This window comes from Diospyros lotus, chromosome 3 (assembly GCF_014633365.1).
Source record: "Diospyros lotus cultivar Yz01 chromosome 3, ASM1463336v1, whole genome shotgun sequence".
Lineage (NCBI taxonomy): Eukaryota > Viridiplantae > Streptophyta > Magnoliopsida > Ericales > Ebenaceae > Diospyros > Diospyros lotus.
The window spans coordinates 33,252,131-33,392,654 of NC_068340.1; the positions used below are offsets into that span (position 1 = coordinate 33,252,131).

Below are 140,524 nucleotides of genomic sequence, written 5' to 3' on the forward strand. Positions count from 1 at the left end.
TAAATGACAAAGAAAAGGCTTGACTCTAACTCCGACTCCTTCACTCCTATTTTTCTCTAGATGAATGCCATTATCCATTATTTTTCAAGAATTTGATCGAAGACGGACCATGACCCTCCCACACACCCACCTACCTCGCCATCTTCCTATCAAGATTCAATTTAAGATCTCTATACACATCAAAGTTCAACTTAAAATTATATCATCAACTACCTAAACTTTTGTTCAATTAAGGATTTCTAGAAAGAGCTTTGATTTGATTTCTACTACTAACAAAGATGTTTTGATAATTGATTCATAAATTACAGTCTTTCTTCCCCTGAAGAAACTAAAACAGATGGAAGTGGGGGGGCCGTGTGTATATTAAATATAGATCATGATCATCAATCATCAAATGCTTCAAGTGCCTCTATACATAACAGCATACTGTTTGTTTGTTGCCAATTTCCTTGCAACCGCTTGTTTGTGAGTGTATAAGAGCAGTTGTGGCTGGCTAATTAAGATGCATATCAGTCTATATATGGATGATTTGTCTGTCTCCTTTCTGGGTTGACACGAGAGCCAATTAATGTCGAAAAACAAAAGAGAAAGAGAGAAGGGAAACAACTCATCAGGATGCTGTGGAGCTGGAATCGTGGCTCCACCTGCAGAAACTAACAGAAAAACTAATGGTGAGAGAGCGCACGTAATGCCACCATTTTGGAGGGATATAAAAGCATTTCGCCTTCCTCTAAAATGCAGCCCATAAATTCCAGCTCCCGCACCTTCGGAAACTTGTCCGCGTCTATGTTCTCCAGATCAACCTTCACGCGAAATTCTTTGAGAATTAACAGCTTTACTAATCTAAAACAGGTTAATTTACACACACATACATATGGTACCTGGCTGGAATTGCTAAGCATGGATTCCTTATATGGGTAAAGTTCCTCCGATAAATAAGCAGGGTAAAGCCTTGCATACTTTTTGCCGACCACCTGCAACGAGGCAGCGAATCATCATTCTCAACAAGTGAGGGAGAGGGAATAACCGCAATAGAAAAGAAGTAAAAAAGCAACGTAGTACGATCATAACACCACCATGAGACGAGACCATAGGCTACACAAAACACCAGTACAACAAGTGTCCTACATTTGTTTAACATTCTTAGTGTCATGCTGCATGCATTTTATATTTTTAAGCAATCTGATTGTCAACCAACCTAATCAGCTCTTAACTTATTTGCTCTGACTTTTAAATTAATGAGCAGCTAGCCCACAGATGACAATCACTAAAGGAGAACTTGTAAACCTGTGAAGGATTCAGAGAAAAAAAAAAAGGCCCCGACAAACAGGTCAAGGTGGAACGAAACCTTGGGAAAACGGAATACGAAAAGAGAGGAGAAAATACAGTCGGACCAATTGAATGGAGATACTAGTAAACATGGCCACGGTTCATGAACCGCCGGTTCCGGTTCAAGAAATCTTTGAACCTGAACCGAACCGCCCAAGGGCGGTTTGGGACGGTTCGGTTCCGGTTCCGGTTCGTGCCGGTTCGGTCAACGGTTTGGACCGGTTCGGTCAACGGTTTGAGCCGGTTCGGTCAACGGTTCCGGTTCCGGTTCAAACCGAATTTTTTTAATTTTTTTTAAATATTGTTGTATTCAATTTTGGTCCTTGTTCCGTTGTTCGGTTCGGTTTGGTTTCGATTTTTAATTGTTAAATGTAATTGTAAATATAAATATTCTTAACCATATTTTTAATAAAAAAAAACTACTAAAAATTGAAGAAATATAAGTAATAATTTCATTAAAAATAATTAAAACAACTAAACAAGTATGTAATACAAGTAATTAATTTTTACAAATGTGAAAAATAAAAAATAAAAAATAGAATTAGACTTAATTTCATTAAAAAAATAATTACAACAAAAATGTAATACAAGTAATTAATTTTTACAAATGTGAAAAAAAATAAAATATGGACTTAGATCCTACGCATCTTCATTGGAGTCGGAAGTCGCCGTTGTTGAACCATCATTAACCCATTCGTCAGATGATGATGAATGGATAAGTTCTTCTTGACGTCGCATGTTAGCTCTTTCCCAATCATCGAGGCAAACTTGAGCTTCCAATGATTCTGGAGCCAATCTTGATCTTCTTTCGTCCAAAATGTTGCCTCCACTACTGAATGTTTGTTCAACGGTTACAGTTGAAGCTGGAACTGCAAGAAGTTGACTTGCAATAATTGCAAGAGTTGGAAATGTCTCCTTGTGCCTTTTCCACCACTCCAAAATTTCAAAATTTAAACCTGTATCATCACCAAACTCAAAAACTGTGGTTAGATAAGTTTCGAGCTCCGAATGTGAGCTCGATCTAGGTTTTTTCCTCCTTTGATCTAAAAATTTATGACCCCATTTCATTGGTTGGGAGGAAGAGGAATGCGAAGCCATGGATGGAAATGATTCTTCACTACTAGGAGCAATAACATATGCTTCATATAATTGATTGCATAAAGTTCTAACCTTAGAAATTATAATATTCACATCAATTTCTTCATTATTTTCTAATCCTAACAACGAATAATAGTTAGACAAACACTCAATTAAACCATCAAATTTACACCTAGGATCAAATACCATAGTAACAAGAAAAATTTCAGGAATAAATTGATAATAACGTAACCATTTTTCTCTCATTTCTAAAACAGCATGACAAATTTCTTCAACATTAATTCCTTCCATTAATACACCGGCCACATTCATTGTTTCTATTAAAAATTGATGTGAAGTTGGTTTATAAACATTACTAAGTGTATGAGTAGCATCATTAAAAATTCGTAAAATATTCAAAATTGAACTACAAACATTCCACATAGTTGGAAAAATAGGATATTGTGGAATATAATTTGCTGCAAAAGAACACAATAAATCTTTATATTCAAAAGATTGATTAAGTAATTTAAAAGTTGAGTTCCAACGAGTAGGGACATCTTTTCAAAAACGTTTTGAGGTTTGACCATTGGAGGTGCAAAAATGTGCCCATGCTTTTGCAGTTCGAGGGTGTACCCAAATATAAAAAATAACATTTCTAATTGGATCTAAATAAGAATTAAGTGACTTAATACCATCTTGAACACATAAATTTAAAACATGGCATGCACATCTAACATGAAAAAATCTTCCACCAAAATTTGGTTGGCAAATTCTTTTCAATTCATTAATAGAAGCAGTATTAGCCGATGCATTATCAAAAGAAATTGAAAAAATTCTATTAACTAATCTATATTCTTGTAAAATTTGTTGAATTAATCTACAAATATTTTCAGCATTATGACTTTCATCAAAACATCGATACGCAAGAATTCTTTTTTGTAAAACATAATTTTCATCAACCCAATGACAAGTAATACCCATATATGAATGAGTTTGACAATGATCACTCCAAATATCACTACAAATAGAAACATTAATATTATTGTTTTGAAAATATGTTATCAATTCAATTTTTGAGTTTTTAAACAATTTTAACAAATTCATTTTCAAAGTATTTCTAAGAATTGATTTAAAACTAGGATTAACAAAGTTTTGACAAAATCGAGTAAAACCTAATTTTTCACCAAAACTAAAAGATAAATGATCAATTGCTACCAATTCAGCTAAACCAGACCTACAATTAGCTTCATTATAATGAAATAATTGAGGAGAGTTTGAAGAGGTAGCAAACCCGGATATTTGTGTTTGATCGCGGCTCAATCCAACCTTGAGCGGATGCTTTGTTTGCAAATGTCGGGCGAAAGTACCATATCCACCTCCTTGCTTGAATTTGTATACCTGATTACAATAATTACAAGATACATCAAATTTACCATCTCCTTTTGGTGTTTTCTTGAAATGAATATTAAAAATATCAGAAGTAGAAATTTTTCCACCTCCCTTTTGTTGAGTTTCACTCTCTTGTGTTTGAAAATTTTGAGTTTCAAACTCAACATTTTCAACATTTTCAAAATTTCTACCTTCACTTGCCATTTTTTTGAAAAAAGTATGATAATAAAAAAATATAATAATGATAAAATAATATAATAACAAGTAATAAATAATTAACAATATAATTGAATAAATTGATAAATAACAAAATGAGAAGATTGAAGAAATTGAAATTGAAATATTAAATGAGAGACAAAATTGAGAGAATAATAGCTTGAGACTTGAGAGAGAGAGAGAGAGAGTGTGTGAAAAATGAGTGGGGGAGAGAGGGGTATATATAGATAGGAATTATAAAATTAAAAAAAAAATTAATAAAATTGGAATTGGACCGTTGGCTGCCAACGGTCCAATTTTGGACCATTGGGGGAGGGGGGGAGGGGTGCTGCACGGGGGGAGGGGGGGTTGTTCCGGTTCCGCGGAACCGGAACCAGACCGAATTTCGCCGGTTCAGTCCGGTTTCGGTTCTGGTTCCGGTTCGGCCGGTTCCGGGTCCGGTTCTGGCCGATCCGGTTCCGATTCGAACCGTCAATCCGGTTCAATTTTGGCCATGTCTAGATACTAGCAAAAAGCATTTAAACCTCAACATTAGAATTTAGAGGTCATTCACCGTACAAGATATTGCCAACTCCTTTCATACAACGCACGCACCAATCCAAAAAGACGCTACAAAGTCTCCAAGTATATGCTGTATTTGTACCTTCTCTCCCGCTGCCACCCACCATCCCTCAACTACAAGTAACATAATCCCAATCACCAATCATCACATCTAGTGCTCTTATTGCGCACAATTTAAGCTGTGCACTTACCTTTTGCCACTACCACTATATAAAATGAGTCATGTTATTTGTATAGAAGGTGCGTTACAAAAACACTTACAAAATAATGAAAATATCCATTCTGCTCCCGCAATAAATGACCCAAATAATCTAATACCATCTCTCTCCCTCTGTCTCTCTCTCGCTCTCTGTCTTACACTGTCGTCCCCAGCGGTAAGGTGGTCGAGGTGACGCGATGAGGCGGCAGAGACAACAGGGTGAGGTGGCAGAGATTGCAGCGACGAAACAAGGCGACGGCGAGAGCAAGTGAGGCGGCTGAGGTGAAGAACAGCGGTGGGTGGTCGGTTGCAGCGGCAAGAGAAAGGGGGGAGAGAGGGAGAAGAGGATGAACAAAATATATCGCGATATATCATCCCTATAAAGCATTCTGTAAGAATGCTTATGTACAAATAGCATTTTCCATATAAAATACAGTTATAGCCAACATAAGTCAGAAACAATCAGTATCAAAACAAGTTATGACCATCCTGCACTGAACTGAAAGGGTATCTCTTGGTGTCACCTTTATACATGCCACCCCCGATGTGAAAAATTACCCTGATTGAATGATTATTGACAGAGAAATCTCGTCCAGCAGTTCCATCAAAGAAAAGAAATACAGCTTAGATAGTAAGGAGCTCAAAGTTTTCTTCCTCAAGAAAATATTAGGGCCTGTTCGCTGTAGAAAATATTTTCTAGTTTTTCAACTTCAATTTTACAACTAAACATGGCCTAATATTTTATATTTCAAAAACCAATAGCATTCATTCCCAAAAATTTAGAGAACATCTTTTTGATCTTTTCCAATTCATAGTATAAAGTTAAAAAATTAGAAAATTAAGTTTTCTGTTTTCATATTAGAAATTCAATAGAAAATGGACCGCACTATTTGTACAGAAGGGGTTCACAGAACCCCTTTACAGGCGCGATATATCATGATTTGTTCACCCCATTTTCTCTTTTCTCCTTACCCGCCTTGCCCTCGCCTGCAATCTCACCGCCGCCTCTCGCCATTGCAACCTCACTGCCTCGTCTCCTTTCGCCGCCTTCCTCTTGCCGCCCCGCCTCATCTCTGCTCCTCCCCTCCTCGCCACCTCTGCGCCTTGCCACATCGCCTCCGCTGCCTCACCGTTGCAATCTCTAGCAACCAGCGACCACCCAAACCAACCGAGGTGCAGCAGGCAGCGACGGTTGGCAAGCGGCCAGGGCGACGCGAGTGAGAGAGAGACATGTGTGTGTGTTTTTTATCATTTATCAGAGGGGTAATTTTATCATTTTATTCTTCTGTAAAGCATTTTGTACACCCCTTATGTACAAATAGCTTTATCTATAGAAAATTAAAATTAAAAAATTAGAAAATGTTTTCTACAACCGAACAGTTCCTTGCCATCTTATAAACAGCAAAATACCTTGACAGACATTCTTCATCGCAGTCTTTCAAGATATAATAACCAACTCCGCATGCAGACTCCAATCTCCAACCATAAGAGTAAATTGTCATGCACAAGATTCCTTGATATCCTATTAATTCATTTTCCTTTGTTTTCTAGTTTTTTATTCCCCGACCACAAAATCTAGGGTTTTATGTGATAAAGCTGGAGAAATTCATAATAGAATAATGAAGCTGGCTTTCATAATTAATACAAATCCAATTTAAGCTGTATTATTATTAACTAATTAATTGTCCACTTGCGGTTGCCACATGATGACAGACACTAAATCTTTCTCTTTATGAATCATGTATAGTAACTGCCAGTTTCATAAATGTAATAAAGGTAGGATGACTTAATCATTACAAGGTTCAGATTTATTCATGAAGGTTTACAAGCAACCTGCATCTTAGTCATTCTATTCTTTAAACAAACATGCATACTCCTTTCTGGGGTAATCATCAAAGCATCAATCATGCCAACGTCAAAGTATACAACTAATCTTGAGTCCGAATCAAAAGCTCTCAGTAATCACCTCTACATCCATTCTCTGGCCTGAGAATTTAGAAAAGACCAAAGTTCATGTAATCTGAAATTGATGTTTCAATAAGCCAAAGTTAAAGAGAACAGCCAGGATGTTGTACATACTACAAATTAATCAGATAACATAACCGACAAAAGGAAAACACAGAAAGACAAACTGAAATAATATGTAAAACATCACAATGAGAATGCAATGAGCTGCCAAACCAAGGCCTCTCTCAGTAATTAGAGGCACATCTCTGATATGATATCGTTGACTTGAGACAAAATGCAACAACAGTCCTGATAGTTTAAACCCACCATTCATCAAAAGGAAGAAGCCAATTCTTTGGTTAAAATTATGAGAATGGTTGTGCCTAATCAACCAAGGTGCACTTGATGAAAAGACTAGCCAATCACTGCTTCTGAGGCAAAGATGGAGGTTTGGTTCAAGTTATGTTGGTCAAACTGGTTTCTGAGATATCATTCCACCCCTTATCCTAATCTTATCTAGTCCAGAATGAGCGGCATGGGTGACAAAAATGGGCAGATTTCATAGGACAATCAAGTGTTGTGATAGAAAGAACATAAATTGAAGGAAACAAAGCTAGAGACAGAGAGAAGGGCAGCTCGGGACAGAAGGCAAAAGAAGACCCTCCCTCCCTCTTGTGTTTGTTTTCATTATATTTCTGAAACATTCCTAATCATCTATGTACTGGAACAATATTTTGATCCTTAATCCTGAGGTTGGGATCTTCTTGCTCTTTATACAAGATGTATTTTGGTATTACACATCAGTGTAACAAATCAACATGCATATACATGTATTTCCAATATGTATAAACTATAAGCATGTATTTCCAGTCATTAAGTTCTATGTTTGCATTTGTTGAGAAATGTTAAAGCAATTTTCAGCGAGTAACAAACTCTAATTCAATTGTTTGTACAAGGATAAACTCCTACCAAAGTTCCATAGGTGAAGGCAGAATGAGCAAGCTCCTTTGGAAAGTAAAATTACAGAGTTCAAGAAACACAATCATCTGAAGTTAGGAAGTGGTAAACCAACTTGGGAAAGAGACGCCATTTCCTGATTTTTCAGTGACTTGAATCAGCGTGCAATACCTGAGCAAGAATATTATGGTGAGGATCATGGTGCAATGGTGTTACTGTCCCAGCAGGACCAAACCAAGCATTGACTGATCTGAGCTGCCCACCACCAATAAAACAATGATCAGGTATAAGAATGTCTCTTCGTAGCTTTTGCATCTGTCATTTAAATATCAAGTCAATAACGGAAAGCTGTAGTTCAAATTCCAATGATAGCTATACTTCCATTACATGGCATCTTCAAAACGGGTTATGCATGCCTGATCAAATAGTGGATGCTGAACTACATATGTTGGACCAGCAGAGCTACAATCATTTGACTGAATCCTCCCAAGAAACTGTGAGAAGGTAATTAGCTCTTGTTTCCATTCTGAGCATAAATAGTTCTTACCAACCTTGAAAATATGTCCAACTTCACTTTTAAGACCAAAAAGCTACTCAAGCTATAGAGTGTGTTTTCTATCAATTGATAATGTACAGTGAGCTTCTATTCTAAGTCACCCAAAAAGAAATAGTCATACAGCAAGTTTTATTTTATGACCAAGAAGAATTTAGTGTCTCAATCAGTTTTCAGTTTAACAGAGTAAGCATTAATGTTTTTGTTATTTTTGTGCCAGGCGGCTAATGAAAGAGCTTTTCGCAGGCCAAGTACAGGAATACAAATGGATCAGCAATTTAAGCATTTCTAGAAACCTTATGGATAATATTTCTTTGGACCAAGTTGTTCGTACAGACCCTTTACAAATGCGATATATCGCGAGATTTTGACATAAAAAAATCGCGACATATCACGATTTGTTCACCGCCTTCTTTCTTTCTTCCTCTTTCCCCGCCTCCCTCGCCTTCACCTGCAACCTCGTTGCCGCCTCGCCTCCTGTCGCAATTGCAACCTCACCGCCTCATCACCTCCCGCCTCCTCTCGTCGCCTCGGCTCTGCGCCTCGCCTCCTCGCCGCCTCGCCTCCTCACGGCTGCAACCTCCAGCAACCGACGACCACCCAAACCAACCGAGGTGCAGCGGGCGACAGCAATCGGCAAGCGGCAAGGGCGAGGCGAGAGAGAGAGAGACAGAGGAGAGGAGAGGCAAGGCAAGAGAAATACAGAGGAGAGAGAGTGTGTGTGTGTTGGGTTGAACAAATCAAGGGTAATTTGGCCATTTTATGATTCTGTAAAGCTATATGTACACTCCCTTCTGTACAAATAGCTTTATCCTATTTCTTTTGGGAGGGATGGCAATAATTTCATCTTTACCATTAATTTATAATACTCTTCAAAGGTCCTACTGTCACAACCCCAAGGGTAACCTGTCACGACCCTAGGGGTAAACAAATATTTTACAGGGAAGATAACCAGTGGTGGCTGTTAGTAGCTGCCAGGGGGGAGGGGGTGGTGGTTAAGTGGTTAGGAGATAACTGTACAACAGCCTTTGCTATTACGTTAAGGGGGTGGTTAGGAGATAACTATACAACAGCCTTTGCTATTACGTTAGTTAGCATGGTCCTTCTTGTTAGGCTGTAGGAGGATGCTGTTATTGTTGTTTTTTTGTTTTCCAATAAGGCCAAGGCTATGATGAATTTCTTGGGTTTATTTTCATAGGTTTCGACCCGAAATTGAAGTACCGTCCATAGTTCATACCACCCATTGGCAGCCCATTAAAGAAGTCGGGCCATAAGCCATTTATTAAGTCTTTGGAGGACAAATGGGCTGAGCCCATTTGCTCAAGGCTTAAGGAAGCCCAAGCCCATTAGCCCTACTGCCTTGCCCTAGCTCTGTCATATATAAGGGCTCTTTCCCTTTCTTGTTGCCCTTATTAACGATCGATTCTCTCTCTTTCTCTGTTTGCTCACCCGATAGTTTCCTTGTATGGCTGATCCGATGTGTTCTCTTTTCCCTCTCGATCTGATCCGTCTTTCCTTGTTGAGGTTCGCATCTTTCCTTGTGGATGGCTTGAATGATCCTTGGGTGTCCTTTATTAATCCATTCCGATGGTCTCCCTTGGAGGTAAGCTTTCGGTCACTGCTCTTTGTCCCATATCTTTGTGATTGCTCTTTTGTTCCTAGTGGATCCTGCGGTGAGCGTAACCTGTGTGGTTTGGGTAAGAGATTTTGTGTTCTGGCCGAGAGGGTTCGAGGTCAAATTTGGGGGTTTTCGAGGCTTGGTTCTTGTGTGCTTCCGTGTGGCTTGGTGTCCCTATTCCTTGGAGTTACCTGGGTGGTACAAACTGGACAAATCCAGATCTAAGCCTTGAAAAGCGAAAAGCCTTTTACAGGGAGTTCTATTTTTACTCTTATGTTCTTGGTTGTTTCGATATTTCTTTGGTTTTGCTTATATTTTGTTCTAACCCTCTGTTTTGGTAAGTGTTCTTCCGCAACAGTTATATGGTTGGAAGCCTATAAGAGACCTGTGGCTGTGGGAAGAGAGGATCATCATAGATAATCAAGATCATTTCTTTCTCTCTCTCTCTCTTTCTTGCATTATGTTTGTTTGAATTGTCGTAATTGTCCAGCCCTAATCAGAGGGCTTGACAAAGTGCTATCAGAGCCAGACGAACTAGCTGTGGAGTCACCGACAGTAGCAATCACGACAAGGCAAATGTAATACCCGGGAAATTATTAAGAGTATAAATGATATTAGATAAAGGGTATAAGAGGAATTTGCAGAAAAATAAGACTATGGGGTACACTAATGCAGCTTTGGACGACCGAATTAGTCGGAGGGAGTACCCCGGACCCTAGATAGCCAAGGAAAATGGTATAGTATCGACGAGCAATTTAAACTATGATTTTTAGTGATGAAATAAATTGGGTCAGGAACAGTTTTCGGTACAGCTGTCGACCGGACAGAGAAAACCGAATCGATGTAGGAGACGTCCGAAAAGTCAACGGAGTATGTCAGGGACTGATATTTTACATATAGAACAACCCTTAAGAGATTTCGGGATAAATTGAATGGATTTAAGGTCAAATCAATCAGTCGGGCCTAAGTGCAGTTTTTCTAAATTTACCCGAGGGAGGTCAAAACGATAATTTTTTTGAAAGTTTCAAGAATGAAATAAATAGTACAAGACTTGTGGTCCTTAGAGGCAAATTTGGAAGATCAGGGGTGTATTGGTAGGGGCTAAAATGTCAAATGAAGAAATCAGGGGGTGAAAATGCAATTTAGCAAAATTGCAATGTGAACGCAAGGGAGAAAACGGCCGCCGCACTGCCACCGCACGTGGAGGCCGTTTCCGGCGATGGGACGGCCGAGGCTTGCTTGGGGAAGGTTGTATACGGCCGTGGGATTCTTGGGGAGCAAGGGTGGTCGGTGATTGGCTAGATTTTGGTCGGTTTTCGGGTATAAAAGAGAGGCCGAGGGTTTCGACTTTTTGGAGCTCAAATCGGTCGTGTTAGAGGATGAATCGATGAGAATGGATAAAGGGCTTTCGATCCTTATGAAACGGAGAAGATTCTGTGAGTAGTTTGAGGCATTTTGGTGTTCGTTTAAGGCCGTTTGGGGTTTGGCCGATCGAAGGTGGCGGACCGCCTTCCGCCACCTGCAACTGGCCGTTTGGGCCCTTTTCCGGCGAGCTTTCGGCCTAAACATGGTGCCAATGGGATCGACTCGTCGAGGGCTTGAAGGGGGTGTGCTCAGATCGGTCATCGGAGGGGTCGTCGCCGGCGGGTCTTGAGGAAGAAGACGACGCGCGTGGCTGCACGCGCCAGCCTCCACGCGCAGCCACGCGCAGGGCGCGTGAGAGCGCGTGCGAAGGGCTATTTTGGTAATTTTAATTCCAATATTTTTATTTAATTATTCTAGGAATTATTGTGTTGAAATATTTCGGAAAATAGTTGAAGAAATAATTATTTTGGAATTAACGAGGAGAAAATTGGGAGAAAATAGAGAAAATTATGGAAAATTGAGGAAAATGGATTTTAATGCTTCCTTAATTAAATATGGTGTTTAGGAAGTACTGTGGCTCGAGGTTGAGTATAAGTTCAAGCATTTGGGATTTAGCACGCAAACCGAGGCGTTGCACGAGGATCGAGGCGATCTGAATACATTCGAGGTGAGTGGTTTGATTCCAACTTTTCCTTGTTTTGGAAGTGTTCTTAGGTGCTTGTGGTGAGTTCTAGTGAGCGGTTATACCCTCCTGGACATAAATTGTTTTACAAGGCTTTGCTTATGATCATTGTGTCGATATTTGCTACATTGCATTAACTGTTTATTTTAAAATGTTGGTGCATGGCGTGTAAATCTTCATATCATTTGGGGTCAAGTTTAATTGCATCGTTGGGTCCGTATGGGGCGGGATGGGGTCTGCTTGAGATTGGGACAATGTTAATCCAGGTGAACGGGTGTCACACTGGGGGCACTCGAGGGAATAATGTTAAACCAGGTGAACGGGTGTCACGACGGTGCACCCGAGGGATTAACGTTGGACCAGGTGAACGTGTGCCACAGTGGGGCATTCGAGGGATTAAGTATGTCAAGGTGATATCTCGAGTTAGACATGTCTTGCATATTTACGTTTATCTGTGCATATTTACGTTTATCTGAGTATGCCAGGCTCGTGTGTCTCTCATGCATTGTATGAACTGTTTTATGCCGTCACTTAGATGTTTATCATCTAACTTGGGCTATGCCCCTGGAACGTTTAATGTTCCAGCCAGGAACTGCTGCGGAGGCAAGGATGTGGCCGGTTGAGGGCCAATGGTGCTTAGTTTGTTAAGTCGTTGTAACGTTTGGAGGATTTAACATGCATTTCAGGTTGTAAATGAACAGTTGTATAATAGCAATTTTATCATTTGATATGTATTACATATTTTGCTATGGAAACACAATGTAAGAATTATGGTGTTTTGGTATTAGTGTATCCGCTGCGTTGTATTAAGACTCGTTTAGTTTAAGATTGTTGATCTTGATAGTTAAACGGGCAAGACTGGGGTTCGCGGGGTTTTGTTTCTGCATGTGAAGATTGTTCTTGAAATACCGCGCGTGTTGAACTTAAAGAGGAAAAAAAAAAAAAAAAGAAATCCCGAGAATACCCTTATAGTGACACGCTTGGCGAGACGGGGTGTTACAAGGCAGGTCCGATGACAGATACGAACATGGCACATTTAACACCTAAGCAAAGTCGAACGATCTTGGGTACAAAATTGTACAAGCCACGTGTGACAATTTAGGAAGCAGTGCATCCTGATGATTATGGGAAGTATAGAGCCGACGATTCTCAGTTCATGTGGCACATTTTATGAATAATGTTCACAATCATGCATGAATGACACATCCCAATAAAAGTTATCATTATGCAACAAATTTGGCTAATAAAATCTGATGTTGACTACAAGAAAAGCGAGGTGATAAAATTCACAGTCATGCAGGAATGACACATCCCAGTAAAAGATATCGGCCCCGTTTGTTGCAGCTTAATTAAAGAAATTATAGCTTCTAGTTTCTTAGATTATAGCTTCTAAAACTTAGAATAAGTTGTGAACTTGTTTGCTGCAGCTTATTAGAAGTTGTAGTTAAGTAGTTGTGGTGTTTGATACCATAAGCTGTAAAATAACTTATTTTTGTATAATTGTCCATAATACCCTTAGTAGTTATAGAATGATAATTTAAAAATTAATTAGTGTATATGTATAAGTTTCAAGTGTTATAAAAAAATTAATTAAAGTATAAAAAGAGAGGAAGATGACGAGAGAGAGGAAGAGATCTGAAAATGGAGATGGCGGTGGAGAAGAAAAACCTATGATTGCATAGACAAAAGGGTAATTCTTTGTTAAAAATAAGAATAAAATTGTCATAAAAATGTAATTATTTAAGTAGAAGTTGTAAGAGTTGGGGTATCACAGTTTTAAAAAAGTCAGTTTCTACCCCTTCTAAAAGCTAATAAAAGTTATAAGTTAGAATTCTATGAACTAAAACAAACGTTACATCATAACTTTTTTAAAGTTAGAAACTAAAAGTTACAACTTTTAAGTTGTAACAAATACGCCCATCATCATGCAACAAATTTGGCTAATAAAAATCTGATGTTGACTACGAGAAAAGTGATCACCTCAATTGGAAGAGTACAATACCCAGCAACCTCTTTTAGGCAGTCCATGTCATTCCACTTTGCCCTAGCTGGCCACTGCGCCATACAGTCACTGATTATAACTGGAGAACCTGACAATAAATAGCTGCGCAGGAATCCCTCCACGAATAGACCAGACCGTTTTCCAACAATCCTAGAAGTTAGTGCCTTCTTGGGTAACACCTGAAGAGCCTACATGTTCAACAGTTCAAATGCAACATAAAAGCAGACAAGTCAACCTATATTAGGGCTTGTTCTTTAATGCCCTCATCATCTAGAGTTGCAGCCGCTGTCGCCAGCTGTCGTAATGCTGACCCCATTCTCGGCTTATGTCTCGCCATCGCCGCGCATTCTCTCCGGCCATTTTATTTATCTGAATCGGCCAATGCGAGCGGCAGCCAGATGGCTAGACCTTACCTGGGTATCTCTCCACGGCCGGCTCTTCGGTGCCAAAAAAGCCACCTCGACTAGAGCTTTGAGGGGTGGCGATGGATCGTTGGCTCCAGAAGAGGCGATGGCGTGGGAGATGTTTAGAGGCTCTTTGGCTGAGCGTTTTTATAAATAGTTTTAAGTTATTTAATTTTTAAGTTAAAAATTAGATAGTATTTAAGTTGATAATGTATTTAGGTATATGTACTTTTAAGTTATCAATTATTAGTTATGTGTTTAGTTTGAAATAACTAATAAGTTATTAAAACTTGATAAAAAGACTAAAATAGATATGATGTTAAATGATGTAAAATTTTATCATTAAATATTAATAAATTATACATAATTATTAAAAATATATTAATATAATATTATTATATATGTTATATATAACAATAATATATATATATACACGCAGCGATTGGTGCAGATGAGATGATGGTGGCGACGGCGACAGGCAGCTGCGATTGGGGCAAAGGAGATGGGGCAGCGGCGGTCCAGGAGATGGGGGCAGCAGTCGATGGGGGCGATGGCAATTTGCAGCGGCAGATCTATTGCAGATGGTGCGACCCACCATAAGAAGGCGGCTTGCGGCGGCCCAGATAAGCGACGACGACAGATGAGGGGCAACGGCGGTGCTAGATGAGGAGTGACAGCGCTGGGCGAACCAAAAGGAAGATGAAAATGGTAGAAGAGAAAAGGGAGGAGAAGATACAATAGTAATAGAGGGACAAGTATGTTAATATGTAAAATATTCGAGGGCAAATTGGTATTTTAATCCGTCAACATAGTAGTGTTTTTTGCAAAAGTTGGGGTATCAACTTTTGTAAAATGCTATTATAACCGCTTTTAAGTTGTGTAGTTTTTATGCTACATGTGATTGCCAAACATTTAAACATAAAACACTATCTAGTTTATACGCTGCTAATGCATCTTATAAACGATCAAACCACTAAGCTAAACAACCTCTTAGCCCCATCCAAGGGTTTTTCTCATCACCGTGATCGTCGTTGCCGCCGTCAACTCCAAAAAGAACAATCAGATGTATCACCTAATAGGTGTTTTGCTTAGCAATTTGACCACTTATAAGCTCCTAGTTACATTCTTTATCGAGTTTATAAATTATTTTAATAATATTTTTTAAAAATTATCCTTCTCTTCTTCAATTTTTTTAAATAAGTTGTTGATAATTTATTTTATTAACCAAATTAATTATAAATTTACCCTAAAAAGATGTTTGACTTATCAATTTGACCACTTATAAGTTATTGAATTAATTTATAACAACATCTTTTGAAACTATATTCTTCTCCCCTTTAACTTTTTTAAATAAGTTGTTGGTAACTTATTTTATTGAACAAATTAATTACAAGTTTACCCTCAATAGATGTTTGACTTATCGATTTGATTACTTAGAAGTTATTAAATTAATTTATAAGTTATGTAACTTATTTATTGGTGCATTTGAAAATATTTAAAAACATAAATATTCTGTAACTTATAAACTCTTCCAAAAGCATTTTCTAACTTTTTGTATTGACAAAGAAAATGTCTAATTTATTCTCAAATAAAATACATATTTCTAATTTTTATCATTTTTATATCTCTGCCTTATTTGTTGCCATCGTTGCCACTATCAAACCCATCTCGGGCCGTTACCTCCAGCCAAGCTAATCTCTGTTGCTGTCATTCGTGGTTCGCCATCTGCCTGCATTGTCGTTGTCCGTAGCCTTAGCCCATCACTAACACCTCATCCGTTCACTGTATACATATATATATATAACATATATATTTATATTTTAACATATATTGAATTAATATTTTATGAAATTTATTTACATTATTCAACAACATATTTATTTTCTTTTTTTTTATCAAATTCTTATAGTTTATTAATTATTTCAAACCAAATATATAACTATATTACTGATAGCTTAAAAGCTACTAAAAAAATGATAAGTCAAACAACTCAAATATTTACAACTCTCTATCCCTTCAAATATTACACTCTTACATCATCTCCCATCTCATTCTCTAGTCGCTTCTCCTTCATTGTCAACTTTCATCATTGTTACTTCCAGCTTAGTGTCATCGTTGTTGTTGCGATCTCCTTATTCGTTACCGTGACTCCACCCCTTTGCATTCAATATCTCTCTCTCTATATATATAACATATAAATTTATATATTTAATATATATTTTAAAATATTTATTGTTGTGCCATGAAAAATAAGTTGAGAAAAAGTGAGAATTTTTAAAGAAAAAATAAAAAGGCTCGCAGTAGTGTGCCACAAGCCCACTTGCGGCAGTGTGCCGCGAGCCTTCATTGCGGAAGCAGCCTTGTGGCAGTGTGCCGCAAGCCCCATTTGTAGAAGCGGCCTTGCAGTAAAAACTTGATTGCAATCACACACCTCCAACATGGTTCATTTAACAAGTGACACGTGTTAGTACCAAGCATCATTGAGAATTGTGCCTTATAAATACCCAGCTATAGGACATTGAAAAGGACTTCCGATTTTGATAAAATTTCAATATATTGATTGCATTTTCACTGTTTTCGAGAATAGTTATCTGCTTCCGATACTGACATAGGCATCGGAGGGTCGTTGCGAGCGAGGATTCCCGCGAGCCTTCTAATCCATTTATGAGCATCAACATGGCAAAATTCTTGCGATGAGACCTTGTGGTGTAGGTAAATCTTTTCGGCGAGACCTTGTGGCGAAGGAAAAACCTTGCGGCTCAACCTTGTGACAAAGTCAAAACCTTGTAGCGAGACCTCATGGCGAAGTTAAATCCTTGCGACGAGACCTTGTGGCGAAGGAAAAACCTTGCGGCGAAATTAAAACCTTGCGGCGAGACCTCATGGCAAAAGTAAATCATTGCAGTAAGACCTTGTAGCAAAGCCAAATCCTTACAGCGAGATCAAATCCTTGGGCAAAACTAAATCCTTGCGATGAGATCTAGCGACAAAGGCAAAACTTTGTGGCGAAGGCAAAATCTGGTGGCGAGACCTAGAGGCAAAGGCAAAACCTTGCGACGAGACCTAGCGATGAAGGCAAAACCTTACGGCGAAACCTAGTGGCAAAAAAGCTTGTGGCTAAAGAACTAATGGTGAAACCTTGTGGCGAAAGAGCTTGCAGCAAAACCCTTGTGGAAAAAGAGATTGTGGGAAAAGAATTAGTGGCGAAATCTTGTGACAAAAGAGCTTGCGGCGAGTATCTTGGCTGCGAACTCCCTTGAGGCAACTTCTCTTACAAGAACTTCACTTCACCCGACACCGAGCTCACGTGAACCCCACTTCACAAACTTTAATTGTTATATTTTTTGTAACAACATTTATATATAATTTATCAACATATAATGATAAAATTATTATTAATTAGATATTAATTTATAATTTATTTTTATTAAAAAATAATATCTTTATAAAATTTACTTATATTATTCAATAATATGTTTATTTTAATATTTTTATTAAATTTTAATATTTTATTAAAATTTTAAATTAAATACATAACTATATAAATAATAATTTAAAATATATTTATAAAAAATATTATTAATTTAAACGTTACTCCACTTAAAATCTTTACATAACTTATATTTTAACCTCAAAAAAAAAAAGGCAACTGCTCAATAAGAAAGGGTAAGCCAAACAGCCTCTAAATGATTTTGTTACCGGGGAAGAAGAAGAGAGAAGAAAATGATAGTCCGACTTCGAGGTCTCTCATTTTCGTCGCCGCCGGCGAAGCTCAAACACTTCCTTCCCTTCTCTCACTTTGCATGTAATAATACAAAACCTTCTATTCCGATTTCATTCGTCGTTGAACCCCAAAACCCTACTAAAACCCTAAAACCCTCACGCCTGTTCCTCGGCTTCAGGCCCTTTTCTTCTCATTCCAAACCCACCCAAATCCCAACTCTACTCCTCAACAGGGACGGAAATTACCATGAATCCGACTCCCAGACGCAGAATGATCACAACTCCATCATTTGCCATGGGTGTGGTGTTCCCATGCAGGGCTCCGACCCGAAATTGCCTGGATTTTTCCTCAAACCAACCCCCAAAAACCCCGATTATAGGTATTCGATTCATCGGATTCCAGTTGCCGACGAGGCGGAGATATCGTATTCTCTGAAAAGAGGCATTATCAGAGAGCAGGAAAATGAAGAAAGCCCCGAAAAGGCCAGCCCTAATTTGCCCCAGAAGCTGGCGGTTTGCGCGAGGTGCCACTCGCTGAGGCATTACGGTAAGGTGAAGGACCCGACGGTGGAGAACTTGTTGCCGGATTTCGATTTCGATCACACGGTTGGGCGGAAGTTGAATTCGATTACGGGGGCGAGGACGGTGGTTATGATGGTGGTGGACGCGGCCGACTTTGACGGCTCCTTCCCGAGGAAGGTGGCACAGTTGGTTTCGGCCACCATCGACGAGCATTCGGCGGCCTGGAAGGAGGGGAAATCCGGGAACGTGCCGCGGGTGGTGCTGGTGGTGACGAAGATTGATTTGTTACCGGCGTCGTTGTCACCGACGAGATTTGAGCATTGGGTTCGGACGAGGGCCAGAGAGGGAGGAGCTAACAAGATAACGAGTGTGCATTTAGTGAGTGCATTGAGGAATTGGGGGCTGAAGAATCTGTTTGATGATGTAGTGGGATTGGCTGGGACGAGGGGGCATGTGTGGGCGGTGGGGGCACAGAACGCCGGCAAGTCGACGTTGATCAATTCGATGGGGAAGCATGTTGGTGGGAAAGTTACGCATTTGACAGAGGCACCGGTCCCTGGGACTACATTGGGGATTGTTAGGGTTGAGGGAGTGTTGCCGGGTCAGGTGAAGTTATTCGATACACCGGGACTTTTGCATCCTCATCAGATCTCTACTAGGTTAACCAGGGAAGAGCAGAAACTTGTGCACATGAGTAAGGAGTTGAAACCCAGGACCTATAGAATCAAGGTCAGTAAGATGCCGAGCTTTCTGTTTTGATCATTCAAGAAGATGCAGTTTGATTTAGTTGATGATTTGTTAAATTAAATGTGCATATCTAATGTATAACTTCAGTGTGGTTCATGTCACAATCCCTGATTTTTGGATAAATAATTAACTATTTCTATCATTTGTCTTTCCAAGTAAATGTACAAATTTTATTTATAACTTTATTGTGATTCGTGTGAAAATCCTTTATTCTGGATAAAGAATTAACTATCTCTATCATGTGTCATTGCAAAACTGATTTTTTGCTGTTCTTTTCTTCCTTTTGACGATCTTTAGTCATCTGGTTTTATATATTTCCTTTGTAGCATAAGGAAGTATGAAAGAAGATGGGTACTTAGATTGATAGCCACATCCTTTAAACAGAAAAATTATATCAGATAGCCATTGTTTTAACAGATGTCCACTGCTAAATCATGGTAACCTTTTAGAAGTAGATTCCTTTACCAAGAACTAAGAGATTAAATGATGGAGATCAAGGCGAGTTCCTCTTGTACTGTGGATAGAAAAAGGAAACGGCATCAAAGAGTTTGAATAGTAGAATTTTTAAATTTTCATTTAGTTGGATTTGTAGCAAAGAGTTTTTATTAAAATTTTCAGGGTGCAATAAGATATATTAGAAATCACCGGATTAAGAACTTGAACTAAGAATGCATAGCCGAAAACAATGTGCCAGCTGTTTACTTAAATTTGTATTCCACTGGCAGAAATTGGAATTCAGAAGCCTGGTCATTTGATATTTTTGGTGGTTGAACTATCAGTTCCAACCAAGTGACGAATGTGTAAGCACTAACCACTAGGATGAAACAAGTATTTGAAACTTTTTGGGTCCTATCACTTATTAATCACTATATTTAACTTTAGTTGGTTCTGCAATTACCAAGCCGTAAGATCCTTTATCTGACTGGATTTTTTCATCACACACATCTGTAACTAATGTTTATCATGTGTATTTTCACAGGCAGGACATTCAGTTCATATTGGTGGACTCCTGAGGTTAGATATAGACGAGTCATCAGTTGATTCTGTTTATATTACAGTGTGGGCATCACCTTATCTTCCACTTCACATGGGGAAAACTGAAAATGTGCACAACATGCTGGAAGATCATTTTGGTCATCAATTACAGGTATGTTACACCCCATTGTCGATATTTGTTTAGTTTTCTTGTTTGATCTTCATTCATGGTTTGTAGAACGAGTGAGACCTTGTCAACTCCCTTTCACCCAAGTGATGAATCTCACCCATGAAATGCTTGGAAATATCAGGTTGAGTGGCTGAATTTGGCCCAGCCACTTAACTTCAATTGTTCTTGTCTATATTTCAACAACTTGCAGTTATATATATGTAGCACATTTTACCATCATTCAGTTTCAAATGACCTAAACATATCCTGTTTTAAGCCAAACTAGGTGGTTCTTGAATATTTGGGTTTAGTTAGGATGGTTGGAGAATTACATATTAGGTTTGATTTCCAGATAGAAAATATTTGGTTATGATTTACTGGTTTTTAGATGCCTTTAAGTGTGATATTTGTGTTTTCTTGCTCCAGCCACCAATTGGCGAGAAACGCATTAAGGAGCTTGGGGTATGGGCAAGAAAAGAATTTCGTGTTTGTGGCTACAGTTGGGATTCAAGTTATGTGGACATTGTTGCTGCAGGTCTTGGTTGGTTTGCTATTGCACTTAAAGGAGAAGCTCTTTTTGGTGTTTGGACATATGATGGAGTTGATGTTGTTTTACGCAATTCCTTGATTCCCCATAGAGCAACTAATTTTGAAGTTGCAGGGTTTACGGTCTCAAAAATTGTCTCCAAGGCTGATCAAGCGTCAAATAAGTTGACCCGCCAAAGTGGAAAAAAGCAGAAGCAGGGTGATCTGAAAACAGAGATCTCTGCTGCATGATCATCTTGAACAATGGATAATGATTCAAACTGAATGCGATGAAAGTCTCACTGAGAGATACCATATCGGGGGTATGAATGGAGTTCTGATACTCCATTGAAGCTGGAAAGATGATTAGTTGTCCTCGTTCAGAAGTATTCCCAAGCAGGGAGTACCCACAAAAATTCCATAACCAACTGAAGCTCATGCTGATTACATCGTCAAACACAGGTGACAGTGTTGTCTTTTGCTGTTCTGGAAGTTCCTTTGCTCCTCATCGGGCCAGTTCTCCATTTGATCAAGGTGATTCTGGCTCTATTTGGGAGTGAAATGTGCCGTCTTTGGGTAGGTGCTTTCTTCTCATCTTGATTTTGCTATCATGGGAGAAGAGTCATTTAAGTGTTGTGTGATAGAAATTTTGCTGCTAATGCTCGCGAAGAGTTCTACATAAATTGTGTGATTCACCCAACAAGAACGTGTCTGGAAAACTGGCACCCTTAAAATTTCAGGGTAACATATGGTGTTTCTATTTTGCAGTTGCAATATGATACGATGAATCTTAAGCAGCTCTTATAATTTCAGCCTTTAAACTAACTGATGATGTTTTCTTTTCCTAGTTGTAATATGAGGAATCATGGGCAGTGTCTCTAACGGAAATAGCCACTTTTGAACTTTGGATGCTTCTGGGTCTTGGGTATTAATGAAACACAATGCTCCCGTGCTTGCTGCTTTAGTTCTCCTTTTCAATTAAAACTTTAGGGTATTAGTTGCTTTTTTTTCCCCAAACGTGGGGATAATTTTTGCTATTATCCCTTAACTTTGTGATTAAAAAGCATTCCTTGTGTTATCAATGGAATGGATCCACATAGTATGGATACATTATTGTGATTAAGGCTCCGTTTGTCTGTGAAAAAGTGTTTTCTTGAGAGAAAACAGTTTTCAAGGAAAACAATTTTCAGAAAAGAATTTTCTTGAAATTTGTTTTTTGTTGTTTGACTATAACTTGAAAATTTTACTAGAAAATCATTTCCACCGTTTGACTGGCACTTCGAAAATTGAAATAGAGAGAACTGAAATAGTGGCTTACCTTTCGCTGTGGTGGTCGCAACGATCCGTTTGAGGATTTCGGCTCTTGCTGTGATCAAATAGAGGGAGAGAGCCGAACGGGGCCCCCGGGGGGGCGGGGGGGTGGCCAAATAGCAGATGGCGATAGCGAGGTAGTTGGCGAGTCGAGCAGGTGTGCGGCGGTGTTGAGTTAAGGTTTTGAAAAATGACTTTCTCTTTTGCAGATGAGAAGTTGTTTTTCCTAAATTACCTAGTTGTAAATAGGGGGAGAGCAAAAGTTTGCTTTACATGAACTAACCGAACCAAACTGGTCATTTCCGTTTGATTTTTTTGTTATATCGGTTCAGTTCGATTAATTTTTCTCAAAAATTTGATTTTTTGTTTAAAATAATTAAATTGACTCAAATTATAAAATAATATCGTTTTTGATGCAATATAAAAGAAAAATAGATAAAATGGCGAAAGGACCAAACTGATGCTTTAGTCCTTTCGCCTTAGCCTTCGCTTGCCCTTTTTCTTTCCCTTTGTCTCTAACTCTTCGGGGATCTCATCGCTCCTTCCGACGTCGACGCCAACGTTGACGCTGGCCCTTCTTCTCTACCTCTGACATTGACAGCCAACTCTATTCCCATTGGCCATCGCTACCAACATCTTTCTCTCCCTTTGATTTGCACCACCGTGCTCTCCCGTTAACACTAGCTTGACAACCACCATTGCCTCAAACCACCTTTGTTTCCTTTATATATTCACAACATATGAGTTTTCGTCCCTTCGATAAGTTTTCTAGCAATCTTTTTGTGGTTGGATATTTTACATTAAAAGCTAAATATATTGAAATTCAACTATTAGATTCTTTTAATTTTTTGGGTATGTGGGTCACTAAGCCAAGACGAATTTGGTGGTTAATTTCGATCGTTGGAATCCATCGTAGATGGTGGCTGGCGATGTTTTTCCACAAACGAGTCTTGAGTTTTTTGATAATAATATTAATTTTTAGATATATAAAAAATTAACCATTAAATTAAACTTATTTTTGAATATATGAACCACTACAGTTGGAGAAATTCAATGATCAGTTTCGATCATTGGAATCACTGGCCAACTAGGTGGCTGGCGGCAACAGTAAGGCTGAAAATTAATTTAGTATATTCGCTTATTTTTTGGTTTGTTTAGTTTATTTGGTCGGTTTGATTTTTACAAATTTTGTTTGATTTTTTTAGTTTTCAATTAGTTCGGTTTTTGGGTTTGTTTGATTGGTTCGATTTGGTTTAGTTTTGTACAACTATTCGATTTTTTTGGTAATCAAACTGATCATGTGTACACCTTTAATTGTAAAAGGCTGGTTTTTACTTAAAAAATATTATCAGTCTAATAAATGAATAAGAGGGAGAGAGTTGCAATTGAAGAGGCGCTTTTATTTAGGAAAAATTACACGAGATACCTTTGAGGTTAGAGATAATTGTAAAAATTATCCTTAATGTTTGAAAAAATGCAATTAGTACCCTAAGGTTTAATGTTGTTATGTTGCAAATTTTATTATTGTGAATCAATGCTGTTAAATATTATAAGAATGACCAAATTATTCTTATATATAAAATCTTCTTTTTCTCTCACTACTATTACCTTTATCGTCGACTTTGGTTGCCACCAACCTTTCTGTACTGTCGTTAATTGACATTATTTTTAAAAAATTTCTTTATTTCACCATTTATTTTGAGTTTGATTTAAGTTCTATCGACTATTTTTTTTTTTTCTTATCTCTCTTTATTTCTTTGTTTTGGGTTTGATGAAACCCAAATTTGGACTCTATCAAACTCTCATTTTTTTTCTTTTTTCTCTTCCATCTCTTTCTATGTTTTGGGTTTTGAACGAAGTTATTATCATACTAGAAAGAAGTTACGATTTTGTGTCAGTTTTGATTTTTAATTTATTATTTATTTTTGAATTAGAGGGGAAAGGTAGAGGTGTCAAAAGGGCCGGGCGGCCCGCGGGCCGCCCGGCCCAGCCCGTGACGGGCCGGGCTTTGGCCCGGCCCGTTACTGTTCATACGGGCCGGGCCCGGCCCGGCCCCCATTGGGGGGCCGGGCTGGGCCAAAGAAATTGGGCCCACGGCCCGGCCCGGCCCGGCCCGTGGCCCGTTGGGCCCTTATGGGCCCGGCCCATGAGGCCCTTATGGGCCAATAAGGCCTTTACTCATTTTTTTTTTAATTTTGTTATTATTTAGTAATTATTGATATTGGATATTAAAAAATTTAATTTCACAATATATATAAATAATAACCATCAATTAATTTATTTAAAATTTTTAAGTTAAATTTTTTATATATTTAAATTATAAATAAACATTCTCTTTTTTATATGTACATTACTTTTCATATCAATTCACAAAAAAAATTATAAGACATATAAAATAATGAAATAATATTTAAAACTTAAGAATTAAGATAGAAAATATTTTAAAAAGAAACAAATTAATTTTTATATATGTATATATTATATGTATTATTTTTAAAAAAATTATTTAAAAAAAAAAAGAAAAAAAAAAGGGCCGGGCCCACCGGGCCCGGCCCGTTAGGCCCTGTGGGCTAAGGGCCCGGCCCGGCCCTCTAGCCCACGGGCTGGCCCGGCCCAGCCCGGCCCGGCCCCTTTGTAGGGGGGCCGTGGGCCGGGCCGGGCCCTATCAATGATAAAAGGGCCCGGGCCCGGCCCGGCCCTTTTAATAAAAGGGCCGGCCCGGCCCGTTTAAAAAGCCCGTGGGCCGACTCGGGCCGGACCGGGCCGGCCCTTTTGACACCTATAGGGAAAGGAAAGAGAATGAGGGATAAATTATTTTTTTTTATTTTTTTTATTTAACAACATGAATAATAATTATTATTTCTTAAAGATTAAGAGATTTCTTACCATTTCATCAAATCTCATGGTTGGTTTTTTTTTTTAATTAATACAATTTTTCTTTATATATATGAACAACAGTGACCCCATTTCTAGCTGTGGCATTGCCATGTGGCGGGGCAAAGGTATGGACTATGGGGGGACGGCTTCCAACGCCGAATAATGAATGGATATTTATTGCAGGGTGAGAGAGTAGGAGATGGGGCTCCACACTTTGAATCTGCTGTCTGACACCTTCACCTTGAAAATATCCCCCCAATTGGCTCCACCCACCTTCCCTCTGCTTAGCTTAGTAAACGCCTTCATTTAACTGCTCTTTCTTTGTTGTTTTCCACTGTTGGATCGCATCAAGTAATATATAAAATTTATATGTAAACTCGACACTCATTAAACTTAAATATTGGGTTTCACATTCAAATCGCAAATCGCATTTATTTATACATATTAGATAAATATATATAAAAACTGAGGTGTTAGGTGTGGGGGAGTTATAAATCTTTGGTTGCAGAGGGAGGAAACAATTTATTACTAACCCACCTACCTAATAGAGAGAGGCAAAGGCGGGCATGTTGAGTTGTCTTTATAATTTGTCCATTTGCATGCATTCATATTCATGCACATATGATGGCAGTGACCATGGACCAAGGCCACAAGAACAAGCCCTATGGAAATCAATCTGTGGTTTGGCGGTCAGGTCAGATCAGATGCATGTGAATTTTGAACAAGTTAAATAAAAATATTATAATCTGAACATTTTACATAACATGAAGCTGCAGCAGCAGCAGCAGCAGCAGCAGCAAAGTGGGGGGGGTGAGTTAGGTTGGGCGGAAATCCTGGGACCAAAAACGTGGCCACAAACGCACCTTTCCACCCATCCCCACCTTCGTTATTCTTTCTTGTTATGATATGGGTCCACCGCTGCCCGCGGGGATAATATTAATATATTAATACACCTTTTATTTTATTATTATTATACATGTATAATAATATATATATTTATATTATACAAAAATAAAAAACCATCAAATTTTCCAGAGAAAAGGAAGGATCTGGTGAGAAGACTGCCGTTTCACCTATAATTGGGAAAACGACAAAATAGCTTAAACGGTGTCTCGCCGACCGTACAGCTAGCTACTCAACGCGGGCTTGACCCTACGAAAGATCCAACTTCTCCCCCCCCTCTCCCTAAGAAAGATCAACCTCTCTCTCTCTCTCTCTCTCTCTCTCTCTCTCTGTGTATATTATAGTATAATTATTGTACTTATGGTTGAATTAAGAGAGATTCGGGATAGACTTGTTGGGAGTAAGTACAGGAATGGAGGGAGAGGGAGATTTGGCAAAAGTTGGGCTATTGAGCAGTGCCGACCGGAAGCTCAACGGAAGCGACCGCCGCTACTCCGTTAACTCCCTCCGCCAGGACTTCGTGGCCCGGCTCCCCGATAAGCTCCGGCCTGCCGTTGATCTCGAGTCTGCTTCTCTCTTTGACTTCTCCAAGGCCACCTCCTTAACTAAGGGTCTCTCTCTCTCTCTCTCTCTCTCTCTATATATATATATATATATATATATGAATTCGTCTGCTTCGGTATCTTGCAACTGCTTCGACTCGTTAATTAGAAGAGGAATGGATGTGGACTGATGATCTAATTAAGAGATGAGGAATTTTTTCTTCTTTGATTTGAAAGGGAGTTTGTAGATAGTAAGGAAGATATAATGATAAGAGTTAATAATGTTCCAACTGTAAGATTTAGTTGTCATCTGTAACTTGTTCCTTGGGCTGGCAGTACCAACACACAAGGATGGTTCCTGTTCGTGCGAGAGATTATATTCTCCAGCTCCAAAACAGATATTACTATTGAGTACCCAACTAAACCTGTTTCTGTTTTTCATCTTTATGATGATCCAATTATTTCGTGTTTATAGGAGAAAAAGACTACTACGAAAGACAAGTTGCAACCTTACAATCATTTGAGAAAGTTGATTCTTTGGCGGTCTCTGACAACATAGATGAGGAAGAAAATGAAGAACAGGTTCAACATGAAAGAGCAATGATGATATCTAATTATGCAAACATTATACTGCTGGCATTCAAGGTAAGTTTTGCTACCACTTGTTTGAAGTAAGTAATGCATTTTCTTTCTACAACTAAACAACACCACCGCCGTACCAAGCTTTATCCCACTAGCTGACTTTACCCTTGGAATTGTGTGTGACAATTTGATGAAGAGAATACATATCTGTGTTTCAGGGTTCCTAATATATTGTAATACACATTCAATATGTTGTGCAGATTTATGCTACAATAAGGAGTGGATCAATTGCCATTGCTGCATCAACACTGGACTCCTTACTGGATCTCATGGCTGGTGGCATACTTTGGTTCGCTCACCTGTCCATGAAAAACATCAATATCTACAAGTATCCTATAGGGAAATTGAGGGTGCAACCGGTAGGCATAATTATCTTTGCTGCTATCATGGCCACTCTGGGTATGTAATTTCCCACTCTGGATTGTTCTTAATTCCGTGGCACTTGATTTCTTAATTTCATGCTATGCTATGAAAAAATAAATTGTGATATCTTTGCATTTTTATAGGCTTTCAGGTATTGGTCCAGGCAGTAGAACAACTAGTTGAAGACAAACCATCTGAAAAAATGACTTCCAATCAATTGCTATGGTTATACACAATTATGATATCGGCTACTGTGGTAAAACTTGCTCTCTGGTTGTACTGCAAAGCCTCAAGAAATGAGATCGTTCGAGCCTATGCAAAGGTATGCACAATATATTAATATTCATCTATACCTTTCTCTTCTCATATTTTCAGCTGTATGGTAACTCGGCATTATGGTTCCAGGATCACTATTTCGATGTGGTAACTAATGTAGTTGGTTTAGTTGCGGCTGTTCTTGGTGATAAGTTGTTCTGGTGGATTGACCCAGTCGGAGCCATCGGCCTTGCAATTTATACAATGACAAATTGGTCTGGAACTGTTCTGGAAAATGCAGGTTGCTCCTGCTTTCCTCGCCGCAGTTTTGATTCCATCTACTTGTTTATATTGCCCAACAAATTACCAGCTATTCTTTCTTTTCTTGCTTCAAAGTTCAAACAAACAAGGAGAATAAATTTTGATTCAAATCTTCTGTAATGGTTAATTATTTAGATGAACTATCATAATTCAGCCTTTTAAAACTTCTTGTGAGCTATGGATATCCTTAGGTTGAATGCAAAATATGTTAGACTGGGCTTGATTATGAACCATAATAATCTAATGATGATGTAGTAATCTTTCAGCTTTATCATGGTAAAGAACCAACACTACGAGTTACAAACTACTCTATTTCTCGTATACTCAACTTTATGGTGTCTTTTGGATGCAGTGTCACTTGTGGGACAATCAGCTCCTCCTGAAGTCCTGCAGAAATTGACTTATCTCGTCATAAGGCACCCTCAAGTTAAGCGCATCGACACTGTTCGTGCTTATACTTTTGGTGTTCTGTATTTTGTAGAGGTCAGTCTCAGTTTCAAGCTTCAACAATAGAGCTTCCTGTTATATATAGATTTAAAGAAGTAACTCTCCCTCATGCATTCCCTTGTCTGTTTGTGTTCGATTCCAGGTTGACATCGAACTTCCCGAAGAGTTGCCACTGAAAGAAGCCCATACCATCGGCGAATCCCTACAGATAAAAATAGAGAAACTTCCTGAAGTGGAACGGGCATTTGTTCATCTTGATTATGAATGTGAACACAAACCAGAGCACTCCGTTCTCAGTAGGCTTCCAGACAGCCAGGATTGATTTTCTGCGGATATGGTTAGAAGGGTATTAAGGATACTAAATGCTGTCTCCACTGATCTCCCAATTCACAAATGGGGTACTTCTTGTTGCACTGCTTGATGAATCTAGTCATGATCCGAGAGCAATCCGTAATATAATGCTCCCAAGTTCTTATACCATTAGGAACTTTCTTGCGTAAAGAGAAATCGCTTGCATGGTGCAGTATACTGATTCCACTTCTTATTCAATTTGGAGAAAGGTTTCCATGACTTCATGTAATATTTCTTTTTTCTTTCTTTCAATTATGCATGCCACAGTTGAAGTTTGAGATCTCCACCCGAATGATATTTTTACAGAATTTTTGTATAAGAAAATGCCAATAAGAATATGGGAGGCAGCAGCTTTTCTGTTATGTATAATGTATTACAAGGATATTTTCCCTTTTTTTATTACATGAGCCAGGTTTTAGCCATCATCCACTGTCTAAGCGAATCTAGAAGCAAACGAGATCAAGGGACTATGATCAAAATTATGTGGTAATTGAATCATTCAACAACCAAAATTTCACAATTGAATTCAAGTGCCCAAAAAAAAACCATAGGAAATGTACATTAAGGCCATTCCCTTTCCACTGCCACAAGTTTTGTTCAATTGAAACAAAAAAGCAAACACAATTCCTGCCTTTGAATCCATTTTGTCAGCCCCTACCTGCAGTTGTTCAATAGTAATGGAATAGAAATTTTTAAAAATTCAAAGAGGCCAAACTAAAACTGGAAACTCAATTAGGAGAGCATGTGGATGCAGATGCGGCATGCTTATCGTAGTGCAGGAACATCAATTCTTTCTGCTTACTGAACAGAGGGAATGGAATTTACATGGCAATATAAACACTGGAAAGAGGAAAATGAATTTTCGGCAACATGTTTGTCATTTAAATTAGAACTTCTGGGAGCTAGAAAGAATTTTCTTACGAGTTCGGTAACAGCCGACCATTGTACATCTTATCAAGCAATTGTCGCGCATCAGGCCGCCTAAGAAGACCTTTGTTGTTTGGTAAACCAGTCCCTAAACACACAGGACAAACAAGTTTCCCTCGACCTGCACCACACAAACAATAGACAGAAGGGAGAAGAAACCTTTGTGAGGAACGAAGGGATGAAATTGCTTAAACAATCAGCTTTAAACCACTGTGTCGCACTTAATCCACAAAATAGTCAGACCAGACATCTTTTCTTAAGCCATAGAATGATCTGAACTCTTTTTTTTTTTTTTTTAAAGTTTTACAAAGATGTATGAAGTACATATTGTTATTTCATATTCATTGCCCTTGAGTTCTATTTCAATAATCATATAACAAGAATACCGTTGCTCTCTTAAGTTGCATATAAAAGCTTCAATGGAAATTTACATACCGTAACAATTTGGACATTCAGTGAACTCATAAACATCTTTGGCACGTTTTCGGTTGAGCGCCTTCCATTTTCCTGTACCACCACACATGTCACCTAAATGGAAAGCAAATTAACATCTCATGGACCAAAGAGGGATTGAAGATGTGCAAAAAGTGATCCTCGCATTTTTAGAAATGTAAAGAAACTCGCATATAACAAAGATCATGTACACCACTCAGTTCACCAAACTACAATAATATGGAAGCCAAGGAAAAGAAAATGCAATGCAAGAATCACAAACAAGCTACTAAACAACACAAGCAACATATTCCCTTCCAACTTCTGCTATCGCACCGTCTCATATTTCTGATGGAAATGTGGACCCCCATAAGTTCCTCATTACCAAAAAGTTTTCTCCTCTCTTTTTAACTTTAATTATAAATTATTTTATTTTTAGAAAGAGCAGAGTACAATTTAGATAAAAAGCAATTTAATGTTTTTAAATATTTATTTATATTTTATAAAAAAAATCAACTTTTTTTGGTTACACGCCTGGTTAAACTTAAGGTCAGCAGAAGCAAAAAATAATCACTAGAGAACAATTAAAACCATGCATACAGCAAGTGAATAATGAAAAGAGTAACATCATGGATATAGAAAATAAGCTATTGTATTATAGCTATTCAGCAATAGAGCGATTGGTTTGGAAAACATTTGCTTCAACAATATGGATTTAATGTCTAAAGTTGGTCGCTGTAGTACAGGTGTGGAAGGCTTTTTTTTTTACTCGGGAAACTATGTTTCTTCTATTATTTTATTTTCTCACTTGAAGAAATGAATTGCACATGCCAAATCACTAGTGAAAAATCAACATTGTAGGTAAACCTTGCTCTAAGCACTATAATTTCATGATATAAAACCAGAAGGAATAAATAAAGAAATTAAATGAACTGGAAAAGACAATAAACATTTACTCACATATTATTGCACCACTGCCACCACAATTCCGACAGACAGGTCTTTCCTTTCCATCCAAAGCAATTGCTTCTGACTCAGAAGTTGAACTACCAATGTTCACCAATGCCATGGTTGAACATAAACATGCGATGCACTTCCGTCGAGAAGTCAATATCTCAGAGCCCTGTATTTTAAGTGGTAATATTTACCCTAGTTAGCAGCACCTCACAGTAATTCTAGGTTTGAGTGATATTGATTTGTAGAATATCCAAAAGGAAACAAATGCTTTAAATACATCCCAAAAAATCAATGAAGTGCTTTTTTCCTTCATCATTAAATAGCTAACGAATCGTAATATAATGAAGGCCCATCAAATGTTTAGAAGAGGACATCTTTTCCTGAGCAGAATGATATAATTAACAATAATATTATTAAGAAAATGAGCAATCTTCCTGATTCCTACCTCAATAAAACAAAATGCAAAAGGCCGCTGACACGGTGGACCTAGTGTTCTAAAAGGCTTACTTCCACACGATTTCCTATCATATATAGGCCCAAGTTCAATTCTTCCCTTATGCACCAGTGCTCTGGTGCTCTGAATTCTCTTTCACTTTGTTAGGGCTGGGTAGGGTTATGACTCAAACCCGTTGGAGGTCTCCATTTTCCTTCCATTTGTCTAGTAAGTAGAAGCTGCTATGATCACATCCGCTCAAGATAACCAACATCAACCGTGCCCCTACTACCTTTTTACTTAGATAAGAAAAGAAAAAAAAATAGTGACAACAGAAAGAACCACAGATACAATGCACAACCTCCACAAATTTAGCTTCCCACAGAGAAAAATCATTAAAACAAATCACATTTTTATATGAATCAAAGGTGCTGCAAAGGGATGTAGTTAGGCTTTTCAAATGATCAGAACATACAAGACACCAAAATTGGTCACCATGGCTTGCCTCCTTAGAAACCAGAAAGCACAAAGCAGGTAACTATGCAGTTGCGAGTAAACTTGCACACATTAAACACATACCTTCATCTTGATTGGTTCAAATGAGCCATCTGAAACATCTGAGGAACAGCCCTCGTTTTCCAAGCTGGACCTCACATGAAACCCAACTGACCTAGAGTAGGCTATTATTCATCATGAGAAGCAAAAGTCAAAATGACGCAAACATGAATGGTAAGTAGCCAACATGATATCCAGTTGTTGCTGTTTTACGCTTAATAATCAAATCACCACATAATTAAATGAACAGAAACTGCTGTATGCATATGGGATGGTAAGGAATAAAAAAACTTCAGGGTTTCATAAGTTGGGAAGAATAAATGAGGGTTCCCTTTTAAGTTGTTGTAGGAAATGGGGGACAAATTATCCCCCAAATTCTGGGGTCTAATGGGGGGCAAATGACTCATAATTTATGGGTTGTTTGTCTTTCATTTCTTTTGGGTTTTAAATAATGGGAGAGTAGTGATTTTGGGTGTTTATAAGATGTATGGGTGATTAGGTTTAGTGGTGTGGAAGATATCATTTGTATTATTATTGAATGTTTTATGGTAACAAAGCCATCCACAGCTGCATGACCAGTGCTTCCAGCCATACCAGATGAGAGTTGCAGCAGCTGCCTCCGATCTGCCGCTGGAGTTAACAGTTGAGTCCACCACTGTCCTCAAACACCGGAAGCGGAAAAGGGAAAGGGCCTCCCACATCCACCAGCACCAGCAACACCAAGCTCCACCAACTTCAGCAGCCATGCCGCCGTGCCTCGCCTTCAGCAGACCACCAAGCGCCGCCACCTTCAGCAACATCACCAAGCGCCACTGCCTTTAGCAGCTGCGCCACCGTGCCACACCTTCAGGAACACCACCGGTCATTATTTGTTCACATAACCACTGTAGTCGCCATCGCCGACCTCAGATCGATTAGCCCGCCAAGTCCAGCCGCCATTCAGAATGGTAACCTGAAACTTCTTTTGCTTTGATCTCTCTCTTTGGTGCTCCGATTTCGACGCCGTCACCACCGTTAAACTCGTCTTCCTAAGTTCTTCCAAATCCCTAAAGTTTCGTTGCCATCCACCACCGGTCGCTGGCCGCCGCCACCGTATGCCGTTGCCAGCCATCGTCCACCACCGCTATTTTTTCTACCGTCAGCCACCACCTCTTTCGGTGCAACAGTGACTCTCATCCTTGCCACTATTATTGATCAAATGACCAACTCCACTTCATCCACATTAGAATTGTCAAGTATCCCAACTGTCTCCACACCACGAATGTCCTTAGTACCCGGTCAGTTTGAAAATCCCTCAATACAAATCACATCTCATAAATTGAATGGGAGCAATTTTAGAGAGTGGTATCAATCGGTATTACTTATGATCAAGGGAAGAGGAAATATGGGATATTTGACAGGAACAACGGTAGCACCTCCATCAGATTCTAACACTTATAGTGTCTAGGAAGCAAAAAACTCAATTATGATAGCATGGTTGATAAACTCGATGGAGCAAAGAATTGGGCGCCTATATCTATTCTACAAAACAACAAAATAAGTATAGGATGCGGTACAAGAAATGTACTTAGACCTAGAGGATATATCTCAAAGTTTTGAAATTCGCTCTAGGATTTGAAACACTTGACAAGATACACTATATGTCTATGTCACTGAGTACTTTAATACACTCAAAACTTGGGTATCAAATCGATTTGTTTCACAATATTGAATGGAAGTGTTCGGATGATGGAGTTTTATACAATAAGATGGTGGAAAGAGATTGAATATTTGATTTCTTACAAGGCCTGAATCAAGACCTTGATAATGTTCGAGGACGTATTTTTGGCACAAAGCCTCTACCTAACATGAATGAGGTGTTTGCTGAAGTCAAACGTGAGGAAAAAATGAGGAAAGTAATTTCTTCTCTAGTATAGAACTCATCCACTAAGATAGAAATTCAAGGATCTGCTTTAGCTGCAAACCGAAATGAAGGATATAATCCAAAAGGAACTTCTGAAAAAGATAAACAGTTATGGTGTGAGCACTGTAAGAAGCCCAACCATACCAAAGACATGCACAGGGATATTCATGGCAAGCCTCCAAATTGGAAACCACGAAGCCAAAGGAAAAAAAAATGTCTATGCGGCTAAGACAACAACTAGTGTGGCCTCCCAACCATTTACAACAGAACAAATGGAAATCTATCGAAAACTGATGACTCCCTCAGTTACTGATGTCTCCAAAACTGTCCCTACTAGCTCTACAGCACTTACATCACGTAAATGTATATTTTCCTTATTGTCATGCAAGGACTCACATGATACTTGGATAGTGGACATAGGTGCATCTGACCACATGACAAACTCTAATACAAGATTCAATAACTATCAACCATGTAAGGAAAGTGTTGGTATTACTATAGTAAATGGGTCCATATGCACAACAACAGAGAGAGGAGATATAGGACTCAATGGGTTGAAACTGAATTCAGTTCTTTATGTTCCAAATCTGCAATGCAATTTAATTTCAGTGAGTAAACTAATCAAGGATTTGAATTGTTCAGTAACGTTTTTCCCTTCCTGTTGTAAATTTCAGGATTTGTCTTCGGAGATGGCCTCTATTACTTGTCAGGTGTTGGTTCTCCTTCAAGACCAAAGTTATCTACTGTTTTTTCCTTGTTTTCTAATTTCAATATTATGTTGTGGCATCATAGATTAGGTCATTTCAATTTATCTTATCTAAAGCGTCTGTATCCTCAGTTGTTCATTAATAAAGATCATTCATCATTTCAATGTGATTCTTGTACTCTTGCCAAGCAAACCCGTGCATTTTATCCACCTCACACATACAAACCTTCTACTCAATTCCACTTAATTCATAGTGATGTGTGGGGCACTTAATACATAGAGATGTGTGGGGAACATCACGAGTGTTAAACTTAACTGGGGACCGATGGTTTATTACCTTTATTGATGATCACACCCGAGTATGTTGGGTTTATCTGATGAGAGAAAAATCCAAAGTGACTGAAATTTTTAAAAAATTCCACAAGGTTGTCACAAATATTTTTCATTCATCTATCCATATTCTTCGAACGGATAATGGTAGAGAGTATTTCTCCCATGAACTCAATGAATATCTTAAAGACTATGGAATACTTCACCAAAGTTCATATGCGTATACTCCTTAATAAAATGGGGTTGCTGGAAAAAAAAATCGCCACGCATTGGAAGTTGCAAGATCCATCATGTTTGCTAGTCATGTTCCACACTCTTTTTGGGGTGAAACCATTCTTACATTGGCCTTCCTTATTAATCGTGTTCCTCCAAAGCTCTTCAATATCAAACACCCCTCAATGCATTGTTATCTGCCTTTCCCTCCTCTCGGGTTCATAATTCTCTTGAACCTCGTGTGTTTGAGTGTGTGGTATTTGTTCATAATGTTCAACCCAACTGAAGCAAGTTTGATCCTAAAGGTCTCAAATGTGTCTTTCTTGGTTACTCCTCCACACAAAAAGGTTATAAGTGTTATCATCCTTCTACAAAAAGGTTCCTGATATCATGTGAAGTTTCCTTTGTTGAAGATCATACCTTCTACCCCCAAGTTTCTCTCCAAGGGGAGATTAATTCTCAAGGAAACAAACATGGCGAATCTAATTTCTTTGAGCCCTTTCGTTTGATCTCCTCAATGTTTCCTTCTCAATCTGATTCGATTCCCCCAAGTTTTCCTTCCAAACCCGATTTTGTGTCCAAAAACGATGATGATGTGCATCAAGGAAGAGAATCTAACACTACTGATCCAAAACCAATTAAGGTTTACTCTAGGAGACCACAAGCTCCAATGCAAAGTCAAGAGTATGAACCGATGACAGATCCCATTATTACGGATAATCAAGAAGAGGATGAGGAAAATGAACCATGTCGAGAAGAAGAAGAACCTGCCAATAACATTGATCTTTCGATTTCCATAAGGAAGGGGATAAGGTCTTGTATGAGAAATTCTAAGTATCATATATTAGATTATGTTGCATATACTAAATTATCAGGGAATTTCAAAATCTTTGTTGCAAAGATTGATGAGATTCATATTCCTAGAAATGTTCATGAGGCGCTTCAAGGTCCAAAAGTTTGAAGTTGTTTAACGACAGTAAATCAACTATTAGCGTAGTTCATAATCCAGTTCAACATGATCGGATGAAACATGTAAGGATTGACAGAAACTTCATCAAGAACGAAACTGAGAACGGGACTATTGCCTTGTCCTACATTCCTATCAAGTCCTAGGAAGATGATGTTCTAACCAAAGTTCTTCAAAAATTAAATTTCAATATTTGTATTAGCAAGTTAGGAATGACTGATATCTATTCTCCAGCTTGAGGGGGAGTGTACAAAATGGGGGACAAATTATCCCCCAAATTCTAGGGTCTAATGGGGGCCAAATGACTCATAATTTATGGGTTGTTTGTCTTTCATTTCTTTTGGGTTTTAAATAATGGGAGAGTAGTGATTTTGGGTGTATATAAGATGTATGAGTGATTAGGTTTAGTGGCGTGGAAGATATCATTCGTACTATTATTGAATGTTTTAGTTGTATTAACAGTACAAGCAAGCATACAAGATTATTGTTTTAGCAGTTCCGCTAGAAAGAATTGGCCAATGGAAAAAGCACAAGCCTTAAGAAACAATAGGAAACGAAAGCCATATATATAAGCAAACAGAGCAATACGAGTGTTAAAACAGAAGAGGCAACTGAGTGTTTGCAATTTGGCAGCGTTATCAGGGTTTTCTATACCTAAATTATCAATCGCAACAAACAACTGTTTGATTAAGTTTTAATTCATCGCGGAGTGAAATAGTAGAACCTGCTTTTTAGTGAAGTTAGCACCGCCAACAATCGCTTATTCCACAACGCGCTTGTCTACCCCAATAGCCCTATCCCCTACACAGCTCCCTCAAACTTCAAATTATTATTCCACTTCTACAGTAAATACAGAGAGAGAGAGAGAGAGACTTACGGCGGGTGGCGGAGTCTCTAGAGGTAGAGGATAGAGAGCAGAGTGGCAAAGCAGAGGGAGAAGTGGAAGAGAGATGAGAAGCCATCTCTCTGTCTCTCTCTCTCTAACTCTCACTCTCCTTGGGCCTTCGTCGCCTCGCCTGCGGGTAACAAGCAAAGGAGTTGAGTGGCAGAGCTGAGTGCTGCTTGTGACGGACGAGAGCCCACCTGTCCGTCCCCGTCCCCTTAAAAACTCTCCGCTTATTGTCAGGAAATTCCATAAAAAGGATATTTTCTGTTTTTTTTTAAATGTTTTGATGTGTTAATATTAATTTAAAATATATTAATAATATCCATCTAATTATAAAACACCGCACTTTATACCTTTAAATAAAAAATTATTATTGATTAGATTAAAAAAAGGAATAAAATAGACCCGCGACTTCTTATACTTACTGTTTCAAAAATCTGAATTTGCAGCTTTCTTGAGTGAGAAGTGCTTGTGCTGCCTTTGTTATGACAAAACACTTTTATTTCAAAGCCTTTAATTCTCAACGATACAAATAGCAACCAATTACCCTCTTAAAAATCGAATAACCTCACCTTCACGCCGTCTTACTTGTCTTATGATTTTCACTCATTTCATTATTCATCTAATTCCTTAACTGATGCAATATAATTTTAAATGACCCTCTTCACGGTAATAATTCATCTAAATATTTCTTTAATAATTATAAATTACTATAATAATTGCATAAGAAGGATCTTTTTATCGCAGATAACCATATTACAACATATGTAGAGCACATTTCATAACGCATAAACAATAATAAGACTCGTATTGTCACCTTGAAATCCCCCAACGATCCTATAGCCATAACACAAGCAAGTAGATAAAAAGTAACCATAATTATGTTTAAGAAGCAAAACCAAGATTAATCCCTAACAGGGTACTAATAAGGCAAGGCCCAAAGTAAAGGAGGGCCCAAAAAACATGATGAACAATTAAAACTCAAATAAATCTTTCAACCCAAAAGCCACAAGGCACATTACGTTTTTCCGGTATTGTCCGACCATGTGACTAGTACAGCAAATACAGTACCAAGAAGAAGAGCGACTAGAGAGAGGTGAGAGGAAAAGCCAAAACATAAACCTCTGGTATAAATATGTGCATAATCCTTCAGTTAGAGCATCCAAATATCCTACCAGCAATTTGTACAATTACTACTACAGGACCAGATCAAGAAGAAAGCAAACAAGCACCCAAATTTCCAACCACATCCCACATTCTCAATTCCCGGGAAGCAGGCATCAAGATACAGTACGTCCATAGCACACACATGCCAGATAGAGATTCTTCCCCCATTTTTCCTGCATATAAAGAGATCCGAGTTGGGTCATTGAAATTGAAACTACACCAAACCTTCTTCCAAAAGAAATATATGCATACATAAAACGAACCAAATTAGCTTCGCTTCAACATGGTTTTCAAAACATTAATTTAACTTATTGTTTTTATTTTTGCCCATTAGTATGAAATTACCACTACATTGTAAATGCATAATAGCTCAAATTCAAGATGGTGCTGGAAAACCAAGTCTATAGTTAAACAACCACTTCAAGAATTCACGAACATAAAACCACCCACTTGAACATCAAGATCTCAACAACGCGAGAGAGCAATACGATATACAGAGTAAAACTCAAGAACTCAATAGAGTACTTAAGCCATCAACTAAATGCCATTGAACTACAAACCATTGGCATTGATTTGGTTCTTGGATTTGTCGAGCAAATGAAATGGGAAAAGAAAGGAAAAGAATGTGTAAACAAAACTATATTCATTTCTTTAATTGGTCAGGTTAAGAAAATCAGAGTGTTTATTAAAAAAAACTTCTTCTTTTTTTGTCACTACTTGTAAGAATAATGCACTAGAAGTAATTTATTTTCCTCTCTTAACACCAAGATCCACAAAGAGAGAACATATAAGACAATTCCCAAGTCTTGAGGAAAGTAAAACTTCGTATGTTATTTCCCCATTGGACAACATGCAGGGTTCCAATGAGATGTCAGTTAATAGCCACAAAGATGGTGGTCATAGAACTCTTAAATCATTTCCTCAACCAAGTAGTGGGAATAAACTATGAAAACAAGAAAGACATCCCACCCCCACCCAACCCACAAAAAGAAACATTTAAAAAAAAAAAAAAAAACAGAAAAGTGTATTCACGATGATGAAAGGAGGGAAGTCTCCAAGGACGGCCAAAATAAAGAACAGAAAAATATGGAGATGGAATTCTACCCTCCTTTTCTATTCATTGAGACACATTGTGAGCCTTCTTTGGATTTTAGGGACAGATAGAGGATACGAGCAACAGTTCCCTTAACCCAGGAAGTCCAAGTTTTTACCTTAACATGTGTGCTCGGAAACTGAGATGTACGCAAGGTCTCCTGAGTTTCATCACCAGGTTTGCGCCTTGGGACACTCAAGATAAGTGCAGTTTGATCCCAAGTAGCAGCTGTTGACGTAATGCGAAAACCACTATCCCAACGTCTATGGATGCCCTCACTTGGATAAAGAAAATCAAGCTCAACAACCTATGAAACCCATAAACTGTCAGATAAGAATGAATGGGGAAACAGATGCCAATGGAAATAAATTTTAACATAAAATCTGCCTGTGCTAGAACTCAATAACATTGATGTTTAAGATTTGGAACTTCTACACATACTCATCCTCAAGTTCACATAATATAGAAGATAAAAATGAGAATAAGTTCAGCAAGAAGCTCCAACCTGATCGCTGAAGCCAGCATTGCGTGACATCACAACAGCCCATCGGGCGCCAGCAGTTCCCATAGAGGTCACATGAAACCCTTCTCTCCACTTCTTGTTTATCCACTTGAAAGGAAAGGAATCACTAACTTTATAAGATTGCTGAGTGTATTGTGTGCCTGCAAAAATATAATCAAAGTTCTGGAAGTAAGTGGATTAATGGAAGTTACGGTCAAGAAACCTCATAACCCAGCGTATGCAAGTAAACTGAAACAACCTGACATATTAACAATGAAATGTTCAGTATATCAACTCCAAGACTAAACTGACAATCAAAAATAGAAGAAAAGAAGAAAAAAGATATACCCAAACCAGAAACAACTATAAAAGAATATGGATCCACCAAGCAGTTTACAGTTAAGCATCTGCACCATATTTATCATAGAACATCAGCAGCTCAAAAACCAGTAGATTTTCAATATTGGTATTCTAAAAAGAACCAGAAACATCTAAAAAGAGATGTTCAGCAAACTAACCTAAGCTAGTTTCACAACTAAACCTAAGAAAAAGCAACAAAACCCAAAGAAAAAGCCCATTTCCACCCTGCATCACTAATCACATGTCCATGCCCCCAAAAACTACAAATTAAGTTACTTCTTATCAAAAGAGACGAGAAAATCCCATTTGATGGTATACAAAAATCTACCACCTAAGACAGACACAGCAAGAACCCAACAAAATACATCCCCTTTATATACATATATTAGCTTTGTCCATGAAAACAACATGAAATATACCATTTAATTCAAACATTTAAACAGGCTTTACATGCCACACTATTTCATCAATCACATTCCATTGTACACGTAGTCATAAACATTTAAATTACCCATCAAAAAATAAAGAGTCGCAAGTAAAACAAGGTAACAACATCAAGGACTACAACATACAGAAATGATACCTTTGGACATCACAACCAGAGAGCTTCCATTGTTAGCACCAGCAATAGCACTGATGTAATAATTCTTCTCCCATTGTTCCATGATCCATTCCTAAAATTAGACATCAAATGCACTAATTTAAGATTAAGTCGTCATATGAATTTCCAAAATAAATTAAATTCAAGCATGCAAGACTTCACCTTGTGTAAGAAGAAAGGTGATAACTCATATACTTGAGTTGAGAAACCAGTCCCAGCATCCATAATAAGTGCCCACAGATTGGAACAAGATGACACACAACTGATGAATAAACCATCTGCATTTCCTCTCTCCACATGTTGGGCTAATCTTCCATCAGCCACATTATAATGGTACCTAATAACAGAACCAGGGGCAAATAAGAAGACAAAGAACAATAAGCACATCAACGGAAAAGCATAAAAGTTAGCAGGGCCTATATATTTGCTGCATTTATCAGAGCAAAAACCAGACAGTACACATAGCAGTACTCAGTGACTAAACCACAAAGTTTATCAGAGTCGTAGAAATTAAAGAGAAATGGTTGGCCCTGAAGCCCCCCCAACACACGTATTCATGGCACATCACGTTTGCTTCTCTTTTTCAGGGACCATAAGCTATTCAGAATTAGCTTTAGATGCCCCTGACAAGATGGAGTTCAGTTAGCAATTTAAATCTTTATACCAAAGCATGATTACACGTGGTTCTACCCAATCACTTAGCAAGATCATGTGAATTATTCACCATTTCCAATTTTTAAACTTCCCTACCCACCTCCACACATGCAAACAAAGTGAACACACTTAAGAAAAATCATTGAGGACCATAGAGCTTAACAAGAATTTGCAGACAACCTTTCTGAAAGAATACACTCCCATCAATACTATCAAAAGGACTTCTACGAGAAAGCAAACTGAAAAACCAACCAGAATTCTTTTCAATGTTTCATAGCAGCTCTCATGATCAACTACAAAGCAAGATTAAATCAGTCACCATTCCTGAGAAGTAAGAATTGCAAAGAGAACATGATTATACCTCTGTTTCATAGGCTGCCTAGCGTTATAAACTGAAATCCACTGTGTTGCAGGAACTCCTAACCGGACCTTCTTCTTTGGCAACCCATCATCTTCCTCATCAATATTCAACCTACTCCGTTTTTGACCAACTTGGTATATAATCTACCAATGATTGCATAAAAAATAAAAATGATCAATTCCAACCAATACCAATGCTGTAAATAAATTCAAAGATCACCAGATTTACCTTTTGAGCACCATCAGTGTTTATAGGCCTCACAGCAGGATTTGGTCCAATTAGTCCCTCGAATAGAGATATTAGCTTGGAATAGTTAGGCTCTTCATCAAACTTCATGTTCACCACAATCTCAAGAAATTGCTTTAGTGGTGCAGGACAGAAGCAACACAACATTTCAGGAGATGTTGCCATCTTTTTCTTGCAAACTAGGAATGATTTGTTATCACCCTAACACATGAAAGCATTGCACAAGGGAACATAAATACCCATCCATAGTGCAACCCCAGCAAAAATGGGTCTAGAAAACGTAAAACAACTGAAGGCAAAGCTGGCAGTACCTGATAACCTTGCCATGGAAGCCTGCCTTTGTGAAGAAAAATAAGTGTATATGCAAGAGATTCCAGATCATCTCTTCTGCTGGCAGTTCTACCCAAGTGAGCATGCACACTAGCATATCGGACAGTTCCCCTGAAAGGTTATGTAATAAAGGGATGAATACAATAGAACCAGAAAGAAGTTTGTAGAATCATAACTCAAGAGCACAAGTGATGTTGTTATACCTGAACATATCAGGACGTTGATCATATTCAACATGCTTTCCATTGGAGCTCTCTCTCCACTTTGTGGCTGCAATTCACATGTTGATGAAGAAATAAAGAATATAGAAAACAATATGGGATATATACTAATATAATAAACATGAACCAACCTAGACCCAAGTCAACAAGAAATAAATTCTTGTCTTGTGCTGTGGATGGTTGACCAAGTAAAAAATTCTCTGGCTTTACATCTCCATGAACATAACTAATGCAAAGAGCAGTTCAGGAGAGTCAAACAAAGAACCAAAAGGCAAAGAAAACTAGAACAACCAAGGGGGTAAAAAAAAATTAGTCGATAATTTACGGTTAGGAATAATATGAAAAAGAGAAAAGGACAAGGAATTTTCAACAGATTACCCTCTTGAGTGCATCTTCTCTAGGATAGACAAAGACTCAACTGCAATACATGCCACCATTTCTGAGGACATCCTGTACAAATAATAATTCAATGTAAAAGATTTAAGATGTAATTCCAAGTTTCAAACAAATCCATTTTCTATCATAAGGATAAAATATGGCCATCTTATAAAGACAAAAGGCTGCCGAACTAGAAGGCCAAGAGCTGAAAAGAGTGTTTTCTGAGATAAAACACAATTTAGAAGGCCCACCAGCCCCACCCGATATTTTTTTATAACAAGTAGCATTAAGAAGATACACTAAATCATAGTCAGCACCTAAATTGCAAAGAACATTACAGTTCACATCATGACCAAAACAATAGCTCTAACTAGAGATGAGCACAATTCGGCAACAAGCAGGCAGCAAGTCAGCATCCTGTTGTGACATTCACATCACATATTGTATAAAGTATTGCAGTTCACGTGATGACTGAACAACAGCACTAACTAGAGAGTGATGCAACTTGGAACTAACAGGCAGTGAGTCAGCACTCACTTATTATCGTGCTAAATGAAGGAATAATATCCTTTTTATGTACACAAGTAGCAAAACACAAACGTAACTTCTCCAAAAGGACCTCACGCTATTGAACAGATATCATAAATGGACAAGTAGCAAAACATGAATGTAACTTCTCCGAAAGGACCTCTCACACTATTTGTAAAGGTTCTTAATTAAAACAATTTAAGAATATCAACCTCATAATACACATTCCTACACCGTATAACACAGCCTTCTGTCCTACTGGTGGACCTTGGAGATCAACCATGTTTGCTTCAGCCTTGACTCATTACTGCCCCTCAAGTCAGTCATTAAGTTTCATCCTCCCACGAACAAAGGGATAGGCATCAGCCAAAAATCAGTACAACCTTTTGGGTCTCAAAATTGAATCTTGACCCACCAATCCACAACATCAAATAGACCATATCTAATGTGCACATATTCATATTATGCATGTGAAAGTTGAAGGGACGAGCTCCCCATGATAGATAAAAGTTGAAAAGGGAGAAACTGAACACAGATCACTGTATACACGGAAAGAGATGCAAACATGCCTATGATAGAAGTTGTAGAAAAAGGAGAAAAAAGAATACCAATCACTGTATACACTGAAAGAGATGTAGATGTTATAAGCCAAGTCTCACTAAACAAACAATATCAAGTTAACAAGCATAGGATACTCACGACTGTCCTGAAGAATTCCAAACATCCCATAAGCTAGGCCCTAGCATGTCCATAACCTACAAGTATTTGCATAATAAGTCATACCATTTATTTGTACATTAAATATGAATAGACAAGGAGGTGTTTAACATACCATTACATAATATTCTCCTTGCTTTCCCTTATAGTGTACTCTAGGCACTCCATGGCTTCCACCAAGCGTGCTATTCACCAAAGAAGCAATTAGTCTTAATGGAACAAACCTAGAATTATACCGCCACAAATATGTATCAAAAAATACATCATTCTTACTTGTAGACTTGCCACTCATATGGAGGACCATAGTTACAACCTTTGCTATTTCTGTGCTCAAATTTCAGAGCCACCTATTATAAACACAACACACAAAGTGAATTTAGAAAAAATTTAACCATAAGAGATAGACAATCCCTTGGCTCCACCACCACCAAATAAATAAAATGAAAACATAAAATTTAATTGATCATGTTAGAACTTGCAATATTCTCACCTCTGTGGCCCCAGGACCAGTGGTGCGATCATTTCCCCCTGAAACACGCCGGCCAACAAATACCTGACCAAATCCGCCTTTACCCAACTTCCTCTCAACTTTGTACCATGGTGATCCTCCTACTTGAACCTAAAAACCAATCCCAAGCAAAAGAACAAGAATGGAGTTTTCATTAACACGTCACTTCCTTTTCATATAAAAAGTTATCAAAGACCAAGGTGAATTGAAAAGGCATTCAGAAACAGGGGAACGGTATGTCTTCCTCTTGTCATGTGAGGAAACCGTTATGTTTTGTGTTGGATGGAGGCAAGGCGTAATACTGTATGAAATATGTAATTAAATCCCCTAAAAACCCTATAAATTCGCCAAAAATCATCCACTTCAAAAGGGAAACTTAAATGAGGAAAACTATTGCATTTTACATTATCTGTGATGCAAATTCATTAGTACTCGATAACCACTTCAACTGACAAAACAAAATTCATGAAATTGTATAATTGCAGTTGTTAAACTGTGCTGGTTATTTGTTCTCCGTAAAGGAATGCCATCTTGGAGTGATAGACGGACTTTGAAACTTCCGCACCGTAACCAATGGAGATAACAAATTACGAAGTAGGATGTGGCCCTAACATAAATATGCATCTCTAAATGTAAACATGAACGGGGCATACACATATGTATACATATGCACAGGTAAATAAAGAAAGTGAGAACTGATACCTTCTCCGGGAAAGGAGCTGTGTTGCCCTCCTCTTCTTTCCCCGTTGCTTTATTAGCACTCACGCCACCACTCTCGTCCCCCATTATATGTCTCTCCCCAGTCTCGCCTACGGCTCTAATCACAGGAAAAAGCCCACCGCCTTCTTTTTCGCCCCTTTCTTCCTTCTTCTTCTTCTTATCGTCCGAAATCGCAACCACCGGCTCCTCCTTCCGCTTCTTCGCCGGCCGGCCTCGCTTCCGCCCAGCCGCAGCCTTCGCTTCAGCAGCTTCCCTGGCCACCGCCGCCCGAGTCTTGATATACTTCCCAACCAAAGGCTCCGATTTCTTCTCCTCTTTCCGCCTGCGCCGGCCTACCAGAGCACAGCCTCGGGCCACTCCCTTGTGCAACTCAGGCATTCTTCCCCCATGTAAGACGCGCGAACCCCTAGCGAACCGACCATTATCGTCCTCACCAAAGCGCCGGAGCTCCGCACATCACTGGATTCCAATCGGCCCCGCTCTGAAACCCTAACCAAACAGGAACGAAGCGTTATCGCAAAATAGCGAAGCGATCGAAGGTTGGGAGAATTGGGGGCGGTAGGGCTTGGGAGAAAAATTGCATGTGTGCACGGAAAGCGTTTGATAAAATTACATTACATATTACATATATATTCTATAATATATTATATATATATATATATTTTGGTAACCGACGCGGCATACCACTTGTAGAGAGAGGGAGAGAGAAGCGTGTTTTGCCCTTTCACTCGGCTCGGGCTGCCTGCCTGCCTGCCTTCTTTCTTTTCTTTCTTCTCTTCCTTTTCCCAACCTATATAAAGGGGCGGGCGGCGGGGCTCTGATCCTGCCGAGTGCCGTAAAGCGCCAAAGCCATCAATAGAACGATCTTACGGGAGGAGGACTGGTCCAATAATTCATTCTATTTTTTCAAATTGGGTCTTTAAAATATCAGTTTTAATAGGTTTAGTTATATACGAGTTTAACTAATCTTGTTTAATTATTAAGTTATTTCGAATCAATTCAAATAATAAATTTTTATATAGATATTATAAGTATGGTATGACTTATGAGTTATGAGAATTTTAAAGAAAATTCTATAATAATATATAAATAATAATTACTGAATTCCTTGTAAGCTTATGTGACAAGTTTAATTGACCTTGCCTAATATATGGATAATAATAACACAAGAAGAGGATTAGTCAAAACAGATGGAAATGGTTGTCGAGGAAAACAAACATTAGGGATTTTTTTTTAAAAACCTAATTGGAAGGGTCATGGCATGCTAGTCTAATTTTAAGTAATTAAAAAACAAATATCATATCTTATAATTTAAAAAAAAAATAAGATGATGCAAGAACACACGCAGAACGGTAATCAGGTAATTTGAATATTCAAAAAATATAAATAAATATTTATATAAAAAATTATTTTGAAATACGAATAATTAAAGTATCACGTGGCCAAATTTGATGACATAATTTAAATAATTTTATTATTGCCACGGAATGGCCGTATGACATTGGGCCTGTTTGTTGCAACTTAAAAACTGTAACTTCTAGCTTCTAATTTTAAAAAAGTTGAAATGTAGTGTTTATTTTAACTTATACAATTTTAACTTATAGCTTCTACTAGCTTTTAGAAGGGGTAGAATGTGACTTTTTCAAAACTGAGGTACCCCAATTTTTACAACTTCTGCTTAAATGATTACATTTTTATGACAATTTTATCCTTATTTTTAACAAAAAATTACCCTCTTGTCTACACAATCATGGGTTTTTCTTTTCCACCGCCATCTCAATTTTCAGATCTCTTCCTCTCTCTCGCCATCTTCCTCTCTCTCTATACTTTAATTAATTTTTTTAGAACATTTGAAACTTATACATATATAGTAATTAATTTTTAAATTATCATTCTATAACTACTAAGGGTATTATGGACAATTATATAAAAATAAGTTATTTTACAGCTTATGGTATCAAACACCACAATTACTTAACTACAATTTCTAAAAAGTTGCAGCAAACACGTTCACAACTTATTCTAAGTTTTATAAGCTATAATCTAATAAGCTATAAGCTATAATTTCTTTAATTAAGCTACAACAAACGGGGCCATTGGCATTGTGAAAATGCGCTGATATTTGTATATTATTATTATTATTATATACAATAATAAATTTATAGTTATAAAATAATATCTATTTTCTAATTTTCATAAGACTTGTGACATAGAAAAAGTCATGGAGACGGGTGTCTTCTTCGTGAATCATTTGACACCTAAGTTAATTCTTAAGAAAATATATGTAAATAATAAAAATATAAAATAAATTAAATTTTGATAATAATTAAATAAATCACTCTCTCGTTATAGAGATTGAGATTGTCATGGGAGGTATATTAAAGTCTTACGAAATTATTCATTATAAATCTTCAGATGAAGATATTAGATGTTAGTTTATGTATTATTAAATTCAATATAAGATTTCAAATGAACCCAAAAAGATATCGAAAGAGACTCTTGATATGATCTCTTTTAAGGTACTTAGGGTACTTTAAGAATAGTTTATGAGAGAGTATCACATAGACTAATAATCTTTCAAATTTTCCTTTTTGAGCTTTCTCCTTAGACTTATATTGCGGTTGGGACTATTTTATATTATACAATAATTATAATAAATTCATAATAAATATTAACAAAATAAATATATATTTATAATAAAAAATTATATATCAACAGGAATTAAAATTTGTGAGTTATTGAGCCAATCTATTTTGATGTATGAGTTTGTGGATCGTTATATATAATATAACGGATCATAATTTATTATTAAGTTGTGTTATTTCTTAAAATGAATTTTCACGTAATAATAGTAAATCATCAAAACAAGAGTTGGTGTCAAATTCATTTCCATCAAAGTATGACAAAACAAATATTCATGAGCTACCTCCCTCGCATTGGCCTGTGTTTTCTGCCGAATATCGACCTCAAAAGTCAAGCAAATTGGTGGTGTTTGTCTTAATTTATTTTGTATTTTTTGGTTGTCAAATGACCATTTAATGGCAGGTACCATGCCTATCTATAGTATGCCCTGCACGGCATCGAGAAGACGTTCAAAAAAACTAAATCGGACATCAAATCAAATGATGAAAAGGGTCAAAGATCAATGGTAGAATTTAAGTCAAAATTAAATATATTTTATTAAATAAATCAATATATTAATTAAAAATATAATTTAAAAGTTAGAAGAAAACTAAAATTCGTCCCATCGTTAGCTTATAGGGTTATGTTTTCTTCCGTTTGACCCAAATGAGATGATTGGATAGATAATTAGAGACGATGACAATCCGCATGGCGAGATGTGACTAGCACCTTTAAGCACTTCGATGAGTAAGTAAGAGTTCAAAGTAACAGAATTTTATGTAAAGTTGAAAGTGAACATCCATTGGTTGATGGTCAGCTAACTTATATATAAAAGATAAAAGGAGATAGCCTCTTACATCTTTATATTTTTTACATTGGTAATTGAGGTTTGCCATGGGCGCGAGTGATCTAGGCATAGCGTTGATGGGATGAAAGATGTTGCTAAGCTCACGTTGATGGGATGAGGGATGTTGTTGAACTGACATTGATGGGATGGGCCTTAAGGATGAGGCCCAGTACTGAGTTATGGGTTTATCGTTGGGCTGGGTCCAATAAAATTTATACGATCCACGACCCTTTAGGTCAAATGTTTGCAAGGACGAGCATTGTAGCTTGGAACATAATTGAGATGGCCATAATGCTTTAGTTTCCCTTTACCTTCGAGCAAACTGGTTGGAATGGCTTGCTAAGGCAAAGCTTGATAGTTTTAAGGAGCGATTCTCAAGATACTGACAAGTAGCGCATGTGGTCTTGAAATTATAGGTGTTTGGCCTTGAAGAAGGGGTGTCGTGAGTAAACAAGGAGTCGTTTTATCACTTATACTCAGGGTGTTAAATGCATGTCAAACAACATGATAGGTGGCACGATATTTGTGGGCGGTAGGGGTGTGTGCGGTGTAGTTTGGCTAGTCTAAATAATTTTCAGCACATCAAACCGTTAGTGCGGTTTTTTAACTAAACCAAACCGCGGTTTGGTTTGGTGCGGTTTGAAATGTTACTTAAAATCATTAAAAATAATATTTAAAAAGGTAAATAAAGACAAAAATGTTGGTAAATAAATATGAGAAAAAAATAAAGATAAAATAGTGTAAAGAATAAATATGAGGGGGCTGCCGATGATTAGATTTTTATAATAATATTTTTTTTATTATTTTATTTGGCGGTTCGGTTTAAAACTAAACCGTCAACTGTCTAAATCGCAAACCACGTGATTTGGACAGAATCCAAACCGTTTTTGACTGCAAAAAAAAAAAAAAAACTGACCAATTCAGTTCAGTCTGACCGATTTTCGTGATGCACCAATTTTTTTGAACACCCTTAGTGGGTGGTTGATGACGTTTGATCTCTACCAATTGGATGCATCGTGTAGTGCTAATTTATTGTAAGGGATGGGTCCATATCTTGACCGTTGAGTGATATCTACATAAATATATTTATAGGACATTTTCTCACTTTTCTATGCTACTTTCTACCTTCATAGCCTATTTTTAGATTTTTATTCTCCTGCGAACTTCTTGCTGCTATTCATCCTCAATCGCTAGTCAACTTTTGGCTCGAAGCCAGTATCGAGCTATGGGCTTACCGTCGAGCTATGCCCAATAGAACTAGTATGGTTCATGTTTGAATAAAGTGATTTCAGTTAAAATGCTTGCATTTTGTATTCGGTATATATTTTTCTAATTAATATATTTTTATGTCAAAATATAAAGAATATTTAGATTTAAATGCAAATACTTTAAAAGATTCATTTAAAATATTTAACAAAAAATTACAAAGCCAAATAACCCCGTTCAAACGCAGCCTTGTCTAGGTTTGGGTCAAATAACCAATCCAAGCACAACCTTGAACTTTGATTTCTTAGTGTTATTTATGTAAAATAGTCATTTTTTTGGGTCAATTTGGTTAAAAATTAAAATATTAAATTTTAAATATACCAAAAATTCGAACGAATTCAAATTTAGTAAAGGATCAAACCATAATTAGCCAGATCTGGTAAAAAAAATCCATTTTTTTTTCAATAGTCACACTTTCCAATTTAAGAATTAAATTGAAAATAGATAGATTAGATTCTTCTTCCATTTGTTATCTATCACCCGTGATTGCTTTCCTATACTCGCATTAATTTCCTAAACACCCCCCCCCCCCCCCCAATCAATGCATGGATGGATGTCTATTAAACTCAAATACATGCTCAGTGTATACAATTATTTTTATTTTTTTTAATAAATACGATGTCTCCATAATAATAAAAAAATATGATATTTATTTTTTAATATACAAAACATCAATATTTGGTATATCAATTATTAAAAAATTTATTATTTAAAATATTTACTATGATAAAATATTAACACGTGTATAAACATCATTGTTTTTGTAAGTGACACATCACGTAGGTAGTTAATTGATAATAATTGAATAAATTGAATGATTTATCATGTTATCCTAACAATTTAAAAAATGGTGTTTGATTACTAATGTAAAAAAATATAAAGATTTCGTTAAATTATTAAAAATTGTTGGTTTAAGTATTTATCTTAAATCATATAAGAAGATATAAACAACAGAATGAATTCAAACGGGGAGACAATATGAAAAATAGTTATGCCATATTTTGTGATTCCTAATAGAATAAGGTATTGTTTTTTGAGATTTGTGATTCATATATTTAGATGTTTTGGGTTTAGGTTTTCTTAAGCAATGGGTAATTTTATATTTTCTCAATAAAGGTAAATTTTAATATAATGTGTTATGTTGACATGATTTTTTTTATGACAAAGCACATATTCTATTTGTATATGTTATATGTGACATAAATAACAACCTTGTTTATTTTGAATAAAGGTAAGGATTTAAAAATAACAATTTTTAAATTCTTAAGGTATAGGTCGAGTGGTCGAATGAGTAATATTCCGATATCAATCTGGTGGGTTACGATTCGATTATCGCCTTGTGTAAGGGTCAGATGCCCAACTTGCAACTTATCTTCCTTGGTGTAATTGATAGTACAAGCACCAGATGCTGTACAAGAGTGATTATTTAAAAAATAACAATTTTTAATAGTTAATATATGAAATATTAACGTTTTTATATATTAGGAATTAAACATAATATTTTTTAATTATTGAGTAAGCATAATAAATCAGTCATTTTATTCAAATATTGTCAAATGGTTATTCACGTGATGCATCACCTGCGAAAATGAGTATATTCATATATGTACTAATGTTCTATTACGATAAGAATTTAAAATAATTATTTTTAATAATTGAGATACTGAATTATGGCATTTTATACATCATGAATTAAATGTTATATTTGTTAATAGTTAAGAAAACGACGTATGTATTAAGTTAATTATTATTATTTTTTTGTTCACAAGATTGCTTGAATTGCCAATTTGAGGAAAGCAACAAAACAATGGAATAGACGAAATAAATACTATGTCTCAAATAAGATTAGTTTTGAAAAATATATTGTGGAAAGATAAATTGGGAAAAATATATTTTCTAAAAATACAATTCATTTCCATACAATAATAATAATAGAATCAGGCGAAAACAGATATTTAGAAATTTGGATAGTTTTTAATTAAAAAGCAGTAAAAACAAAAAATTGCAAGCATCCCCATTAGCTTATGAACAAGGATGGTCTAAATTGTAATTGAATATTTAATAATAATAATAATTCAAACAACCAACAAAAAGGATGATTAAATAAAGAGTATGAATTGAGAGCAGTTAAATAAAGAGGATGATTAAATTGTAGTTTAATTAATTGAGGGGAATGCAGTAGCAGTGTTGGTTCATTTGTTTGGACTTTGGAAGGAGAGCAATGTCTCGGGGATGCCGACGTTCCCAATTGCCGGGGGACTGAAGCCCAAAATTTAAAAACTGTTACAGAAGCCCCGAAATTTTAGTTTCCCGCCCAAACGGCTCCCCCCTTCAAAATCCTAATATCCGCTCTTCTCAAAACCCTCTTCTCCTCTGTGCGCCGCAGCCGCGTCTTGTCCGCCCGATCTCTCTCTTTCTCTCTCTCTCTGCGTAATGGCGAGCAAGCGCAAGGCATCCTCCAGCTCTTCTTCCAAAGCAGCGTCCGCTTCGTCGAAGAAGTCGAAGAGAACACTGCCGAATCAGAACGGGGACGTGCCGAGTGAAGAAATCCAAGTTGCTTTGCCCGTAGAAAGCTGCGATGGCTCTTCGAAATCGCCTCCTTCCAGGAAAAAGACCCAGAAACAAGTCGCGCAAGAAGGAGGCGATGACTGTCGGTTCCTCGGTGAACCAGTTCCCGATGACGAAGCTTTCCGTTGCTGGCCTCATCGTTACCAGGGGAAGGTTAACTTAATTTATCGCCGCGCCCCCCTCCTTAACTGATCATCTGTATTTGCGTGTGTTATTTCTCAATTTTATGGACGTATCTATCATCTGTTTCAAGCGTTGTAATTTAATAAGTCTGTTTCGATACAGAGCAAGCGGAAGGCCGTGGGTGGATCCAAGAGCACAAAAGCGTGAGTTTCTTTTTCCTCCCTTTCTTTTTATTTTTAGATTCGTTCCTTTTGTTTTCCTCTATAACGGAGTTTTGGTTGTTTTGTTTATAAATGATTCTGCTATCTACAGCAATGATGACTCGGAGGAGATCATTCAAGCTAGACGCCATTATACCAAGGCCCAGGTCGATGGCCTCATTTTCAACATTGGGGATGATGCACACGTCAAAGTAATGTTTTTCTTTCTGCAATTCACTTTTATTTCTTAGGAAAATTTTCTGAGTATTATTAATTTGGTAAGACTCTCAGATGCTGTTTACTTGTAGAAAATGATTTTTGATTTCAAAATTTTAATAAAATCTGTAGTTTTATTTTTATAAAAATGCACTTAAATGTTAGAATTGTAGAAAATTGATTGTCAATTTAGAAAATTGGAACATATATTTAATAAAGAGATGTTTTAATTTATTTTGTATAAATTAAAAGATTAAGTATAATTTGTGGAAATATTTTGAAGAACCATGTTTTCTAAATCTTCAAATTAATAAGAAAAAATAGAAAACTCATTTAAAGTGTTTTCAAGTTTAGTTCAATATTGGAACCCTGTTTTTTCAAATTTTTATTCTATTTTTAGAGACCTTTTGTATTTGAAGAATTTTTTTAATTTCTTTTTTTTTGTGGACTAAAGTTTTAGAAAATTAGAGTTATTTTCTGCAACAAACAATCTCTTATGTTGTTTTGAGAAGGTAGATACATTGGGTTTTTGTAGTGTTATTAAAGGCGCGTCTAGGTTTGTCTCATTGAGGTTTGGAATGCTCCTAGGTAGGCGTATTTTAGCCATGCATGCCTAGGTGCACCAGACCTTGAGGCGCAACCATGGGTTTAGGCGTGCTTGGCTTTTTTTCTTAATTGTTTTTAAAATTTATATTTATTGTTTATTACTTTATTTATTTATTTTTACTATTTAGGATGTGTTTGATAGCATGGAAAATATATAAAAAATGACACATCCAAGGAATTGAATTTCATCTTTGGTGTTTGACACATTACATTTTCTATGAAATTGAATTCCATTGTACAACCATTAAAGCATGTTTTTGTCTCTTTTTCGTTGAAAATTTCATTTAAGAGGAAGATGGTTTTTATTTTTCATGCAAGTTGGAAAATGCTTTCATTTCCAACTAAATATTATCAAACACACCTTTAGGGTTTATATTTATTGTTGCAACTTTTTTAAAAATTAACTATATCTAATAGAATCTTAATGGGAAAAGGAAACATCTCAATGATTTAGTATTTCTTAAGTATAATAGGGTTTTGAGACATCACTTCTATTTATGTAAATCAATTGATCTCATTTCCTTAGATGAATTTGATGAAAGTAAAGAGTGGCTACTTGGGGCAATTGACAAACTTGGTGACTTTGATGATGAACTTGTACACGAGGATGGTGATTTGATATGAGCTTATGTTTCTAGAGCTTTTGGTGTTGAAGAACCTTACAATGCAATTAGATAAAAACAACAACAATTGCTTCAACTCCGAATTTGATAATGAGTAAAGGGGCCATTATTTCAAATGCTCCAATTGAACTTGATGAAAATGAAGAGGAAGATGATGTGGAAGAAGAGGATATTGGAGATGATGCTAATGATAAAAATATGAAAATGTTTGATATTGATGATGGGGTGATTTTTAGATTATTTAAAATGTATAATTAGTTAATCTTAATTAGAATTCAAAACTTGTACATTGTTTAAGATTTAATTTAAATTGACTTAAAAATTTTTAAATTGCATCTTTTAACATTTCTTATTGTTCATTTCCTTATATACATATATATGCTAATAATAGATTTTAAAATTTATTACAAAGTTATTAATTTTTGTGATGCTTATATGCGAATCACTGAAATATGATAAGATGTATTTTGTTGAAATTTGCAGGTATATAATTTGTTTTAATATTTTTTTAGTTAACTTATGTTGAATTTTTTAAATTTTTTGATAACATGCTTGTGAATATATTATCAGTAGTTAGGATTTATTTTATACTTTATTCTTCAATTAGGACGTATATATATGTATATATATATTTTCAGTTAGCATCTGCTCAATATCCACTAGGCATGCGCCGCGCCATTCATCTTGTGCCTTCGGCTCCAACATCTTTTGCGCCTTAGTGCATCTTAGGCCTTTAATAACATTGGGGCTACGTGGGTGTGCTTTTAGGTTTGCCTACATAGCAATTTGATTTGAATACTTGATTGCCTGTTGTTTTTGAATAAAATCATTTTTATTGAATTTCTTTAATGGCATTATGGTTTCTTGTTTCATTAAACTTGTGATTTATATACTTGGATACCATCAAACGAAACAAGATGAAACTGAGTGAGGCATTGAATGAAATACCCGTAAGAACTGATTTCACAATTTCAAGAACTTTACGTTCACCTTTAATTGCATTAGCTACCACTTTAGTGGTATTTTGTATGTTATTATTCATGTGAACTAGTGACCTATCTTGGCATGGTGTTGAATATGGCATGCCAAAATATTATTGATCACACGTGAAATGGAAATCAAGCCAGCGAGAGATTATTGATAGGTTTGGAGTACTACTTTTTATACTGTCTTAGTACAAAATAATTCATCGAAGGGTAGACGCTACTATGATTGGCAATGCTTACGAAAAAAGATTATGTACTGAGGGCCCGAGTAGGCAGGCACGTTGATCAAACAAACAGTTCATGTCCAGGCAATTGGATATTAAACTGCAACAAATATTTGTATTGTTTAAAGAGGCGTATTAATCATATTTTAGGAAAACACTTACCTGAGTTACAGAGGGAAATAATACATGGACTCGCAAGTTTTGTGTTTGTAATCAATGTGTGTGCTGTGCTACATATGATTAGAGAAACCGATATTCTAAAGGTCAATCGTATAGTTCAAAGCTGTTAGGAACTCACAAGGTAGTAAGGTACACGAGACTGAACATGGATTTCTTAGTTATTTCAATTTTACGTGTTTTACTTGACTTTCTCTCCATAACTGGGAACCAGTCTTTTTTGAGAAAGCATCAATCACATTTTTTTTTGTGGGCAATGCATGCCAACATTTGAACTTCGATCTCTAGGATGTGGCTTATGTGTGTTCAATTGGTTTCTTCTATTTAGGCCGAAGAAGAAAGTGAGGACTACATTTGTAGGATTGTAGAGATGTTTGAGGCAATTGATGGTTCACCTTATTTCATGGCTCAGTGGTACTACAGAGCTAAGGACACTGTAAGAATATCAAAATTGCCCCATTATTATTGTTTTCCACTTTTTGATGTAATAATAGACTAATGCTGGGCAGTGTATTTCTTTTTAGGTGATTAAAAGCAGCTCTAGTCTTGTTGAAAATAAGCGTGTATTTTTTTCTGAGATGAAGGATGATAATCCACTAAATTGCCTAGTTGAAAAGCTAAGAATTGTTCGGTTGCCCTTAAACGTAAGCCTCATACACTGCTCGTTTAAGTTTCATTTTTTTCGGAGAATTTAATGGCTTTTTTTGTTTATTTGCACAAGTATGGTAATATTTGAGGATTCTTGTAGCAGGTGAATTCATCTAAAAAGGAGGAAGCAAAATCAAATTGTGATTATTTTTGTGATATGGTGTATCTATTGCCATATTCCTCATTCACGAACTTGCCACCCGGTAATTTCTTATCCTAAGGATGAAGTGCGACGCTTGTCATTTCTATCCAATTTTAAAAAAAAAAATGAATTGACAGAGGAAAAAGGACATACTTCTTTCAATCTATTTCTTAGAGAAATTTCTGTTGCAGAAAACATAGGTGCAGGAAGCGAATCAGATTCCACCATCTCATGCGAGGAAGAAGAGATGGGAACAGTTAGTGGCGTGAAATTTGATAATGAAGTTTCACAAGGCAAGCACACAAATTCAGAGATGACTCTTTTAGACCTTTATTCTGGTTGTGGTGCAATGTCAACCGGACTTTGCCTTGGAGCCAATTCTTGTGGAGTTAATCTTGTTACTGTAAGTCTAATTATTATTGTTTTGATTTTTAAATTTTGCAAATCGCAAGTATTAGTTGTTTTTAATTTTTTAATTTTGTTGTTTTTTATATTGTCACCTTTGTTGAATAACAATGTAGAGATGGGCAGTTGACATCAATCAATATGCATGTGAAAGCTTGAAACACAATCATCCTGAGACTGAGGTATATTATGTTGCTAAATATTATTTTTGGTTGATGGTCAGCATAAGTAATTATTGTTTGATAAATATTGCTCTACAGGTGAGAAATGAATCCGCGGAAGATTTTTTATCTTTGTTGATCGAGTGGAAGAAGCTTTGTGCATCCTTCTCCTTGATAGGAGGGAATGATGCACGCGATATAGATCCTTCAAGTGTCGATGATGAAAGCGAAGATGATGCTTGTGATGGTGATAGCGGTGATGATGATGATGGTGAGGTATTTGAAGTTGCACAGATTCTGGCCATTTGTTATGGTGACCCAAAAGAGACTGGGAAGCGTGGATTACATCTTAAGGTGCTTAACTTCTAATTTTTAGCTTTAGAGTTTTAAAGTATTCAAGGCAAAACCACACAGTATTTCAACACTGGGGACTCTGTTATTGTGGAAAGCAATCTCAGTTTTTTGTAAAAGTATTACATGGAAAATGAAAAATTAGAAAGTTTGTTCAAATATAAAAATTTTATAAATGTAAAATGGAGATCTGGAAAATGTAGTTTTCCAAAACCTAGTTGAACTTTGAAAGCTCCTAAACCTAGTTTTTCAAGTTTGTCTTACTAATTCAAAGATTTGAAAATGCTACTTTTTCCACAAAATATTTGACAATCATCTTCATCTCCTTTTCTAACACAAGTCATATGACAGAAAATCCGCCCCGCCCCCCCCCCCCGTCCCCGTCCCCTCCCTCTCTCTCTCTAAACTTTCCATTTTTTTAGATTGGAAATCAGTTTTCTTTACTTTTAACATTTCAATGTATTTTTCAAGTTTTGTATGGAAAATTAAACTAGAAAATATTTATGTTTTTAATAACAAAAGTTTTTGTGCTTGTATTCAATATGAAAGGCTCCTGAGTTGTGCCTAACGGATTTAATTCATCTGTTTCTGGAAGGTTTTCTCCTTATAGAAGTTTCTTAAGATGTTAATGTGTGGATGAAAATTTGTCCATTTTTACCAATATGTTTTTTCCTGTTTCGTATTGGACAAAAATCTTAATGTGTAATGGGATATTCTTAATGCTCCATGACTTAACATTGAAGTTTATGCATGTCAGTTTTACTTTTTGGATTGGACAATTGTACGTTCATGTCATTTCTCTAGCGCTTATTTTATTTTATTATTATTTCTTTTGGTCCTTCCGTATTTAGATTCGCTGGAAGGGTTATGGGCCCGAAGAGGACACATGGGAGCCTATGGATGGTTTAGGGTATGCAAACTTAGAGCAAGAGAGAACGTTATTGTTTATTTTTTATTTTAATGTTATTTTTTCAGTTGCTATTTGTTGTAGTCAATGATATTATGGTTCACATTTTGTCAGTGATTGCCAAGAGCGGTTAAAGGAATTTGTTATACATGGGTATAATTCAAAAATTCTACCTCTACCCGTAAGTAACTTTTTCCTATCTCTTCCTAATTTCTTCAATTTCTTATCGTTGGTTTTTACAATGTCTTGTTTGAATATAGGGTGATGTTGATGTGATCTGTGGGGGCCCTCCTTGTCAAGGCATAAGTGGATTCAATCGATTTAGAAACAAGGAGAATCCTTTGGAAGACCCCAAAAATAAACAACTTGCTGTTTTCATGGACATTGTAGACTATTTAAAGCCAAAATTCGTGTTGATGGAAAATGTTGTTGACCTTGTAAGGTTTGCTAGTGGATTTCTTGGAAGATATGCTTTAGCGCGTCTTATTGGGATGAATTATCAAGCTCGGTTGGGTCTGATGGCTGCTGGAGCTTATGGGCTACCACAATTTAGAATGCGCGTTTTCTTGTGGGGTGCTCGTCCTACAGAGGTTTTTAAATTCAAATGTTCTTTGTGTTTGTTTGTTTGCCAAAATTTTGTTCTCTAGCACTAACTGAATATTTGTTTCAACATGTAGAAGTTGCCTCAGTATCCGTTGCCCACACACAATCTAGTTGTGAGGGGTGTAATCCCTACGGAATTTGAGGTATTTTCTGTTGCATTTGGTTATTTCTCATTATTGCTTAGTAGTTCCTGCTGCAACTCGCGACAAATCTTCTTCTGTCAAATGCAGTCACACACTGTAGCTTTTGAGGAAGGCCATGAAGTTGAGCTAGAAAAGGAGCTTTTCCTTGAAGATGCAATTTCTGATCTCCCGCCTGTACAAAAACTATCTAGCTACTTTGTTTTCTTTATATGGTTATCGCTTTTGTTTATGTTCTACCATTGATTTTTATTTTCAATTTGCTTTTGTTAAGGTTGAGAATAATGAGAGACGGGATGAGATGCCATACGGAGGAGAGCCGAAGACAGATTTTCAAAAGTTCATTAGATTAAGGAAGGAAGGTAGATCATTGTGTTTTTGTTCAATCTAGTGGAACTGTCAAGATAATGATGTTATTTTTTTGTTGGATAGTTTCAAAATTATTAAAATTTCAAAATCTTATTTCAAATTACGTTAATTTTTTGGTAGCCCCAAAATGGGGATCTGGTCATTTCGTAATTATTTTCTGGTAGCTATGTTGATTTTTATTCTCAATAGTTGTAGTGAGTAATGCTGTATGAATGACATGCAAGCGTTTTTCTAGTATTAAAAATATGAATATGTACACAGCGAGTCAAACAGCATTGCGAACAGATAAGTGCCCACAAACTATATGTATCAGGTAAGTAGATAGAAATCTTTATGAGTGCACGTCCTTATAGAGGATTGAACCTCAATCCTTGAATAGATTGCTGAAACCTCTTAGCACTAGACCATTTCCTGTTATCGACAAATGTAAAGCATATCTTAGATTAAAATTATATTTATGTTTTTTTGTCATTTACCTTTCTCCCAGGAGGGCCTGAAAATTTTCATACAAATGCATGCAGCTCGTCTTGCTTACTTTATATAGGTTAAGCAAATCTAAAATTTGTCGTTCCTTTACCTTCTTCTTGTGTTCATTTTTTGAGGGGTGTCTTATGCAGAATTGTTAAGTGGCCCATCACTAGGTTCAACCGCACCAGATCACGTTCTCTTTGATCATCGTCCTCTTGAGTTGAATGATGATGATTACCAACGTGTTTGTCAAATTCCAAAGAGAAAGGTTTGTCTACATCTCATTCTGCCTACTAACACATAACATGTTGATAGAAACATTTAAAATTTCAACCACCTAAGGTGGCGTTGTAGCATTTAAGATGGTTGGATACATTATTTTGCAAGTTTGAGGTTATGGGATCGAGTTAAGCCTCAATATTTGCTTGGATAGTCCAAAGGTAAATGTTTCCCAGGTCTTAGCGACTGATGATATTTTCCAAGATGGGTTTAACAAGGTGTTAAAGATGGTTAAGGTGTACGCAGTGTCATCTTACTATTCAAAGAGATTTGTTAAAATTGGCCTTTGTCCTTCCATATACCTTTTGCTTTGGGAAAAAGCTTTTGAGATTTTATGCTTTTATGCTAATGCATTGTCTTTTATGTCTTAGGGTGCGTGCTTTAGGGACTTAAGAGGCGTAAGGGTTCGTGATGATAACAGAGTTGAATGGGACCCAGATGTGGAAAGGGTTTATTTGGCTTCAGGGAAGCCTTTGGTGAGGATGTTGTGCTGTTGGCTGACATTATATTTTCTGTTTGTTGCAGTATTGATCTGATTGAATTGCTTTCCTAAACAGGTTCCTGATTATGCAATGACTTTTATTGGAGGGTCTTCATCTAAGTATGTGCTATACGTTTGCTATGTTCATGCATTATAATCTAAAGTTGTCTTGTGTTTTGGAATGCTGAGTGTATGAATTCTTGTAGGCCATTTAGCCGTTTATGGTGGGATGTGACTGTGCCAACGGTTGTTACCAGAGCAGAGCCACACAATCAGGTGGCTTTCTCCTTCAACATGAATTTTTATATTTTTATTTTTTTTCTTTGTTTAAAGCATATGAAAATGAAAATATGCATATAGTTGTATCACTCAACTTGAATATATTCCCAGACCATAATGCATCCTGTACAAGATAGAGTCCTGACAATTCGTGAAAATGCAAGGCTACAAGGTTTTCCAGATTACTATAAACTCTTTGGCCCCATTAAAGAAAGGTACTTCTGAAGACACTAATCGTTTATTTCCATCATGTAACTGTTTTGTTTTTAAATTTCTATTGTGGTGCCATTCCGTCTAAGTGCTGTCTTGAGTATTTCTAGTTGCATCACTTGAGTTATATTGCTAAAGTAGCACGATCGTTGTTCTTCATTTCAAATTTAGTCATCTTTTGGTATCGTTTAATGTGCCATTGGTTGTATCAATAAGGGTTCGTGGACAAATATTTTGTCATAAGAATTTAAGAGCCTAGGTTTAAGTTGTGTTCTCATATTATACATGTTGGTGTCACAATATCAATTATGTAATAGAATATAACCATATTAATTTTTATTTTTTAACTGTTTACTCATGAATTTTGTCCATTTCAAAAGGGGTTGGAATTTTATTTTACTATTCATTTGTCAAAAGATTGTTTTAGGAAGAGCATTTGATGTAAAATTGTCACGTTATTGTTTTGCATGAATTTGCAGTGTTGGTATAATATTTAGAAGTCAATCACCATTACAAATGTTGTAATAACAACTCTAACTTGATTAAAATAAGGTACAATTGATGATGATGCTAAATCTAAGAGCCTAGGTTTATTAGTTTTGGTGAATGGTCCAATTATTATCTTATCTCATTAACTTATTGCTTTGTAGCATTTGTGGCCAATTATAATCCAAAATCATGATAGTGAGAAAATATAACTTGATGAGTATATTTTACTTGAAGGCGAGAATTTTGTCGTGGTACAATCTTATATTAGTAGTACAAGGGAGATCAATATGATATTAATAATGATGAGCAGATTTAGAGGACATTTCATAGATGAAATAATTTCAATAGAAATTTATTAAGCAGGAAGATGCAAATATATATAGCACAACCCTTAAGAAAATTCCTAAATTTTAAGACTAGATTATACTCTTACTATTTAGGTATAGATTACAATAATTCTTGGATTAAGATAAATATATTATTATAAATTAGGAGTACTAGCAATCTTTAAACACACCCAATAAATCAATCAAACACTACTCAACACACTCACAACTTACCGGCCAACAAACCACAACACATCAAATAATAAAGAACATAATTTAAAGGCATAAAACAAAACAACAAAGAAACATCAAACCACATGAGATGTAACATTTTATCTTGGTTCAAGCCAATTGAATTAGCTCTACATCCAATAATTTAATACTCTCAATTGAGCAGCCTTTATTCAGTAGAAATTGATCAGTACGAAACTTAAGTTCTCATTAATCTTATCGCTCAAGTACAATCCCTTATTCACTCAAAGAAAGCCCAAGAACTCATACACAAACCTTACTTTCTCTAGAATAACATGTACTCACAATAGCCACCGAGGGCTTGAAAGAATGTTAGATCTCACTCGACTGCTACTTTGCCCTTTTATTTATAGAAGAGGTGGAACCCCCCTATAATTAATCAAATATGAGATATTATAGTTAGACTATCTAAGATACAATAATTACACTTTGAGAAATAAAATTCTATCTGCCTAAAATAAATCCAGTCGATAAATTTTCAAACCTTGCATTGATCTCCTATTATCTATCTCAAGGCAACCACAACAATGCTCCACCATTTGCCTTGAGATCTTCAACTCGATAGACTGAATATGCCATCTCTTGGAATGATAGAAAAAACTTGATCAAATCAAAAAACAAAACACATTAAAGGAAAACAAACAATGCTGTAACTGATACAATGAAACACCTTTGAATAATTTTCAGCTGCACTTAACTAAATTTGCAACTCTCATTAGAATTATTTTCCTTCTCAAAGGGTTTTCTTAATGGCCAACTTTTCCTAACATCAATATGATTGATATACTCCATGGTGGGAATAAATTCTAAGCCAATGGACAACCTATTTGGCTGTTTTAACTCCTCTTACCTAGACTTTTCTTTAAGGTTCCTGCTGCATACAAAATGCAATATATACAACCTAAATTCATAACTATTCATCTAGGCACACTCCACCATAAATCAAATCCATACATGATGTTATTCCTTAACCCTAAGGGAGCGTTTGGTACGGGAGATGTTTTTAAATTCTTAGGATTCATGATTTTTGGGAATGCTCTTGGAAATCTTTAATTCCTAGGATTTATGTAATTCTATATTTGGTTAGGTTTGAATATTCTTTTTTGAGAATGTTACATTCTTATGTTTGGTTTAAATATAATATTCTTGAGAATTCATATTGTTTTTTCAAAATTACTCTTATTTAATTTTTTATTTAAAAATAATAAATTCCTTCTACTATAAAAAATATTAGTACCCACAACATCTTTAGGAAATAAAAAAAATGTCATTTTTTTACACATTATATATATACATGTATATATATGTTTGTATGAATATCTACTTTAATATATATATATAATATTTTATAATAAATAATATAAATATATGATAATATATATTTTCATATTTAATATATAATATATAAATATATATATAATGTTTATATGGGGTTATAAAAGGATAAGGGATGTTTTTGTCTTTTTATTTGTTAAAAACATTCCCAAGTTCATGAGAAATTTGGATTCCCAACTCCATGTAAATTTTTTTGTGAGAAAGTTGCTTAAAAATCATTCCCGAGAATCTTATTTTCTAGGATTCTTTTTATAAAAAAGTTGTACTAAACATGAGAATACAGATTCCCACTCTAAAATTCATAGGAATCTTAAAATTTCTTCCGTAGCAACTGCCCCCTAAAGGTTCCATCTTTTTACACAACATCACAACATAGTGAACCTCACCCGAATTGGCCTTTCCACTGCTAGACTTTATTCCTAGCTCCCCAAAATTGGCCTTTTAGGCTTTACCATTGTTCTTCCTTTAATGTTTACTTTAAACAAACAAGATTGCTCAAATTTTCTTTTAATTCTTCTCTATCTACCTATCAGTCTACCAAGATATGCTTAAGATTAGGGTAACCTAGGCTGCCTTCAGCTGTCCAAACCCTATTCTAATCTCTATGCCTTAGCATTTCCCATCTTATCCTTCCTCCACACTCTCAAATACTGATCTAAACACTCAGCTACACCTTGAGAGTTCTATTTGGATAAAATACCAATGAAGCGGCCTCCCAATATACTAGGCATACCACTGGAATACTCATAGCTTTCACACGCACTCATTTTTAACCCTTCTAAGGAATTACTATCATACCTAGAGAGACCTTTTAAGCGACTAATCCTTGCTCACCTTTCCCTCTAGCCTCTTATCCCTTGGCTACGCTATAAGATCACTTTTCTCTTAGTTTTTTCATGGATAATTAGCCGTTCGTGATACCTATTTGATCCAAAGTTAAGCCTTTATGAACTGTCATACTTGATGGCCATTTGCCTAGCCTTTCTCCCTAGGCTTTCCCATTTCCAGTATTTCCTTAACTTACAAATAGACACTTACACATCACTCCACCCATTTAACCTAAGGAATTTTCCACCTAAGTCCAAGATTCTCGCTAAATTTACATGGCTCCATGCCATTCATTTGGACAAGAGTGCATCATCTCTTCTTATACAAGAGGTTTCATTTTTCAGCCTATTCCTTAGCACTCAAACTAGAGCCTAAGCATCCTTCAAACCCAACATTCCATACCTCACTAATGCTTTCTTGTGGTTCTATCTATTCCTCATCCTAGGTAACACTCTAAACCTTCTACTCCCTTGTTCATTATCAGCTTGACGATTCTGTTTCCCTTTCCTTGCTTAGTCTGGACTTCGATAAACAATGGTTACCCCATAGAAGATAACACTAGCACACACCATTTCCCCTCACTGTTTGCAAGGACCCTCACTGCAAGAGCCAAAGCTTTAGCTTTCTCCCTTTCACAATCCAGTCCAAGCTTACACAATGAATATGATAAGAAAATTTCAGATTTTCCTATTGTTATACCTTGGATCATAGGCTAGTTTCGGACATTCCCAAAGGATTATATATGTTGTTTTATTTTTTCAGCATCCCAGATTCCATCCCTTGCCCTTAGCATTAGCTAATTTTATGTCATATTGGTAGAGTTTTCCCACATAGGTAAGAACCCTAGCTTTAGAAGTCCTAGGCATACCTATTTCACAGCTCTAAACCACCTAACCTCTGACACCAGAAGCAATTTCCAGCAAACTCATACTCAATTCCAGTAAGCTCATATATGGTTGGGAATTCTTTAGGGACATACCTTCTCCACTAGGTTCATCTCACCTAGTTCCACCATGAGACAGGGCCTAGATAGGCCCCCCTAGATCCTAGAAGCTAACTTCTAAAGGGATTTTGACATATAAAAGGTTTGCTTTGGAGATTTCTACTTTGGTGACCTTAACAAACATGGTTCCTATTCTCTTACACTTGCAAAATTTCCTCTTCCTCATATCCCCAGCCTTAGATACTTTTCTTAGACCTTGTTCATCAAAGTGAGTCAGCCTCAAAGAATGCCCTTGTCTAACTTATCATAGGCTTTCCTTAGTCGTTGCAACTTATCCACATAAAAAATGCAAGCCTACACCACATAACCTCCATTCTTGAGGGTTGCTACCGTCTCTCTAAGAGATCCTTGCAACTCTTAGGATTCCAATTCTCTTGAATAGGAGAAATCCTTTACTATCTAATTCTTCCTAAGGACATTAGGCTTTCTTTTAAATTAGGGACACATTTTTACAGCTTCAAATATTCTGGAATAGTTCCACCATGCATTATATTCTCACATCTCCAATTCCCTTGACCTTAATTGTAGCCTAGACAAACCATTTCCCCCTAAAGGTAAATACCTATTTCTCATGAGAAGTGCATCCTAAATCTAATGCCTATGCTACTTTTCCTGCATACCTAGAAAAACTATAGGACATCCGCACTCTCAAAGCCAAAACTATACATAGTGCTTGAGCATTTGGGGCTGGTTTTATCTTGGAATTCTTTCTTCCTATTTGGGCAGTGTTTCTTCATGGCAAGGAAAGCATTTAACCACTCTCTTGCCAATCTTAGACTTAGACCAAGACCTACCATTAAACCTAGTGTCTCTTCTTCCTGTTCTAGAGTTCATTGCCAAGGCTTCTATGGCAGATTTTTTGGGACTCTAGCTTGTGCTCTAAATCCTTGGAATTCAAAGCTCCTATCACATCATCTAGGGTTAACTTATCTCTACCATGCTTCAAGATATCTACAAAGGTCTTATAAGACTTAGGAAAATAGTGCAATAAGACCAAAGTCTTATCCTCATTTTCATACTTAATATTTATATTCTCAAGATCCAAACACAGTTTATTAAAACTATCCATATGGTCTTGTAACCTTTGACCTTGCTTCATCTTGAAGGAAAAAAATTGTGTTTTCAAGTACAATTGGTTAGAGAGGGTTTTAGTCATGTAAAGTGCATCTAACCTATTTCAAAACTCCTCCACAGTTGTCATCTTTGACACTTCCCGCAAGGCTTTCTATCCTTCTATACCTGATTTCATTTTTTTTTACTTTAGTTAGGGTTTTGGGCATAGGGTTTTTAGCTTTTAGGGCATCCTCCAGTCCAAGATTTCCCAAAAGAGTTCTCATCTTCATCTTTCATAGGCCAAAATAGATTTGTCCATCAAATTTCTCAACATCATACCGTGTGGTAGAGGCTATAGAAGCCATTCATGTGGGTATGTGATGAAATTCTAAGTTCTTGATGGTTTTTGATAAGAAACCTGACTCTGATACCAATTTGTTATAAATTAGGAGTATTAGCAATCTTTAAACACACCCAAGAAATCAATCAAACACCACTCAACACACTCACAACTCACCGTCCAACAAACCACAACACATCAAATAATAAAAAACATAATTTAAAGGCATAAACCTGAACAAAAAGAAACATCAAATCACATGAGATGTAGCCTTTTATCTTGGTTCAAGCCAATTGAATTGGCTCTACATCCAGCAATCTAATACCCTCAATCGATTAGCTTTTATTAAGTAGAAATTGATTAGTATAAAATCCAAGCTCTCATAGAATCCTATCGTTCAAGTACAATCCCTCATTCACTCTAAGAAAGCTCAAGAATCCATATACAAGCCTTATTTTCTCTAGAATAACATGTACTTACAATAGCAATCAAGGGCTTGAAAGAATGTTAGATCTCACTCGACTGTTGCCTTGTCCTCTTATTTATAGAAAAGGCAGAACCCTCATATAACTAAACAAATATGAGATATTATAGTTAGACCCCCAAAGATACAACAATTACACTTTGAGAAATAAAACTCTATCTGCCTAAAATAAATTCAGCCGATAAATCTTAAAAGCTTGCACTGATCTCCTATCATCTATCTCAAGGCAAACACAACATACATAAATGCTAATTTTTTTATCTGTTTTATACTTATCTTTATTAGTTGGACCTTTCTTCAATTTCTATTCTTCTTATCCTCTTGGCCACTATTTAGGCTTTCTTCTTTATCTTTTCCAACACTCCTCTTTAAGCTGGTGAATAGATATTTATCATTCCCAACATGTCACAAATAGCCTCAAAACCTTGCTTATTCATAGCTTTAGTAAAGATATTTGCCTCTTGAAGCTTGGTAGGGATATAGGTTAGACTTATACCTCCTATCTCTATCTCTTACTTGACAAAGTGTCGGTCATCTGTCACGTCTTTCATTCAACCATGTTGTATCGGATTATTCACAATGCTAATTGTTGATTTGCTATCATGATAAATAACTTTTGGTAAGGACACAGAAAGTTGCAAGTCTTCCATCATTCTCTCTACCCAAATGATCTAACAAATTCTTTGTGCAATGGCTCTAAATTCTGCTTCTGCATTGCTTGTCACAATTGATTGTTTCTTACTTCTCCAAGTCACTAAATTCTCTAATAGTTTTGTACAAAACCCTGAAGTTGACTTGCTGTCTTCGATAGAATCAGCCTAATTAGCATCCACATAGCAACTAATTCCTCTTTCTTGATTTGTCTTAAACAAGAGTCATTTCCCAGGTGTAGCATTTAGGTACTTGAGGGTATGTAAGGTTGCTTCTAAATGCCTTTTCTCAGGAGAATGCATGAACTAACTTACTATACAACATATGTCATGTCAGGTCTTGCAAGAGATAAATAGATCAATTTGCCTACCAAATGCTGGTATCTTCCCTTGTCAACTTGATACTCCTGTTTGCTATCTTATTTATTCTCCTGATTAGGTTCTAAGGGGGTATTAACAAGTTTGCATCCGAGCTTACTAATTTCTTTTAGCAGATCAATAATATACTTTATGTGAGATATACAGATCCCTTCCTTGCTTCTTGCAACTTCCATTCTCAAGAAATATTTAAATTCTCCCAAATCTTTTACTTCAAATGCAACCCTTAGTTTTCCTTTTAGACATTCAGTTTCCATTGTATTGTCACATGTGATAATGATGTCATCCACATAAATAATAAGAATTGTTTTCTTTTCATCCACTAATTTTTTTGTAAAAAGAGTATGGTTTGTCTTCCCTTGTTTGTATCCCAATTGAAGAATAGTGTCTCTAAATTGTTTAAACCAGGCTCTCGAAGATTGCTTCATGCCTTATAGGGACTTGTTTAACTTGTATACCTTCCCCTTTATATTTTCTGTATCAAATTGTGGAGGGATCCTCATGTACATTTCATCTTCTAGCTTTCCATTCAAGAATGCATTCTTGATGTCCAATTGATGTAACTTCCAATCTAAGTTAATTGCCACAAAAAACAACACTTGAATAGAATTAAGTTTGGCAACCAAGGCAAAAGTCTCCTCATAATCAAGCTCTTGGGTTTGGGTAAACCCTTGGGCTACTAACCTTGCCTTATACCTGTCAATGCTTCCATTAGATTGGTATTTGACTGTAAACACGCACTTACTGCCAACCATTTTCTTTCTAGTTGGTAACTTGACAATATCCCAAGTGCCATTAGCTTCTAAGGCTTGCATCTCATTCATCACTGCTTCCTTCCATTTTTCATTTTGCAAAGCATGATGTATATCCTTAGGAATTTCCAGCTCATCAATGTTGGCTGTAAAGGCCTTGAATTGTGGAGACAACTTAGAATATCCAATATGATTTGCAATAGGATGCTTTATACACAATTTCATCCCTTTCCTTAGAGCTATGGGAATATCAAGATCATCAAACTTGTTGGAAGTAGCCTTTGTCATGCTATTATTGCCAGCCTCAATTTCTGTACCAATCTCTGGGTCAGATGTTGGGTTTGGCTAAGGGTCACGAGGTTTTCTAGAATATATTAAGAATGGTTTATCCAAAGCCATGTCTTATTCAATCCGATCTTCTAGGTCTCCCATTGAAAGGTTGAGTAGGAATAAAAGCTTCAAGAGCTGATTCACTGTTAGTAGAGGGTTCAAGATCTTGGAACATAAGGAGAGGCAAAGTCAAGTCCCATTGTTCTTCCAATTTGCTGGTTTGCCATGAATCTTCTAGCAAGTTTCCTTTGTGTGAAATGGTTTATTGCAGAAATCACACCAATGTTTGTCCTTGTGTAGCTCCCTTTTAAATGGATGAGATGTCGGTATTTGAGGAGACCAAAGCTGATGACTCTAAGGTTGTATCAGAATTGGTCACCCCTGCAGGATTAAGCATGACTCTTTTCCTGCTTTCTTCCCTTCTTACTTCGGCAAAGACTTCCCTTATTGAATGGGAAGGGCTTGGTGCCAAGTAGCCTCCCCCTCACTTCGTCTAGATCAGGATTTAGGCTTTGCAAGAAATCGAACACACTACCATTTAATTTCATGGAACAAATCCATCTCTTGCCACAATTTAGTTAAGGCATTATAATATGTTGTGATTGAACTGTTACCTTGCCTAGTAGTCTGGATAGTAGAGCGAATCTAAAAGTTTTGGGCAGTAGTCTCCATATTGGAGTATATCTCTTGGTTCTCGCACTGCTTCCCTTATCTCCTAAGTTGTCTTGTAAAAGAAATAGGTTTTCTCAATCTTTGGCTCCATAGAGTTGACTAACCATGTCATTACAATCGACTTTTCAGCCTCTTGGATACCATAATTGGTTGAATCGGTGCTTGGCTTAGAAATCGTCTCATCGAGATAGCCAACCAGAGAGAGAGAGACAAGAAGACAGTGGAAATCTTGGTACGGATCTATGACTCTGATACCATGATGAGCAGATTTAGAGGAAGTTTCATAGATGAAATAACTTCCACGAAAATTCATTAAGCCAGAAGATGCAAATACATGCAACACAACTTCTAAGAAAACTCCTAAACTTTAGGCTGAACTTTAGGACTAGATTATACTCCTATTTAGGTATACATTACAACAATTCTTAGATTAAGATAAACACATGAGTGCTAATTTTCTTATCTGATTTATACTAATCTTTATCCGCCAGACCTTTCTGTCTTCAATTTCTCTTATTCCTATCCTTTTGGTCACGATTTAGACTTTCTTCTTTATCTTTCCCAACAAATAATGTAGTTGGTGCCAGATTCTAAACAATGGGAGTTAATTACGATTCTCAATGCTATGTTCATAATATTATGGTGGGTTCTCGATAATTGTAATTTGGACCAAAACTCAAGTGAAACTTAAATTTATGAATCTTCTACTTCCGAATTGGGTTATCAGACAGAAAGAAAACAATTTGATTGTGGTTATTGTGTGGTCCACTCCAGGTACATTCAAGTTGGGAATGCGGTTGCAGTTCCAGTTGCTCGAGCATTGGGGTATGCTTTAGGGTTGGCTTTTCATGGTTCATGCACTGAAGAAGCATTGATTACTCTGCCCAAGAAATTTCCCAGCATTGTGGAACCCAATTCTCCTGCAGTGGAAGATCATGCCTAGTTGAACTTGAGCATTGGGCTATGTTTGGGTAGTTTGTTTATGAATTGTTGCTCCCAGAATGGGAATTGTAAGCATTAACTGTAATCTCATGTATGATACATTGCTAGTAATCATTTTTATTTTCATTAGGCCTTAGGCTGATTTGCGCATAATTGCTATTGTATTTGTAGTGATAATCCTGTCCTGTCCTGTCCCGTCCTGTCCGGCAATGGTTTTGGGCCAAGTGATGTACTGAGAAAAACTCATTATTAGAGATGAATTGTACTGTACCCTTGAACATGCTCTCAATTCTAAAGTTGCTCAATTTACTTCTCAAGACCTCTTATTTTGTTTTCTTCTTTGGATGCCCAAGGCCTCGTACTTGGTGTAGGACAACAGGAACAGCTTTTTGTTATGGGAAATTGCTGAGATGTGAAAGATGTATCCCCTCCGAAAGTGAGCACACAAGTTTGGGACCGAAAGAAGGTGAGTATCTGAGTCCCAAGTTGCTCAAAAGCGAGACTAGATTTACGTCACGGGCATTCCAAGCATAGATGATGAATTGATTTGGTATGAGAATTACTTAAGAAAGATACGTCAGTGTTAAAAGAGTACAAGTTCATAAGGAGTTTGTCTCAGGAGGGTCATGAATCCATTACAAATAGCCATGCCTCAAACGAGCAAAGGCAATGGCACATGGGACCTCTCAACCAGATTAGATCTTATTTTTGCGTGCCGAGGTTGTTTCGATTTGGATAAATTGTTTGGGAGAAAGTTTGGGAGAAAGTGAAGTGACTGCTTTGAGAAATGAATTCTGTGAAGTTATTTTTCTACTATTCTGTTAGTTTCAGGTTCTCTTTGTGTGAGATGTAAAAGTAGACCTGTGTAAGTTCATTTAAAGTTAAAACATGTATGAAATTTTGGAATGTAAGAATACTCTCTCTTTATTTAAATAAATACATAAAATAGTGTTTTGAGAATCTATTTGGTTGAAGCGGGAATTAGCTGAAAATTTACCAAACATTAGACGGTTTTCTATATAAACCGTGGTCTATTAAAGTTCTATTTTTATTTTAGTTTTAAAGATTAAAAAATATGATAATAATTTGATATATTTGAAAAGAGTTGATGTCAATTATTTGAATATCATATATGATTTAGTTATGACATGAATAATTTTGTTTAATTTTTTATTCATGGTCATGAGTAAAAATGTTACTTAATATACTTTTAAATCTATTAAGTATTACATAATAAATTTTACTCTTCTGCATCATAACCTAAATTAATATATATTTATTTACTTTATAAAAATACGTCCTACTTTGATAATAATTTGACCTGAACCATAAACCTCTCTGCTTTATGGTTCAATACCTCTGTTAATTTAGTACACATTTACAGATTGGTTTGTGTGCGAAAGCTTATTTAGGTTCCAATTCCAGATCTATTGTGGAAATGGAGACACCCACATTGATAGCAGGTTTGGTTCTAGCACTGAATGGATCTCAGCAGATAAAAGGGAAGACTGAATCGAGGCTTATCAATTGGTCTTTCATATTGCAAATAGAGCATATCTTGTTTAGGAACATTTTTTGAAATGATGACTAGGATTCAACAATGGTTTTGAGTCAATGATTGAAGAACTTACGCGATCCAAATTGAAGCAGACTTAGCAGAGGGAACTGAAGTCCCACAGGTTTCATAGAATTACTTGGCTTATGTACACTATAAAAGAACACGCTGTGTGTGGCCGCCTAATTCTCTCATTTTCCAGTTCCAGCAGTAAATTGCCGAGCCCTCGGCAGTAGATTACTTTCAGATTAAAGAATGCTGCCTAACCTGGCCGATGGGTTTGATTTGAGAATAAAGCCTTATCAAAAAATTAAAGACAATGTCTTTCTGTCATCCAAATCAGAGGCTACAAACACTACTAACATATAGAAGAATTGAACCCAGATCACAATCTGTAAGTTTGTCTCCCTATTCAAGACAATTAAACTCCTACCAAGTCTTGAATTAACCATGAACTACTCAACCAATCTAATTCAAACCAAATTCCAACAGGAGGTTAACACTGCGATCGAAATCAAACTTTGCACATTCTGCATTGGAATTCACATACAAATCAAAGCTCAGAAGTTCAAGCAACCAAGTGCCCAATCGATCATATGGTCATCATATTAATCGCACAGATAGGTACAGAATTCCAACAACACGAACACTGCTGAGTTCATTAGAAAGAGCGTAAAAATTCTCACTGGTTTAATTGGGAAATGGATCTGGGGGGAAAAGGAGGCAATCTGAGCACAGCTTCCTCGGTCTCAATCGGGTCTGATCTCAATATCTACATACACAAAATCCAAAATCTTCTTCCATTACATAGAAATCCTTGACTTATAAAAAGCATCGATGAACAATGTGTGTGTGTGTGTGAGAGAGAGAGAGAGTACAGGGTCTCGGAGAAGTGGTTTGGTGTCGTCTTTGGCGGGTCTGAAAGGGGGTTTCTTCCGTGTAGTCTTGGGCTCGCTTTCCCCACTGTTGCATTTTCCGATCGAAATCTCTGAAGCTTTCATCTTTCTTTTAGGGTTAGGGTAAGGGTTTCTCTGATCTCTCTTTCTCCGTCACCGACCCCTTGCTGGCAATGCGGTCGAGGAGGAAGAAGGGCAGTTTCGATAATCTAAGGAACCACCAATTCCCTTCTCGTCAATTTATCAAAATTTTGATCCTCCAGTCAGTCCATTCTAGTGTAAATATTTTTGAGGATATATAGCCTCACTCAATTCACCAAACTTGTACTTTTGGCATCCATGGACGGACTATGACGACGACAGCCTTAGTCTGATCTAAAGATACAAGAGAGCTCCCTACAGTATTTAAAAGATATAGATGTGTTTGATCGTATTACTTAAAATTTAATTTTATTTAATATTATTTAAAAAATAAAAACTATCCCACTCCGTTGAAAAATAAATTCTATGAAAATAAGTTTTAAATGCTTGTACCAAACATATTTTTTTATAAAAAAATTAATAGTGTTTGATTATTTTTCATAAAAAATATGTAATAATTATATATTTTTCATGATAAATATGTGTAATTAAACACACTCTAAGTGTCCATGCCTCTACTAATTCTTTGTTATTATTATTATTATTTTGAAGTTAATAATAATATTATTATTAACTTAAAACAACATTTTTTAAAGATAATTATTAATTAAAAAATATTTGGACTGTACCGGCTCAATATTGGCCCGACCTTGACCTGATATTAGCCTTGCCAGTCTGCAATATTATCATTACCACCTCCCGTTTAGTACTTATGTTCTCGCTTCAGATTATATCATCATTAATAACAGATCTCATCCTCATTAATAACAGATCTTATTCGTATTTAATGAAGGTTTTGTCAGTCTTGGATATCCGATCCCATTACCATGCAACGCCCAATGCAAACATGCACGTAAGAGGTTCTCTTCTCCTCCTATATAAACCAATTTTATCAGAGTTAATGTATGTTCTTTTCTAATTTATTGATACTCTATCACTTTTATCTCTTGCTTATTTAAATATTGGAGTGCTTGTAGGTGCTAGTCACTCCCCCCAGAATTGATTCCCTGTCGTTACGAGCTTACGCCTGACCACCCCTTCTTTTGGGTTAAAAAGAACAATATCTAATTTATTATTAGTCATTAATTATGTGTTACATTCTAATAAAAATTGTAATACATGATTGATAATACTCTTAGTTTTCCTCTTATTTTAAATGGTTAAAATCCACATCTACATCTCTATTTTCTGTTTTTTATTAATAAAATTTATAATTATTATTTTATTAAATAAATTCACTAAATATATATGATAATAATTCATAAATTTTAAATCCTATTTAGAAAAGGAAATAGCGGATTCATGTATCTCTAGTCTGGCCTGGTAGAGGTCACATATGTTACCGACTACCAAGACAGACATTACCACGCACAAAATGCCAACATGCAAGCAGCCTGAAAAGGTGAGAAATTCAACCCCATCCACTGCTTCCCGTAGCTGTACCTTCAATTAATCAAATGGGAGTTTATATACACTTTTATTTATTTTTAATTCTTACAAAAAAAATGTTTATAGCAATCAAAAATGGGAGAATATATAAATAATAAATATGATAAAGACAATATCTCTGATGATATAAATAAATATGTTAAAGGGTTTACAAAAATGGGTCTAAAACTAAATAAAATAGCCATGCCATCCATCCCATGAAAATATTGAAAAGAGCCCCACATCCTTGGCTTCCAAACAAACAAACAGCCTTCTTAATTGGCAACCCGAAAGTTACCGAAATTAGCGACAAAACATACCCAAAATAGCAACGACAACTTCTATTCGGAACGCCGCTAATTAGACAAGCCCCCCAACCAATGAAACCAGAACCAGAAGCAGCCTTCCAATCTCGTCCGAGACCAGAAGCAGCAGCCTCACATTCCTTGTACCGGCGGCCGGCGATGGGAACCTTCACCCCATCCACCACCACCGCCTCCACCGTCACCACCACCACCGCCACCACCGAGTCCTCTTCCTCCACCGACACAACCACCGCCTCCCAGCTCCTCGAAATCACAGTCATCTCCGCCCATAACCTCGCCCTTGGCGCCAAATCCCTACGCACCTACGCCGTCGTCTGGGTTCACCCCGACCGGAAACTGACCACCCGCATCGACGACCAGGGCCACACCACCCCAACCTGGAACGAGAAGTTCGTGTTCAGCGTCGATAATGACGAGCTGAATTCCGAAACCTCCGCCGTGATGGTGGAGATCTACACATCGTCCTGGTTCCGCGACAACCTCGTCGGCACCGTCCGGGTCCTCCTCACCGACCTGCTGCCGCCGTACGCCAGAGCCCAGGCCAACTCCGGCACCCGCTTCGTCGCCCTCCAGGTTGTAATATATTGTTAATTTACAAATTAATTTTATCATAAAATAAAATATTATTCACTCTTCATTACACAACACTTTATGTTAAATAAATCGCACCTAAACAAACATATTTCTGTAATTATCTCTTTTAAGTAAAAAAAACTTTTCTGTATTTTGTGGCTTTAACCCATTTAAGATGAAAGCTACTAAGAAAAGTTAATAAATAAATAAATAAATAAATCATAATATAAAATAATAACAATTTAATCCATAAATCCTGGATAGTAATTATTTGGATTATTGTTAATTAATACTTAATACAGGTCCGCCGCGCTTCCGGCAGCCCGCAGGGAATTCTGAACATGGGCGTTTCCCTGGTCAACAGCACTATGACGGACCTCAGTGCCTCCGCCGACCTCAAAATGCGTAAGGAAGATCTTGAGGATGAAGAGAAGCGCCGACTCGAGGCCAAGATCCAGCTATGGCGCTCCAGAAGCGAGAAAAGCGAGCCCAACTACGACGATTACCCGCCCAAAGGCGGATCCATGTGCAATGGCACGGGCACCGGGTCCACCGTCAACGGATCGGAGCTCAGCTCCTCCGACGTCGGACCATCGGCGTCGATCGTGGCCGCCGCGATCGCTAAAGGGCTATACCCGGAGAACGGGATGGCGACGGGAAAGGCGTCGGTGCGGGTGCCAGTGCCGGCACCTTTGCCGGCGCCGAAGGCAGCGGAGGATGCTGGTGACGGGGGGAGCTCGATTCTGGAGGATTTGACGGTGGAGGAGGCGGTGGCGAAGGGGTACAAATCGAAGGCGGTGAGGTGGCGGGCGGAGCTGCCACCGGTGCAGAGACAGGGGTTAGAGAAGGCGGGAAGTGGCCGGCATTCGCGGCGGCACTCCGACAACGGACTTTTCTCGTGCTTTGCCTACGGGATCGAATTCCACATCGTTTGTGGATCAAGTAGTAAAAACAACGGCGGCAACAGTGGTAGATCGAGCAAGAAGATCCCGGACCGATCCATTAAGCGTAGCCCTTCTGCTCACTAGCCCTAATTAATTAATTAGGATCTCATCACGATGAACCTAATATACATACATATATATATATATATGGTACGCTGTGAATAGTTTAAATTAGGAGACGAAAAGGAAGCTGATTTTCAATCTCTTCGTACGTGTTCATCTTAATTACATTTAACTATATTGAATTCGTGTCTTTTCTTTCTCATCAACTACTGTTATTAAAAGACTAGCTAGCTAGTATTTCAAAAATTCAGTCACTCGGATCTGCAAAAAACATGATATTACAACTCGAAGAGATAATTACATATGCTTATTATACATATTAGGGTTGGTGGCTCTCTAGACTCTCGCTAATTAAGGAGAAGAGAGATTACATTACATGCTTAATCGATCATTAGTAGTTATTTACTCCAAAATGGAAACCAGCTTTCGTGGAGTTTGGACTGGTAGGAGACCATGTAAATGAGGAAGATGAGCAGAGCGGCAACACCCCAAGGCGAGCCGCCGGCCCGGTGGAGGGAGTCTCTCTCCGGCAAGGTGACGTTGAAGGGGACGAGGCGGGGGTCTTCGCTGGAGAGCAGGTGGACAAGGAGGAGCAGAAGCACGGGAACTACCATGAGAAGGATCTTGAGCTGATCCATGAGGTCTTCGAGCTTGGACTCGTAGTTGATGTACCAAGTGAAGCCGAGGACGAAGAAGACGACGGCCAGGAAGAAGTAGAATTGGATTGGCAGCAGGGTGAAGTAGTGGAGATAGTCGTAGAAGGTAGAGGACCTGTGATAATTCCTGTCCATGGCTGGCTGGCTGGCTGGCTGGCTGACGAGGAGGAAGAGAGAGAGAGAGAGAGGTTTGAAAGGGTGTTTGGGAAGTAGGAAAATGGGGGGAGAGACAATTATGGGGAGGTTTTCTCTGGAATCAGCTGGTATATTTTTCTGGCCAGAAAGTTGATCGGAGTGGAGAGGGTATAAATAGAGAGAAGGGAAAGGGAAAGGGAAAGGGAAAGGGACAGGGCAGACGTGGCGTGCAATTGCTTACGTAATTGTATAATAATTATTATATTGGGTGGTTGTTATCTCACGCTCCCCAAGTGCGTTTGGGACAGTATGGGGATGATTTTCAATTATCAAGAAGATAAACCCCCTATTTGGAAACTACTTAAAATTGCTTTTTCCAATTTTGTTCGCCAACTAATGTTGCTAATTACATTTATATATTAATGTAATGCTATTGGTGGCTTTGCCAGAGCTGAGAAGGAAGGTCCTTTACTTACAGAGAAGGCATTCTCACGAGTCGTTCATCGGGCTTCCGGATGCTTCCAACTCTTTTTTTTTTTTTAACGGCTGAGATTCATGTCAAGCAGGTGCTCAATCTGCGTCCGCCACGTATCACCGGCCATTCGATTGCCTTTGGCAGGCAGGAATATATAAAAATCCCAAACCCCGAGGAATAGTAGCCAGAAGAAATTAAAGTAAAAGGGGCGGGGAGATCCTACAAACTTTTCGTGGTCCATCTCTTCTTTCTCTTTTCCTTCTCCATTAAGATTCTTTTTCTTTTTTTTTTCTTTTTCTTATGGAAATAATATTTTATTTTCAGTTCCCGTACAATAAATCCTGTATGTTCTCTACTCCCCTCCACCGCCAAACCACGCCGACCCTTGCCAAATTACATTATATAACTTACTTATTATAAAACTTATCTGAAGGATGTTGTTTTTAATAAGGTTTAAATATTCAATTTAAATTACAAAAGATCCAACATTAAACTAAACTTCAATTATTATAAAGAGTCTACATGTAATTCACTTCTTTTTAACATCATTGATGGCTTGGCCTTGTGATAAAAAAAAAAATGTTTTGAGACTATTCAAAAGAAAGCAACCCACAAGAACAAATTCTAAATTTAAATCTCAAAGATTTTTTTTTTTTTTTGGGTCGTAAAATCACGTTTGATTTCGCTGATATAGACTATAGTTGTCATGATCAAATTAAGGTAAAACTTCCCCCAATGATCCAAATCATACGTGGGATAATCCCAGGTATCAAGAATACCAGAAAGTCAGAAGGTCCGATCCACGAATCATCCAGTTAAGTCCATCATCAGGTGACTTGTGCAAAATGCTTGTGGCATCTGATGTGGCAGTTTATGATTGGTCCAAATAAATGTTATATTTTAAAAATTATAAGTATATTTTACTAAAAATTATAAAAAAATTTACTTGACCCTATAGAATTTAGGAACCAGTGAGTTCCCAAACTTTTTCTGACCCAGGAAGGGCACCTATTTTAGAGACTTCACCTGCACCTACTTGTAATGGGTACAGGTGTAATTGCAACCAAAAATTGCTCAGAGAACCCATTATATAACACCACTCCTAAAATATGAAAGACCAATCCAAGAGCGACAGAGTATAATGATGTTGCCCAGGGGTCGGGGCAAGTATACATGGATTTAGATCCTCATGGTAACTTGGCCTATGGAGTGTAACGTCTGCAGGATCTCATCTGGACCCTACACGGACATAAATGATTGAGAAAATTAGATACATATACAATCATCTTTATCCAGAGTCAGTACTTTTTTTAAGTCTAATGGTAAGCTTCGTTCATTCCACCTATTGCCCCGCAAGTCTACTAGTCTTACTCTCTATCCATACCATATTAATTGTGTTGTGTCCCGTACATTTTATCTTAAAGGTGCATGAAAACTAGGACTATTTGATACGTTCTTGAAACTAAACATGACTGCAAGAGTGAGAAGAAGAAAGTCTTCGTCTTAGCACTGATGTGTTTCGCTCATAATTCAGAAGGCATTGATTCTAGTACCCTAGCTTGACGATCTAATTTAGTAGGCCCGTAAAAGAGGAATACTAAATTAAGCTCCATGCTTTCTGTTTCTTTTGATCTACGCCTTCTCCTTAAGTAAAACTCTATCTCCGAAAAAAGAAGAAAAATTCACTCTAAAATTGAAATAATATAATAATGAGTACTAATTAATTGACAATATTAACAGCAACTAGGCTCAGATATCAGCTACATGGGATTACTTACATGAATCCTATTTCAACCGTCTGCAGGTCAAGGTGCAGATTTGTTTCTGGTCAGCCTGGGGGCACCAACACTCAGGTGAAAGGGTAGAAGTTTGCGAAGAGCAAACTGCCAAGAAAGATATAGGCTGCACAATATGCCCATATCAAATATCCCCACCTCTTACCAGTTCCAGGAGAGACCATTAAATATGAGGCGAACCAGTAGAGAGGTGGACTGGCAGATAAGAACCGAGTTGCGACCTGTAAAGCAATCCTGTGTCAAAAGATATGATACATCAAGGCATCTCCCTAACTCTATATCTTACAGAAAATCATAAATGAAGTGAAACTAGATGAAAAGGTCACTTTTTATACTTCAAACTAAACAAAATTGTCATTGGCCATACCTTTTGTAATTTGACCAGGAACAATGTCCTATTTCCAAAAGAATGTAATTTGAAGCTTTTGTTAGAACTTGAACTGAAGGGGAAAAGTTATTCCCACTCCAAGAGCGTTAATCACACTCCACTGTAGCGTAATTTTACCACATTACAATTGAATGCAATTAGTAATTTTTGAAGTGGGAATAACAGACCCCAAATGAAGTAGCAAGTCTGGTTTTCAGCAAATCTGAGGAGATGAAAAAACATATCCATGTACTGAAACCCAAGAGATGATTTAACCGACAAAGTCATATTTTGAATGTTCTTAGGGTATTCTCTAGCTAACTTCCTTCCCAAAAGTGAAGGGAATTCCTCTGGCCATTTGAAGTGCATAACAGTAATTTTAGCTAGTAAATATTAAGCAGTTACAAACCAAAACTAGAAGATCTGCTTAAATTGTTCAATTAAACTTTTCAGTCTACTCACAAAGGTCAGTAGACTGTCTCCACTCAAACTTTTGAATATTTTGCAATTATAATTTATAATAAAGAGGGATTAGTGTGGGATCGACCTGCACATGCATGACAAAAAACGTTGTGGCTGCCATGAATCCCAGATGTAGAATAAAAGGAAGGACAAGCTTATCAGAAAATTCATTTTCTACCGGAAGAGTAACAGGAACGTATCCCTTGATTGCTCGTTTCCTCCGTCTAAGAATCTGATCCTCTGTCCAAAAACACACACACACAGAAGTTACTGGAGTGAGACTGCAGTTTGTAATTCCAACTAAAGCCGTCTATGCTTCAAGAAATGTACAGCTGAACCAATATCAACCTTTCAGCATGCTACACCACTAAAAGTTGAATCCAAGCAAAAAAAATCTGCTTTTCAAATCATTATATTTCAGGATGAAATAGCATCCTAGTTGTAAGCAAAGGGGTTCCCCTTAAGTTTTATAACAATGACAAATCTTCAGCTACAAAATTGCACGTGCAACAACATTTACACCCACTATATATATTATAATTGGAAACACAGAGCAGTCCGGGTATAGCTGGAAGGAAAGACATTGGTGGTCAACCAAAAAAAGAAAAAATAGAGAATCAAAGTGTACTAGAGTAATGCACAAAAAATTAGAATGGACTGACGTATCAGTCCACTCTCAGAATGAGTTATGCCCCAATCTGTTTAAATTGGTGTTTTTGTTCTTAAAAATGGTACCTTGCTCTATCCCAGAAGAGGGTGCAGCCAGAGTGTAACCACTATCTGCTCTTTTGTCTGTGACTGTAGGAAAAGTCGTGGGCACTAGGTTTTTATTCTCAGGAGAACCTCGGAAACCCAGTGAAATATAAACTTCCGGACGTAGATTTACATAATGGACGATTGAGCAAAGTGCCAAAGACAATATTGGAGATGCAAGGAGGAAATTTGGCAACTGTTTTACTTGGAAATATCTCAAAAACCCCACTCCCCTGAAATAAAGGAATATTATTGATGTAAGTTCAAAATTAAACACCACATCTATAATTTGGTTCGCAAAAAAAATAAAAAATCATGTACACTTCTATATTTGATAAGAAATAGATAGCTATTGCTCAACAAAAATAGAACTCTAGTTTATTTATGTCATGACCCTAGGAGCAATAAAGAAAAAAACTGAAAGAAAAAACCAGTAGACGCTAGCTTGTTCCTTTCATTTTGGATCAGGTTAAAAAACTGCATCACCATATCTGCAACTCAAGTATGAACTTCTGAAACTAGTAATTAAAATTGATATAACTCAACGATCCTACAAAAGGAAATAAAAAATAAAGAAAACACATAAAGATTTGTGTTGCAGTAACTGCAACTCGAATGGATTGCCCAGCAATTGCATTCAGGACTCAGAACCTACTATAAAACAAAACCACAACATGGATCTAGAGAATGACATACAAGATGCATATCCCTACAGGCAATGGTATTATGATGAAACAGGTAATGAATAAATTAACTGAAAACATATCAATGACATACCAATAATGACTTTGAATATAATTGTACAGTAGAGGAAATCTTGCCGTGCACCATGGCCTCGTTTCAACTGGAATGTGTCCAAGACAAATATTCCAGTATCCATATGCTTGAAAAGCAATGAAGGGTACAAGAATACAAAGACAATGCAGAGCTCCAGCAGTAAGAACCTGCACTGTCAACTGGCATGGGACAAAAATTAAAGGAAAATGGCAGCAGTAAGTAAACCAAATTTGATAATTACTGACATGGTTGAGAATCCACAGAAATATAAATGAATTTCCAAGTTGATCCCTGAAGAAAATAATCCAAAATACATGTGAAAATGGTCACTGAATAAGGAAAAGGAATGGCAATGTCACAGGCTGCATATCTTTCACCAGATGTCAGTATCGGGAACACTAAAACCAAATTGATGTAGGTGATTGTATGTGAATATTACAATGGCAAGTGTGGAACAGCTTAAATCAATATCTTACAAGCTACATGGAACACTGTCCAATACTCTAGAGGGCTAACTGATCAGCACATGTATGCAATGGTTGGATAAAGTATAATCAACTGAAAGTAACATGTGCCAATCAAATCAAGTCAAACAAAAATAGGAAACTTACATAGAAATGCCTTTTACAAAAGAGAGCATCATAAGCCTTGTGCATGGTCTGATAACAAAGATAACCTGCATTAATCACCCCATTTGACCTTGTAGCCCCTGAGAGAGCAAGCAAAAGTGTAGCAAAATGATCTGCACCAGACATTAAATGATACAATCCCCCAATCGAAAACAAAGAGTATAAACTTTCAGTATATCTGCAAATAACAAAAACAGGTAATCAACATTTACATATTTGAAGTTTTGGTACAAAATATAAGGATACGGATTAAAGTTTAAAATACAACAATGTAGATAAGAAGAGTACATTGAGGAGTAGAAAATAGAAGCTGGATTGAAGCAAAACAAAATCGTTGCTCTCAGTGCTCCCTCTCGGTCCTTCAAAATAATAACTGAAAGCCTGTTAGAGAGTAAAATAGGAAGAAAAAATGATAATCAGATGTTAAAGCATATTTATAACCACATAAGCATAGAGAAAGATATTCATGCTAATTTGATAAAGTTGTCCATACTTATGGCACAACAAATTTCCAACTCAAAGAGTTATAACCTTGATAGCATCATTAAATTTGATATTTTATGCTGTCTGCATTTATTGCAAAACAAATCCCCAACTCAGAGACACAACCTTGACAATATTATTAAAGTTAATCTTTTATGCTTGGCTAGCAGTTAAATGATAATATGCAGCAAGAAAACACCTACGAAAAAAATGTGGACTTATTTATTCCTTAGGTGGCGTTTGTTAATCAAGATATACATAAGAAAAGGTGGGATATAGAAAGTATTCCGGATGTTTGATCTTTTTAACATATTTGTTAAACTTATCTGGTGATCATTGGAAAAGAAGTCACGTGACTTCTTATCTTGCTTATTTAAGATATACTTATCTCTCCCCCCCCTCAAGATAAGCATATCTTGGTCTTTATAGATAAGAAAAAAATGACGATTGCGTCCTCTAGTGCATTTTAAAAAATTTAACAAATAACTTGATGAAAATCTTGAAATGCTTCCCAATCTTATTTTGACTATTCCATATCTTGGTCCGGAAAGTATTCCGACCTTATCTTAATACTCTCTTATCTTGCTCATTTTAACAAACGCTACTTTAGCAAAGTAAGTATAAAAAAAAAAATGTCAATGTGCCTCTACACGGTAATATAATAGGTTTTCTTTTCTTCACCAAACAAGTAAAAGAGATATACACACACATAAATATGAACCACAACCATAAAGAACTACCAAAATGGTAGCTTAAAGTTTCTACTAGTATTGCCCAAATATTTCTCTTCAACAATGTCAAGTCCTGTAACTGCCAATCATTATAATTGGTCAGAAAAATAACTGAAAAACTCTTTCAAAAAGAAATAAGAACAAATCAATTTTTTCTTTAATATCCTTGGATTTTTTCCTCCTTCATCTATATCTGAGGTTTGCTTAGTTTCTCCATAAATTCAATCGTATGACTTCCAATTTTTATTGGTAAAAAGTTTTGAGGAAAAAAGAAAAACTTAAACAGAGAACAGCAATTAAAATAAGAGCAAGTCTTAGTAGCAATGATAAGATTGCTCCTTTGTGACTAGCAGATCTTTCAAGTTGTAGAAACAACCTTTTTGCAAAGTAAGGGAATGTCAGATATAAAGACAACTCTCCCCCAACCCTTGCAAAGCAGAGAAACCTGGTGCACTGAACAATTAAAATAAATCTGTGGATCTGTTTCAATATGTTGCCAAGTAAACTATTTTTTGGTTCTAAAACTAAATATACTCTTATTTATTTATTTTTTTGCTAATGAAAAATAAGTATACTCAAGTGAAGTATTTAGTATATTCGTTTCAGAAATTGCTTTTAAGAAATAGTCTGAAAATACCCCAATGTTAGGGGTAAACAAGAGTTGTCTTCACCATCTCCAAAAATCAATGCGATAAAATGAAAATTAGATGAAGATAAGACCACATAAAAAAAAAACAAAGCTTCTAAAATTTTCACAATTCTCAATTTCAAAAACAAAATATGAAAACAGAGAGATTGTACAAAATGAACTTTTCTCAGTTTGAATCCCTAAAATTTCGGCTCCCATCCCCATTCTCCTTCTCTTGCTAAATACACACACAAACTCACATGCAAACAAACAAACAAGGATTACATATCCAAAAAATGAATATCAAAACCTAAAAATTCCTCCAAGAACAAAAGGCATCTCTGCCCTTATTTTCAAAAAGTACAAGAAATCATATTGAATCTCCAACTAGATGAGGAGTTATATATTTTAGTTGGTCTTTTGATATAATGTGAAATCTGAATTCATGTGTTTTTTAAGATTATCTTCAGTTTGAAAACTATTCAGTTTGCACAACTCTATAACCTACCTCTCATTGCACCTAGAACATTATGTAAGACTTTTGCCCAGTGAATAATATACGTTTCTACAGCGGGTAATATTCTACAAGTTGGTAAGTTTCTACAATCAGTAAAATTCTCTCATTGCGTTTAGAACTTTATATTAGTCAGTTTCTACAGTCAGTAAATATTATTGGGCAGTGAAAGTAAAGAAGAAACGTTAGACGTTAGAAAGTTCTGCATCATAAAGACCCTTGGACTATGAAACTTCCAAACCCATAAAGCGTGCCATGCATGGGTTACTGCTGTCATACACGCGCGCGCGAATAAAGTACACAATAGCAATATATACGTATGCACATATACAAGAACTATCTAGAGCTGCATAGATGATAGACTGGCCAGAAACTCACTTGTACAGGTAACTTGCAGCCAAGACAAACGCAATGTTGTTAATTACATATCCAGATAACCCCAAGACAGCTCTATATCCAATAACTGGAATCAACGGTGCGAACACTGAAACAAGAAATACAAAAATCAGCAAAAACTTCAAAATTCCACTAAACAGGACTATCTAGTGATAGTTCAACGAAACATTATGCAAAAGTGAATTGACTCGCCCACCTGTGTGGGAGAAGAGAGAAATGCAAAGAGGGAGGAGAGGAAAGAAGGCGTAGGACTGCTCATACTCGTATCCACACTGAGCGATGCGGACGAAATAGACGCTGTCCCACACGATGCTGTCCTCGATCGCCCTCGCAATTCGAGGGAAGAGAATCGGCGGCGAAGAAGAAGAAGAAGAAGAGAGGCAGGTAGGGTTTATGGAGGCGGAAGTGTCGTAGGGACGGAGGAGACTCCGCCATAGAACGATTAGGGAAATCAGGAGGAGCCTCGAGGCCATTGCTGTTCGGATGATCATGCGATTGTGCTTAGTTTCCATCGCCGATTCGGTTGCCACTGGAGAGATGGGAGAAGGGGTAAGCGTTCAATTGGGGGGGGAAATCAAACTTGAAGGCCTATTTCCAGGGCAATTGCGGCTACTGCCAGAGCATGTCTTCATTCCGAAAGGCACTTGTACAAATGTTGAAGGTTTGTATGACGTTTACCCCTGTAAGTTTTCTCTTAAATCACTTTCACCCCCACAAAATTGAAAACCTACAGTTTCCCACTGAATAAAATCAAATCATCCTAACCATACCACTGCGGTGGTGGCAGCGGTGACGGTGAGCCGGGGTTTTTCAGTTTTTGAGTCCTGGGATAGTATGGATAGAAAATAATAATTAAAAAATATTTCACCTTTTTGAAAAATCAATGAGAATACAGACGGAATTAAAGAATATCAAACAAAACATAATTGAGCTGTTATCACATGCAAATGGGTGGGTGGGTGGGTTGATGGTGGAGTTTTTATTGCTTAATCTTGATCGGTAGATTAGGATTTAATCTGGGCTCTCACACACAGTTACAGTTGTGACTTGTGAGAATGAGATCCACTTTCACTTTTAAGTGATAATTAATTATTAGTTAATAAAGTTTTATTGACAGAAGGCACATGGCATGGCATCTTAACAAGAGACAAAGTTCTTGTCACGGGCCGTAACACACACACAAAAAAAAAAAAGGCCCCCCCGATCTTTCACGGGTTCCCAACACCAATTATATATATATATATATATCATCCTATTCCTATTCCTATTCCTGTCCATGGAGGATATATATAGAGCTATCTATCCATTTCATTTCATAAATTTCCAATAATGTTCATAAAAATATCATTTACACGTGATTGTGAAACACATTAGTTGTGGGGGAGACCAAGTTCCACCAAAATGCTGCCAAAAACAGAGTTTGAGAAAACCGCCATTCACCAACTCTTCACATGCGACCTCTGCATCATTGCTTCAATTATTTTCCCAATCACCATCAACCTTCTTATTTCCCCATTAATACTTGGGTTTTTATATGTCACTTAAAGTGAAATAAAATAATAATTTTATTAATTAATGAGATCATCGTCCATTTTTTCATTTTTCAATAATGATTCGCCACTTACGTTTTCTAATCTAATCTGTTTGAATTCTTTTAATCACGTGACTTATAAATTTCGCTCCATATATTTATTATTATTAAGATGTAAATTCAGTAGAAATCAAAATAAAAAAAGAATTAAAAATATCAAAGTTAAATCTCTTGCTAACATACCCACCCACCCACAAAATTCAGCCTCAACGTTCATGTGATCTTGACATATATATTAATTCAACCATTTTTTTCTAAAATGGGGAAAAAGCATAAAAGGCGAAGGCAGCATCTCTTGAGTATCTCTCTGAGTTGCAATGGACTCATCAAAGCAAGCGTGCTGCATCTTCTTCTTGCTGCTGGCTGCTGGTTCTGCGCACGCAGACTTGGAGAAAGACCGGCAAGAATGCGCCGACCAGCTGCTGGGCCTCGCCACCTGCCTCCCCTACGTCGGCGGCGACGCCAAGACTCCGACCATCGACTGCTGCTCCGGCCTCAAACAAGTCCTCCACACCGGCAAGAAGTGCCTCTGCATCTTGGTCAAGGATCGCAACGATCCCAACCTCGGCCTCAAGATCAATGCCACACTCGCCTTAAGCCTCCCCGCCGCCTGCCACGCCCCGACCAACATCTCCGAGTGCCCCGGTAACTATTAGAATGACGTGACGTGACGTGAAGTGAAGTATATTTTTTACTATTATATTTTGAGTCATGTCAAAACCGTAACTAGAACAAAAATTAACGAGACGTACGATGATATTTTTAATAATCATTTTATATGGACAAATTCTGCGTAAATTAGAATGATTTTTGCAATTGTGTCTCCAGGTCTGCTGAAACTGGCGCCTAACTCACCCGATGCGAAGGTGTTCGAGGACTTCACTGCAGGCAACAAGGGGAGCGACAGCAAGCCGCCGCCGGCCGACAGGAAGGGGAATCCTAGTGGTGGATCGAGCTCGGAGATAAAGAGCGACGGCGGGAGGGGAAGGAGATGGCTGGGAGTTGAGATGATTTCTGCAACTCTCATTGCCGTGGTAGTTCACGTTTTGCCAAACCTGTGACACTGAAAGATATTCCACTGCTACACCATTAATTGTTTCTACACTCTTGTAATGTACTTTCTTATTTATATATATTATAATTCAATCTTATATGTACTTACTCTCTCTCATTTTCTTTCTTCATCGTTCGTTCACCCACACGTAACGTTCCAGTGTGGGAAAGTTTTGGGTTAGCCAGAATCGAAAGATAATTATATTTACACGCAACTTTCTCTACTCTTACCTGCTTTTGAATATTATAATTTAAGCGCCCAAATAACCATTTCAGTCCATATTGAAGCCTTAATTGGACGCCAAAAAGAATGAGAATACACGCTTAAAGGCAATAATAGTCAAAGGAAATAGAGAAATTATTGACGGTTGATGTGTCAACAATAGGGGGTTGGGACCCATTACAAAATAATTGAAAATTTGGGCAATCTTTGAGCTAGCTAGCATTTGGAATTTGGTTGATTAATTGGCAATCATTGCAGAATCCTATGAGAGGAAAGGTAGCTGCTTTGCCAAAGCCCAAAACAGCCTCATGGAAGCATTTGTACAAAGGAAGGGGATGGTGAACATATATATACAACAAAAATAATTACTCGGGTGAAGTTTGGAATTTGGGTTATTAAAAAAAATTATATATATTATATGATTTTTTTTTTTTTTGTTTTGAAGTAAGACCTAATAAGATCTAAAAATCATAATTTTGAAGTAAGACGTAAGAAGAGGTCGACAACTAAATTATATTAATTCTCTTTAATTTAATCCTTCTTTAAATATTAGTCTCCACAAAAATTAGATAATTTGTTTAAACAAGATCCAAAAATGAGAAAAGCGGGAGCATTAATTAAGTATATTATTCAAATAATAAAAAATTAAAATATGACCTAGAAAAGGAAGTAAAAGACAAACAAATCTTGTAGCTACAAAATGAATGGGTAAATTTAATATAAATATAAATTCATTAAATTTTAAAAACATAATTGTTTACTTTTTAAACTTTAAATTGTTACTATCTGTTCAGTAAACTTTGTTCAATATTAACCATCCATTGCCCGTTATATCTTGTAAACGGAAAAGACTTACGTGGTTAACAGATTCTGAAAAAATTTAACAAATACTCACTAAACTTTAAAGATGTAAATATTTATTCATTGAATTTTGGATTATTATTATGTACTCATTGAACTTTGTTCAACATCAACCATCTATCACCCGTTACATTACCAATCTTTCAATCGAAAAATGCCTACATGACTAACGAAATTCGAAGTGGCTCAATCAAACCTTATTTTCAGCCAACTCAGTAGCGTGCGCACACATACACTCTCTCATTTCATTACTCCAACAGCTGCGGTTAACGCCCGAGCGGTAAGGCATTAAGAGGTGAGGCGACGAGGGGCACTAGGCAACAAGGTGGAGGCGGTGAAAGAGTCTTTTATCTCTTTATCTCTTTTTTCTATATCCTATTTCCTTTGCTCCAACAACGATGATTAGCGGGTGAGAAACAAGGCAATGAGGCACCAGGCAACAAGGCGGCGAGGCGAGGCAGTGGCGGCGAAAGGGTCGACAACAACCGTTACTACTGAAGCTAAGTTGGTCGAAAATAAGGATTTGATTGGGCCATTTCAGATTCCGTTAGCCACGTGGACATTTTTCGCTTATAAGATCAGACGGTGATGTAACAAATGATGGATTGTTAGCGTTGAGTAAAGTTCAATGAACGTGTAATAATAATCCTGTTGCAGGTATTTCCCATTCTACTCTATACAGGTTGGGCTCAAAGTTACGGGCCGGCCCAATCGCATAAGGTCTAGTAGACCTTGAACTGAGTTCACAGAAGCGAGCTCACCCTATCGCTGGAGCCCAAGCTTGGATCGTAGGACCGAGCGGGCTTGATACGAACGAGCTCCCAGCTACGCTTCGAGCGAGCTCCCAGCGACTCTTGCAATTCGTCGGCCTGGTCGATCAGCTCGCATAATGAAAATGTCATATGCCTGAGAATATTAGCAGCTTATAGGCCGCCCCAGTTGGCCTCATCAAGCCCAATTTGGCCCCGCCTTCTCGCCCATTTGGCCAGCCCATATCTGTCCCATCGTTGTCCATTTGCAACATCATTACAACCGTGTTTTGATTTTAGCGTGTTCACCTTAGATCTCATCCTTATTAATGACGGATCTCATCCACATTAATGAGGGTCCTGTTGGCACCTTACTGATGCGTGGACGCTTCCGCTGGCGCCAAAAATTCTGTCCCATCATTTGCAGACGTACAACATAGATTGAAAGACATCTCGTCATCTCTTATATATATCAGCCAACTATTTTCAGGGCTAAAGTATGCTTTTCAAGCCAACTAACTGGTTCTCTACAATTTTTACTTACTCATTCACTTACTTGAGCATCGGAGTACATTGTAGGGACTGCCCGGCGGGTCAACAAGTCGAACCAGATAACCTATTCTTTCCCTCTCGGATTCATTACATCAATGCGGGCTAACGAATCGAGGTCGACCAATTCTGAGCGTCGACAAATCCAAAGTTAAAGTGAGTAAATAATTACATTTTTAAACTTTAGTAAGTGTTTGTTAAATTTTTTCAAATTTCGTTAGGCATATGGACATTTTTTGTTTACAAGATGTAACGGGTGATGGATAATTGACATTTAACAAAGTTCAGTAAGCAGATAATATCTAAAATTCAGTGAGTATTGAGTAAGTAATTATATTTTTAAAATTTAATAAGTATATGTTAAATTTACCCCAAAATAAATTAATGGTAACTAATAAGTAATTCCTCCACATTACACGGTAAAATATTGACTAATTAATAAAGTGTGTGAATGCTATATATATATATATATCAGAATCCCAAGGAGTGAAGTTGTCTTTAAGCCGCCGCATAACGGAGAATGGAATATCTTTATTCCGACGAGCGAACGGTTGCTGAGCAGCCGCTAATTCATGGGCCTCTCTCGCCATCCCCACAAGCATATTCTGCTTCATTCAAAACATCCTGGTAGAGAACTACAAAGTTGAGCATCAAACGGAACATCCACTATCTTCTCGGCGAGGAGATATGAAACCTTGGCCGTCAGCAACCTTAGTTCTCTCGCTTTGGCCGTTGTTGAATTCGGCCAAGTATTGCTGCTAATCCCGTTCCATCTTCAAGTAGAAGAGTACTCTCGATTCGGCCAAGGAGGCTGCTGCCGGCCAGGGCCGGACCTTCCATGAGGCCTGTGAGGCAGCTGCCTCACGGCCCATGAAAATTAATCAATTTGGGGGCCCATAAATTAGAACCCACTTTTTGGTGAGCCCAGCCGCCTAGCCCAACCGCCCACGATTTTCCCCTTCCCCTTCGAAGCTTTGCGATCTCCCCTGCCCTTCTCGCTCTCGCTTTCGCTGCCCTCTCTCGCTCAATCGCTCTGTAACTGTAAGTCCCTCCGTCCGTCGTCCTCATCCTCGCCTCGCGCCTCGCTTTCGCCGTCGGTCGGTGGCTCGCCCTTGCTCTCAGCTCTCGCCTTTCGCTGCCTCTCTCCTTTCGCTGCTCCATCAGTCCGTCAGATCGTCGCCCTCGCTTTCTCGCCTATCGCCTTTTGCTGCGCCTGCTCGGTCGGCGTCGGCGACTCGGCGGTCGCTCGCCCTCGTGGCCGGTCACCGGTGGTCCGGTGGCTCGCTGCCTCGCTCTCGCCTCTCAGTCGACAGTCGCTCCAGCCTCGAAGCCTCCAGATTCAGTCAGCGTGGGCGACTCGGCGGTCCTTGAAGGCTGAAGTAGATTTGATTCTCTAGAAGATCTACTTAGCTTATCTTCATTTCATTGCTTCAACTTTCACTTTCAGCAGTTAGTTTCTCTTTCACGAATCATTTTCATTTCATTTCGTTTGTGATACATTGGGGATTTGGATTATTTGATAGCTTTGTGATACATTGGAGATTTGGATTATTTGATAGCTGATTCATTTCGTTTCGTTTGTGATACATTGGAGATTTGGATTATTTGATAGCTGATTCATTTTGTTTCATTTGTGATACTGATACATTGGAGATTTGGATTATTTGATAGCTGCCTATGTGTCTATTTTATTGATGTTGACTAACTTGGCTTTATTGGTGTTGGCTGAATCTGGTAAAATAAAATTTAATTTTATTGTTGTCTTTATTTTGTTTATATACGTGATAATTGTTTTATTCTTAGAAATTGTAATTAGAGTCTAGAGATGCTTGGTTCATTTTATTCTTCTTATTATTACAAGTTGAGATAAAAATTAAGCTTAACATTATTATTGCTTAAGTGTGTCGTGTGATGTCATAATATTTTTTTTCTTTTGACTTTTGTTAGGTTTAAGCAATAGTTACAAATCATGCCTCCTAAACATATGTCTGGAGCTCAAAAAAGAAAAAGAAAACAGAGGGAAGAAGTATTAGTTCAATATCAAGCTGTTGATATGTTTAATACTTTAATAGCAGCAAAGTAACACAGAGAGAAGAAATAGTTGAAAATTTGGGTGAAACTTCAATAGAGGAACAAGAAACTTGGAATGATAATGTCAATGATCAAGGAGACTTAGTTGATGAATTTAATGAAGACAAAGATGATCACGTTGATGTCAATGAATCAAATGAGAAAGAAGAAGACAATGTTCAACATAAAGATTTATTGATTAATTTTTATGATCTAGGGTGTTGGGATAAAATTGACCAAAATATGAGAGATTTGTTAGTAGAGAGGGGTCCAAAAAGAGTTGATGGAGTCTTGTTTCCTAAAGATAGTAGTGGTAGGCATTTTGAATTAACACAATATAAGCGAGTATTGCTCAATGGGGAAACAAATGACAGGAGATGGCTAGTATATTCAGTTCATTTGGACAAGGTTTTTTGCTTTTGCTGTAAGTTATTCAAGACTCAAAAAACAATGAGTAAAATTGGTCCGTTGGGAAATGAAGGATACAGAGATTGGCATAATATGGGTCGAGGCCTTAAAAATCATGAGGCAAGTAAGGAGCATATAGATTGCATGACTAGTTGGATTGAATTAGAAACAAGACTGAGTAAAAATAAGACAATTGATCAAAGTGTGCAGATTGAAATCAATAAAGAAAGAGAACACTGGAGACAAGTGTTGAAGAGGATAATAGCTGTTGTGCAAAGATTGGCAAAAAATAACTTGGCATTTCGAGGAGATTGTGAGAAGCTGTATGTAGAAAACAATGGTCTTTTTTTGCAAATGATTGAAATGATTGCTGAGTTTGATCAGATTATGAAGGAGCACATTCGACGTATTCAAGCACATGAGACTCATTATACATATTTGGGTCCTAAAATTCAAAATGAATTGATACAAATGTTGGCAACTGAGGTAAAAAGTTCAATTCTTATAAAAGTTAAGCAAGCAAAATATTTTTCGGTCATATTAGATTGTACGCCAGATGCTAGTCATGAGGAGCAAATGTCCCTTGTAATACGATGTGTGGATTATTCAACAAACTCTGTAATGGTAGAAGAATATTGGGTAGAATTTTTAAAGGTTGATGATACATCAGGGCTTGGACTTTTTACTGAGCTTAAAAACATGTTGACCAATCTTGAGCTGGACATTGATGATATAAGAGGTCAGGGGTATGACAATGGGTCTAATATGAAAGGGAAGCATAAAGGTGTACAGACAAGATTACTTGAAATAAATCCGAGGGCTTTTTATACTCCATGTGGTTGTCATAGTCTTAATTTGACTTTATGTGATATGGCAAATTGTTGTCCTAAAGCTATGTCATTTTTTGGAGTGATACAACGCATCTATACATTGTTTTCTTCATCTACCAAGCGATGGAAAATTTTCAAAGATCATGTGAAAGGTCTTACACTTAAGCCATTGTCACAAACACGTTGGGAAAGTCATGTTGAAAGTATGAGGCCTATAAAAGAGCAAACTGTACAAATAATAGATGCTTTATTTGATTTGGTAGATACTAGTGAAGATCCTAAAACAAAGAGCGAAACTGAGTCCTTAGCAACACATGAACTTCAGAATTTTGAGTTCTTGCTTGGCATGGTAATTTGGTACAAGTTGTTGCATGCAATCAACACTGTAAGTAAATTCCTTCAAGCTGAAAATATGGATATTGATGTTGCTATCAGTCTTTTAGAAGGACTTCTTTTGTTTCTTGATGACTATAGAGAATCTGGGTTTGATAAGGCCATGGTTGAAGCGAAACAAATAGCAAATGAAATAGGAGTTGAAGCTGTATTTCGAGAAAAACGTATGATTCGAAGAAAGAAACAGTTTGATGAGGATGGCAGTGATGAGATAACACAATCAGCAGAAGATTCTTTTAGAGTAAATTATTTCCTCTTCATAATTGATCGAGCTCGTTCTTCATTTCAAACTAGATTTGAACAATTTAAAAAATATGAGGAAACATTTCGATTTCTGTTTAATTTGGAGAGGTTGAAGTGTGCTGATGATGATACTTTATTGGGGTCTTATAAGAATCTTGAAAAATCCTTGACGCATAATGGTCATTCTGATATTGATGGAGATGATTTGTTTTTGGAGTTGACAATCTTGAAATACTCTTTACCGAAAGAAACAAAAAAAGCAATTGATGTGGTGAACTATTTGAAGAGAATGGATGAGTGTTTCCCAAATGCTTGTGTAGCGTACAGAATTTTGTTAACTATACCAGTTATAGTTGCATCTGTAGAAAGAAGTTTCTCCAAGTTGAAGTTGATCAAGACTTATCTCCGCTCAACTATGTCACAAGATAGATTGAATGGATTAGCTATGTTGTCTATTGAGAAAAAAATGTTAGAACAGCTTGATTATGTAAACTTGATTGATATTTTTGCCTCCAAAACTGTAAGGAGAGTAGTTTTTAATTGATAATTTAGAAAATTTTCAATTTTATTCTTTGATATGGTATAAATATTTATTTATTTATTTTATATTTTATTATAAAAAAAATAAAATTTAAATATACTCTATGATTCGGGGGCCCATTTTTACATTTCGTCTCAGGGCCCCCAAATCTCAAGTACGGCACTGCTGCCGGCATCAGATGTAAGAGCAAGAGCTTCATGGCCCTTATGTGCACACCTCCGTGAGAGCTCCAACGATTAAATCTCTGATTTGTAGTTGAGTTATTTCTTGTTGTTGTCGGCATGTTCTGAAATGGCATGCAATGCATCTGTGGAGTGGAGTAGCCAAGCTCTTGTAAGTGGAGAGGAGGAGGAGGTTTCGCTCTTAAAGACTGGGCTCATCAGTCATCACCGACGGGGGATGAAGTTGACGATTAGAGTCTCCATGAAGGTGACCAGCTGCTCGGCCAATTGGGCCATGTAGGGACACTGGTATCTGGATCTGGATTCGGCTTCCATTAATCGAAGTTGCAAAGACAGATAGAAGACAAGTAGCTGAGGAAGAAAGCAAATTAGTTAAAGCAGGAGGTAGAAGAGAAGTTGAATGCGCGCTGAATGGTGTTTGCATGAAGGGGGTAAGGAACGGCATATATTTAGAGGGAATAATTTTTTAGAAAATGCTACTTGTACTAATAATTGAGTTACAGAGAATGATTGAAGTCGCTAAATAACAAAAATGTCCTCACTCAATTTACAGATTCATCATCTCTACCCTTGACCTGCCTCCTCTTTCTTTTACCATAACCGTCTCTAGCGAGCTCTGCCTACACTCGTCTCATTGTTGCCTTCACCTTGTTGATTGTTGATGTATTCTCTCATCATCCCTTGCAGTGCTTTGCATGACTGCCACTACATCCTACCATCGCCTCGCTACAATGCCTTGCACAATCACAACTATATCTTACCGTCACCTCGTCGCAATGTCTCATGTCGATCGCCGTTGCACTATCTACTTACCTAGCCATTGGCCCATTGCAACCTCTAGATGAAGCCTGTGCTTCTCCCGTTTGTGACATCTTGATGATCGATAATAAAGTCTAATCTATGAAGTCTAATTCGATCATCAGGCCTATCATCCCATCAATACATGTAACACGATTCATAATTTTAAAGTGATTAATTAATTAATAAATCAATACTCAAGAGCTTTTTGAGAAAACAAAATATTCATACAACTTTTAATAATATTAAAATAAGTGTTTCTTTGTATAATAAAATAGCTAAAAAGTTAAAAATAATGACTCAAATTACTTTCTATTTTAATGACCGTCAAAACAAATCTATATACAGGGAAATTGGCTACTCTAAAATTCATAATAAAGTTTAAATTTTTAGTTTTTATTAAGAGTTTTTTTATTTTGTATTTACATTTCATTTGCAATAAATTGAATAAATATAAGCTATACTGTGCTTTTAGGGTATAAAATGAAAACTTTTTAATTATTAAATATTATTTAAGGGTAATGCTCATAAGAGCAATATGGTAGTGATTAAACAATAATAAGCATTAATTTTAATTATATCTTATTTTTAATTTCTAAATAAATCTATTAATTAATTAAATGCTTCAATTACAATTTATTTATCAACTAATATAACTAGTTATGATTTCTATATCGAGTGTTCTTAGAATACACGTCAAGGTCTATTTAATGTACTTGTTTTTATATCTTAATATTTTTATTGATTAATAATAATAAAAATATTTAAATATTAAAAAATAAGTATATTAAATGTATCTTATTCTTAAAGACTTTTATTAACAAAATCCTATATGAAGATTGAAAATAAAATATATTAAATACCGTTTATATAAAAATGAGACAAATTAGTCAATATTTAAAAGTAATAATTAATATTATTTATTATTTAATTAATCTAATTATTATAAAATCCTTATTCACAAAAATTGTAAAAATACAAGTATATATTATTCGATTTGATATATTTTAAATATTATTAAAAATTCAATCAAATATTAACTATACGAAAAATATTTAAAATATAATTAATTTATATTTAATATATTTTAACTAAATAAATTCAATATATTATATATAAATTAGGCGTCAAGTATATATTTTAATTTGTGCATAAAATATATATAATATATTTTATAAATATATTATTTAATGATAAAATAATATATATTAGATATATATATATATATTGGGTTTTGTGTTTTCTAATGAGGCTCAAGACGATGACGATGGTTCGGGTTAGCTTCATAGGGTTCGGTCCAGAATTGAAACAACAATTCAACCCACTTATTGGCAGCCTATTTATAGAAGTCGGGCTATAAGCCCTTAACCTTCCATTTGAGGAGAAATAAGCCTCGACCCATTTGCTCAAGGGAGAAAGGAAGCCCATAAAGCCCAAGACCATTTCCTCTCTTGCCTTAAGCCCACAATATAAAATGATTTTTTTCCCTTTTGTGCCCTAGGTGTGGCGGTCGATTGTGTGCTCTCTTTTGTTTCCTTTCTCGACCGAATCTCCTTTCATTGATGGCGATCCGCTTGGGGTTTCTTTCCTTCTCGGTTAGATGCTTCTTTCCTTTGCTGTGTGCCACACTTTCCTTGTACATGGTGGCTGTTCGTCAATGGTATTTGCAATGCCTATTTAGTCTGAGTTGTTGTCTTCTCTTTGAAGTAAGTTTTTCGGCTATTATTAAACCCATATCTTCGTGATTACTCTTTGTTCTTTGGTGGATTCTACTATGTGTGGAAGCTTGTGTGACTTGGGTGAGGGGTGTCGATCGACCGAAAAATTTGGGGGTTTGAGGGCTTTGGTTCTTGGGGATTTGGGCTCCTTTGTGGCTTGGTGTCCCTATTCGTTGGCGTTACCTAAGTGGTGATTGAACGAGCCTAGATCTGAGCCTTGAAACAGTCTTTGTGATTGCTATTGTAGTCGAAACAGGGAGTTTATTTTTTGCCTTGATTTGTTCTTGCATTCGGTTATTTTGGTTTGATTTCGATTGAGTTCTAACCCATTGTTTTGTAGAAATTTTCTGCAACAATATATACATATAAAATAACTAATCAAATTCTTCAAAACAAACTCTCACTTCATCGAATAAACCCTTGCTCTCTCTCCTCTTCCATTCATCCCTTGTTGCCCAAAGGAGTTAGCCAGCTTGTTACTCTTCTTTTCCAATGACCCAATTTAACAATTGTCTCTTGTCGTTGACCCTCTTGCTACCTTGTTTTTGGCCATCAATTGCCAGTGTATCTTTACTCCTCTTCGACCATCTCATCGCCAATCGTCAGTTACTCAATTTTTATAAAAAAATCAACTAATACCCATTTTATACTATACTTTTAAACAGAATAATTTGAGTATTAATTGAAACATTTCAAAGGGACTTAAATATAATATTTTTGATAATAATATGAAATAATTCGAATATTATACCTAATCCCGCTGATTGCACAAGGTCCACAGCAGGCGGCACGAGAATTAATAATTAAGGCAACTCTAAATGCATTTTTAATGGAGAAAAAGTTAAAAAAAGGAGGAGAAATTAAGTATATGTTGACAAGGACAACAGAAGTCAAAGTCCAAGAAATTTCCCCCTTTTCTCAACAAAGACCCACCAAATTCGTCTATTTATTTCTCAGATTAACCCCCAATCCGACCACCAAGGCCAAATCCATCGAGAATCCATGGAATTCGATTCAAAGCCCCATCTGGGTCTCCTTCTTCTCTCCCTCTACGCCCTCTCAGTGGCCGCAATTCCGGCCGCCGGCAACGACCCGACAGTGTACGAGCTCTTGCCCAAATTCGGGCTTCCGAGCGGCCTCCTGCCGGACAACGTCAAGTCGTACTCTCTCTCCGAAGACGGTAGCTTCGTCGTCCAGCTGGAGAAGCCCTGCTACGTACAGTTCGACTACTTGGTCTACTACGAGAAGAAGATTACTGGGAAGCTCAAGTACGGTTCCATCAAGAAGCTCAAGGGGATTCAGGTCAAGAGGCTGTTGTTCTGGTTCGATGTCGATGAAATTACGGTCGATTTGCCGCCCTCCGATAGTATTTACTTCCAGGTTGGGTTCATCAACAAGAGGCTTGATGTGAGCCAGTTCCAAACTGTTCATTCTTGCCGCGACAAGGTCTCTGCTTCTTGTGGCCAAGCTTGGAAACGGGTTCTTGAGGTATCTACGCTTTAATATTTAAAAATTTTAGTCAGAATGATTTTGATAGAGTGATGTATTGTGGATTCTTTTTTTTTTTTTTTGTAAATAGAATCCACAATACATCACTCTTATCATTTTGAACTGGTTAATACTAGACAATATACAAATTCTAGTACAGAATGATATGGCTCGTGCCATAGGCTGTGGAATGCCAACCAATATTTAAATTGTTACTTGTGTTTGGGAAGTCCACACACGAGGGAACGAAGGTACTTCTCTCTCTACAAGTGTAGGCTTTTGGATGAGGTAGTGGTTATTAATCAATAAAAATAATGTGACAGATGGTGCTTACAAGCGCCATAGCATGTAGATTTTGTACTAATAGAACTGAGTTTACTTTTTTATATGTCACCATTTCTGATTGTTCAAGATGGGGGAATAAGGCACGTAGCTAAGGTAGTTTTTGATCATTTCACTTTGTTGTTATGCATTTTATATATTGGGCAATGCCACTATCAGATCCTACAGATGCTCTCATACCTTGGTAGCAGTGCTTGAAGTTGTGTATACTCATTGGTGTTTCATACAACAACATACCAAGCTTGCATCCCACTATATGGTATCGGCTACATGAATTCTAATTTTTCATTCATTTGTATCCATAGCAATTGTAATTTTGAGTACTTAGAAGGGTCCAGGGATCAAAGAGATTCCCAAATCTCTTTATTTTAGATATGTTATAACCATGATGTGCAGATAGCAAGATTTTTGTACTAATTGGATAGCCATTTGTAACAACAATAACAACAACAACAACAGAAACAGACTTGATTGTTTCAACAATATGTGAAAGAGGCTGAAAATCACTGATATTACTAAAACTGTAAGGTTGGTCGAGGCTGTCAATATCTATTGCAATTTAAGGAACAATGTGAAGAAAAAGGATATACTCACACCAGCTGACAATTATGGGAACTCTAAAGCAAAATGGTGAAGCAGAAAGACAGTGTTGCAATTTGCTAGAGATGATTAGGTTGATGATGGCACAGGCAAACCTAGTGATTTAGTATAGGATTCTATGCTTTAATGAGCATTGCATTTATACTTGAGTAGAATTGAGTTGAGAGATGTATTCCAAGAAGAGGTTTATTACTTATTGGAGGAATTGTAAGAAAGTGTGGCTAGTAAACAATGAAGATAAAGGAAGCAATTTGAGCATGCCTTAGGTATAGCGGGAATGATATACCAGATCAACAAGTTCTAATGGAACTAGATTCTCAAGACACTAAAATGCATAACTTGAAAACATAACCTTACATTCTTTTAAGATTAAGAGAAAGCTTTCATTGTTGCTGCGCATGATGATTGAGCCTCATTCTATTAGGGAGGCTATTATTTCACCTTCTAGGAAATGATGAAAATTTGTAACGGATGAAGATATTAAATTAGTTAAAGATTGAAAGTTGAAAATATATTGATGGAAGTTTTCGATGAGAGGAATAAACTTCCTTAATGTCATTGATCCATGGTGTGCAAATATATACACAAAGGTTCCGAAGAAATTTCCTAATATTTAGGTATAGATCACAACAACATGTTTTAGATTAGGATAAATCTTAAACTAGGATTTCCTTATCTGACTTTTAAGGAATATCCTTATCCTCCCAGCTGGATATCTTCTTCATCTTTATCTTTATCATCTTCTCTTCTTATCCTCTCGGTCATAGCTTAAATTTTCTTCTTTATCTTCTCCAACAAAAGTGAATAAATAAGACGTGGTTGACTTTTTAACATCATGGACCTTAACCCAAAAATGTTAGTTGAAGTTTATTTTTAGCTCCTTAAGAGTAAGTAATATGTATACTCAGCCCCCTCACCCCCTAATATACTAATGATGTGGGAGTGGGTGCCCTTATTAGGCTAAAAATCTATATTTCATAAATCTTATCCAGGTCATTCTCATGGACTGTCTGCTGGCAGTTAGCATACACTAGCACTATACTAGTCCTACATTGGCTTTAATACCATTTTCAACATCACAGAGACCCACCCAAGCGTGTTAATCAGACTTGATTCTTGAGCTCATAAGACTAAGTACCATGTCCTAGACCTTTCCAGTAGACCGTCAATGTGATATTGGATTCTTTATGCATGGATGTTATTCCGTTCATTGGTAATAGCAAAGACGAGAAACAATAGAAGATGTTGCCTATTTTCATACAGGATGAGATTAAAAGATGTTGGATCTACAAATGGTCATTACCTTGTGTTCATCACTTCATTGGGCATACTGGTCTGGCGGGATCATATTGGTGACAGCAAGATGTAGGTCATCAAGAATATATCTGGATGACATGTGGTAGTCTTGATGGAATAAGATTACAGCTACCTTGGCTTTGAGGCGAATGAGTAGGAAGAACTTGGGTTTAGATGCTTACGAGATATCTTAGATGTCTCCGGTGCATAAGTTCTCCTCGATGGATTTAGAAACCCCTTCATATCACATGCATTTTATACTGTGTGCTTGCAATTGAGCAACAAATAGTTGGAATGAATCTTTCTTCCAAACCGTGAGTGCTTGCCCGTATGCACTCGACTCATTCTGTACGATTTATTGAAACTAACCTATTTTCATTGCTTTACACAACTTGCAGCTTCCTACTCCTCGAGATGAGGTTCATGGCCTAATTATTGAGTAGATGATGCCAGAAAATGCTTGTGTTATATGAGAAAATAATCGCTGGGAACACTCTCAACTCATATATCTTATATTTTGGAGTCCAGAATGCCCGGGTTGGTGAGCTGGAAGATGAGTGAACGAACAAGCGAAGGAATTATTTGAGGGGAAACCTAGAATAAAAGAGAAGGCCACGATTGTAGTGTTGTATGTATAATGTATATGGTGTGTTATCAAAGCAAGCTTATGTACCAGCATGTAGTACTTGAAACTCTTAGCTTGATGTTTTAAGCAACAATGTTATGCTAGTCTTCCAATCCGAATGTTTGTTATGCTAATTCTGTCTTTTAACTCAGTTTTATTCTTAGTTTACACAAAGAGACAAGAGATTGTCTCAGACGATATAAATAGGTAAATTTGTTTTGATGTTTCTACTTAGGGACAGACCCCCCAGCCAGAGCCAATAGGTTTGTCAAGTCTGGAACATTCACTAGTTCTATAATAATGATAGAATTTTTTGGGTGGAAGAAGCACATACACATCTAGCAATTCTAGTTAATCAAAAAATTAAATTATTCAAACTTTTATCATATTTTTAAATTTAGATTCAACTTTTAATTTGAGACACATAAGAAGATATGTTTCGTTTTAATTATATTAATGTTTATCATTCACAAAGGCATATGATTGTCTACAAAATCTTTTTATTTTTATTTAGTGGTAAAGGTTAAGATATTTTATAATTATAATAATAAATTAATAAATGTGAATTTTTAAAATTAAAATTTAAAAATTACCCTTTGGAAAATAGGAAAGAAGGTTTTATGAGATGGGAGTAGGGAGTGCAACAACAACAGTACAGTGTCTGGTGTGAATACTGAAACAAATTAAATATTTGTTTTAAATTAAAAACATGAGATGAAAGTTTGTTTTTTTAATAATTTATCCTAAAATTTTTACCCTTCTTCCCCTTCAGTCTACTGTCTGCCTTCTTTCCCTTCCTCGCCAAGCTTGACGAAGTAATTGACTCTCTCTCTCTCTCTCTCTCCGCCCAGCTCTGAGCTCTGCATCAATGGTGTTCTTCCAGACGAATATCGTTATCTCTTCGGCCTACCTCTATCTGTTCACCCTCATCTTTTTGTCCAACCCCCATCTCTCGATCTGCACCAGACCCACCTTCAATCTCCACCGTCCATCCAAACCCACCAACTCCATCGCAGACGTCCACGACCTCCTCCCGACATACGGATTCCCAAAGGGCCTCATCCCAAATGCCGTCAAATCCTACTCACTCTCCTCCGACGGCTCCTTCGCCATCGAGCTCCAGCGTCCTTGCTACGTCCAGTTCGACGATCTCGTCTACTACGACAGACATATCAAGGGCAAGCTCTCTTTCGGTTCGGTGTCAGGCGTCTCTGGGATTCAAGCCAAGAAGCTGTTTCTATGGGTTTCTGTGACTGGAATTGAAGCGGATTCTCGCTCCGGTACGATTGAATTTCATGCCGGGGCTTTCTCTGAGAAGTTGCCGGCGAATCAGTTTGAAGACATTCCCGATTGCAAGAACAAGGGTTGCCAGGAGTCTCGGTTTGAATCGTCAATCTGAGGTAACGATTAGCGAACTCCTTTTGAAGCCATTCCTAGTTGTTGCTGTTGTGTATGTTTATGTGTTTATTGGGTAAATGAATCTATCTGATTATGTTTCTATTTTGGACCAATTGCTTCGGACTTTTTTCATACATGGATCTTTGCTTTTATGGAACTTGCAACGGGCATTTGATTTATTTCTTGGTTGATTTACGAGTTACAGAGTGATGTATTTGTGAACAAATCTCAAGGCTGGAGGGGGAGATTTGTGGTTGGCTTTTAGCCCAGGTGAGGTCCAGCTAATGTGTCCTTCTGTATTTAGAGAGACAGAAAGAAGCAATCTCATTGTTGGGTGCCTCTGGTACTACTCTATCTATACGTATAAGATAGACTAATGCATGTATATAATGTTGCAATGGAGGAAGTTAGTTGGAGACGGTTCCCCTATTTCTCTTAATAGTTCTTCCGAATTAAAACATTTAGGATGCCCAAATTAGGTATGTGCAAAAGATATCTTTTTCATTTAGAAAGACCCTTCAGGCTTCAATAAGAACCTTCCCCTATGTTGAGAACCCTCAAATCTCAAGGTTGAGTTTTCTCTGACACCTACAGAGTAGAGATGGTTAGACTCCTCTTGAAGGCTATATCATAAGAGTTCACCAAAGTTTAAATTTTTAGATAAATTGGTAGTTAGTGGCTCAGCGTAGTATATTTTAGACAATAGATCCTACTCAAGCACTCAGGAATGTGGAGGGAAGAGAACTAATCTCACTATTCTTGACATCTCTCAATAATTCTGCTGGACTGGATACAGAAGATCTTTCAATAAGAACCTTCTCAATTGTGCAATCTACAAAAATCAAGGTTGAGTTTTTTTTTTTTTCCCAAAAGTAGGTGATATTTAGAATCCTTGTAGAGGCCATACTACAAAAGTTTACTCAAATAGTGTAAATTTGTAGATGGATTGTTGGTTAACTATCCAACATAGCGTTAAGCAGCCAATGGATTTGCAAATATATGAGAAGATAGGTTGAGCTTATAAATGTTTAAGTTATTTCTCTAATAGTTTAACCTTTTAAATGAGGAACAGATTTTACCCAGGTTACACAAAGATTCTGCATCAATCACTTGTTGCTGGAAAAAAGATGACCTCAGCTCTGTCAATTTTCAAAATTCAGAAGGGGATCATTCACTCTGATGTTGTACAGGACCAAAACAATAATAAAGGAAAAGCAGATGAGACTAAAAACATAGGGTTTACACAGTTCAAGTGTGATACCCCCATATCCTTGGTGGCAGGTTGATGATACTTTTATGGGTAAAACGATACTAACCACCTCTGATAATTCAAGGGATCACCTCTTGATTTTAAGAAATTACACTTGATACCCCTGGGATTTAAAAAGTTGTGAACTTTGCCTGCCTATTGATGATAAACCATTTTTGTTAAATTTTTTAAAATACCCCCAAAATTCTCTCTCTCTGGCAATGACAATGGTGGCAGCACTGGCTTCCCTTCCCTCCTTTCTCTCTCTTGTCTTCTCTTCCCTCCCTCTCTTCTCTACATTGCTGACCCCTTGTCTATGGAAAGGTTGATGCTTTAGTAGTCATTCCTCTGGAGTAGCCTCATAGGCTTCCTGCAAAACCCTATCGCTATATTTTTTGAGTCCGTGAACAAAATTGATAACAATTATATATATTGTGTGTCGTGGTCTGTTTGAAGGTAGTGGAGGTTAGGTATTTTGTGGGTTTGGTGTTGTCTCTACTTTTTTGACTGACAGTTGGGTTTTTCTTGGTGTTTGTTGTTGTTGGGGGAAAAAACAAGGTTTCTTGGTGTTGGTATGAGCCCCCCGAATGTACCAGTTTATCATGGGAGCAATTTAACTGTGGTTGATTGGCAGAAGAAGATTGCGGAGCTTGTTTTGAGGGGTGTGATAACTGATGCGATTCAGTCATTCTTGCTGCTGATTTTATTGGGTTTGATTCTCAGGTCAAAGAGATCCCCATTTGAGAGGAAGCTAAATTCACACACATGAAAGCTCTTGTGTTAAATTCTCCTCTCTGTCTTCTCTATTGGCATAGCAATATGTGTGCTTTCAATGTATACAAAATCCTATATATTTATTTTGAAATGAATTTTTGGTATTTGTTTTGAAATCAAACGTGTTTTTTTTTTTTTTTAGTGAAATAAAATGTGTTAAGGGTGTCAAAATATTTTTCATATCAAGAACACTATTTGAAGGCAAAATTGTTGACCGTTTTGTATCTTTGTTTTTGGGTTGTTAAAGGCAAGCAAATTGTTGACCGTCTTTAAAAATCAGTCTACCATTTCCTTGAGATGTCAATCAGCTTTCTAAGCCTGTCGACTGGTCTTATGTAGGCTCTTGGCCAGCTCCGGTCAACAACTATTGCACGAAAACTGGTCAACCGTTTTTGTCCCTATCGATTGTTTTTCTCCCTTATGTTGATCGTTTCTTGAGGTTTTGCACTAATCGGCTGACCGTTTCTATGAGCCCTTTGATTGTTTTTATCGCAAATCACTTTAACAACTAGTTTTTGCAGGCTCTAATGGCTATAAATAGCTAGTTTTATTCAAAGTATTGGAGAAGCCTATAAATACAACCCATGGATGCACTAGAGAAGGTTAATGGATGAAATGAATTGATTTGAGCTTACAAGAGTTATTCATCTTCTCATTAGTGCTTGTGCTTTCATTTTTCTCTAAAAAAGATTACATATATCATTTGTATCATTTTGTTTTAGCCTTTGTATCTTTACTTGAGAGATTATTGTAACTGAGAGTATTAACTCTCAGATCTCCTCCTTGTACTTATTTGTTGTAATTCATAGCTCGTGAGCTAGAGGACCTACTTTGGTATAAGTAGGCACTCACCTACTTGGTTAAGTAGGAGGTGATAGTGGATTTTGAAATCTCTAGCGGAGAGGTAGAGTAGTGGAGTAGATTGGGTTTAGCCGAACCATTCTACAATTCTTTTGTGTCTAGCATTATTTTGGTTGTCTCTTTTGCTTACATTTCATTATTTTGTGATTTATTGTTCAAAACTTCCACAAATTTTTTAAATTCTTAAACACCCAATTCATTCCCCTCTTGGGTGTGTGGTGATATATTTGTGCAAACCCAACACAATATTCACCAATTGAACCCAACGCTAGGGATCAAGTGGCTCTCCCTCCCACCTTCCCTCTCTTTGCCTGCGCACCTTTCTCCAGTCAATGCTGAACCAGTGGCCAGCCTGTTTGAGGAAATGTTATTGTTATTAGAGAGACGAGAGAGAGAGAAAATGAGAGAGAGAGAGATGCAAGGGAAAAATGGTCAATTTACCTAATCTTTTTAATGGTAGGGGAGGTCACTGTAATTTCTCAAAATAGAGGGGTGGTTTTGTGGCACTACAATTTATGAGCTGACAGAAATTGGTCCGAGCTAGGTTTAATTTAAAATGATTTTGTGTATTAATGAGTGTCCTTTTTTTATTCTGCAGGTGCAAAACGAGGCTTATTAAGCATCCATGGTATTGATTCATGACTCCAAGCGCCTTGGAAGCTGGTGTAAGTAAATTTGTATTACATTATTATTTATGGTTGTGATTCGGTGGATTAATACAATAGACCAAGTAAACATTCATGGGAGTGGTGTGAAATTCACTTTAAATACATCTTATGTAACTTTGTACTGAAGAAACATCACCATCAGAAATTTGTGTCTTTAAGACAGGTGCTTAGATTGTCCATTCATGGTTCTTGAGTCCTTGTGGCAGAACAAATATCCAACTGTTTGCTTTGCAGGATCCTATTTAGCAGGTTCTCTTGATTGCTTGCTAGAATAGAAAGTTTCTGACCATCTAAATAAATCAAATCTAATGGGCCGTGTGATTAAAACAGAAGTAATTAGCAGGAAGGGACCCTGCCCTCGTATTCTTAAAAGAACTCTTTCCTCTGCTTTTGATTAGAATATTGTCACCGTCACAAATCGGTCTCTTCTCTTAAGACAATATCATGCATATCTTTTCCCTGTGGGCAGGGTGGCAACACGAGAGAGAGAGAGAGAGAATATTGAAAAAATTAGGATATTCTCTTCGTTTTTTTTGTTTTAAATTCATTTTTAATTTTATATTTTGAGTACCTGTTTTGAGATTATTAAAAATGTATTATGTTTGTTTTTTGTATTTTGTGAGTGTTTGTGATGAAAATAATCAAAATAATTTTTTGTTTTAAGTTTTTTTTTACAAATTTTTTCCTTGTTATTAAAAATGTATTTTTAAAAATATGAAAGTAAATAAAAACTGAAAACAGTTTAAAAATAGCAAAAAGAAAATATATGGCCTTAATGTTTGTTGACTCAGTTTGTTAGGTTTCCGTTTCCACGTGAAAATGCGTAAGTAGACAGCAGAATAATGAAATCCATGGAGTTACTCTTACTCCCACATACAAACACGCATACGCCTACAGCCCTCCCTTCAAGGCTTCAACTTCTCTGCTCTTTGCATTGCTTCCCCCCCCCACGCCAAACTCATGCTTCCAAGATAAGAAAGATCATCTCCCTCTCTCTCCATTTACGCCCCTTCGGCAAAGCTGAGAAGGCCAACGCTATCTCGGGCAATCGGGCAATTCAGTGCAATTTACACACGCAAGGAAGCGGAAGCTGAGAAGAGCATGTAGACGACAACCAGGCGAACAGAGAATGAAGCTGACAGCGGGAGGAGCAAGAAGGCGGGCAACTAAAGCGGAGAAAGAAGCTGAGAAGAGGAAAACAAATTTGATGGACAAAGGTGGAGATGTAAACACAAGGGCGCTGAAGACTCCATCAAGCGCTTCAGGGAAATGATAGATTGAGGGGCCTGACCTGAACAAATAATTCAAGAATGTTTTCTTTGCTCGTGACAAGAAACATACTAATGAAATCCAACCACGTTAAGGATTCAAGCAAGAATTCGAAATATAACCATGAACGAAACTTAACCTTAAAGCCTATGTTCCAAAAATGTTTGAAATCCACTAAAACTTCGTGCGAAAGAGTGTCATGTAAGCATTTGCAACACAAATCGCCCACCAGAAAAAGGAACAAATAACAATGAAAAAGGCCAAAAATACACCAAAGTTAAACAGAGTAAACGAGCATTCATTCACCACACAACAGTTACACGCTATTACCCTCGTGGTGCTGATACCAAATATTTCATTCCGCCATCCCCATAATATAAAGGACAATTTCTAGGGTTACAAAGCAAAGGGGGGGCACTTCAAACATCAGACTCAATGGCAAAGACGGGAAAAGAAAAACGAAAACCAAAAATATTTATGCTAATTAAAATAACTGAAGTTTGCTACCAGCCCAGGTGTGTTTAAACAAAGTGCAGCAAAAAACCGAGGTATTAGTCCCATGCACTGGTCACCCCGGGACCATATCCTCCACTGTAACCACCAGAAGCTCCATATCCAGAACCTCCACCATAGTAATCTGAACCGCCCCTATTGAAAGAGGAGTCCCTTCGGAAGTCACGACCACCAAACCGTCCTCCAGAACGACGATTCTTCCCTCCACCATAGGAAGACCGAGCAGCATAGCGGGAAAGCCAAGCGGGTACTTCTTGATTTGATTCTTGCATTAGATCAGCTAATGACCTTGCCAAAGAAGCATTGTTCTCGTTAAAGAATGCAGTTGCCAACCCAGACTTACCAGCTCGCCCAGTCCGCCCTATTCGATGGACGTAATCATCAATGTCATTTGGAAGATCAAAGTTGACGACATGTGCAACATGAGGGATATCAAGACCACGTGCCGCCACATCTGTTGCGACCAAAATTGGGGTTCTACCACTTTTGAAGGATTTCAAAGCCATTTCTCTTTCCTGCATAAATGTCAAAACAAGAAAATGTTCAATGGTGCAATGATACCTACAATACCATTTTCTTTTCCTTTTTTTTTTTTTGAATTACTGTAACCTACAAAAATACTTAAGCCAGGAAATATATGAAAGCTTCCACTCAAATGGCCCAAACAAAAAAATAACACCACCACCGGCAGAGAGTGGATGTGAGGGTTGGGGGCAGAGGACGAAAATAACAGGTCCAGGTGAGCCAAGCATTCTTCTTGAAACTTGGATAGATAGATATTTGGCCTTGAACAAAAGCTTTACGACAAAAATCTACATTTTTTTCTCAAATTAAACTCACTTATCAACGAGCTTTCTTGATCCCAGCTTAATATCATACAGCAAATACTGCATTTGCTGAGACTGCCAAGTTTGTAAGCCTGCAAAGGCATGAATCTGCAGATCTGACTTTGACAAATCCCCAGCTCAAACTCAAGTACAAGGTATCAGCTGCTTGAATGTGGGCAATCAGAAGAGTCCCACATTTCATAGCACAACTAGAACTCCTAGGTATCTCAGAAAGTTCATAATCAAATAGCATGCAAGAAGCACTACATTGTCTAAAGCAATGTTGTCAATTGACTGCAAAAGGCATTACATTGTCTAAAGCAAGCCCAAATGCCTAGGCCAGTAAAATGGATAAACATTTTCTCCACAATGATTGCCAACTAATTACCATTGAAGCATTCCTTAACATAAAAAATGAAGGTACTGATGAAGCTCATTCTCTAGTGATATGTTTGATTATTTGACTTGTACTTGATGCTACCCCTATCATCATAGCATTTTTTTTTTTGGAAGTAACATTGTAAGCAAATGAAAAGCCTTAAGATATAGAATCCTTTATGAAAGAGAGACCTCAGACGAACAATCCTAGCAGCACTTAAAAAGTCCATGATAAATGAAATTATGAAATGACGAAGTGTGATCTAATGAAATATTTTCTTCCATCCAAGGCCCTTCAAAGGCCAATTGGTTATGATCCTCTTCTTTTTTTTTTGTTTTTTTGTACTCATTGTTTTTAGTATTGAAAATAATAAATACTTCAAGAACACTATCTTTTTCTATATAATTTTCAATTTCATATGAGAGAACTAGAACAAGCAACAATCTTTAGAACCAATTGGCAAATGCCTTTTTATGAGACTGTTTAGTCTCATTCTCCAAAACTATAACCAAAGGGCCCTCTCATTCCTTGGGAGAAATACACTGAAGATTTGACTTTCACCATGTCAAAAGTACAAGTTGATCTCAGAACCTATGAAACTAAACATAAAATTGCATACAAAGTGAAGCTCCAAAAGTCACCCAACAACATTTTGTAGTTTGGTTGGTTATCTATCTAAACCAACCCCACATATTGTCATGTCCATTTTGCAAAAGTTTCTAGATATATGAACAAACAAGTCAACTCACTACTTTCAAACAATGTGAATATATTGGGATTAGCAGGGAACAAGAAATTATGGCATCAAATATGTCATTGGTCACTACATGACAACAGCAGTCCATATACATTGACAATGATTGGGTTGAACCTATATGGGCTCTAAATCAATTTCTAGGTCCTCTGAGAGTAAAGACATACCCCTAGCATTACTGATTACTGCCATTGATGTTGCTCATGAGGTTATTTGGCTTAGAAGAATTCTTGCAGATTTGGAACAAAAGCAACAGTCCCCAAACCAATTTTCTTTTAAGTTTCCACTTTAAAAATTAAGTGTTATACAACATAATTTGTATCTCTCTTTTGTGCTTAATAGCCAGAAGATATGGGTTACCCTCATTGTGTATAAGTGCATTTCAATCTATGGTTCTATGCACGCCAACTGGAAGAGGGAAGCAAATTGGGTTAAGCATGAATAGGCCAGCACACCCAGACAATTTCAATAGTGACTCGAATTGATGAAATGGAGTCAACTTGCACAGCTAAATATGTGTTGCTTCCTTATGGGCAACCAATCAGACTCCTGTAATTGTCAATGACCAAGCCAAATGTTATCATACCAAAATCAATGTCTTCTCTTCCATCTACGAACGTACATACAAAACTTGATTCCAACAGTTCTATTATGTCTAATTGGCTTTGGTATCTAGACCAAGCAATTAGCTTGATTCCCAAGCATTTAAAAATCTAGCACTTGAGATATGCATATTTGTTTGACAAACACACAAGACATAAATGCAAGTACTTGCAGTTGTCCTACCTTCTTTGAACACTCCCAGCCTAGCTCTTGATATATGCAAATTTGCTTGCCAATATGAAAGACACGAATAAATACAAGTGCTTCTTATCATACCACCATTGTCCACTCCAAAAAAAAAACATTAACTTGAGACTGGATGTGGTTAAAAATTCAAATTCCTCTCCATCAAAGAAGCATGACTATAATGACATAACAGACACATAATCTAGGAAAAGAAAAGAGAGAAATCTATGAAAGATAGCATAAAACACTGGGCACTCCCCCCTCCTCCCCAAGTCCACGTGAGAGAACATAAAATAAAAGAGCAAATTCACACACCACCACAGACCATTATGTTACACTACGAATCTGACCTTAGGAAACAGATTTCAATTTCTTGAATTTTTTGTTTCTGTTATTACTGTAATTTCTATTTTGTTAAGGTTGTTAGCCTAGGGAATCCACCTGCAAGTGGAATTAGCTGGCAGAGACGGTTACAACCGCCTAGCTGTAAGGAATCTTCCTTGGCAGGCTGTATAAATCGTCTACTACCCATTTCCTTGGGGATCAATTGAGAATATCAGCTCATTTTATCCCTGCTCTCAATCTTACTCTCTCTCCCTCTCTCATTTCTCTCTTATCTCTCTTTCTCTTCTTCATTCTTCCCTCAGTTCATTGCTCGGTTTCTTTAGAAAACATCTTCCCATTCATACTGAATAGGAAGAAGAAAGATTGTCAGGCTTAGGCCGTGACACATTAATATCCTACAAACTTTAAAAACCAAACAACAACAAAAATTGGGGATACAGCCAAGTTCATCATATGATCTTTACAAACTGCTAACTCTGAAACCCAATGTAGTGTCAGAAGGAATGGAGTTACAACTGCAAAATGACATGGTCCTAGTATCTAAAAAAAAGCCATGAAAAATTAGTCTTAGTTGTCTTGTTTTAAGTTTTATCAAAAGATATATATACAAAACAGAAGGCAAAATTAATATGGCTTATAGCTCAAATCCAAGAATGACTAATGTATGGTGAATATGACTCCCTTTCCCAGCACCAATTGAATATTTATGCTAGGCATAACAAGATCAAGAAAGATAGGTGAGGGGTGGCTAGCTTGACAATGGACGTAGCAAAGAATTGCCAGGAAACTGTCATGTAATTACCGAATATAGCAGTGGTCTAGATAAATAAATAAAGTTAGTGCTGTAATATGTTGTACTGAGGGGTAGCAATGACATGTTGTACTGAGACGGTTACATTTTCGGGTAAGAAAGTCCATGTAATTGGGGGATGGTATAAAAAGGTGCTGATCCGCAGTGCAACCGTGTATCAATTGTTGCTAATCGAGGGGCCATGGCACGGGTTCCAACCAAGACTTACCTAGCCTGGCTGGCTTGCCCGTGTGGGTCTGGTCCACGATTTATAGCGAGAAGGTGACAATCCTTGCCAAAGGTGTTGTGTAGTGGGGCTTCCTCAATTTCCGTCTTTAAAAGAAAAACAAAAAAAAGAGAAGGTGGTGCCGATCCAACTAATGGAGGCATTTGGAAGCATAATCAAATTTCTTCTCTGAATTCCTCTTCCCTCTCTCTCTCTCTAATTCTCTCCTTCATTCCTTCTTTCTCTAGAAAATTCTTTTGAATCCTTTGATCTCTATCCTATCGATAGAGATCAACTGTTGATCAATTGCCAGATCTCTTAAGATATGACAATTTTGGTATCAAACTCGATCCTTGGTCGGAGTGGTTGTGCGGTGACTATCAATGGCTGAAGGGACTACAATGAAGAATTTGGAGGCGCAAGTACAACAGTTTGGATCCACGTGAACGATCTGCAAGTTCGGGTGGATCAATTGGAGTTAGGATCCAATAGGAATCACGAAGCCATTATGGCAGTCGATAGGAAATTGGATGGAGCAATTGCTCGAATCCAGGAAGATGTGAGAATTCAGATCAAAGAGCAACTCCAAGGAATCATGGTGATGTTTACTAGACAGAACTAGGTACATCTCTCTCCCGACTTTCCTCCTTGGGAGAGATTGGATCCAATTCTATCGAGGCAAGGGGTGAATCAGAGGGCAACCAAAACCTCTGAAGTAGGAGAAGATCAAGGGGAACCCAATGAGAATGGGTGGGGACGCTAGTAAGAGGCACCAAGGGTGCAAACTCCACAGTTTACCCATGCTGCGATTGGGAATTTCACTATTCGATGGTGTAAGTCCTCGATGGTGGATCAAAAAGTGTGTATGGATGTTCGAGTGGTATGGAGTGGCAGAGAGACAGAAGGTGGCCATAGTTGTGGCCTACCTCAATGATGCAGGAGATACTTGGTACCAAGGGTGGTCGAAGGTCAAAGGGGATTGTAGATGGGATGATTTCACAAAGGAACTTTGTGAGAGGTTTGGTGATCAAGGACTGTCTGATGTGGTGGAAGTGTTTAATAAGATCAGGCAGAAAGGCTCAATGATGGAATATCAGTTAAGGTTCGAAGAGGTGAAGGCTCTCGTGCAACCCCTATTTGACGAAGGCCTACTTCGTTTCAAGCTTTACAAGTGGCTTGAATGAAGAATTGAGGCCGATGGTGAAGGTGCTTCAACCTAAGACCCTTACGTATGCAATGGATAGTGCAAGGTTGCATGAGCTGACAGTGGAGGCATTGATGAAGAAACAAAGGCTAATAGCCAAGGGGGTTAACCAAAGTGCCTTACGCCAAGGGGGAAAGAGCTATATCAAGGAGATGGGAAGGGGATCTCAAGGAGTGAGGAGTTTGGCATTACCTACCCCTTACAATTCAAGGTGGGAAGACAATAGCGCAGAGGAGGCAAGTGGACCTCTGCTTTAGATGCGGGGATAAATACTTTCCCGGCCACTAATGTAAGATGCAGCTATTACTATTGGAAGGGGAAGAACGGGAAGTAGCCAAGGAGGGAGAAACACCCAATTCACATGGAGAGGAAGATGAGGACAACGGTGAAATATCCCTGCACGTCCTGAAAGGATTGATCAATAGCAAAATAATCAAAGTGGAGGATTGTAAGTTGATGATTCTAATTGACCAAGCACCCGCATCTTTTTGGATGAGGGTACAACTCAAAGGTTGAGATGTTCCTTGGTCAACACCCAACCTCTAATCGTGATAGTAGCCAATGGCAACAAGGTTATGAGCCGATCAACATTCACAGGGTTTTGTTGGGAGATGCAGGGGGAAGAGTTTGAGGCTGATTTCAAGCTACTTAAGCTAGGGGGGTGTGATGTGATGTTAGGGGTCAATTGGATGAAACATGCAAGTCCAATTTGCTTCGATTTCAATAAAATGGAAATGACATTCAAGAAAGAGGGCAAAAAAATGACACTAACAGGGAGCAAGGAGTTTGGGATAAGCAAGATGATTACAGGGAGAAGACTGCATAAGATAATAAAGCACAAGATGAATCAGGTGGCTCAATTGTTTTCCACCCAAGCCAAAAATCGAATGGAGGAGCTGGAATCAAAAGGGGAATTCATGTTGACTGTGAGCAGCCTACCCCAACCTAACATAGAGGTACACCACCAATCTGACCTTCTTAATATACTACTAGCTGAATTTGGGGATCTATTCATGGAGCCTAATTCCCTACCTCCTACCCGACACCTTGACCATATAATTAACCTCGTGCCTAACACAGACCCTATTAATGTCCGAGCCTATCATTACCCTCCTAACCAAAAGACAGAAATAGAAAAGTTGGTCAAGGAGATGTTTCAAAAATCACTCATCAAACCCAATCATAGCCCATTTGCATCACCCTTATTGTTAGTTAAAAAAAAAAGATGGCGCTTGGCGTTTTTGCATTAACTACCGCCAATTAAATGATGTCACCATCAAAGATAAATTCCCTATCCCCCTTATTGAAGATCTATTAGATGAGTTAAAACATGCCACAAGTTTTTCTAAGCTTGACCTCAGACCCAACTATCACCAAATCTGGATGAACCCATCAGACATACCATAGACTGCATTCTGGACCGACCACGACCACTATGAATTCCTTGTTATGCCCTCTGGCTTGACCAATGCACCTGCTACCTTTCAATCCTGATGATCAAATTTTTGAACCCTACCTAAGAAACTTTATCCTTGTGTTTTTTGATGACATCTTGATATATAGCCAGACCTTTGACCTGCATCTTAAACACCTAAGGACTACGTTTGAGATCCTCAAAATCAACCAGTTGTATATCAAAAGGTCTGAATGTGCCTTTGCACAAGGACAGGTGGAGTACTTGGGGTATATTATATTAGCCATGGGATGAGCACTGATTTAAGAAAGATAGCAGCTATGGCTAATTGGCCAAGGCCTACAACTATTAAGGCCCTGAGGAGTTTCTTGGGGTTGACGGGCTATTATAAGCAATTTGTGAAGGGATATGGGAGAATTAGCAAGCCACTAACAGACTTGTTGAAGAAGGATAGCTTTGTGTGGGATCAAAAGGATGAGGCGGCCTTTGATCAACTGAAGAGATCAACGTGTGAGGCTCCGATGTTAGGCCTACTTGATTTTAGCAAGACATTCGTAGCGGAGACAAATGCAAGTGAGTTGGGAATAGGGGTTGTCCTTATATAGGAAGGGAAATTAGGCTTTGGCCCCCCAAATAGGCAGGCCTAAGCATCTACGAGGAGTTGTTGGCGGTGATTTTTGCAATGGAGAAATGGAGACACTATCCTGAGAGAGGGGGGGGGGGGGGGATTCATCATTAAGACAAACCATGAGAGCTTGAAGTTTTTGTTATAGCATAAACTTCACTCACTCACTCACAAAAGAAGGGGATGACCAAGTTAATGGGCCTAGATTATGTCATATAGTACAAGAAGGGGAAGGAGAACATTGCAACTGATGCCCTCTCTCAATGTTAGGAAGAAGGAACATCAGTGATCATCACGATATTTGTCCCAAATTGGTGTCATGAGGTGGCAGTGAGCTATGAGTCAGATGATCAAGCCAAGGCCCTCTTGGAACAGCTGATTGTAGACCCTACGAACAAGAAAGGGTATACCCTTGAGAATGGATTGATCTAGTATAAGGGAAGCCTGGTTATTGGGGATTGTGTAACATTGAAGAAGAAGATCTTTTAAGCCCTACATGAGTCTCCCCTTGAGGGGCATTCGGGGATACAGAACACTTATCATAAGGTTAAGCAGCTATTCTATTGACCTAAGCTTAAGGAGGAGGTGATTAGGTTTGTTCTGGCATGTGATGTGTGCAAGAGGTGCAAACACGAGACCGTAGCCTACCCAGGATTGTTACAACCAGTGTTGTTAGAATCACACGATTCACGATTCGAATAATGCGCTTTGACTCGATTCATATAGGAATCGAGTCAAATCTATAGGGTAAATAGAAAATCTCTTAGAATCAACCGTGGATCGAAAGAATCGGTAGAATCAAACAAATCGGATGAATCGCGAGACTAAAACAGAGATGACCTAAAACATTAGGAGTTGAAAGCCTGAAACAAAGAAGAAAAATGCTACATATGAACATGAGTAGAAACATCAGAAGCAAAGGCGAGAGCTGCAATCGCGAGACTTCAAGTTCTCTAGGCGCGTTGTTTTCTTCTTCTTCTTCTTCTTCTTCTTTGTGTTCTCTGAGATCGTACAAGTCTTAAAAAGAACAAATTATTGTGTTGCTTAAAACCAGTGGTTTCATGCACTGGGTACCTTATGGGCATGAGGCTCACGTGCCAACAAAGAGGTCACAGGTGTGGGTGCATGAGATTCAAGCTTACTATCAGCTGCTTTTGTTGACTTTGGGGTTGCCACTTGTCAAAAGCAAGAGAACCTCTGGCATCCTATTATTTGTAGTTCTTATTGTTTTGTTTTTTTAAAAAAAAAATTCCTTCTTGTTGCATTGCAATGTTGCCTCTTTTTTTTTCCTTTGATTTTTTCTGTTATGTTTTAGGTTGGTGCAATTTGAATTTAAAGGCAACATGAATATATTTTTGATATAATTTTAATATATTTTATTTATTTTTTATAGATATATATTATTTATAATTAAAATTGAGAATGTGTACTGAATCTTATGATTCGATTCTCAATTCATAAAATATAGATTTCAATTCTCGATTTAACAACTATGGTTACGACCATTGACCATCCCAGGACAAGCATGGGAGAGTGTTTCAATGGATTTTATAGATGGGCTGCCAAAATCTGAGAGAAGGGACTGCATTTTTGTAGTAGTGGATAGATTCACAAAATTTTCTCACTTCCTAAGTCTCACCCCTCACCCATCCATACACAACTCAAGAAGTGGTCAGGACCTTTTTAGACCAAGTGGTTAAGTTGCATGGTATTCCCAAGACCATAGTGTCCGACAAGGATAAGGTGTTTACCAATTTACTATGGCAATCACTGATGAAATCCTTGGGAGCTAAACTAAGTATGTCATCCACCTACCACCCCCAAACTGATGGCCAAATCGAGAGGGTCAATCAATGCTTGGAGACATGCCTTAGGTGTGTGTGTTTTCTACATCCTAAAGGCTGCCACAAATGGCTATCACTGGCGCAATGGTGGTATAATTCTAGCCACCATAGCTCCATTAAAATGTCCCCTTTTGAAGCTTTATTTGGGTACAAACTGCCCCTTTTACCAGCCCTCCCAAATTCCACAAGTGTGGTAACCGTAGATGAACACCTACAACAAAGGCAACAGATCCTACAACAACTAAAGAGGGATCTAGCCACAACTCAAAATCGTATGAAACAACTAGTGGATAAAGAGAGAAGTGAAAGAATTATGGTCCTTTCCCTATTACAGCCAAGGTGGGAAGTGTGACTTACAAACTACAGCTACCAGTTGGATCCGAAATCCATCTGGTATTCCATGACTTATTGTTGAAGAAAGCTATCGGAGAGCAGCCGGCGAGTCCCTTGTTACCACCGGGAGTCCTTGACACCAGTTCTCCTCCAAAGCCATCTACCATCCTAGACAGACGTGTGATCTACAAGCAAGGGGCTCCAGTCATTTAAGTTCTAGTAAAGTGGTCCAACATGCATGCGAACAACAATACTTGGGAGTACCTCCCAAACTTGCTTAACCAATTCCCCAAAGTGGCCAGCCTACTAACTATTTCTTGAGGACAAGAAACGTCTCAAGGGGAGGGTATTGTCATGTAATTACCGATTATAGCAGTGGTCTAGATAAATAAAGTTAGTTAGTGCTGTGATATGTTGTACTTAGGGGTAGCAATGACATGTTGTACTAAGATGGTTACATTTTTGGGTGGGAAAGTCCATGCAATTGGGGGATGGTATAAAAAGGCATCGGTCCAACTAATGGAGGCATGGAAGCATAATCAAATTTCTTCTCTAAATTCCTCCCCTCAATTTCTCTCTCTCCCTCTCTCTCTCTATAATTCTCTCTCCTTCATTCCCTCTTTCTCCAGAAAATCCTTTCGAATCCTTTGATCTTTGTCCTATCAGTAGAGATCAACTATCGATCAATTGCCAGATCTCTTAAGATCTGACAGAAACATGTGATGGAAGCATAATAGCATGATTGCATGAATTTGACCAGTTGAAATCATGGTTTCACTGGCTAAATTTGCAAATTTGTTTGATTTTCCCACCACAATTATCTAGAACTAGTGATGAAGACCAGCACAAATTCTAGGTAGAGTTGGGATGATCAAGTTTCCAGTAAAGAGGATAGGATCTGATCTTTATCTTGATAAATTAGGATCAGTTCAGGGGGGGGGAAAATAATTATTAGTACTGTGCTACCCACAAAAAGAATAGTTAAATATGCATAGTTATTATACCATACTACCTGCAAATGAATACACACAGTACACACTGTCAGCAAGATATCCCGTCATTCATTTGACCTTGCAATAATTTTTTTTTTTTTAAATCCTGTATGAGAACAAGATTATCCTTGAATTCAAGTTGTAGATGCAGGCTCTCTATCACGGGATATATGTTCAACTGTTCTTTCCCAATGAGTCTCTCCCTCCTAACATGTAGAATGAATATATGGCACATGGATAGCTCAACTGAACATTATGCTCTAAGACCTCTTTGGTATGACAGCAAAGGTAGATGTCATGTTCCTAGGGTTTAGCCTAGGATTGGAATGACAATCAGAGGGAGCTGATGGAATAGAATCAAGAACAGAACATTGGAGAGGAAGAAATGGGGGAAAGAATGTAGAGAGAAATGAGGGAGAGAAGTAGAGAGAATGAGAAGGAGATTGTAGAGAATTGTAGAGAGAGAATTAGAATTCATTCAATCAATTCAAGCATATCCTCTCCTCTTACAATGGGCCTTTTTATAGGCATAGTAACTAGTTGCTTAACTAATTTCTAACAGCATCCTAACAGCACCCATGTGCTTCTAACAACTTGTAAAAATATCCTAACAAACCATTGCAACCCTATTGCAATGATGCCTTCCTATTATTCCTTGGGTCATGACAGTAGACTACGCTAGTCCTCTTATTAACTAACACAAGACACCTTAAAAATCCTTGAGCTTGCTTCAGGTAGTCCCAAAGATCCTAGCACCTCCTAATTGATCATTGATATGGCAAGGGAACAACTCATCTAAACTACAAATCTCAGATTCCAACTTCTTGCAGGAACCTTCATGCTCAACTTTCTTCTATGGATAATTGGATATGGCAGACAGCTGTGATTGGCTACAAATTCCTTCTATCTACTTAGTCATGTTCTAAGCTTGCCATGCAAAATGCCATCCATCAATAGTGGAACAAACTCAAGTGACACCAAATTCTCATGGTGACAAGGTTTACCTGTAAGCATGTATACTTATTATTACAGGTATTCCAATTTTATTTCCACCAAGTGAGCACAAAACATTCTAGTTTGTGTGTCAAATATTCTCTGCTAGACATAAGGGGAATACCTCAGTTTTATGACTTGACCAAAATAAATACCAAAAGGTCACCAAATGTGAAATGGTGCCTAAAAGTAAACAACTTTACCTGCTGTGTTCTATCACCATGAATAGTAGTAGCAGGAAAACCATTCATGCATAACCAATGTTCAAGAGAATCAGCTCCTTTCTTTGTCTCCACAAACACCAGAGTTAAAGCTTGCTGCAAACGCAAAATCAGAAATTCAACAAACATGTACATAACAATGGCTTTACGTGAACCCTTTATGCACAAAAAACACTCAAAATTTAAGATGTAGCATACCCATTAATAATATCAAAGGAACTTAACAATGGAAGCTGGAAATAAATTGAGAGGACTTTCTACAACAGAACTGCCTCTTCCATCATGCTTTTTTCTTGTCAGATTTGACTTTCTACAACAGAACTCACCTCTTTCATCAATTTTTTCCTAGTAAGATTTCAATCTCATCCATGCACTTTATACCCCATGTTTCATCCCATTTGTAGCCAGAAACACAATTATTATTCAGGCATCCTTTCATCTAGAAGAAGATTAATGATCTAGAACCACTACTGTTGAAAAGATAAATAAAATGTTATGGTCACTCTCTCACAGCACCAAATAGAAAAAAGTGGCAAGAGTAGCTTCTCAAAATACTATCATCCCTTAAGGGCCAAAATTACTTTTAGAAATCTACTACCAAAGAACAGAATATTTCTCAATTTAGGAAGTCTGGACCCAAATAAGGCTATCCAAAAGGGGCAGACATGCATCCATCCTTACCTTGCTTTGAACATCATTTTCCCTCTGTGCATGAAGTAGGTCCATGAGGTGGCTTCTCTTATCAGACTCATGAACAAATTCCACTCTTTGTACAATCAGATCTGTACTGGAACCAACTCTTCCAACAGCCAGAAAAATATAGCTTGCAAGAAAATCAGATGCCAATCTCTGCATATCAACAAAGCTAAACACTTAGATTGGACTAAAAACACCACTATCCAAGCAAATCTAACTTGCGATGCTGTAAATTCAGGCCAAAGAACACATGAAATAGATAATGATCAAATAGTAGTAAACAAAAAGTTTTTGATCAATGTTAAACAAGTATAGTCAGAGAATCAGAGCATGCGAATGAGTTGAACACCTTATAAGCCCAAATGCAGCACCTAGCATGCCTAGTCAAGTTAATGTAATTAAGAATTCATATATTCATGTTGCCTGGAGTAAGACAAAACTACACAACTCAGAATATCTTGCCTTGTATATAACTTATTATACAAGATAAAAATTAAATAAAACCTTCATAGAAGACAAACCTGTATCTCTTTTGGAAAAGTGGCACTGAACAACATGGTCTGTCTAACACCTGGTGGAGGCATGTCCATTTGTTCCACTATTTTCCTTATTTGAGGTTCAAAACCCATATCCAGCATTCGATCTGCCTCATCTAGGGCTAAGTACTTTATCATCTCTAGTGAAACTCTAGCCCTCTCGAGTAAATCTACCAATCGTCCAGGAGTTGCCACCAGTATATCAACACCTCTTTCCAGGTCTCGAAGCTGACCATAGCAAATCATCAATTGTTGAGCACAAGAAACAGGAAGGGAAATAATTATAATGCTGTGGAAACAAAACACTCAATCTAACATAATAGTATACTTAAGGATGATGCTCACAATCTGTGTCCTATCTGCACTAGAAACAGAACCCAACTGCAGCAAGATACAATAAACACCAAATGCAACAGGAGGAGTATCACCTTACATATCAATCAATTACAAGGAAAGAAAATTTCTTAATTAACAAAATGAGAACCGCTTTAATAGTATAATGTTGAAAGCTTAAATGATGATGAATACAAAAAACAAGATAAAGTCATATATAACTATTAGATAATGAATATAACTAATGATGTGCATGACCAAAAAAGATTAGAGTGCCTGCTTTTAAAATCAATCACATGGAAACGAGTAATTAAATCTAAAAGCCCCTTGACACAAGTAATCATTATGATGAATATAAAACAGAATCCACAAATTAATGGGATTTTTTGAGCAATTAATTTGTATATATCAATAAAATTGAAAAGCTTTTCAAGAGTTTATGAGCAACAATTAAGCTGTCCATACAAAAAAATTGGAAAATCAAACATCAGTTTCTCAGCATTATTCAGTTTATCCTCAACCAAAACCCAATCTTGATCAACATTACAATTACCAGACTTTCAAGTTGTAGCCATGTAAGAGAAGGCCATTCACCTGACATCGAATGCCATCCATGTAAGCTATGCTAAGGGACACATACATTTCCCATAAATAGTATCCTCATGTTGAATACCATTACTTAGTGGACAATCCATAACATGTGTCCTATTTTTTTAATTAATTAAAAACAAAGCCCTTGACCATATCAAATGTCTGACCAGAAATTATTCCATTCCCCCTTGCCACCCTAAAGAGAATTGACTCAAAACAAAGAATCCTGTGCTCTCACGATGCCCTTCAGCAACCCTACTCCAATCAAGGATCTAACCTACCAGTCAACCACTCCCCTTATTCAGCCCCCCTATTTGCCATGATGACCTCCCTCCATAACCTGCTTGTTGTACTGCAAACCTGCAAAACCATTTTACAAAAATGGCTTTTATTAAATTAGCAATTTCCTAATGCACCCAAACCACCCTCATCAAAAGGAACACAAACCTTTCTCCACCCAACCAGATAGAATTTTTAAACTCATCCCTGATACAACCCCCCCCCCTCTCCCCAAAATAATAAATAAATAAAGACAGAAGGAAAGGGGGGGGGAAAAAAAGGAAAAAGAATGCATGTGAATATTTCTATAGAACTTCCAAATCACATGGTCATAGATTTTCTTGATATCATACTTACACAGAAAACTCAAGATGTGGCCCTTAATCCTAGAATCCACATTTCCGCTGGCTATCAGGATAACAAATAAAAAATTTCCTCCCATGGTCAAAGGTACTCTTGACAACATATCAAAAATTTCCTCCCTTAGACAAGTGCAGTCTAGGAATCAGAGATAACACTCCCAGTAACTTTCTTAAGCCTCAATAAGCATTTTGATTCTCCCAGACACTTATCAGAAGTCACAGGTTCATTCTACGTAGAGGGCAACATCCATGCCTAACAGCCCAACTATGGCTAAGGGGTCACCCATAAAAACCCCCAAACTTGTCCCTTCCCTAATCAATACTCAACAAACAACTCTTTCTCACAAGTCACAACCAAAGCCCACTCTCCTCAGTCCATTATATACCAAGAAATCAGTTGCATACAAAGGAGAATAAGTAGAAGATGATTGCATAATAGCAACAAAATAAATCTGTCAACAAGCGCATGCTTTTCTGCCAAAAGGGGTAATGAAACCCTAACCTCGACCCTGATGAACATATGGAGCTTCCCAAAGCCAATGGAGAACCAAAGAAATCAAATGCTTTCAAAATATGAGTTAAGTTCTGCCACCATTGACTGGCTATAAGTTGAAGTTACAACAAAATAATCAGGATCCCCAACCCACAGCCTAAACCCCCCAAAAATAGCATTATGCAATATCAGAAAACATATGGAGTTGATTTAGATCAATGAAATAATCAACCAACACTTTGCACGGGAATGATGTTTCAACCACCATGACTAATAAATCTTGGAAAATAAAAGAAGAATGAAAGAAAAAGGATCATCACTGGATCTTTTAGAAGATGGCTCAAGAATGTACAACAAATCAAAAAAGTAAATATAAATGGCAAGCGGACCTGTTGATTGATAGGGGCTCCACCATAGGCAACAACCACCCTTACACCAGTTTGATATGCAAATTTCCTAGCCTCTTCATGAATCTACATAAAAATTTCAAATTCAAATTTTTAGCCTGATAAAAATTAGAAAAGAAATGGCACATAAGGCAGGTATAGTCAAGTATCAGAAACCCACTTGCATTGAGAGCTCCCTTGTTGGAGAAAGGATAAGGGCAAGTGGGAAAGCTACACGACCACGAGGCCGTCTCTGTGCAAACTGCCCCTTCATAATTCCACTTATAATTGGGAAGCAGAAAGCAGCTGTCTTGCCAGACCCAGTCTGGGCGCAGGCCATCAAATCCCGACCTGCCAAGGAAATTGGTATGGCATGTCGCTGGACAGGTGTTGGCTTTGAATACTTGCATCTCCTGATGTTTTGATTGAGTTCTTCACCCAGATCAATCTCTGCAAACGTATTCACGGGAGGCGGCACATTATCCCCACTAGTTTCCACCGGAATATCTTCATATGCATCAAAATTGATTCCAGAATTTTCCTGTTCAACAAGCTCTTGGTCTGTATTGCCATCATCCCCAAAGGGGTTAACTTCCCGCTCCCTCCCCCTACTATCCCAGCCACCACTTCTGCTGCTCCAACCACCACCGCGACCCCCACCCATATATCCAGAACGACCATAATCATTCCTTGGTGGAGCACCCCAACGACTACCACCTGGGGGACCACCTTGAGCAGATTGATCTGTCCCAGAAGTTGAGCCACCGTACGCAGGAGCCGGAGGGTCCAAAGAAGGCGTCCGATTCCGGAGATGGGGAGGCACGTATGTGGATCGAGAAGGAGCGGAACCAGAAGCAACGGCCCCGTTATTTGCAGAAGAACCAGCCGCAGCTTTCTCAGCTGCAGCAACCGAATCAGCCCATGACGTCCGCATAGTCAAAACAACAAGACTTCACCCCTTTCTTTTTTTGTTTTTCTTTTTGCAAAATTTCTCCCAAGCGTGTACACGAACTCCAAATGCAGAATCCTCAAAAGAATATAAAAAATCCCCCTACTCCGGCAAAAAACTTCAGCAGGCGTTTCGCGAAATTTTCGTCAACATCAAGCGCAATAATCCCGAGATTATCTCCCCTTGCCTTCAGAACCAGAACCTAATCCAACAGAAAACTACTCAGAGAAGCACGCACGCGGACGAAACACAACAATGCCAAGCATAACCCGCATACACATCAGAGAAAGAAACCAATCGAAAAACAATCAACTCAGAAAACAACGCACGCACCGACAGACACTCTAAGAAGGAGAAGGACAGAGAGAGGGGGGGGGAGGGAGAAAGAGATTGAGATTTACCTGCGAATGGGAAGCTGATAGTCGTCGGAGAAGAAAGGCTGTTGAAACCCTAATTTGCAGATGAGAGCAGCGATCGGAGGGGCAATACAAAAATATCTACGGGTGTTTGGTTTGGTGTTTGGTTTTCTTTTCTTTTCTTTTCTTTTCTCGCTCTCTCTCTCTCGCAATGCCTCGCTCTCTCTCTCTCTCTCTCTCTCCCCCTTAGATAAGTAAATAACTATAAATAAGAAAGAAAGAATAACGTGGCCTTTCCTTTTGTATTTTCAAGCGAATTTCAACGTGGGATCAAAAAATCTTGTCGAAGGAAAGCCAATGGAATTGGGGTGAATTTGTACGTCGCGCCCGGCTTTACACGTAACCCCCTTAAGGCCGCGTTTGCCTTTCTCCCCCATCCCCTCTTTTTTCATTTTACTTCTACGGACATCTCTAACTCATCTTTTTATCTATTTTTCATTATATTATAAATATTTTTTTTATTTATCTTAAAAATTATACATGTTCCAACATATTCCCTATTTTCCTCTCTAATCTATTCCCTATTTTATTTACAAATTTTAATTTTATTTATTTTTTTATGTTTATACATACATAAAATTAATAATTAAATATAAAATATCAATCATTCAATACAAAAATAAATAAAAAAATCACAAAAAAACTTACAATCATTCTGCTTGAAAAAGATGTTGTTGCTAGAGATATTCATCGTTACCATCGTCGCTGCTGATGCTCATTGCTATTGCTGTTGTTGCCACCACTAAATCTAATTTTTACAAGTCATCCACATACTTACAACACTTGTTCTTCTCCATCGCCATCGCCAGCCATCTTCTTCTTGTTTCGGATTTGCGTTCACCATTATTGGGTAATGGAGCAAGTTGTTGAGCAATTTAAAACTTAACAAATATTTGACTAGCAACGAGATAAATAGAGAGTGGCATTAGAGAAAAAAATTTAGAAATGGCTCTCCAAATTTTAGTTTAGCAAGCAACTCCTGCTCACGTTGGAGATGACCTAAGCCCCCTCTACTTTCCCACCTATTTTTTTGCCTCCAAGTGCTCCTCCAACTACAATAGCACACCCGACCCGACCAATAAAAGAATCTTCTCACAGGCCATTTTTTTCTTGATTGCAATTATAATCCATGCATTTTATGTATATTTTCTTATCCCATTCAATTAACTTGGAGAATAATTTAGATTTGTATACCCAATCTAATTTAGAGAATAATTTGGATTCCTTTGAAATTATTGATTCAGTTCAGATCCCAAGAGATAAAACATAACTTGTGCTTTGAATATAATTATATAAATAACGAGTGTGGTTGATAAATACAAATCATATCCAAATCCTAACTCATAATATCCTCCCTAATTTGTTGTTTCCAAATTAATTATTTTTCGATTACATAATAACATAGCAGTTTTTAAATTACATAACAGTTTTAATTTTTTTTTTTTGTTATGTTTTTATTTAGATAAAATTAAATACTTGAATAAAATTCTAAAAGTAGAATACAAATAGGAGAATTGTTACATGGTCACGCAGAGATAATGATAAAATAAGATATTATCATTAAGATATACGAAAATGATACAAGCCCACAAACTAGACTCAATAAATTAACTACTAATTAAATTAATTTTTAAGTATAAAATCACGTTAAATTATGAATAAATTTTGTGAACTCAGTTAGTGTCCTTAGCATTTCTACGAGAGAAGTAAATAAATCTGAATTGAAATTAAGAGACGGTCACTTGGCCCACATTGATGGGAAAACCCAACTTCCGAAAGGATATTTTTTTTTTTTATAAAATTTGTATAAAAAAACGTGTTAATATTAATATATATATATATAATTACAAGTTATGGTGACTAAATATAAACACGTTTTCCATATAAAAGTTCTGATAGTATAAAATTACCCTATTGGAAAATGTGAAAAAATGCATGTAGGGACAGACAGATAACTGAGGTTGAAGTTTGAATGAATCAAGACAAGTTTACAACAGTGAAGACTTTCTTCCTATTTACTTAACCACAAAAAAAGTGAAGAAAAAGAACAAGAAGAAGACTTGACCACAAAAAAGTGAAGAAAAAGAACAAGAAGAAGACGACAAACTTTGGTTTAATTTAGCTAGCTACTTTTTTAAAAAAAAAAAATTAAATTGAGTAGTGTTTAAACTGATTATAACATTTAAGTTAGGTAACATTTAAAGTGATAATGTATTTAAATAAATGCGTTTTTAAACTATCAATTAATACTTATGTGTATAGTTTAAAAGAGTTGATAAACTAGTAAAATTTAATAAAAAGACAAAAATAGACATATTATTTAATAATATAAATAAAAAATATAAAAATAATAATTTTTAATAAAATTAAATTATAGAGTAATGTGTAATGATAAAATGTTTATCAAAATTATATAAAATTCTTAAAAAAATACTAATACAATATATATATATGCTAAATATATATTATATATATATTCTTAAATTATATATGTTACATATATATATATATATACACCCAGAGAAGCCGTCGCGGGCAATGGAAGAGGCGGACGTGAGTGGCAACCGATGGGCAATGGAGGCTAGAGACAAAAGACGAAAGAGAAAGTGACAGACGCAAGTGATGGAGGCTATAGGCAACAACCAACAGCGACAATGGATCTCGAGATGACAACTGATTGGGGTAGGAATGGCAATGGAAAGAAAATGGCCAGACAATAGGGGCGACGACGATGGCGACGAGCGATTGGAGGCAGAGGTTGAAGAAGATGAAGAAGAAGGGTATGACTAAAAATTAGCAAAATATATGAGGATAATATGGTAAAATATTTGGTCAACATAGCTTATTTTGTAGCAATTTTTTGCAAAAACTATCCCCAACCAGTTTTTGCAAAACGCTGAAGTTTGAGTATTTAAGTTAGGTAGCTTAAAAATTATATACCAACTTATAAACGATCAAACCGCCTAACCAAACGAGCCCTTTGTTTATTTCTTTCTTTCAAGTAGTAGTCGTTTATAAGAATGCTTTCCTAAAGCTTATAAAAGTTCAAATGTAGAGCTCTTCCTGTGCATATGGACGACTACCAGCATCATATCAAGTCTTCGTTCTTCTACCAAGTGAGGTCGGTTACAGGAATATATTCTAGCTAGCCGGTCATTTTCACTTGTGTGTATGAACTAAAGAAAAAATAAAAAATCCCTTACTTGTTCTGCTCAAGACCCGTTGGCAAGGGTTTCAAAGCTGCCAGCACCACTGCAACTTTACTAGCAAGGAATCCAAGCATTCCGGAGAGGAGTTCTTTCGGGGTTAACGCCGGCGTGACACCACCTCCCGACCCATACTTCACTGCAACAACAGATAATGTAAATGCTAATACTAGGCTCCACAATGGACCCTTTCGGAAGATTTGATCAGATTTTCCCAGGTTTTTCATCGATGTCAATGCAGGGGCTGGCAGCCCATCGACAGACCTTTGCAGCAAGAATAGATAGAGGAAGCCACCAATCCCACCACATAAAAATGCAACCGCAGCGTTTTCCCCGGCTGAGAAGGATGCGACTGATGAACCAGCAAGGACAAGCAAAGCATCGTAAAGTAACAGAGACAGCTTTAGTTCTGCATACTTTTTCATGCTTTCTTCATTTGACGATCCACTACTAGCAACCAGTGTAGTAGGTTGCAAGAAGTTTTCAGATAATACGTTCAAGTTGTCCCCAGAAAATTCCTTAACTAGACAAGGCCTGAGTTCTGCCATAGAAATGTCACTGCCCTCACCGAGTAAGGTATCCTCTACCTCAAATCTGTACTCAGAAACAAAATACTCAATATTTCTGTCATTTGCTTCTGAGGTAAGTTCATTACAACAAAGGGCAATCAAGCCTACACCTCCAAGTCTCCATTGACCTAACATTCAGAACAGGAACAATGAAATTAGACAATGCTTAAAACAAGGCCAAATACAGCTTATTACAATCAATTACCCTTTTGCCTCCTAAAGAGCCAACCTTCGATAAAGAAAGCAAATGAGAGACAGCTGCAGTTTATTTAATTTGTCTACACCCAGTAATGGGATTGCTAATGTTCAATCATATGTATCCATTTGAGCTTTCTGAGTATTTCACAAAGAGAACTCAAGGATACAGTAATAGATGCATTTTGACCCTTAATTTTGAGTAGACAATCCTGAGTTGGCCCTATAAGAAAGACTAAACTAAGGGTCTTGCAGATAATGGAGACTCATTAGCTCAGGAAGAGACTATATGCATTTTGACCCTTAGTTTTGACTGTAGACAATCCTGAGTTGGCCCTATAAGAAAGACTAAACTAAGGGTCTTGCAGATAATGGAGACCCATTAGCTCAGGAAGAGACTATAACCTGATTCAAGGCTGATCCATAAAGAACTAAGTTTCCCCAGTTTAGGTCCCTCAAAAATGAACTCATCAATAGAACCGCGATGAAAATGGAGGGCCTCATCAGAAACATAGTTGTCCTCTAATTGATTAGAGTGATCTTTAATCAAACTTGCTGGAATCCTCTGTAAGATTGAGTCGCCCTTTGCATCTATCAAACAAAGAAGGATACCAGCATTTATGTCACTTAGACCAGATCCATAGGTGTTACTCGTTTGTAGCTTGACTTTGTATAAACACTCAGACCCCCCAACTTTGAAAGATTGAAGCACGTTTTCCAGTGAAGAACCTCTGCAAACTTCTGGTTCCTTGGATGGCAAAAGACGCAAAGGATTTGCATAACCCTGAAAATCTGAATCAGAAATCGATGTATTCAAAAATAAACAAGAAGGTAAGTACACAATTTTCTACATTAGTTTGATAAGGAAAAATCACTAGGGAAAACAAGACATCATTAGTGCACTTCATACCATACGAGAAATATTATTTTTTATTTCCAAAACTTGTATATCCAGGTAACAAGAAATTAGCCTGTCCTTAGTTATCACACAAGAAAACAAAGTTGTATAACAGCAAGCAAAATAGGTATCCCGGTGACTTCAATAAGGTCTTTCTTAAGATTTAACCCTCCTCAGCAAGGAGTTCCCCCATATACTTTACACAGTTTTGCCATGTGATTGGCATGAGGTTATCAACATCATAGGGCATAGGCAATAGAATTTAAATGCAAAAGTAAAATTTTATGAAAAGAAAATAAACAAATCAGTCCAGAGGGAATTATCATAAGACAAGCATGAGCATTGCAGACAGTACGAGTTCATGTTAGACACGAAACTCAAGTCAATCACACACTTCATGTATACAGCATACTCGTCAAAACATAAGGATACCTAAAGAAATATGCATGTCTATTACTAAAAAAAAAAAAAAAAGAAAATGAAACACATTGCTTTTGTCAGAAGTTTGAAGAAAATAATTTTGTGGCACAAAATCAGACAATACAGCGTTATGACTATTAACCCCCTTTAAGGTTTAATTTTAGGAACCACAAAGCCCAACAAATCCAATTGGTTTTGGAGCTTTTTGGCCATATATTCGAACTTTAAACATAAATATTTACAACATATATATTGAAAAATGTTGTGGGGGGAGTGAGCATATATTAGTGTTGCCACGGCTCTGATTTTTTGGAAGTGCCTCTGGCGTCCATGGAAATCGCATTTTATCTGTGTCCCATGTCTATATACTCACTCTTTAGGTTATCATGTTTCTTAATTAAAATTCGGAGCAAGTATGACAAACAAACAAGCGTGTTATCAGAAAATAAGCATAGCTGATAGCAAACAAACAAGAAAGGAACAGAAATGGAGCGAACAAACAAACAAGAAAAGAAACAAATAAATAAAACCCAGCAAAACCCAATTGTATCTCATCAACAATTTGAACTAGCCACTAGGAAATCAGAAAATTTAGGGGGAAAACAGATATCCTTTTTACCTCTCTCGAGCAATGCAATTCCACTAAAAGACCCAGCATCATGTTCATACATACATACGTACATACATACATACTGCCGCTCCTATAGGAAAATTTACTCCCACGGATTCATACGCTACTCAAATCACGAGCCATGACAAAAAAGAATGAATTTGGATTGACAAAATATGATATAACAACAGAAATAAAACCGGACGATATTAGGAAAAGAATAAAATAAAATAAGAAAAAGGGAGAATGACCCACCTTGGAAAGCAGATTTTCTGGAGCAGAGAACAAAGGGATAGCGGGTATTTGGCACTCGGATTCTGGTTAGATGGAATGATGGGCATCTGATGAGGAAGCTGCTATTACTATATGTCGCACAAATCAGATGCCTAGCGGGAATTGATTCCATTCCTGCCTCTACTGTAACTGCAAAAGAGAGAGAGAGAGAGAGAGAGAATAACCAAACCAGAGCAGAGCAGGAGGAGAGGAAGAAAACCGAGGTTTTTCTGCTTATATTTGAGATTTTTTGGGTTCTGAAATGAGAGAGAGCTCAGACAGTCACACTCGACAGAAGTAATGGCATGTTCTAAAGACCACAAATAAATAAACAAACAAAAAGAAAAAAGAAGTCCATTCTAACGTAGATGGGCTGCCCCAACCCAACTGGCAGGTTAAAGTTAAAAACACAGAATATGTTACTCTTTTGTATGATTTTTATATTTATTCAAAAACTCCAATTTTATTAATCTGCATTCTGAAATCTAAGTGTAACAAAATAAAAGGGCTCAATTATCTATCAAGTTTTTCTTTTGTTTATTAGGGTCAGTGAGATAACCAACCATATTTTACAAAATATTTTTTTTTTCAAATTTGTTATCGCCCAGAAATTGATATAATATGAAAATCACTAATAAAGCATAAATTTATTTCATCCTTTTTTTTTCAAAATAAAATTTTATTAAACTTGCAAAAAGTAAGTTTTCCTTTTTTTTTTTTCTAAAAAATAAAAAGGTCTAATTTCAAAAGACTATTTATCTTAATTGATGACTAATTATTGACAAATACACAAATAAAAAACATACAAGACATTGTTTAGAGGTGTGTCTATAATTTAAACCTCATATTTAGATTTATTGGAATATTAATTTATCAATCAAGTAGATTCTAACATATCAATCATCTCGACTAAGTGAATTCTAACATTTCAATCATCTCACAATAAGCCTCTTATTTAAATAATAATAATAATGCGACAATGTTACTAATACATATCTTTTTATGACAACAATAGACATGTGTCTAAGAGTGAAGTTGAATACATTTTACTCTTACATTCAATGAGAGCAATCAGACCATTGAAAAACAGGAGTGTCGTGCACTAATTATGCCTTTTTACTGCCACCAAGCGTCAAATCAAAGAACTTAACGACGTAGCACTTGTCATGGATCCTTATCTCAGGCACCAAATGATACCCAAACCCGTAGGGGTTAAATCTTACTCCGGATCTGAAGCTCCTGCTTCAGCTGGTCTCTAAGAACTCTTCTCAGTAATTTATTGGAAGCTGTTCGAGGAAATTCTGGCAAGATCTTAACGACGCTCACCTGTTAGACAAAAACTGGACTGAGAATAGGTAAACGAAATAAAATCTTAAGTTCGCCATGGACCTTATGGTCCATTTAAGAATATAATCCTTATTGATTGGAAATTTGAGGTCATTCCAGGCAGTGGACTGCCATAAATGTAGGCCTAATAGTCAGCCAATGGATTATGTAAGTAACATATATATAATGGTGAAGTGAAACTTGTCTTAGATATCTAACATGTAATGGTGGGAAGAAATGATTCCCTGGATTGGTATTACTTGGTGATAGTGGTAGTTAGGTTTTGCTGCAATGTGCCCAAGACCCACAGTTTCCTCAGACATATGCCATGAGTGAGTATAAATATCTTGATGAGCTCAAGATGAGAAACAGACCTTGAACAATGGGTTAAGGTTGCGTTGGATCGTTCTTGAGAATATCGTCTTTAGTTTTTCTGGTTCAGCGTTAAATCCTTTCCTTAGTACCACGAATATGGCCAACTGTTCTGGACCACCCCTTATTGGCGCAGCACTAACAGCAGCAGTTTCCATGACACTTCCATCGGCTCGGTCACACACACGTTCAATTTCAATTGAGCTTGTCTGCATATTAAGAACTCCAAGTCATTCTTTTGACTTCAAAAACATGTCATAACCAAGGGAAGTCCAATAAATGCACAAATTTAAAACACTTCAAAAGTAAATAGATACTGTCTATGCCGACAGATATTTCAGTACACACAAAACTCAAGTGTATTTTGTCAAGGAGAATCCAGGAAATCCTTGTTTGTCAATTGCTTTACATTTTCTTTTGACATTAAAACCAAAAGGTCATGGCATTATCAGGCTCATCCACCTCTCAAGAAGTATCAACATGACTAGAACCACTCCAGAAAAGGAGTGGTATGGGAGTGTAGCGCCAATACCTTTATGCCACCAAGATTCATGGTGTCATCAGCCCGGCCTTGCACAGAATAGTAGCCTCCAACAGTTCGTTTAATGATATCTCCATGTCTCCTTAGTTGCTGTGAATAAGCAAGTTATTAAAGAATATTAGCAACTTCATTTCTTGTCACCAGGTCATAGCAATTATCAAACAGATGGCAATAATTATCCAATAAATCTTGTACATGGATGACATTAAAGTGATGATCACAAACAATTGGAAAAAGTATGATGAAAACAACAAAAGAGAGGGGAAAAAAAAAATGACAATAAGTATATATAATCAAATTGCTCAAGCCAAAGGGCTACCCAGACCACATTTGTCTCTTGGATTCAACTCCAGAAAAATTCATTTCCGCACGTTTTTTTTCTTCCTGAAGATTTCAGAACTCACCATGATGCACAGTTTGAGGAACCAGATAATACCAAAGGATTACAATTTGACCAAGCTTTTGAATTTTTAAGCAATTTTTATGTTTTTCAGTCATTTTATTCCTTCCAATCCCAAAACAGAAAGTAGTTTTCAGATGTAAAACAAAACAGGATGAGATCTAGAATTGCATAGATTCAGGATATCCTCTCTGTTACAAGCCAACATCAGTGAATCTAAAACCAGGCTTCTGATGTATCAATAGCCACTGGATAAAACCATCAAGCACCAGAAGTACAACTCAACCCCATTAATTGTGATGCTGGCTGCAAAAAATGTCCATCAGTGATTTATCACTTGAAGCTACTTGATTACAAGTAACATCCTTTAGTTTAACAGCCTCTACATTTGTTGAATCAGCTTGAGTCACAAGAAACTTCTCCATGATATTATCCAATGCTTCTGGTCAAATTCTAGCTTGCTTTTGCTATTTCAATGTCAGATTGTTCATCTATGCCTAGTAATTCTAACTAACAACTCAGAGGAAGGTGTATTCAGGTTAGCATACCATTCCTTTGTGTATGGGCATTCCATCAAAGTATATAGCTTCATGATTAGCGTTGAGCAATCTATCAGAAGCTCCCATAATGAGGGGAAACAAAGCCACTTCACCAACACAAGCTTGATCGTTCAGCTGTTTCATAGGTCAAACATATCAAACACAAAAGCAAATATAGGATTCCCAAGGTAATAACTCATTACATTTGACATCTCAAAACCATTAGTTTCTTCAACAGTCACTGCATCATTTAATGCAACCAGTCACCATCATCTCAGCCTGAGAAGTTTGATACTATTGCCACCACTTCTCTTGAAAATGCCTAGAAAGTCAAGCTTCATAATGCTTGGCCGAATAAGGTGAAGTGCTAGCAGCACCCTCGGCCATGATGTGATCTGGTGTGAGATTGCTGATTGCAAAACCTGTCAATTAACTAAAAAACATTCTTACATATGGAACTCCATCTTCGTTGAGGATGGCGAAGCCTGTTGTCATTGATGGAGTGCTTAATGCTCCAAAAGCTTGTGGCTGCAGAAGACTTCCTACGATGTAGGATGATGCAAGCTCAGTGCCTCCACAACATTCAATGATGGGTTTGTAGTAAGCCCTTGAAGAGAGCCAAAGGTCATCATCAACATTAGAGGCTTCTCCAGTAGTACCAAATAACCTGCAGATAATAAAATTCAAGTCCTTTTTCTAGATGAAAGTCAATTCAACCACGAACATTTGAAATTGCAATGGAGAAGTACCTTATATTTGTCCAATCTAGGGAATCCATACAATGTGTACTCTTCCAAACCTTTACTAAGCTTGGGATTGTGCCCAAAACAGTCACGCCTGCATCCTGGACATGCATAACACGAACAAAGGAGGGCTTTATATAGAAAGCAGTAATGAAATAAATGTAAAATGACATAGACTTATGCTGTTCAGCATCTAGAGAGAGGAAAGTTTTGATAAAAGGGAAAACTTTTAAGGAGTCCAAACATTCTTTCTAATTTCTTTTCTTTTACATGTCATCTACTAGAAATGGTATGCATAAATCACTCTCATTCAAGTACATGGACGAGCAAATTCCTACAATTTTATCAAATTTCTAATATCCAGAAAACATAGAAAGAAGCCAATCCCAGGGAACTTGCAAAATAATACATAAACCATTGCATGAATTTAATGTTAGATCATCAATTACCACCACAACTTAAACTATTAGGAAAGAGGCCCAATAATGCCCATCAAAACTATCTAAAACTCACTTTTCAAATGTGACCCAGTCTCCTACATGGATTAGAGATGCAAACAAATTAAACCAAGCAGGTAAACCAATACAAGCAGAACAAAGTGCATTACAGAGCCATTTGACAGTTGTCAGTCTCCTATTTTTAGTTTTCAATTTCTTTTGGAACTCAATTTTAATTTTTTGTTTAAAAAATGAAAATTGAAATGACATTTGATAACTTTATCCTATTTTTTCAAAAAACTGAAAACAAAAACTAAACATGATGTTTGATCATTTTCTTATTTATTAAGTGATTAAGATATTGACAAAAATACCTTGACCTAGAAAAGTTTTAAATATCTTATCCTTCATTCTCCTTTTTGATCAGCAAACCCACTATTTGATATTGACAAAAATACTCCTGAAAAAAATTAACTTTCTTCCCCTTCATTCTTCTTTTATGATCAACAAACCCACTAGCTCGCCACGCTGGTAAGGTTATTCCATTTGAATTGTGGAAACAACCATTTTGCTAAAAGACAAGGGGAAGAGTGCGTACAAACATGACCCTCCCCCAACCCTAACAAAGCAGGGAGCCTCGTGCACTAGGGACACCTTTTAAACCCACCAACTCATAACCAAAACCAAAATTTTGGAGACTGGGGAGCTTCGACAATTTTTTTTTTTTTAGGGAGGGGGAGGTGAAAACAAATGAAATGGAAAAATTGACGCTGCCCTTTTGGGTGTGTTATATATTTTTTTCAAAAATTTCCAAATTCTCGAAACACACACAACAAACATCATTTTCACTTTTTGCCTTCAAAATTCTTAAAACAGAGAACAATAAACTGGAAATTGAAGCTCTACCAAATGGACCATAAGGGTCCAATCAAAAGCCAACTGGAAGTAAAGTTCTATTACCACTTTAGAGCACTGGTTAGTTAAGCTAATAGAAAATGGACCAAACAACTTATATCAGATCATTTAGAAGAGACATTCTAAACCGCGGGGGCGGGGTGTGGGGGAGGGATTCACCTGAACAAATTTTCCAAAACCATGGCCAAGAGGCGATCCATGATAGAGAGCTAGAGTAGCACCGGTTAGAAAGCATGAATACATTATAGATGGCCCCATCACCCATCCTAAATTTGTAGGCCAGCATAAAACATCCCCAGCTCTAACATCATAGTGTGCCCAGCAATCAGCAGCAGATCGAATGGGAGAAAGTTGGGTCCAAGGTATAGCTTTTGGATCGCCTGATTAAAGCAAAAACAAGATATAGACTAACAGATGACAAAACAACAGGATTTAAAGAAACAAGTGATAAAATTCAATAATTTACCTGTGGTTCCAGATGAGAAAAGTATGTTAGTAATAGAGTCTATTGGTAGATAGACTGGGGAATAGTGATCTGGTCTGCCAGAAAGAAAATTTTCCTTAAACAAGTGTCCACATTGATAAATTACAAAAAAGAGCAAAAAGAAAAAGGCAGGAGTTCCATTGAGCTGGGCCATTACACAGCCCTTAATATGGGGGAAAAAAAGAATTGTTCAGACCAAATTGAGAATAAAGGTGCTCACATTACCTAGTTTGGTGATTAGCAACAGATATGAACTCTTTCCATGATAAATCCTGTTTTCTTAATTGAATCTCCAACTCCCTTCCAGAGGCAGGTATTACAATAGCTTTATATGGAGCAGCTTCTACTACTCGACTGCAAAATGAAATAAGAACATTATTAGTGTTCGGCAAGCAGTTCAATTTGAGAATATCACTTTCTGGGAAAGAATGTCGTAACAAATCTAATCGGTTTCTATCCCAGGAAAGTACTTCAAGGTGAAGCAATCAAAGCTCAATTTGGTGTCAGGCAATTACTGCTGTTTATACCATTAAGTGGCAGAATGGCCAACGAAACCATGGTTACTAAGCAAGGATTTAAAGCTTTCCACCAAAATGGTTGAACAAATCCTCCTATTCCCTTTCTCAACCATTTCTGGCTGATGACCTATTCCTTTCCAAAGGGAGTTTCAGGGTATCAAGGTAATTTAATTGGTCTATGAAGCTGCACCAGGCACTCGATTTGACACAATTTTATTTCTTCAATATGCAAGGGACACAGGTTAATGTGGATCTACAACATGAGCTCCATGCCTTCCTCCTTGGGAGCAGTCTGATATCACTTAAGCTAATAACTGGTGGTGTTAACATATAAGAACTATCATGTTAACCAATTTCCACCTTATCATATACCAATTCAGAGATCCTATAGTACAGAAAATGAGGTTTACATATTGACATAATCTCAGTTCTACAGCGTAAAGAGCAGAGTGCAAATACAAACATGCACTTTGCAACATGTGAAGGGATCTAAACAGACATGGATACAACATTTTACAAAAAAAAAAAAAAAAACATTCTTTAAGTGAAACCTTTACCTGTATAAAGGAAATTTCCGACCTCCTCGTAATATATAATCCTGAATCCAAGACCAAGCAAGAATTAGTTGGAATTTTGTCAAATATAATGTAACAAAGCAAATGCAATGCAACAATTCAAAGATTGCCATGCAAGTGAAATTAATTTATAGCACTTATCTTCCAGTTTCCTAATGTTGTAATTCAATCAATGCACTTGTGGAACTTTCCTGGCCCTGTAGGCATTCCCAATTTTGAAGCATGCTTGTTTCTATCTAAACTTCTATGGAAATTCTTCTGAAACAAAAACTTAGCATTTTGAAAATCCAGACCTCAGCCAAGTTCAAGTTATTAACTTACCTATTAACAGAAGTGGCAAATACTAGAAAAGTAAACTGTGGGATAAGAAGAAAGTCAAACTCGGAAGATGGAACTTAACTAGAAAAAACTAGTATAGTAGTGAATTGATGAACAAAACAAGGGCCCCACCAAGTGGGATCATACTTCACTTGGAGTTATTGTTGTTGATCAACAAAACAAGGTATATTTAACATGCATAAAAAACAAAAGGACCAAAAAACAAAGAGCAAAGAAATAAAGAAACAAAGTTGACTACAGAAAGTAGTTTGTGATTTCTCTGAGGAACTAAAAAATATTGATGACTGACTTGTGTTCTTAAATATCAGCAACTGATTATGTAATCATGATATTTGAGAGATGAGTTGTTTTTATATTAATTGTTGCAAGGAAGGATAAAGAGTTCAAACAAATCTATTTGTTACTTTTGAACATCTCAATTTTCTCATATCTTTATGGGGATTAACAGAATCCCATAACCATGGCTAGGCAGATGTAATGCCAATTTGAAAACTTCAAGCTTTGGATTTAAATAAAAGACATGAAATCAGTGAATGCCTTAAACATGTTCGAAAAAAATGACAAAATTAATCACAGTGAGGAAAATTTCCCAGCTTCCTTTGACCTTGTGCTTTTCAAATATAAGTTATGTAAAACAATGACCTGTGTAAAGATTGCCTTTGCTCCAGACACGCGCAAACGAGTTGCAATTTCCTTTGCTGCAAAACTGTCAGCTATTGAGACAACAACAAATCCTGCTAGTACTATGCCCAAGTATATAATAACTGCAGAGACTGTCATTGGCATATCGATTGCAATTGCATCTCCCTTTGAGAATACAGCATCCAGAGCATTTGCCACTGACCTGCGGAAAAGTTGTTAACAGATTAACAAAGAAGAGGGGAGAACTGATTACAACAACATATGTTAGAAAGTATAAAGTGAAGGCACAAAATCATATAATACTATCATTCTAACTTCAC

General features: G+C 37.2%; 15 protein-coding genes and 1 pseudogene across 25 annotated transcripts in view; 7 read left to right on the forward strand and 9 right to left on the reverse strand.

Annotated features, from left to right (window-relative positions):
• Window positions 1-352: 352 nt before the first annotated feature.
• On the reverse strand, window positions 353-16,037 carry LOC127796949 (lysine-specific demethylase JMJ30-like; annotated as a pseudogene).
• A 1,931-nt stretch (window positions 16,038-17,968) lies between these two features.
• On the forward strand, window positions 17,969-22,086 carry LOC127798541 (GTP-binding protein BRASSINAZOLE INSENSITIVE PALE GREEN 2, chloroplastic). Of its 2 annotated transcripts, XR_008022411.1 has the most exons (4): window positions 17,969-19,276; window positions 20,274-20,441; window positions 20,865-21,704; window positions 21,812-22,086. XR_008022411.1 is itself a non-coding variant. In XM_052332166.1 (3 exons), the coding sequence occupies exons 1-3, from the start codon at window positions 18,026-18,028 to the stop codon at window positions 21,213-21,215; spliced, it is 1,770 nt and encodes a 589-aa protein (XP_052188126.1). In that variant the 5' UTR covers window positions 17,969-18,025; the 3' UTR covers window positions 21,216-21,788. The 2 variants fall into 2 exon arrangements, 1 of the variants encoding a protein (XP_052188126.1); XM_052332166.1 differs by lacking the exon at window positions 21,812-22,086 and having other exon boundaries at window positions 20,865-21,788.
• Window positions 22,087-26,350: 4,264 nt separating this feature from the next.
• On the forward strand, window positions 26,351-29,337 carry LOC127797438 (metal tolerance protein 4-like). Its single transcript, XM_052330344.1, has 7 exons — window positions 26,351-26,665; window positions 27,072-27,241; window positions 27,439-27,637; window positions 27,745-27,923; window positions 28,007-28,157; window positions 28,530-28,660; window positions 28,767-29,337. The coding sequence occupies exons 1-7, from the start codon at window positions 26,467-26,469 to the stop codon at window positions 28,944-28,946; spliced, it is 1,209 nt and encodes a 402-aa protein (XP_052186304.1). The 5' UTR covers window positions 26,351-26,466; the 3' UTR covers window positions 28,947-29,337.
• Window positions 29,338-29,419: 82 nt separating this feature from the next.
• LOC127797439 (protein PHOTOSYSTEM I ASSEMBLY 2, chloroplastic) lies at window positions 29,420-37,483 on the reverse strand. Of its 2 annotated transcripts, XM_052330346.1 has the most exons (7): window positions 37,276-37,417; window positions 37,123-37,199; window positions 32,304-32,404; window positions 31,295-31,457; window positions 30,338-30,430; window positions 29,897-30,023; window positions 29,420-29,633 (listed from the first exon to the last, which is right to left on the reverse strand). In XM_052330346.1, exons 3-7 carry the CDS (start codon window positions 32,307-32,309, stop codon window positions 29,630-29,632), a joined length of 393 nt encoding a protein of 130 aa, XP_052186306.1. In that variant the 5' UTR covers window positions 32,310-32,404; window positions 37,123-37,199; window positions 37,276-37,417; the 3' UTR covers window positions 29,420-29,629. The 2 variants fall into 2 exon arrangements, with proteins under 2 accessions (XP_052186306.1, XP_052186305.1); XM_052330345.1 differs by lacking the exon at window positions 37,123-37,199 and having other exon boundaries at window positions 37,276-37,483.
• Window positions 37,484-38,248: 765 nt separating this feature from the next.
• Window positions 38,249-46,516, reverse strand: LOC127797531 (casein kinase 1-like protein HD16). Of its 2 annotated transcripts, XM_052330516.1 has the most exons (17): window positions 46,355-46,516; window positions 45,653-46,159; window positions 44,933-45,061; window positions 44,716-44,789; window positions 44,558-44,627; window positions 44,425-44,480; window positions 43,198-43,269; window positions 42,951-43,045; window positions 42,802-42,868; window positions 42,580-42,709; window positions 42,251-42,469; window positions 42,023-42,165; window positions 41,170-41,344; window positions 40,990-41,080; window positions 40,050-40,207; window positions 39,663-39,851; window positions 38,249-38,624 (listed from the first exon to the last, which is right to left on the reverse strand). In XM_052330516.1, the coding sequence occupies exons 2-17, from the start codon at window positions 46,046-46,048 to the stop codon at window positions 38,565-38,567; spliced, it is 2,124 nt and encodes a 707-aa protein (XP_052186476.1). In that variant the 5' UTR covers window positions 46,049-46,159; window positions 46,355-46,516; the 3' UTR covers window positions 38,249-38,564. The 2 variants fall into 2 exon arrangements, with proteins under 2 accessions (XP_052186476.1, XP_052186475.1); XM_052330515.1 differs by lacking the exon at window positions 46,355-46,516 and having other exon boundaries at window positions 45,653-46,280.
• A 6,195-nt stretch (window positions 46,517-52,711) lies between these two features.
• On the forward strand, window positions 52,712-71,722 carry LOC127797609 (DNA (cytosine-5)-methyltransferase CMT3). Of its 2 annotated transcripts, none has more exons than XM_052330649.1 (21): window positions 52,712-53,126; window positions 53,259-53,299; window positions 53,409-53,508; window positions 56,457-56,564; window positions 56,653-56,772; window positions 56,877-56,979; window positions 57,110-57,321; window positions 57,440-57,505; window positions 57,584-57,838; window positions 58,687-58,745; window positions 58,857-58,923; window positions 59,003-59,332; window positions 59,420-59,488; window positions 59,576-59,662; window positions 59,760-59,847; window positions 60,472-60,590; window positions 60,973-61,077; window positions 61,159-61,202; window positions 61,289-61,358; window positions 61,473-61,576; window positions 71,238-71,722. In XM_052330649.1, the coding sequence occupies exons 1-21, from the start codon at window positions 52,839-52,841 to the stop codon at window positions 71,404-71,406; spliced, it is 2,604 nt and encodes an 867-aa protein (XP_052186609.1). In that variant the 5' UTR covers window positions 52,712-52,838; the 3' UTR covers window positions 71,407-71,722. The 2 variants fall into 2 exon arrangements, with proteins under 2 accessions (XP_052186609.1, XP_052186610.1); XM_052330650.1 differs by having other exon boundaries at window positions 56,880-56,979.
• Window positions 71,723-73,259: 1,537 nt separating this feature from the next.
• On the reverse strand, window positions 73,260-74,225 carry LOC127797610 (uncharacterized). Its single transcript, XM_052330651.1, has 2 exons — window positions 73,839-74,225; window positions 73,260-73,732 (listed from the first exon to the last, which is right to left on the reverse strand). Exons 1-2 carry the CDS (start codon window positions 73,959-73,961, stop codon window positions 73,643-73,645), a joined length of 213 nt encoding a protein of 70 aa, XP_052186611.1. The 5' UTR covers window positions 73,962-74,225; the 3' UTR covers window positions 73,260-73,642.
• A 1,580-nt stretch (window positions 74,226-75,805) lies between these two features.
• LOC127797664 (uncharacterized) lies at window positions 75,806-78,215 on the forward strand. The gene is made up of 2 exons (XM_052330757.1): window positions 75,806-76,324; window positions 76,627-78,215. The coding sequence occupies exons 1-2, from the start codon at window positions 75,806-75,808 to the stop codon at window positions 77,350-77,352; spliced, it is 1,245 nt and encodes a 414-aa protein (XP_052186717.1). The 3' UTR covers window positions 77,353-78,215.
• On the reverse strand, window positions 76,178-86,772 carry LOC127797663 (uncharacterized). 4 transcript variants are annotated; one of them, XR_008022261.1, is made up of 9 exons: window positions 86,330-86,771; window positions 86,116-86,221; window positions 83,670-83,762; window positions 83,364-83,559; window positions 82,753-82,931; window positions 81,958-82,208; window positions 81,308-81,462; window positions 80,376-80,614; window positions 76,178-76,318 (listed from the first exon to the last, which is right to left on the reverse strand). XR_008022261.1 is itself a non-coding variant. In XM_052330756.1 (8 exons), the coding sequence occupies exons 1-8, from the start codon at window positions 86,643-86,645 to the stop codon at window positions 80,447-80,449; spliced, it is 1,464 nt and encodes a 487-aa protein (XP_052186716.1). In that variant the 5' UTR covers window positions 86,646-86,771; the 3' UTR covers window positions 80,267-80,446. The 4 variants fall into 4 exon arrangements, 1 of the variants encoding a protein (XP_052186716.1); XR_008022260.1 differs by lacking the exon at window positions 76,178-76,318 and adding an exon at window positions 79,668-79,836; XM_052330756.1 differs by lacking the exon at window positions 76,178-76,318 and having other exon boundaries at window positions 80,267-80,614.
• On the reverse strand, window positions 77,594-78,284 carry LOC127797665 (uncharacterized). The gene has a single exon (XM_052330758.1). It carries the CDS (start codon window positions 78,120-78,122, stop codon window positions 77,730-77,732), a length of 393 nt encoding a protein of 130 aa, XP_052186718.1. The 5' UTR covers window positions 78,123-78,284; the 3' UTR covers window positions 77,594-77,729.
• Window positions 86,773-88,004: 1,232 nt separating the features above from the next.
• Window positions 88,005-88,875, forward strand: LOC127797721 (non-specific lipid transfer protein GPI-anchored 14-like). The gene is made up of 2 exons (XM_052330848.1): window positions 88,005-88,369; window positions 88,553-88,875. Exons 1-2 carry the CDS (start codon window positions 88,042-88,044, stop codon window positions 88,783-88,785), a joined length of 561 nt encoding a protein of 186 aa, XP_052186808.1. The 5' UTR covers window positions 88,005-88,041; the 3' UTR covers window positions 88,786-88,875.
• A 4,804-nt stretch (window positions 88,876-93,679) lies between these two features.
• Window positions 93,680-95,868, forward strand: LOC127796950 (uncharacterized). Its single transcript, XM_052329351.1, has 2 exons — window positions 93,680-95,474; window positions 95,783-95,868. The coding sequence occupies exons 1-2, from the start codon at window positions 93,680-93,682 to the stop codon at window positions 95,866-95,868; spliced, it is 1,881 nt and encodes a 626-aa protein (XP_052185311.1).
• Window positions 95,869-99,254: 3,386 nt separating this feature from the next.
• LOC127798153 (uncharacterized) lies at window positions 99,255-107,826 on the forward strand. 3 transcript variants are annotated; one of them, XM_052331502.1, is made up of 2 exons: window positions 99,255-99,830; window positions 107,574-107,826. In XM_052331502.1, exons 1-2 carry the CDS (start codon window positions 99,345-99,347, stop codon window positions 107,592-107,594), a joined length of 507 nt encoding a protein of 168 aa, XP_052187462.1. In that variant the 5' UTR covers window positions 99,255-99,344; the 3' UTR covers window positions 107,595-107,826. The 3 variants fall into 3 exon arrangements, with proteins under 3 accessions (XP_052187462.1, XP_052187460.1, XP_052187461.1); XM_052331500.1 differs by lacking the exon at window positions 107,574-107,826 and adding an exon at window positions 102,467-102,827 and having other exon boundaries at window positions 99,260-99,830; XM_052331501.1 differs by lacking the exon at window positions 99,255-99,830 and adding an exon at window positions 103,448-104,093.
• A 1,363-nt stretch (window positions 107,827-109,189) lies between these two features.
• On the reverse strand, window positions 109,190-126,387 carry LOC127798154 (DEAD-box ATP-dependent RNA helicase 37-like). The gene is made up of 7 exons (XM_052331503.1): window positions 126,188-126,387; window positions 125,019-125,988; window positions 124,841-124,924; window positions 122,379-122,621; window positions 121,843-122,010; window positions 121,144-121,257; window positions 109,190-109,940 (listed from the first exon to the last, which is right to left on the reverse strand). The coding sequence occupies exons 2-7, from the start codon at window positions 125,769-125,771 to the stop codon at window positions 109,464-109,466; spliced, it is 1,839 nt and encodes a 612-aa protein (XP_052187463.1). The 5' UTR covers window positions 125,772-125,988; window positions 126,188-126,387; the 3' UTR covers window positions 109,190-109,463.
• Window positions 126,388-129,166: 2,779 nt separating this feature from the next.
• LOC127796244 (uncharacterized) lies at window positions 129,167-132,672 on the reverse strand. Of its 2 annotated transcripts, none has more exons than XM_052328292.1 (3): window positions 132,356-132,672; window positions 130,578-130,964; window positions 129,167-130,105 (listed from the first exon to the last, which is right to left on the reverse strand). In XM_052328292.1, the coding sequence occupies exons 1-3, from the start codon at window positions 132,504-132,506 to the stop codon at window positions 129,402-129,404; spliced, it is 1,242 nt and encodes a 413-aa protein (XP_052184252.1). In that variant the 5' UTR covers window positions 132,507-132,672; the 3' UTR covers window positions 129,167-129,401. The 2 variants fall into 2 exon arrangements, with proteins under 2 accessions (XP_052184252.1, XP_052184253.1); XM_052328293.1 differs by lacking the exon at window positions 132,356-132,672 and adding an exon at window positions 132,110-132,341 and having other exon boundaries at window positions 130,578-130,956.
• Window positions 132,673-133,355: 683 nt separating this feature from the next.
• The window catches only part of LOC127796242 (probable CoA ligase CCL12), a 10,557-nt gene continuing 3,388 nt past the window's right edge, over window positions 133,356-140,524 (reverse strand). Inside the window, exons 4-14 of the mRNA XM_052328288.1 lie at window positions 140,205-140,406; window positions 139,206-139,246; window positions 138,356-138,484; window positions 138,113-138,186; window positions 137,806-138,026; window positions 136,301-136,395; window positions 136,002-136,218; window positions 135,561-135,686; window positions 134,604-134,702; window positions 134,074-134,280; window positions 133,356-133,699 (exon numbers count right to left, since the gene is read on the reverse strand). Coding sequence (XP_052184248.1) covers window positions 133,586-133,699; window positions 134,074-134,280; window positions 134,604-134,702; window positions 135,561-135,686; window positions 136,002-136,218; window positions 136,301-136,395; window positions 137,806-138,026; window positions 138,113-138,186; window positions 138,356-138,484; window positions 139,206-139,246; window positions 140,205-140,406 — 1,525 coding nt within the window. The 3' untranslated portion in view covers window positions 133,356-133,585. The remainder of the gene's footprint in view (window positions 133,700-134,073; window positions 134,281-134,603; window positions 134,703-135,560; window positions 135,687-136,001; window positions 136,219-136,300; window positions 136,396-137,805; window positions 138,027-138,112; window positions 138,187-138,355; window positions 138,485-139,205; window positions 139,247-140,204; window positions 140,407-140,524) is intronic.

Coding starts and splice junctions, on each gene's coding strand:
- LOC127798541 (XM_052332166.1), top strand. CDS start 18,026: ATGATAGTCCGACTTCGAGGTCTCTCATTTTCGTCGCCGCCGGCGAAG. Junction 19,277..20,273: donor CCAGGACCTATAGAATCAAG/GTCAGTAAGATG, acceptor GTATTTTCACAG/GCAGGACATTCAGTTCATAT. Junction 20,442..20,864: donor ATTTTGGTCATCAATTACAG/GTATGTTACACC, acceptor TTCTTGCTCCAG/CCACCAATTGGCGAGAAACG.
- LOC127797438 (XM_052330344.1), top strand. CDS start 26,467: ATGGAGGGAGAGGGAGATTTGGCAAAAGTTGGGCTATTGAGCAGTGCC. Junction 26,666..27,071: donor GGCCACCTCCTTAACTAAGG/GTCTCTCTCTCT, acceptor TCGTGTTTATAG/GAGAAAAAGACTACTACGAA. Junction 27,638..27,744: donor TGCTATCATGGCCACTCTGG/GTATGTAATTTC, acceptor GCATTTTTATAG/GCTTTCAGGTATTGGTCCAG.
- LOC127797439 (XM_052330345.1), bottom strand. CDS start 37,360: ATGGCTTCTCATCTCTCTTCCACTTCTCCCTCTGCTTTGCCACTCTGC. Junction 31,458..32,303: donor TTGAACCAATCAAGATGAAG/GTATGTGTTTAA, acceptor CTTAAAATACAG/GGCTCTGAGATATTGACTTC. Junction 30,024..30,337: donor TGAATGTCCAAATTGTTACG/GTATGTAAATTT, acceptor TGTGTGGTGCAG/GTCGAGGGAAACTTGTTTGT.
- LOC127797531 (XM_052330516.1), bottom strand. CDS start 46,048: ATGCCTGAGTTGCACAAGGGAGTGGCCCGAGGCTGTGCTCTGGTAGGC. Junction 40,208..40,989: donor TCTGGTTGTGATGTCCAAAG/GTATCATTTCTG, acceptor ATATTTTTGCAG/GCACACAATACACTCAGCAA. Junction 38,625..39,662: donor TTCCGAGCACACATGTTAAG/GTAAAAACTTGG, acceptor CTTTATATGCAG/GAAAAATGGGGGAAGAATCT.
- LOC127797609 (XM_052330649.1), top strand. CDS start 52,839: ATGGCGAGCAAGCGCAAGGCATCCTCCAGCTCTTCTTCCAAAGCAGCG. Junction 58,924..59,002: donor CAAAAATTCTACCTCTACCC/GTAAGTAACTTT, acceptor GTTTGAATATAG/GGTGATGTTGATGTGATCTG. Junction 61,203..61,288: donor ATTGGAGGGTCTTCATCTAA/GTATGTGCTATA, acceptor GAATTCTTGTAG/GCCATTTAGCCGTTTATGGT.
- LOC127797610 (XM_052330651.1), bottom strand. CDS start 73,961: ATGAAAGCTTCAGAGATTTCGATCGGAAAATGCAACAGTGGGGAAAGC. Junction 73,733..73,838: donor AACCACTTCTCCGAGACCCT/GTACTCTCTCTC, acceptor TTGTGTATGTAG/ATATTGAGATCAGACCCGAT.
- LOC127797664 (XM_052330757.1), top strand. CDS start 75,806: ATGAAACCAGAACCAGAAGCAGCCTTCCAATCTCGTCCGAGACCAGAA. Junction 76,325..76,626: donor CCCGCTTCGTCGCCCTCCAG/GTTGTAATATAT, acceptor TACTTAATACAG/GTCCGCCGCGCTTCCGGCAG.
- LOC127797665 (XM_052330758.1), bottom strand. CDS start 78,122: ATGGACAGGAATTATCACAGGTCCTCTACCTTCTACGACTATCTCCAC.
- LOC127797663 (XM_052330756.1), bottom strand. CDS start 86,645: ATGGAAACTAAGCACAATCGCATGATCATCCGAACAGCAATGGCCTCG. Junction 82,932..83,363: donor TTTGTAAAAGGCATTTCTAT/GTAAGTTTCCTA, acceptor GTCCCATGCCAG/TTGACAGTGCAGGTTCTTAC. Junction 81,463..81,957: donor CTCTTCTGGGATAGAGCAAG/GTACCATTTTTA, acceptor GTTTTTGGACAG/AGGATCAGATTCTTAGACGG.
- LOC127797721 (XM_052330848.1), top strand. CDS start 88,042: ATGGACTCATCAAAGCAAGCGTGCTGCATCTTCTTCTTGCTGCTGGCT. Junction 88,370..88,552: donor CAACATCTCCGAGTGCCCCG/GTAACTATTAGA, acceptor TTGTGTCTCCAG/GTCTGCTGAAACTGGCGCCT.
- LOC127796950 (XM_052329351.1), top strand. CDS start 93,680: ATGAGTAAAATTGGTCCGTTGGGAAATGAAGGATACAGAGATTGGCAT. Junction 95,475..95,782: donor AGTTGCATCTGTAGAAAGAA/GTTTCTCCAAGT, acceptor ATTTCGTCTCAG/GGCCCCCAAATCTCAAGTAC.
- LOC127798153 (XM_052331500.1), top strand. CDS start 99,345: ATGGAATTCGATTCAAAGCCCCATCTGGGTCTCCTTCTTCTCTCCCTC. Junction 99,831..102,466: donor CTTGGAAACGGGTTCTTGAG/GTATCTACGCTT, acceptor CACAACTTGCAG/CTTCCTACTCCTCGAGATGA.
- LOC127798154 (XM_052331503.1), bottom strand. CDS start 125,771: ATGCGGACGTCATGGGCTGATTCGGTTGCTGCAGCTGAGAAAGCTGCG. Junction 122,011..122,378: donor CTTTTCCAAAAGAGATACAG/GTTTGTCTTCTA, acceptor GTTGATATGCAG/AGATTGGCATCTGATTTTCT. Junction 121,258..121,842: donor AAAATGATGTTCAAAGCAAG/GTAAGGATGGAT, acceptor TTGCGTTTGCAG/CAAGCTTTAACTCTGGTGTT.
- LOC127796244 (XM_052328292.1), bottom strand. CDS start 132,506: ATGGAATCAATTCCCGCTAGGCATCTGATTTGTGCGACATATAGTAAT. Junction 130,965..132,355: donor CAGAAAATCTGCTTTCCAAG/GTGGGTCATTCT, acceptor TTTCTGATTCAG/ATTTTCAGGGTTATGCAAAT. Junction 130,106..130,577: donor ATGGATCAGCCTTGAATCAG/GTTATAGTCTCT, acceptor TCTGAATGTTAG/GTCAATGGAGACTTGGAGGT.